Source organism: Heteronotia binoei, chromosome 7 (assembly GCF_032191835.1).
Source record: "Heteronotia binoei isolate CCM8104 ecotype False Entrance Well chromosome 7, APGP_CSIRO_Hbin_v1, whole genome shotgun sequence".
NCBI lineage: Eukaryota > Metazoa > Chordata > Lepidosauria > Squamata > Gekkonidae > Heteronotia > Heteronotia binoei.
In genome coordinates this window covers 27747833-27892011 of record NC_083229.1, presented here as the reverse complement: position 1 = coordinate 27892011, position 144179 = coordinate 27747833, and the positions used below count along the sequence as shown (strand labels likewise).

Here is a 144179-nt window from a genome sequence, read left to right as displayed (position 1 = left end):
CCTGCATAAAATCAATGTCTGTAAACTATTTATGCCTATGGAAATCAGGTGTTATAACAATGATTTGCACTATGAAAAGACTGAAACCATCATTAAGGAGCTGAAAGTAAGTCCTGGTCTCGTTTTTGGCTCTCGAGTTTGCATGGGGCAGGAAACAAGCAGGGAACACATAGCCCCTCTCCAGAGATGCCAATGCAGAGTCCAGGGGAAAAAGAGCCGCCTTGAGGAGCCCCTCACAGAAGGGAGGTAAGTGCGGAATTGGTTTATCTTGGAGACCCACGTACTTAAAAGGACTGCCTGGTATTGTATGAACTTCCTTGAGAACATCTACAGGGGCCATGTTGCATCTACCTTCACTGTGATTCTCCCCTGCCTCAAGTCTGTAGAGGTATGGCCTATTCTCCTCCTTCACAATTCCACCCCCTCATTCGGCTGCATGTCTAAACCAGGGCTGACTCTCAACATTTAGCCTGGATTTTTTTTAAGGGAAGGGAGATTATTGGGCTTCTTTTAGAAGATAAATTACAGTCATAATTATGTGGCAACTCCTACTGTGGCTATTGGTGGCCTGTTTAATTAGCATGGAGCCCAGCCACTTAGGTATAGCAAGGGTTTTACTAAATTATTCTTTTATGCTAGGGTTGCCAACCTCCAGGTGATATCTAGAGATCTCTTGGCATTATGACTGATCTTCCAACAGCAGAGATTCTCCTGGAGAAAATGGCTGCTCTGTAGATTGGACTTTGTGACATTATACTCAACTGAGGTCTCTACCCTGTCCAAACCTTGCCATCCCTGGGCTTCATGCTGGAATCTTCAGGAATTTCCCAACTCAGTCCTGGCACTCCCATTTTGTGTGTCTTATCTGGAAGCTGCTTCAGAAGCCCATGGCTAAGAATTACAGTATAAATCTTTTAAATAATTATTTTGCACCTCGAGTCCCCCCTTCACCAAGGACTTGATGTGAAAGAGCTCTTGGTGTGTACATTTTTTTTCCTTCCTTCCTTCCTTCCTTCCTTCCTTCCTTCCTTCCTTCCTTCCTTCCTTCCTTCCTTCCTTCCTTCCTTCCTTCCTTCCTTCCTTCCTTCCTTCCTTCCTTCCTTCCTTCCTTCCTTCCTTCCTTCCTTCCTCCCTTGTCCTCCTATCTCTGGTCAAAATCAGATGGCTGTTTTGTTTTTGACTTAGTTCAGGACAGATCTGTGTGAATGCAAGAGTTATTGAGCACCTTAACAGTTTTTCTCCTTTTTTCTGGAAAAAAAATGTTAATCCTGGCATTCTGGAAGAAGAGAACACACTTCAAGCAATTGTACCAAGTATGTGGGTAGAAAGACACTCTCTCTAATCTCCTCAGAGAAACAGAGCGGTAGAGATTTCCATTTAAAATGAATCCATTTTTATGAAATTTAAAAAGAATACATTTGAAGAAGCCATTCTACAATCCCGCACAGGCACCAAAGCACAAAGCACCGATCATGTTTTAGCAAAGTTTTGTGATTTTTTTTAATGTTAACTTGCACATGGTTCTTGCCTCTGAGGAAGGCCAGTCTACCAGACTAATATATCAAGGGGAGAGGAAAATGAAATGTGGGAATACATGCTTGGAGAAGACATTGGTGGGAAGCGTCATTTGCCGATGGGAAAGGAGCATTTTGAATTTAACTCCAGAGTTGACACTGAATTCTAGCTCTCCAAGGGTGTTTGCTCAGGATCATATAGCGCACATTAATTACAGCTTAGCACCATTTTGACCAGCACAAAACCACACTGGCTCCCCAGAGACACAGCCTTTCTAGACAGAAGTCTCTCCTCTAATATATAACTGGAAGAATGAGAGGTGGTGTCCGATTGTGAGCACAAATACCTTTTTGGTTCCAAAGGGAGGAAGCATTCAGAGTAAGTCCTTCTTTTGATTTATTTATATCTCTGTCTGTGATTATCCCACCCTTTCTCTAAGGAGCAGTTCTCCCTTCCTCATTTTATTATCACAATAGCCCTGTGTGGAAGGTTAGGCTGAGAAAGAAATTGGCCCAAGGAAAACCTTCAGAGCAGAATGGAGGTTTTGAACCCAAGTGTCCCAGATCCTGGTCCGATATCATAAACACTAGACCTGAAAAAAAAGGGCTGAACATCGTTCAGATATGCACATGTGAGACAGGTGGGGTTTGGGCACATGCATATATGGGGCACATTTGTTCATTTATGCACATATGCACACTGTCTGAGTGATGGGTTCCCTCTTCACAGCAGCCCTTGACATGCACAAGAATCTAGTCCGGGTTCAGAAGACTGGTTGAAGAAAATTTTGGATTTTGGCTCCCACCCTGGGGCTGTCATAGGGGGGCTGCTGTTGAACAGGAGCAAGCAGCCAGGCCTAGTTACTAATGCCAGTCAGCTGGCATCAAGTCACCCAGAGCAGTGGTAGACTGGGTCTAAAAATATTAGTTGCCAGGAGACAAAGGGGGCCCACCCACAACTATAAGGCTATCATTTAATTTTTAAAGAAATAAATAAAAATTTCAAAAAATACATTTTCCAAATTTACTTTTTCAAAATAAATGTGTGTGTGTGTGTATAGTAATTACAGTGTACGTATATTGCACATTTTACTGGCAGTATGCAGTAGATATTAAATGTAAATACAGATTGCATTTTCTCCAGAGGAGCTGATCTCTGCCAGCTGGAGATCAGTTGTAAAAGCAAGAGATCCCCCGGCCCCACCTGGAGGCTGGCGACCCTAAATACAATGTAAATTTTAGTTCATTACAATAATAATATTGGAACTTCTGTTATATTTTCAAGCTACTAAAAGGACATTAACATTTTTAACATAATGTCTAATGTTTATGGGGGGCCACTTCAGCAGGGCCCCCCTTGCCATCGGGCAAGCTGACACCCTGGCCAGTTCACCACTGACCCAGAGGGTGCTGTCAGGCCTAGGGTAGCCAACCTCCAGGTAAAGCCTGAGACATCTGAACTGCAGACAATAGATCTCTCTCCCCATCCTGGAGAAAATCACTGCTTTGGAGGGTGGACTGTATGCCATTCTATTCACCTGAGGCCTCTCCCTGTACTGGAAAAAAAACAGCCTTGGTTGCCTAGCAACAGCCTCTGACTCGGGGCAAGGCTGAGGGGAGGAGGGATGGAGAAAGTGACAAGAAATAAGCGGCCACCATGGCTTCTGAGGAAACATCCCAGCAGGGCCAGGTCTTGCCACCTAGCTGCATTGTGGTGGTGGTGGCAGCTTCCTGGCTATTTCACTGGTCTTCGGAGGCTGTGCATGCTGGGAGGCCATCTGTGTGGGTGGCAGAAATCTGTTGCCAGCAGCAGCTGTAATACCTTTCATGAGGCCACAGTAGAGCGGCAGCCCTTTCTGAGGCTGGTTGACAGAGGAGAACAGAGAAGCATCAGAGATGTGTCTGTCTCTGAGGTAAGACTGTTCTGGTGGCTAGTGCAGTAGGCAGGGGCAGGGGAGTCATCCAATAGGAGGCCAGAGATGCTGACTGAGCTGTGATGGGCTAGTAGTTTGTGGAGTACATGGAATGTACCCCTAAGCCAGTGAGAGAGTTCCATTTGGACACCACCATTAGTGAATTATGTATATAAGATTATGGCAGGAACTGCAATTCTCAGTTGTGTCAAAGCTTGTGTGAACAAATATAGGAAGTGGCTGTACTTGATTAGGATGGAAAGATCTTGGTTACAGTAAGAATGATAATCTAACACTCTTCTTTGAATACAACACTGAACCCTTGGCCTGAGCATTCTATATGTGATTTCAAATTTTAGTGATTTCAAACATTTAGTGGAATCCACACCATTGATTAAAGAACAGCAATTATAGCACTTTGCACTGATTGTGTAGAGAGACTTCATGTAATTGTGTGGGATATCGTAAGAACATAAGAGAAGCTATGCTGGATCAAGCCAACGGCCCATCCAGTCCAACACTCCGTGTCACACAGTTGCCAAAAAAACCAGGTGCCATTGTGTGTTATATTGATGGAATCTGGAGCTGTCATTTGGCCAAAGCAGTTTTCAGCAGTCTTTACATCTCAATATGGATACTTGTTTTCATCTTACTTTCTCATTAGGTCTTCCATCTCATTCTCACCTGGGATGTTGGAATTCCAGCCGGTTCTGCTCATCACATCCAAGCAGAGAGTCAGGTTTTTCATCAAATAGCTCTGCTGTCCATAAGGTTACTTTGTGCATATTCAAACAGCATAGCACCATACAATCTGCAGCATTTCACACATGCATGAAATCACACAACCTGAAGGGAGTCTTAGTTTCTACACACACACCACAACACAGACCTGGTGCTACTGTACATCGCTCAACAGCCAATTGTTTAAATAAAGAGTGAGCAAACCAGTCATTCATCTAATGGGAATAAGCAATATTTTTTTAAAAAAAAATCTTACCATCTGGTGTTCATCTGTGTTCATGTTATTGACATTATTTTGTGCATGAACATTTTACAAAATCCTTGTTAAAGATAATCTTCTCCCCTGTATTTTAATTAACTGGCTTGTTCTGGCCCTCCATGACCCTAAGAGAGAATCAGTTTCACCTATTTTGGCTCAATAGCAAACTGCATGTTTGCCTGCAGAAGGTCCCAGGTTCAATCCCTGGCATTGCCAGTTAAAGGATCTGGTAGTAGATGATGTGAAAGACCTACACTGGAGACCCTGGAGAGCAGCTGCCAGTCTGAGTAGACAATACTGACCTTGATGGACCAAAAGGTCTGATTAAGTATAAGGCAGATTTCTCTCTCTCTCTCTCTCTCTCTCTCACACACACACACACACACTCACTCACTCACTCTTTCTGCACTGAGCAGATTTAAAAGCAGCCACAAGGCAGAAGGAAATGAAATTTGACCATCATGGCTCCTGTGCAGCCACAAAACTGTTTAGCGACTGCTCAGTTCAGACATTGGCCAGCCAAGGAGATGTGAGGCTCAGCTCAGAAGTAATCACAGCTCTCGCAAATGGTCTGTTTACCTTCCAAACATGTTTGCTGTGAAACCTGTAGCACCTCTTAGGATCATAGACTTGTAGACTTAGAAGGGACCTCTAGGGTTATCTAGTCCAACCCACGTAAAATGCAGGAAATTCACTAATACAGAGAGAGAGAGAGAGAGAGAGAGAGAGAGAGAGACAATGACCCCTGATCCATGTCCAGAAGATGGCAAAAAGCCTCCAGGATCCTTGGCCAAACTGGCCTGGAGAATCTAAGACTGGGAATAGACGAGATGAGCTTGCAAATACCTGGAGGTGGATTGAAAGAGGGGATCGCTGGTCCATACACTCATCGCACACAGAAAAAGAAGACAGGGAGTAGTTCTGGCACTAGATCCCCTGATGACTGTTATTGTGATCTGCCAGCTGTCCCCACAATTGTTGACTAAACCAAGAGAGCCCAAGAGTCCTGTACTTGCCTAAAGTGTATGGTCTGATGTGCGACAGCCAGAACCAAACTACAAGATAAGATAAGAAGATGGAAATAGCCATAGATAATTGCCTTGCTCAGCAGAAGACTTAGCTGGCCCACCAAGGTCCAACCCATTGTCAATTGTATGCACATGTAAACAGTTTATAGCACATGCTGGGAAAGTGAAACTGAACTGCCAGGTAGATCATCTAAGTGACAGGGGGTGGCTGGTTGCCAAATTGCATCAGCCAGAGCAAAGTCAGCATGACTCAGCAGGGAGCTGATTGGTTACCTGGCTGGACCTGATGTATAAATGTACAAAGACACTTGGGGATATGTATGGTGGAGAGCAGCGGAGCACTTTGTCAGATTGGAGAGTGAAAGGTGTAAATAAATTGTATATAGTGGTTTTAACCACTACTGTGTGCAAGCCTTCATTCTTTGCATCACTAAAACCGCCCTCACTAAGCACAGGCGCATCAACACCCATTGGTTTTCCTGGTCTTGAGTTTGCAATAGAATTTCTGTGTCTTGCTGAATATAGCAGGGCAAAGTCCAATCCTAAAATGATAGCTATTTCTGGAAAACAAAGTTATGACAATTGCAATTGGATATTGTAGAGGGCCTTCAGGCAAATTACTCTACAAAGGAAGAGTCTTTGCTCATGAGCGGCCATCAGACGACTTCTTTGAGGCCATCCTAACTGGACTGGAACAGATGGAAATTATTGGCTTTTGTTAGCCTTTTTTCTCCTCCTTTCCCCTTCCCTCCCGCCCTGTGGCCTCTTCCTAAAAGAGAGTCGAAAAGTTACAAGCAGCAATTTTCCATCCCCCAGCTAACACATCTCTTTATGGCAAGAATGCTATGAATATCAAGCCTGATGTAGGCTTTGACGGATGGAAATAAAAGATCATTCTGTACAAGCTGCAGCTGAAACATTAGCTTCTGAGAGCAAAGGTTATTTTATCAGGAAATAAATCAGAGCTCTCTTTCATTGCTTCAGTTTCTTCTTTTTTTTCCAGCTCATCTCGGTGATGAGTAGGGTGTGTGTTTAAACCACAGGAATGTGAGAAACCACCACCCAACCTCTTCCCCATGCTTACTGGACTCAAGGACTCATGGTTGAAACAGTACCATTCTGAAAGGCCTTTCTTTATCCTTCCTTCTTATTTGGTCTCGTGGTGGTATGCTTGTTTAGATGTTCTCTCATTTTTATAACCTGGTGGTTACAGCTAATTTGGGAAGCTCGGCATCAAGATTTCCTTCCCAGCATGTGCTTTGTCGAGTGTTTTCTATCTATGCTATTGGGCCCAGTAGGACAAGGGAGACCCTGACCTGGATGACATTGGTTAGCCTGGTTTTATCAGATCTTGGCAGCTAAGCAGGGTTGGCTCTGGCTAGTACTTGGATGGGAGACCACCAAGGAAGTTCATGGTTGCTACACAGAGGCAGGCAATGGAGTAACCATAAGTCAGCTGTGATTTGACAGCACTTTCCACCACCATCATATTCCTTCGTAAAATACCTCAGTGTTAATCACACACACACAGAGAGAGATATATGACCTCAAGATTACTTTTTGCTTTGTTTTAACAGTCTAGAATATCAGGTTACAAATCACCATGTGAATCCTGGTACCAGTCTCCACACTACCTGGAGGAAATGGCAGCTTTAGACCGCATGGCATTACATCCTTGCTGAGCTCCCTTCCTGGTAAGGTTGCCAGGTCTTCCCTGGCAAGTGGGTTGGGTGGAAGAGACTTACTCTGTGGGGACCCTCACTGGTGACTTGCTGACTTCACCAGCAATACACTGACTTCACTTCCTGTGTAGTGCAGAGTTTTGCCCAAATGTCATAGTGTCCCTGGTGTCCACTAGTAATGCGCTGATGTCACTTCTGGGCACACAGGAAGTGATATCACTGTGTCAGCAGGATGCTGGCACACAGGAAATGATATCATTATGTCAGCAGGTTGTTGCTGATATTCTTCCCATTTTGCTACCATTGTCCCCCTGTCAGACAGCTGAGCAGAAGTGGAGAATGCCTTCTGGGAGCAGGGCAGCTGGCAACCATGTTTCCTGGAGATCAGATGTAATTCCAGGAGATCTCTAGGCTCCACCTGGATGTTGGCAACCCTACCCCAAAGAAAACCAACCCAGTTAAACATTAGTCCCTAAAACTTCTCACCGCTTGTAGAAATGGGGCATTTGTAACAATATTGTGTGTGTGTCAGAAAAATAAAGCCAAAACTGGAAAGTTGGAGAAATTTGCTCAGTCTGACTAGCATTATAAGGATCTACTGTGCCAAGTATGGATCAGCTGCTTAACTATGCATGTAAGTGTCAATCCTCACACAGCCCGGCTTGGGAGAGTTCCTAGCATAATCAGGCTCAACTGCACCCTGCTGAGCTTGATCCCTGCAGCCTGTTGAAAGTTCTATATAAGCAAGTAGGGAGAAACTGCAGGCAGGCTGGCTGACAGCTGCAGCTACTTGCCTTGGCTCAGTGGCCTTGTCTTAGGGTTGCCAATCCACAGATGGGGGCAGGAGATCCCACGGGTTTGGAGGCCCTCCCCCCCCCCCCACACTTCAGGGCCATCAGAAAGCGAGGGAAGGGGCAGAGGTAAATGTTTGCTGGCCACTCCCTATGGAGACTGATTCCCATAGGGTATAATGGAGAATTGATCCACTCTGGGGGGCTGTTTTTTGAGGTAGAGGTACCTACCTCAAAACATAGCATCTGGTGCCTCTCCTCAAAACACCCTCCAAGATTCAAAAAGATTGGACCAGGGGATCTAGTTCTAGGAGCCCCAAAAGAAGGTGCACCTATCCTTCATTATTTTCACTGGCTAGAAGGCATTTAAAAGGTGTGTGGTCCCTTAAATTTGATGGCCAAAACTCCCTTTGAAATTCAGTTATGCTTGTCACAGTCTTGCTTCCAGCTCCACTCCCAATGTTTCCTGACTCTACCCCCAAAGTCCCCAGATAGTTCTTGAATTGGACCTGGCAACCCTACCTCAGCTGGAGTTTGCAAAAGAGATGGTCTTCCTGATAAAAATGAACAGTTGGTACATATATATACCGTGGGGGGGGGGGGGTAGGGTTGTCAGGTCCGTTATGGCAACTGGCAGGGGATGGGGGGGCTTACCAGGAGAAAGAGAAAACACAGGCCATGTCATTAGGGTTGCCAAGTCCAATTTAAGAAATATCTGGGGACTTTGGGGGTGGAGCCAGGAGACATTGGGGCAGAGCCAAGAGCAAGGGTGTGACAAGCATAACTGAACTTCAAGGGAGTTCTGGCCATCACATTTAAAGGGACTGCACATCTTTTTAAATGCCTTCCTTCCATAGAAAATAATGAAGGATAGGGGCACCTTTTTGGGGGGCTCACAGAATTGGACCCCCTGGTCCAATCTTTTTTAAACTTGGAAGGTATTTTGGGGAGAGGCACTAGATGCTATACGGAAAATTTTGTGCCTTTATCTCAAAAAACAGCCCCCCCAGAGCCCCCGATACCCGTGGCTCAATTCCCCATTATTCCCTATGGGAATCATTCATGGAGGTGCATAATGGCTGTTGGGGTGGGGCTTCCCCTGCCGGCCAGCTGGCTGGGGGAGGGGGGAAGCCTGTAAAACCAGGGGACCCCCCCCCTGGGACCTGGGGATTGGGAAGCCTACATGTCATCAGTGTTGCACAGGAAGTGATGTCATCACACCAGCAACTTCTGGTTGATGCTCTGGTATTTGGGGGGAAAAGTCTATGGTAACGCTTTTGGCCAAATACTAGAGTCTTTGGCTAGGCTATTAGTCTTATCCAGAAGGGCTCTTCTTATTTTCTTAACTCAAAATCCTGGCAATCCTATATGTTCATGCAAGAATATGTGTGGGCAGGGGTGGAATTCTAGCAGGAGCTTCTTTGCATATTAGGCCACACACCCCTGATGTAGCCAATCCTCCAAGAGCTTACAGGGCTCTTAGTACTGTAAGCTCCAGGATGATTGGCTGCATCAGGGGTGTGTGGCTTAATATGCAAAGGAGCTCCTGCTAGAATTCCACCCTTGTGTGTGGGGATTCCCTTGCTGATGGACAAGTGAGGATCTGGCAATTCTAGGAGATTGTCACCAATCCTCCTTTCCTACGGCAGCATCTGATACCATTCCCAGGGTACCCTGGCCTTCAGAAGCAGTTTTTCATGATGGGCGCCAGGGTCTGCAGAAACAAAGAATATCCTTTTGGTTGACTCATAGTATTTTGTATCCAAACTCTGTATTTAACATTTTCCAATAGGAGACATCAAAATCAGGGGATGAGTTTGGGACTGCAAAAAAACTCAGCAAGATCATGAAACAACTTGGCCAGATCTTTGGAGCATCTTCAGCACTGTGGTTTGGAGCACCGTTCTACCTCAGAACCTGAAATAAACTCGGACACCACACCTTCAAGAAAAGATACAGTTATTTATGGACATTCCAGCATTCACTTTGATGCTATTTCAAATCCCTAAGATATAATTTAGATTTTTTAAAAAAAAATGAAACTGAATGAAAGAGAGAGGGAGAGATGAGAAAACATGAGTTTAAAAACATGACTGAAGTTGTATGATTAAATCTGGTAGCTGAATCAAAGTCCTACATGTCTTCCTCAGCTATTCTGAAAATAACTTTTCAAGAAGCTGTTTCTTATTTATGTATTTGAGAAATATTCATGGAAGAGATGGACCATAGCAGCAAAAAAACAACTTTAATATATCAAAAGAACAGCTTGTTCCACACATAACATGTCATTTTTCTTCTAGTATTACAATGTGGGCCTTCTTTTGCTGCTCTATGGGTAATAAGCCTAATCAGAGAACACACCAGAAGTTCCTGTAGAGTAGGAGTGGCTTGTCAGGCACAGTGAAGCTATGCTTGAAAAGGGATCCTCATCAGTGACGCCTGTCTGCTCATGTAGAGCTAGCTTCCAGGTGGTTTCTACAAGGGGACAGGCTTCCCCATTGCTGCTGCCTAGGGTTGCCAGGCCTTGTGGGATCTTTGGGGAGCAGGAACATGAGGATGCTAGTGTCACATGCACAGTCATATCACTTCTGTGGAAAATGAGAAGTGACATCTTGTTGCTCTGGGAATGGCTGGAGACTCTATGGTAAAACCATAGACTTTCCAGTGATTCCTAGAGCGACATGACATCACAACTGGATTTTCCCCTGAAACACCACATGCAGCTCTAGATTTTTTGAAGTATTTTCTTCCACTCAGAGAATCAGCAGGCAATGATAGTTGCTTGAAAGAGGTCTCATGTCACAGTGGGAGACTTGGCAACTCTGCGGCTGTTCATATAGCACAACAGCAATGGAGGTTCCACATGCCAGTTTTTCTGCTCCAGTCACCAGCAGCAATTATTCCTCCTCTCCCAGGCCGCTGAGATGTTTTTCAATTTTAGTTAAACAATCAGCAAGATAATATTGTAATATCAATATAAAATTATGTGTGTGTGTCAGGTTCTTTGAATTCCCAGCTTTCATTTAAAAAAAAATCCCAGCCCCTCTTGTTGAAGAGTTATGTCTTTCCCCTTATGTCTCCACAACAAAAGGGGCTAGAGTTTTTAAAATGAAAGCTGGGAATTCAAGGAACCTATTACATGTATTGTAATAATGTTGTATCACAATGATATTCTATTGGGAAGGGGAGGAAATGGCCACCATGAGAGACAAAGAAAGATGTCTGCCACGTGAGTGGGGAAATCCAAATATTCCCACTTACATTGCAGCCATCTAGATTGACTGTGATTTCCCACAAAAAATTCACAGTAAAGCAGTCTTGAGAAAGATCAGGAAAAAAGCTGGGGAAATCCCAGAAGGCAGAAGGGGGGCTTTTCAACAGCATTGAACCCAGGGCAAATAACCAGTGTGGAAATGGCCAATGAGTGGCTCTTTTGATCCTTCATCCAGGGTTGGAAAGATGTCTGCTTGATTCCCATTCAGACATGAAGCTCAATTGGATGTGCTTGGGCCAGCCACTCTTGCTGTCAGCCTAACCCACTTCAAATGTATCTTTGACAATCAAATGAAGGATAGAAGAATCATGTAGACAACTCTGATCTCCCTGGGGGTAGAAACGTTGTTCTGTTGCACAGTCAAGTTTGACTCTTTACGACTCCATGGACAAAGTCATACCAAGCCCTCCTGTCTTCTACCATCCTCCAAAGTCTGTTCAAATTTGTGTTAGATACATCAGTAACGCTGTCCAGCCATCTCATCTTTTGCTGTCCCCTTCTTCGTTTGCCTTCTGTCTTTCCCAGCATCAGGGTCTTCTCCAGCGAGTGCTCCCTTCTCATTTGGTGGCCAAAGTATCTGAGCTTCAGTTTCAGCACCTGACCTTCCAGGGAACAGTCAGGGTTCATTTCCCTTAGGACTGACTGATTGGATCTTCTTGCAGTTCAAGGGAACTCCAGCACCACATCTCAAAAGCATCTATTCTTTTGTGCTCGGCCTTCCTTATGGTCCAACTCTCGTAGCCATACATTACTACTGGGAATATCATCACTTTGACTATATGGACTTTTGTTGGCAGGGTGATGTCTCTACTTTTTATTATACTGCCCAGGTTCTGGAGGTAGAAACATGCTTGCAGCAAAGCAATAGATTACATGATCTGATAGCCTCCTTTGTTTAATCCTCATTCAGATGACAAATCTGTGCACATTAGGTTTGCCATCTCTGAGTTGGAAAATGCTGGAGATTTGGGGGTCAAGCCTGGGGAGCATAACATCTGAGGAGAGAAGGGAGCTCAACATGGCTGTGAAAAGCCAATCCACCAAAGCTGCCCTTTTCTTCAGGGGAACTGATCTCTGTAGTCTGGAGATCAGCCATAATTCTGGGAGAACTCCAGTCCCTGCTGCAGTGTATATTCAGGGACTGGTGCGGGAAGTGTGCGGTTGCGGCTGATGGAAAGGATGGAACAGCCACAGGTAAGTGAAATGCCATAGAAAGAAAGAAAGAAAGAAAGAAAGAAAGAAAGAAAGAAAGAAAGAAAGAAAGAAAGAAAGAAAGAAAGAAAGAAAGAAAGAAAGAAAGAAAGAAAGAAAGAAAGAAAGAAAGAAAGAAAGAAAGAAAGAAAGAAAGAAAGAAAGAAAGAAAGAAAGAAAGAAAGAAAGAAAGCTGAGACCCGAAAGGCTGTTATATTCTCCAGATAGTGTCATGTGGATAGCCATGTTGGTCTGCTATGGAATAGCAAGACTGAAGTCCAGTTAAAGACCAACAAGGTTTCCAGGGTATAAGAAGAAGAAGACTGCAGATATATACCCCACCCTTCTCTTCAAATCAGAGACTCAGAGCAGTTTACAATCTCCTGCATCCCCCCCGCACCACACACACAACAGACACCGGTGAGGTGGATGGGGCTGAGAGGGCGCTCACAGCAGTTGCCCTTTCAAGGACAACTCCTGCGATAGCTATGGCTGACCCAAGGTCGTTCCAGCAAGTGCATGTGGAGGAGTGGGGAATCAAACCCGGTTTTCCCAGATAAGAGTTCGCACAGTTAACCACTACACCAAAGTTCTCTTTATCACCTTGGAAATCTTGTGGGTTATTAAGGGGCTACTGGGCCTCCATGTTGATATTCTGCAGAATATCTGAGAGCCCCAAATGACCCTAAATATTGCATTTTACTCTGAGTGGAAAGAATGGGTGGACATGGACACGTCTCTTCTGAAGTCATTGATCTGTACACTAAATGATCTCTATTGCTTAGTAAGTATTGGCTGGTGAGCAGGAGGATTAAAACGCTGCACACTGGGAGGAATTAGGAAGTGCTAGTTTTCGTAACTCCTATAATTTGTAAAGACCGAAGGGGGGAAATCCTAGTGGAATTAATCTATTTCTTATGCTTATTCAAGCTGTGTTTAATTTACCCTTGGCTAATTCTCTTCTCTGATCAAGGAATGCTGTGTCTTACATTGATTCCCCCCCCCCTCCCCGCTCCTCTCAATTCCCATGTTGAGCGGAGCCTTTAATAATTGCTTTAATATGCTTTGTTCCAAAGCAAGAGTAACGGCTGTAGAGCAGCAGCAATTTTCTCTGTTGTGTCGATCCCAATGGTTAACAAACAAAAAAAAAAAACCACAACCATGCTATCCCGGTAAGTCACATAAAAAAAAGTCCCATCTTACTTTTACCTTGATTGCTTGCCAGTGAACAAAGATGGTATTATTATTATTATTATTATTCATGGGTGGAATTCTAGAAGGAGCTCCTTTGCATATTAGGCCACACACCCCTGATGTAGCCAATCCTCCAAGAGTTTACAAGGTTCTTTTTTGTAAGCTCTTGGAGGACTGGCTACATCAGGGGTGTGTGGCCTAATATGCAAAGGAATTCCTGCTAGAATTCCACCCGTCATCATTATCGGCTGTCCTTCCCTGAAGGGCTCAGGGCAGTGCACAATGGGTTGAAATAAACACAATAATTAATTTCAGTTTACAATAATAATATTTTTGACTGATACCTTTGACTTTTGGCTAAGACTTTGGAGGACTAGAAAATGTTCCTTCAATTAATATAGATAGGTGGGACAAACCTTCAGCACCTCCACCACACACACAAATAGGATCCAGGTATGACCTGAAGAAGCATTTAAAGCAGCTGCAGTGTAGCCTGAGGTAGAGATTTCTCTCATCTTTAGATAAATACAGGAAGCTATCTTAGACTGAGTCACATGATTGATCTGTCAAGGTCAGTATGGTCTCTTCTAACTGGTAGCAGCTCTCCAGGGTCTCAGGCAGAGAGATCTTTTACATTACCTGGTCTGCTGTGATTTCTATCCTAAGCTGGATGGCCCAAACTAGCCTGATCTCATTGGATCTCAGACACTAAGCAACGTTGACCCTAGCTAGTACTTGGATAGGAGACCTCCATCCAAGATCTGGGTTGCTACACAGAGGTAGGCAAAGGCAGGGCAACCCCCATCCCCGTTCATCTCTTTCCTTGCAATTCTATGAGGTCACCATCATTTATCTGTGACTTGATGGCATTTTCCATCACCACTGCCTGGTCCTTCTCACTAAAAATACCAGGGTCTGAACCTGAGACCTTCTGCATGCAAAGTAGATGCTTTATCAGTGAACCACAGCCCCTCCCCAATATTGCGAGTTTCCACCCCCCCCCCTTGCTGATTATAAGTTGTCCCTTTCACTTTGAAACAACAGACAAGGAGGAACTCTGCTTGTATAGGATGATTTTGCTCCCATGTGCCATCCACACCACTATGCCCACGGTAAGGCAAACACAGATTTCCCGTCTCCTTCAGCCGCAGGTATGCCTCACCACCGTCTGGCTGCTATTTATTCCGAGATGTTCTAAAAATTGTGCCTCCGAGCTTGGAAGCCAAAACCACTACCAGAGTCCTTTCTTTATTAAAGGTAACAACCCAATGGGACGGAGGTGTGGGGGGGAAATCACAAGCCTCTGGGAAGCACACTGCATCCTTTATGGCAGAGAAATAATCGAATCGACAAGCTGTTGTTAATTTAAAGCCTTAATTTTCAGACACACTTCTCCAGTCAAAAGTACTTCCTGCTCAAGAATTCCTGCTGGGACGCAGGTGGTCCCCCCTTTCGCCATCTCTGTCTACTGTACATTTAAAAAATGCATTGTTCCCTGTGCTTAAGCATTTCTGAAATCTCAAGTTTATGTCTAGACTATTTTAATCAGCTAAATGTCATAATAAGCCATATGCAGCTCTTGATGGTTTACATACACCCGCCCGGCTCGTAAAGCAGAAGAGGTGATTTCAAAAAGGAGCCTGGGTTTATTTCACCATGGAAAGAGAGCCTTTAGCCTTTCATATCAAGTAGGCTGACAAAAAAACAACAACCTTGGAAAAGGTCCTTAGGTGACTTCTGGATGACACACCAACATTCGGAAACCGAGGACAGAGTGAGTGTCCCCGTGTTTCGTTTCTGGGGCACAAGCCATGAAATGCAACTGGTGCATACCGACTCTTGGTTAGATGGTAGCTCGCTAGATTTTTTTCCCACCATCAAATCACAGCTGATTTATGGTGACCCCGTGTGGTTTTCAAGGCAAGAGACATTCAGAGGTGGTTTTCATTGTCTGCCTCTGCGTCATGAGTCTGGTGTTCCTTGCTCATCTCCCTTCCAAATACCAACTGGGGCTGACCCTGCTTAGCTTCTGAGATCTGATCAGATCGAAGTAGCCTAGGGTATCCAGGTCAGGACAGCTGCATCCATACCATTCAAGGAGAAGTATACCACTATTGTCTCAAGCCTCTCTTGTGTGGGCTGAAAGCAGATACATGCCTCATTTTGTTCATGAATGCCATTTTGACCAACATCCCATGCTCTGGCTTTTGCTACTCTTTAATAGCTACCATCCCAGCTGCTTTTGTCTCCTTTGAAGGGTCTGTTATCTCAGCTTTTCCTACGTATCATTTCTAATTTTTACTTTATCAATTTCCTTGTTCACTTCTTTCTTCTGTTGCCAGTCATATTATTTTTTAACTAAGGCTGCCAGCTCTGGCTTGGGAAATTTTTAGACATTTGGGAGCAGAGCCTGGGAAGGGCAAAGTTTGGAGAGGGAAGGGGAGAAACCTCTGTAGGGTATAATGCCATTGAAAGCTGCCATTTCTCATGGGGAATTGAATTTGGTAATCTAGAAAGCAGTTGTTATTCTGGGAGATCTGGAGGTTGGCAACCCTAGTTTGAACCCAACGCTTCTACATCAGTTTCCCACCTGTCGTCACTTTCCTTAGCTGTCCCTGAGCCTCAGAATGCCTTCCCAGTGGCCCCCACTTTATTCATTCGGCAACATTCTCAAGAATTAAAGGTCCTTCCTTTTTCCAAAGAATTTCCACGCACACATAAGGGAGGGGTTGTTTTGTGTCAATGCCCCCTTCCTATAGCATCCCTCCGACTCCACTTTTATACTTTTCTGGAGGTTCCCTACCCTGCAGGAACAACACTGGGAGGCGTGGGGGGGGGGTGCTGGAAGTTGTACTTTTCAGTCTACTAGTGGTGCAGTGGTTAGAGGTTTGAACTACAATCTGGGAAACCAAACCGTGGAAGCTTGCTGGGTGAACTTGGGACAGTCACGCACTCCCAGGATAAAATGCAGATGGAGAGAATGTTGAAAGGCACTTTGTGTGCCCGTTGGAAAGAAAAGTGGGGTACAAATGAAAAAAATATATTAAAATCTTAGGGTGCTTTCACACTCAGTCCACTTTCAATGCACTTTAGTAATCACTTGCAAGTGGATTTTGCCATTTCACACAGTTCTCCCAATAAGGTAAGTTGACCTTCCAGAAGGGGAGCCACGTAAACAACAGCATTTAAAGAGGACTGTATATTTAATATATATATCATGAAGGTAGAATGCCAGCAGGGGGGTGGGGGCTTTCCAGTGTTTTGCACTGAGTGTCACATGTATGACTATCTGCCCACAGGACAGAAGTCTTGGGTGTGTGCTCGATGCAAGGAGCTCCTGGTCCTCAGGGAACGAGTTCGTACCCTTGAGGCCGAGGTGACTGCCCTGGAGAAGCAGAGACGGTCAGTTAGGCAATTGGGGAAGACTCTTGGGGGCGTATTAGATGAGCCCCACTCTGAATGTGGCAGCCCCGTTGCTGCCAGAGAGCGTGAGGGTCTAGAGGGAACAGGGCACCTTGCTGAGGATAAGGGGAATGCGCCCTCAGAAGGGACCTCTTCTTCGGTTGGTGAGCGGGTATCCTTTCGCGCCAAGGAACCATCCCTGGGCAGGGGGAGAGGGGGGGGTCTTGGTAGTTGGTGATTCGATCCTTAGGCAAGTAGACAGCTGGGTGGCGAAACCGCGTATTGACCGTATGGTGACTTGCCTGCCTGGTGCGAAGGTAGCGGACATTACGCGTGTAGTAGATAGGCTGATAGACAGTGCTGGGGAGGAGCCTGTGGTCATGGTGCATGTTGGCACCAACGATGTGGGGAAATGTAGTCGTGAGGTCCTGGAGGAGAAATTTAGGCTGCTAGGTGGGAGACTTAAGGCCAGGACCTCCAAGGTGGCCTTCTCGGAAGTGCTACCTGTTCCACGTGCAGGGCAGGAGAGACAGGCGCAAATTAGAAGTCTCAATGTGTGGATGAGACGATGGTGTAAGGAGGAAGGGTTTAAGTTTGTTAGGCACTGGGATGCTTTCTGGAACAAGCCGGAGCTGTACAAAAGAGACGGTCTCCACTTGTCTCCGGATGGAACCAGGCTGCTGGCGCTTAAAATCAAAAAGGTGGCAGAGCAGTTTTTAAACTAAATCTTGGGGGAAAGCCGACAGGAGATGGAATGTCTCTGGTTCGGGAGGACTCGTCTCAAAGAGATGAAGGGTTGGCTTCTATTTTTCTACCGAGTAACGGATCAGAGTTGTCCACTGTGATGGTGACAAACAGTATGGACTGTCTGCTAGAGTCTCGAGGCGGCAGGAGAGAGGTGGCGGGCCTAGCTTGCTTGGGAAATTATAAATGTTTGTATGCAAATGCTAGAAGTGTCCGAAGTAAAATTGGTGAATTGGAATGTTTAGTGTTGGGAGAAAACATAGACATTGTGGGAATTTCAGAAACTTGGTGGAATGAGGAGAATCAGTGGGACACGGTGATTCCTGGATATAAGTTATATCGGAAGGATAGGGAGGGAAGGGTTGGAGGTGGGGTGGCTCTGTATGTCAGAGAGGATATACGGTCCAGTAAGACTGAGGTCAGAGAATTAGATTCCCTTTTAGAAATGCTTTGGGTTGAAATAGAGGGCCCAAAAGGAAATTTAACTATGGGAGTTTGTTATCGCCCACCAAATCAAAAGAGAGAGGACGATTATAATATGATGGAGGGATTAAAGATAGTGGCTAAACGTAAAAACTGTGTCGTAATAGGTGATTTTAACTACCCGCAGATTGATTGGGTCAATATGTGTTCTGGTCGAGAGAAAGAGATTGAGTTTCTTGATGCTCTCAATGACTGTGCTATGGAGCAGATGGTCTCAGAACCTACCAGGGGTGGGGCGATCCTGGATCTGGTCCTAAGTAATGCCCAAGACTTGGTGAGAGACGTAAAAGTGATTGCGCCGCTTGGGAACAGTGACCATAATGTTATTGATTTCACCATTTGTATAAATAGGGAGTTGCCCAAAAAGACCGCCACAACCACATTTAACTTTAAAAGGGGTAAATTCTCTGAGATGAGGAGGCATGTGAGGAGGAAACTGAAAGGAAAGGTAAATACGGTCAAAACCCTTGGGGAAGCTTGGAGACTATTTAAAACTATAATCCTAGAAGCTCAGATAAAATACATACCACAAGTTAGGAAAGGCACAAACAGGTATAAGAAGAGGCCAGCATGGTTAACAAACAAAGTAATGGAAGCTGTAAAAGGTAAGAAGGACTCCTTTAAGCGGTGGAAAACCAGTCCAAGTGAGATTAATAAAAGGGAACACAGGCAGTGGCAAATCAAATGCAAGACTGTGATCAGGCAGGCAAAAAGGGACTATGAGGAGCATATTGCAAAAAACATAAAGACCAACAATAAAAATTTCTTCAAATATATTAGAAGTAGGAAACCAGCCAGGGAAGCAGTGGGGCCCTTGGATGACCATGGGGTAAAAGGATTACTGAAGGAGGATGGGGAAATGGCTGAGAAGCTGAACGCATTTTTTGCCTCCGTCTTCACCGTGGAAGATGAGAAGTGTTTGCCCGCCCCAGAACCACTAATATTGGAAGGGGTGTTGAAAGACCTGAGTCAGATTGAGGTGACAAAAGAGGAGGTCCTACAACTGATAGACAAATTAAAAACTAATAAGTCACCGGGTCCGGATGGCATACATCCGAGAGTTCTGAAAGAACTCAAAGTTGAACTTGTGGATCTTCTAACAAAAATCTGTAATCTTTCATTGAAATCTGCCTCCGTTCCTGAGGACTGGAAGGTAGCAAATGTCACCCCCATCTTTAAAAAGGGTTCCAGAGGAGATCCGGGAAATTACAGGCCAGTCAGTCTGACTTCAATACCGGGAAAGTTGGTAGAAACCATTATCAAGGACAGAATGAGTAGGCACATTGATGAACACGGGTTATTGAGGAAGACTCAGCATGGGTTCTGCAAGGGAAGATCTTGCCTCACTAACCTGTTACATTTCTTTGAGGGGGTGAACAAACATGTGGACAAAGGAGACCCGATAGATGTTGTTTACCTTGACTTCCAGAAAGCTTTTGATAAAGTTCCTCATCAAAGGCTCCTTAGAAAGCTTGAGAGTCATGGAGTAAAAGGACAGGTCCTCTTGTGGATCAAAAACTGGCTGAGTAATAGGAAGCAGAGAGTGAGTATAAATGGGCAGTCTTCGCAGTGGAGGACGGTAAGCAGTGGGGTGCCGCAGGGCTCGGTACTGGGTCCCATCCTCTTTAACTTGTTCATAAATGATTTAGAGTTGGGAGTGAGCAGTGAAGTGGCCAAATTTGCGGATGACACTAAATTGTTCAGGGTGGTGAGAACCAGAGAGGATTGTGAGGAACTCCAAAGGGATCTGTTGAGGCTGGGTGAGTGGGCGTCAACGTGGCAGATGCGGTTCAATGTGGCCAAGTGCAAAGTAATGCACATTGGGGCCAAGAATCCCAGCTACAAATACAAGTTGATGGGGTGTGAACTGGCAGAGACAGACCAAGAGAGAGATCTTGGGGTCATGGTAGATAATTCACTGAAAATGTCAAGACAGTGTGCGTTTGCAATAAAAAAGGCCAACGCCATGCTGGGAATTATTAGGAAGGGAATTGAAAACAAATCAGCCAGTATCATAATGCCTCTGTATAAATCGATGGTGCGGTCTCATTTGGAGTACTGTGTGCAGTTCTGGTCGCCGCACCTCAAAAAGGATATTATAGCATTGGAGAAAGTTCAGAAAAGGGCAACTAAAATGATTAAAGGGCTGGAACACCTTCCCTATGAAGAAAGGTTGAAACGCTTAGGGCTCTTTAGCTTGGAGAAACGTCGACTGAGGGGTGACATGATAGAAGTTTACAAGATAATGCATGGGATGGAGAAAGTAGAGAAAGAAGTACTTTTCTCCCTTTCTCACAATACAAGAACTCGTGGGCATTCGATGAAATTGCTGAGCAGACAGGTTAAAACGGATAAAAGGAAGTACTTCTTCACCCAAAGGGTGATTAACATGTGGAATTCACTGCCACAGGAGGTGGTGGCGTCCACAAGCATAGCCACCTTCAAGAGGGGGTTAGATAAAAATATGGAGCAGAGGTCCATCAGTGGCTATTAGCCACAGTGTGTGTGTGTGTGTGTGTGTATATATATATATATATATATATATATATATATATATATATATATATATATATATATATATTGGCCGCTGTGTGACACAGAATGTTGGACTGGATGGGCCATTGGCCTGATCTAACATGGCTTCTCTTATGTTCTTATGTTCTTAGTGATGTCCAATTGCAATGTTCTTTGATAATGCATTGAAAGTGCATTATTTAGTGTGTGTACTTTCTGGTGGATCCAAGCCATGGCATGTCTTGTTATGACTGACAGGTATTTTTAATCCTTAAAGCTCACCCAGGGAATTTTTAGATACTTAATAAAAATAATTTCATATATTTTTATATACAGAATATATATATACACACACACACACACGTGTGTGTGTTCACTGTGTATTTACTTAGGTTTGAATCCTAAGATTTGCTTCTAGTTGCATCCTTCATCTTTTGTCTCAGGCACTCTTTTTTCCCAAATGAAGACCTAATACAACAATATCAGTTAAGTTTACTTAAAGGGCTGATCTGCAACATAACTGATTGAGACAGGCTAACATGTTGTAAGGGACAAGCTTTCTGTGGCTGCCATCATTTGAACAAATCCATCCTGCTCCAGCCTCGGTCCATAATTACATCCAGCCGTGTTGATCCTTGCCAGCCTTCAGAACCCTCCCCTGATGGATTGTGAGCCACGACCAGGTTTAAAACAATGGTGCTCCTTCCCAAATAATCCCACCACCCATCATGAGCAACCTGTCCCACTCTTCCCATTACCAGTCAGAGACCAGGCCTATTTACCGCAGGCAAAAAAGCAGGCAAAAAAAGCCCCCCCCCAACCCAATTAGGGAAACCCCCAAAATTCCTGCTTGGCTCAAAGTGACCAGTTAATCCCACAGTATCCCATGGGTAGGTATACAGTAGGGATGCCAAATCTGACTTGGCAGGGATGTGATTCCATAGTGCCCACCCTCCCAAGCTACCAATTATTTCTGTAAATAAGGCTGGCCACCCTACCCATGGGAAGGTGCAAAGGGCTAGCAGCACACAACAAATGTCTGTGTAGGGGTGGAGCTCTGCTACATAGCCCCCAACCAGAAGGAGAAGAGATGGTTTTTATAACCCACTTTTCTCTACCTGAAAGAGTCTCAAGGTGACTTATGTTTCCTTCCCTTCCTGTCCTCACAACAGGCACCTTGTGAGGTAGCTGGGGCGGAGAGAGTTATGAGAGAACTGTGACTGGTCCAAGGTCACCCAGCTGGTTTCATATGAAGGAGTGGGGAATCAGCCCCGATTCTCCAGATTGCAGTCCACTGCTCCTAACCAACTATACCACATTGTTTCTAAACCCTCCAAATTGGCTGGAACATCTTCAGTTCTGCCAAGCACATTAGGGGCTTTTTTTTTAGCAGGAGCGCATAGGAATGCAGTTCTGGCTGGTTTAGTGTGAGGGGGTGTGGCTTAATATGCAAATGAATTCCTGCTGGACTTTTTCTACAAAAAAACCCAGTGCAAAACAATGGTGATGTCAGTGGGTGTGGCCTAATATGCAAATGAGCACATCCCAAGCCTCAGTTTAATGCCTGATGGAGATGGGGCAGCAAGATCCATCGCCATTCTGCTGAAAATACGTTTGTGGAGGAAGTCTTCCACTATGCGGTGCTTTCCTGTAGCATTAGATTTTTTTTCTACTCAAAGAAAATGTCTCATCTTGCATAAATTAGGGCTCATATCACCAGAGGAACATTCCATGCAGTGGGAAACAACCACTGTAATGGAAGAAGGTGAGATGCAAGCAAAAGGAATCATTAGGATATAGGCAAATTATCTGACTTAAAATGATTTTCAGAGCTTCCACTCTGTTCCCCCCATTACCTGTTGACTCTTGCCAAGCTAAAAGTTGGCCTGCAGGTCCCTTGTTAGAGTTCATGCTCAAAAACATTATTAGGTTTGCCAATTTCAATCTGTGGGTATCTGGGGGCTCTGGGGGAGTTGTTTTATTTGAGGTAGAGGCCTCAAATTTTCACCATAGCATCTGGTGACTCTCCTCTAAACACCCCCAAATTTTCAAAAAGACTGGACCATGGGGTCCTATTCTATGAGCCCCAAAAGGAGGTGCCCTCATCCTTTATTATTTCTAATGGAGGGAAGGCATTTCAAAAGGTGTGTGGTCCCCTTAAATGTGATGGCCAGAACTCCCTTTGGAGTTCAACTGTGCTTGTCACAACCTTGCTTCTGGGTCCATCCCAATGTCTCCTGGCTCCACCCCCCAGAGTCCCCAGATATTTCTTGTATTGGACCTAGCAACCCTATCCTTTACAAACAACTGTAAAACCAAAGGTTGAAACGCCTAAAAGCTGGAATTCTCACTTTGACTTTGAAATTACAAGGGTCTGTTAATTTTGCTTTTTTTAAAAAAACACCCTTGATATAATATTTTTTTAAGTCATTAAATATATACTTAAGAATTTGTTGGTCCCTCTGGTTTCCCATTTCATAAGAATTACATTTCTAATATTGCTGACAGGAATAAATTTTGTACAGTGGAGACCTCGTCTTCTCCAGAATCATCCATATATTTGAAGAATTACTATTCTTCAGAGATTGCAATGCAATATCTAAAGTTACATTAACATTTAATGCATTATCATTGTATGTCCCCTTGCCGTTGCAACACCATCTTTTCTAGGAAAGCTGCTACGAGGGCAGGGTACTGATTACTGCTAAAAAATGGTAGAAAACTTTTACCCAGGAGTTAGTGAGCAAATGTGAACACATTATTTGAAGACTGCAAAATATCAGTATTCTAGCTCCAGTTATTCTCACAGCACATTTTGAGATGGATAATCATCGTTGGAGCTTGAAACAGACCAGCGGGGGGTTGACATCCTTTTCTTGCAGAAGACCTGTAACCCTAGCAGTGATGTATCAGGGAGAAAATATGTATGACTTTATGGGCACGTTGGGAATTTTAAACAAGGCATTAGGTTCCTCCACAAAATGGCTGCAAAGGGGCATGGGACCAATCACAAAATGGCTGCTGTAGGGGACACTTATAGAATGTCAGGAGGGTCTGAGCTAAGCATCCTCCTATGTTGGTGGCCACTATTTCCAAATCGGTGCTCCATGCAAAGGTGATGCATCCTGAGGTCTTCAGAAGCACCTCCTGTCCCAGTAGAAGATAACTAGGACCAACTTCTCACTAGGCTTGTTCTGGTCTCAGAGCCCTTTCCCCCCAGTGCTTTTGTCCGATTTCACACAAGCTGCCACGGGGCTGTGACCTGCCCTGCTTCTTTCCCGTGGCAAGCAAGATCCTCTGAAAACCAGTTTCTGCTTGCTGCAGGAAAGAGGAGGGGCAAGTTGCAGCCCCACGGCAGCTTGTGCAAACAGAAGCACCGGGGTGGGGGAGGGACTCCGAGACAGGAACAAGCCTAGTGAGAAATCGGTCTAGGATTGACTCTTTTGCTTTGAAGAGAAGGTGTTTGGGGTAAGAAACCATGGCCACTAGGATGTACAGGGGTAACACTAAGTCAAGGATCATTCTGTATCTAGAAAGGCCTTACCTACTGGACTTCTTCACACCTGTTAAAGGAAAAGCACAAGTGGCAACCTTAGGATAGGTGAAATATGTATTGCTGTGATATTGCAAGCATTATGAAACTGAGTGTAAATTATGCATCCTTCCTCCCCATCATTCTCCAAGTGTATGACTGTAGTCACACATCATATGATATTGCATTATTGATGCTCTATAATCATTTACCTCCTCACAGGAAAATCCAGTTGTGAATTATTGCTATAGCACAGTGATAGCGCAATCCATATTCAACAAAGTAAAGACGTAACCTGAAATGGGTCTCCCTAAAGGCAATGTAGTAAAAGCATGAGGGATGTAGAGAGGCCAACAAAATGCTCCCTGATTCTCTCTCCCCTGGAGACTCTCAACTGGATAAGATGGAAGCAGCTGGCTTGTTCCCTTATTAGGGTTGACCAGCAAAGTGGACATCGTTTGCTTTTTAGGAGCTGAAAGAGTGAAAACACTCATGGCCTTCAACCAATACAGTCCCAAGCGGAGTTGCACCATTCTAAGTCCAATTTTGTCTACACCATTCTAAGTCTAATTTTGAATGAGGATGTCACTGAAAATTGGTGGAAGTGTTTTGGACTTTTTTTTTTTTTGCTACCCCATTCCGAGGAGGGAGGAACTGTGGGTTCAAAACTCCTTCCCTTTCTACTCAGAATGCTGCATCTGCCTTTTACTTAGTTGAGTTGAAGGCAGCAAGAAAAGAGAAGAAGAAGACGACAACATTGGATTTATATTCTGCCCTCCACTCAGAGTGGCTCACAATCTTCTTTATCTCCCTCCCCCACACCAGACAACCTGTGAGGTGATTGGGGCTGAGAGGACTCTCACAGCAACTGCCCTTTCAAGGACAACCTCTGCCAGAGCTATGGCTGACCCAAGGCCATGCCAGCAGATGCAAGTGAAGGAGTGGGAAATCAAACTCGGTTCTCCCAGATAAGAGTCTGCACACTTAACCACTACACCAAACTGGCTACACCAAACCCACCATGAGACGGATTGAGCCAGTCAAGGAAGCCATGGCCCTCAGTTTGCTAGACCTGAGCAAGGCTGTTAATGATAGGATGTTTGGGAGGTTATTACGGTAATTCATAGGGTTGCCAAAGTAGGAAGCAACTTGACAGCATTTCACACACACACACACAAGTTGAATTACCATTTCCTTCCTTCCTTCCTTCCTTCCTTCCTTCCTTCCTTCCTTCCTTCCTTCCTTCCTTCCTTCCTTCCTTCCTCATCCAGCTCAGAGAAGCTGGAACAGTTTCAGATCCCCTGGAATTACAGCTCATCTCTAGACTACAGAGATTGGTTCCCCTGGAGAAAATGTCTGCTTTAGAGGGTGCTCTCTATGGCATTGTACCCCACTGAGGTCCTTCTGAGGCTCTATCCCCAAACCTCCAGACGTTTCCCAACCTGGATCTGGTGACCCTATCCCCCCATCCTCTGCTGGTAGCCAGGGTGGACCTGGCAACCCTATCTTGCAAGAATCCTGTGAGGTGCATTATGCTGAGAGAGAGTGATTTGCCTAAGGTCTTCTGATTTACCAAAACATCCTATCATTAACAGCCTTGCTCAGGTTGCCTACTCAGGCCTGCAAAGTTCCAGTTGATCTGGGGACAGTAACTGAGACTAGAGGGCAATTTGAGGAGGAAGAGCTCTGTCAGAGTATGATGATACAGAGTCTGCCCTCCAAAGCTGCCATTTGTTCCAGGGGAAGAGATCTTTGTAGTTTGGAGAACAGCTGTCACTCAGAGAAAACTCCAGGCCCCAGCTTGTGGCTGGTAACCTTACCTAGACAGCATTTCCAGAGTTGTACCCTTTTAAGCCCATGATCTGAATAGCCCAGGCTAGCCGTATCAGATCAGATCTCAGAAGCTAAACTGGGTCAGCCCAGATTATTATTTGGATGGGAGACCAACAAGAACGTCCGTGGTTGCTGCACAGAGGCAGATAGTGGGAAATCAACATTTCTTGCCTTGAAAACCATATGGAGTCACCGTAAGTAAGTCAGTTGTGATTGGAGTATATTTTCCACCCCCATCCCTTCTGAGACCATTGACTTAGGGACTTAGAAAGGTATAACTGTAAGGTATAATTATAAGGTACAACTACCAATAGGTGGAAAAAACAGATTTCCACAAAAAGAACATTTTAAAATCATGGTGCTAATACACACCAAAAAAAAAGTCCAATGACAAAAGGATACATAGAAAGATTCTTATACAGTATGTTGATCTGAGAGACTGGGAAATTACACATTACACCACTGTGGAATGTTCCTTTCTGTCATTCCAAAGTTACCTGTTCAGGCAACATGAGTGTGTTTAAAGTTGCCACAATTTGGGTGGTGATATTAAATGTTTTAAAGTAAATTGTTCTAGTCAGTTTACTAGAAGAGAAATGACTGTGGACTAAACAGCAGGACGATTAGATCTTTCAGTCGGAAGAAGCAGAGGAAAGGTGGAATCTTGTGCTGTGATCCACGTTGCGGTAACTCAACAACATCCCTGTTTTAATGCGCAAAAATGGCAGAGGGTAGGTATTCAAGGTAGGCATTCAAGGAAACTGGCATTGTGAGGAAAGGTATGTGGGGTGGGGAAGAGATCCCTACAAATTGATATTCCCCAGCTACTCTTCAGGGAGCTGTCCTGCCTTTTGAGGTTCAGCTCCCACCAGTCCTGAGGGATAAATTCTCATCTCTCTCCCTGCGTGTGGGGCTTTAATTGTGCACGTCCTATTAGTGCTAATGGGACTGGTGCACCTAAAAGTCCTCTGTGTGAAATGAGTCTAATAAATCCAGGGTTACAACCTCATTAAATACAGAGTTGCTTATTTCATGTGTAATGGGCCTTTAGCCTCCATGATCTGGTAATTCATGTCTTTATTTGTCCCTCTGAGAGGATTCATCAAGGTTCCTTTGCTAATAATTTTTTCTCCCTCACAATTCTCCCTAAGGTGACCGACCACTCATGACACACTCTCTTGGCTTCATAATGCTTGTGCCGGCTAAGGAAAATAGTTACTAGCAGGTCAGCAAGAAATTTTCAGGGGCATTCCTGAGGGATAGCAGAGCTTCACCAGCTTCTAATTTCCCATTTGAAATGGCTGGGCAAGTCTCCCCTTTCTGCGATTAGCTATCACTTTTGAAAATCCAGCTGTATTCAGCATTTTGCAGCTGATTACAAATGTCTTGAGGTAAAACTTTCTTTTCTGCACCCTGAGATCTACAGAGAGTGGATTAAATCAGGAAGGGAAGGTCTCTCTCTGTAGCCAGAGGAGCAGGAATAACCTAGACAACTAGCCAAAGAAGAGAGGAAAAGTGATATAAAGAGCTCCTTCTCATGCTAGCCTTGTAAAATGGGAGCTGTGGTGGTGCAATCTGTTTAACTGGGCCTCACTTGTACTATCAGAAGCTTCCATAGAGTACATTGGAGGGGTCCACACAACATTTCCCCTGCCACTGATTGGTGTGGGTCTCCTCTCCTACAGCCAGGAACATTTAATACTATCTTTGAATGATGGGAAAGAGCTATGTACCATCATCTTCCCCACAGGAAAGGTCACCTTAGAAAGGCTCATGGAAAGCCATTCTCAGACTGAGGTGATACAATTGTTGGCAGTGCCGCTTCAAGCTATGGGCAATGTTTAATATTTTCAAATACTAAATAACAACAACAACAACACTTCTCTTCCTGTAGTAGCCAGGCTCTTTGGGGAGAAATATTTATTGCAGGTTTTTCCATCATGACCTAGTTATATGCAGGGAACGATGGCACTCAATTAGGACCTCCTCCCTCGGCACATATATATGCACACACCCTAGCAGGCCAAAACTCAGGGCTTCTTTTTGTAGCAGGAACTCCTTTGCATATGAGGCCACACATCCCTGATGTAGCTGATCCTCCAAGAGCTTACAAGGCTCTTAGTGCAGCGCCTACTGTAAACTCCAGGAGGGTTGACTACATTAGGGGTGTGTGGCCTAATATACAAAGGAGTTCCTGCTACAAAAAAAGCCCTGCAAATTCTACCACCTCACTCGATCTAGCCCAGTAATGCATATGACAACTTGGCAAGATCTCCAAGGCAGAGGTCTTGGAGGGACAACTAGTTAATTCTTACTGCAGCTGTCAGGACTGGGATCTTCTGCATGTAAAAAGCATGCATGTTACTTCCAAATCATACAACCTTCTTCACCAGCTCATCAGTGGGGAAAGAAACCTAGACTAAGCTTTCCTGTCATCATTCCCTTTTCTGATTCTGCTGGAAATCCTGGGGTTCAGCAGAGGCAGTGCTGGAAATACCATAATCATCTACCATTATTATTATTCTAACCCACATTCTCACATAGCAATTACACTTCCCTGCATTTGCTGAAAGGAGAATAGTGAATGTCCAGAAAGCAGCCAGGTAAAATCACAGTTCAGAGCAAGATCCACCATTTAATTGTGTCCCAAACCAAGATTTTTTTCCACTTGGGAGTTTTTACTTTTAAGAAAAGGGTGGGATTTTTTTTTTTTACTGCCTGTCTGACTCCTCAAGGTACGGAAGAGCTTGCATTAACAGCTTTGGTATCGAATCCTGGGCGATAGAAGTGAATTCTTTGGTGTTAGCCAAAGCAATTACAGGAGGGATTTAAATGTGGAAAAAATGATCAAATTGCTTCTTTACGACAGTATTAAAGATACATCAGTGTGTCAAGTAAAACAAACAAGGGATTCGAAATGCACTCATCTATTCAAAACAAAGTGAAAGGCCCATTGCTTGCAATTCACTGCCTAAAAGCAAATGCCTGCAATTAGATTTTATGCGTTGATTTGTTTTCTTTTCACAGGCTCCTTCCCCAAAGTTAGCCCTTAGTTTACTAATCCATCCAAGACTTCGCATGATACATTAGGCCTTCAAATGAATGTTTCCCACCATTCATATAAGCAATATTCTCTGGATGTTATTCCAGAGCACCCAATATTTCCTGCAGTCAAAGGGTGGGATTTCATCTGCAGCACATCAATAAAACTGACAAGAATGAATTCCAGCTTCCTGCAAGTCGCAAAAGTGAGCTGGAGCTTTGGAGGAGCCTCTGGAAGACATTTGGTTAGCAGGCTTACAGTACAGTTCTTAAGGCCAGTCTAACCCTGTTCACAAATTACAGGGAAGGCACACACCAAACCATGTACAGTAGACCAAGGGTGTCTAACATGCAACCCAGGGGCCGAATCAGGCCCCCGGAGGGCTCCTATCAGACCCCCAAGTGACTGGCTGTCATCTGCTTCCTTCTCCCTATCTCTTGCTTCCTTCTGTCAGGCTCTGTTCATTTACAATATTGATAAAAGCTGTTACTAACCATATTGATCAATGTCTAGAAACGCTCACTAACCTAGAGGCTGGGGTAGCAAGGAGGGAGGGGGGAAACGTAGAGAGTAGCTTCCCAGGAACATCAAAGGTTGCCAAGGTCTCTTTGAAGTAGACAGTATGTGCCAGATTCTCACCTCCTCTCCAGAGGCACCAAGGACATTGCCTCCGGGAAATGTAACCACCAACTGAAGAGATAAGGGGTGGGGGGAGCGTTGGGAAAAATCTCACATGCAAAAGCAACCTTTTGTTTTGGGAAATTAGGGGTAGAAAAGATTGCTTTGATGTAGAAGGTTAAATGCCAATGATTCGAACTGATCTCCATCAGTTCCAATGCCTGCCATGCTGGAGTAACTCTGAAGTATCCAATAAATGCAACTTGGTTTCAAAATACCAAGTCTGCTTACTTGTGAGCTTCAATGAACCCACGCCTGACACCTTCTGCATTACAAAAGCTCAAACCTACTAAAAGGAAGCTGTGTACAGAACAGAAGGAACACTGAAACACAACACAGCTGTATTACTGGCAAATAAATATCAATAAAGGTGAATTTTATATATAATAGATTGACATCTCTAAAGACAAACATTTAATATAATTAAATAGTGCGAAATGCTATTCACATGAAAATACTAGACCCGTCAAAAAAGCGGCTACAAGCGGAAGATGTAGTCCATTTCAGAAATTCAAAGATCCATTGTGTTCTTGAGGGTTTCCAGTGGGAATGAATCCCTTCTTCTTACATCAGTGAAGCACAGATAAAGAACCCTGTTAATAAAACTCCAGTGACGGAGCCGCAGGCTGGAACTGGACATTTCACTGTTGAGCTTCGTTGGACATATAAGTCGGAGTGACACTCGGTGCTTGTGCATTTTACAAAACGTTTTCTAAACCTGGCTCCTCCTAGGATGTCAGCATGGGATGTCAATCGCACAGGAGCTACAGAGCAAAACCTCTATTTTCTCCATTGGCTGAGGCTCCTCCCTTGGGGAGGAAGGGGGGGACGGCAGAGCTTGTTTTTCCAGTCTCTCTCAATAGCACAACAGAGCTACTGAGCCAAGCCTATCTTCCTTCCCCCTCCTGGTCCCCGGGGAAGGAAGGAAGGAAGGTAAGAGCCAGAGCTTCCTTTACCCAGCTCCCTAAATCCCATGGGAGAGATACAAAGAAAGCACCTTTAAGACCAACGAGTGCTACCATTTTAAGCATGTTTTAAGGGTTTTGGGTTTTTTTTAAAATTATGTTTGTCTGTGTCCTTTATAAAGTTTCTATCACTGCTACCTAATCTGAAATAGGTATATACCTGACTTTGTCCAATATGGCCTGGCCCAACAAGGTCTCATTCACTGTATATCAGATCCGGTCCTCATAACAAATGAGTTCAGCACTCCTGTAGTAGACAATTTTTCTTGCTGCATGCGTTTAGTAATTCTCAAGTTAATGTTCCTCACATGTACAGCTGAATGTGTGGCTGAAACGGCACATTTATTCAGTTAGTGACTCCCAATTTCATTTGTAAAAAAACCCAAACCCCATGCTGGAGTCCAGTACAGTAGAAAAGAGCAAGAGTCCAGTATCACTAAAGACTGACAAAATTTGTGGCAGGGTCTGAGTTTTCACTAGCCACTGCTCACTTCTTCAAATACAGCTAGAATGTGAGTCCATCTGTCCCTATAACTGGAGAATGGAGTTAGTTGAAATCAAGTTAGTTCAGCCAGCTGTGTATCAACCAAGAACACAGTCACAAACAGCGCAGGTACTTCACTCATTATAGACACTCTGGCCAGGGTTAACCACCCCCGCCCCAGCAGGCAACAGTTACTATTGGCTCATTCCAGAATCCTTCATTTGCATCTCTTTGTTACAAGTTGTCACATGTCTAGCATCCTGATTGGCCAGTTCTTCCAGGCTTCAGGATCCTGGTTTGCAAGGAGTGCCTGTCTCAAGCTCAGGCAACAACAACCCAGTGAGATGCAATACATAACAGGAGTGATTTCAGATGGGATGCTGTAGCTGCGTCTGCTCCAACCCTCAGACAGAGATACTCACTTGAATAAAACGTTGTTGGTCTTAAAGGTGCCACTGGGTTTAAAACTGTGTTCTAAAGGTAGATAGTGAATGACCCAAAACATTTTAAAGAAAATCTTGAGACATGCTGTTGTAGCATCCTGTGCCAGTATAGGACTCAAAAACTGGTGTCACTGAGGAAGAGTGGGTCTTAGTATCTTAAGGCCTCTCAGACCATGTTCTGTCCTGGTAGTGGTATAACATATTGGCAAAAATGCTGCCATTAAACTAACACTTTACATCTAATTCAGTATGAGGACAAGAAAACATCTCATCAGGCTCCAGCCATACCAGCTTATCCACAACAGAAGTTTTCAGCCAAAGTTCTTTTCAGCACTACAGAGAGCAGCCAGAACACTCCATATCTAGGGTTGGCAGGCTGACCTTGGCAACCAATGGGAAGGTTGGAGAGCAAGAAGGGTGGGAGTAGGTGACATTGGCAACATAGCCTATGTCATTTCCAGGTACAACCAAAGCATTTCTGGCAATTTCTAGAGCTACCAGTCATCACCTCTGGGTTGCACCCAGCAGTGACACACTAGTGCAGAACAAGTGGCATTAAAAAAAAATTATCTAAAGCCTTTCCAAATAGTTCGGACAAGTGTTGGAAGTGCACAAAAGGAAAGGGTTCATTATATCACTTGTGGTGGAAATGTGACTTTGTGAAAAAATATTGGGTACAAATATCCCTCTGGTGCCAAAAGATGTTAAAAACGAGAATTCCTCATGTACCAGAACTATACTTATTAAATATTTGTCAAATCACATTACCAAAAAAAATGAAAAGGCTGTTACTGCATATTATTACTATAGCAAGGATATTGTATGCTAAATATTGGAAAAAGCCGCAAACGCCAAACAAAAATGAATTTTTGTCTAAATTAATGGAAGCAGCTGAAATGGATATGTTAACGTGTAGATTGAAAGGAGGAAATGTGGAAGAATGTAAAGAGACCTGGAGCCCGATGTATTTGTGGGCTAAACAATTAGGGTTTGAAACGATATGAAAATATTGTTATGGTTTTTTCTTAGCTCAGTCGCTCCATTAGATGTTTTATGTTAGTTGGTTGATGTTGATATGTAATGTGTGTATATTTTAGTGTGTAAGTTGTACTATTATGTAAATTGTTTGATAATAAAGGAAAACTTTTTGTTGGAAAAAAAAATTATCCTGCTGCCATAGACTCCTATCTTCCAAAGCAGCTATTTTCTCCAGGGGAACTGCTCTTGGTCATCTGGAGATTAACTATGATAGCAGATCTCCAGGCACCATCTGGAGGATGGCAACCCTGAATGGCAGTGATCAGTGGCAGGCTTCTCACCATAGCAGGAGGCTTGGCAGCCTTGCCCATATCTCAGATGACAGGGCATATAGGCTACACAAGGCCTCTTATACACAAGGCCCTGGGACTACATCAGTATGATGTCACACCAGTGTAACCCCACATGCTAGCGGGAGAATTTGGAGCAAAGCTTCCGGGTGCAGGGTGACTGCCAGCTATAGGGGAGAGGACAGTCCTGACTTCTGTGGATATTCTGTTGTGTGTTCTTTTGTTGCTCTCCTAAAGGTCGGAGCCAGGCAGATTTCCCCTTAAACTTCACCTAATTCCCCTCCTTAAAACAGTCCTCCTCCCACGTGTTCTGTCTATGCAAGTCCTATGATTCCCAGTATAGCCTTTAGGGGGACTCTTCCTTTCTTTGCATCAATGGAAAAGCTTGTTGGATAACCTGTAGGGTCTTTGTCCCATGGATTTTTGAAAAACCCTGTTTTTGGGTCATTCTTTTCTCACAGAGATTCTGGCTGCCAGAGACTTTGCATGGCTGTGAAGGGAACTGTTGAGTGAAGGAAGCCATTGCAAGTCCGGAGTGATCTGGCTGATCTAGTTGTGTGATCTGGTTGGAACGGCCCTTCCTTCCTTCCCGAGTCTTTCGACCTGCTGAAGGGACAAGCATTTGCAGAAGGGAATTAGAACCCACCGCTTGTAGTTTCCAGGAGTGTGGTAGCTACAACACTCCATAAGCAACAGTGGGTACTGTGTTGCCTTTGTCCCTCTCCTTGTTGCAGTCTGCAGCTAAATAAGGACAGGGCAATATCAAGAGTTGCATTAGCATCACCCTGCATTGATTGGCTACTACCATATATCGCTGGCATGGGGGGGGGGGAGTGCCAGTATGCCTCTCTGTGATTGGTGGCGATAGACAAGTGTTGCTATGAACACCAGTGTTAATTGCTATTCTGTCAGCTCCTTAGTGCTGTACATTTTCTGGCATCTTCTTCGCTAAGCAGAGGACGCTGTGTTGGTGCCATGACAGTAAAGGAAGTGTTTTGACATCCAGGGACTAAAGTTGAGCTGTTAGTCTATGAGTCTGCAGCCACATTGCCACAACTACAATTGTCTCTCCCCCTCTCGCATTTGAGATCTGCAGTTTCCTGACATGGGCTGTCATCTGCTAGGAACAAAGCTTTCTGGGCAGGGGCTCTTTCAGAAACAAATTGCTTGTACCTTCCTTTTATGCTCCCCCCCTCCCCCGGTTTTATTTGACCAAGATTTGGTAGAGTTAAGTATCTTGTGACCACAGCTAGGGTCAGTTTTCCTGATTTAAACTTTCTTTACACGCACAGTGCTGCTTTGTTTTAGGGTAGGAAATGTATTGTTGATAGAGGTTTTAAAACATTCCTTTGGAAACTCTTAGTGCTAAAAAGGTAGCATATAAATCTGGCCAATACAATTAAAAAGCCATTGAAACAGTTGTGGCTATCATGTGTGTCCCATTTTCTTTGTTTCCATGCTGCCTAAAGCTGTAACGTTGCAATGAAAGAAATCTAAAGGATTTTAAATGATTGTAATTAAGGGCCCACAGGCAAGATGATTTTGAAATAAATACGCTCACCCTGTCTCTCAAGCTCTTTCACCTTTTCTAAACATTACTGCAGCAGATGGACCATTACTGTACAAAGCAACCCCCTGCCCGCAGTTGAGCGGCTTAAGGAAAAAGCGTTCCCCAGTTCTGTTCCTGGAGATCTTTCACGTGCAGAGAGTAGGAAATGAACCCACAATATTAGGTTACTCCATTTCATTTTCTAAGTATTGCACTCCTTCTGTTCCCAAATTCCACTGAGAGATTTTCCCTTTTTTACTACTGGATTCTTTGGTTCTTGGTGTTCTATATCCATGAAAACATATTAAAGAGTTCTCCAACATGGTGCCTGCTGACATCTTTTCTGGTGCCCACCAAGTGTTTTTAGAAAGTGGGAAGAGTCAGGTGGATTATTTGCCCAGCAAGGTTTCCAATTGGCTGCTCTGGTTTTGTTTTTTTTAATGTTGATTTGGCAGTAGCCACCACCACAGCACAAGACACAGCAGCCATTTTGTGGCTAGCCAGTTCTCCTGTGGCAGCCATTTTGTGGCTGCCCTCACCACACAGTGTCAGAATTCCAAAGGGATCAATGAGTTCAAAAAGGTTGGGGTCCTTGACATAGTAAATATTCAGTTTGTTAAATAGGTTGACTTGGATCCCATGAGCAAGTTGTGTGTGTGTGTGCCACAGCAGAGCACACATCCTCTTCTGTCAAACTGCTGCTCTCACGAGATTAATAGTTTTCAGTGGAGTCTTACAAATGGAAGTTTTGGCAGCAGGGGAAGCACACCCTGCAGCAGAGACTACCTAGTGTGCAAGAAAGTCACTCATAGGACCCAAGCATATCTACGGGACCGCCTTTCCCCGCATATCCCCCAGAGAGCACTGCGTTCAGGGGCAAAAAACCTACTCTTGGCCCCCGGACCAAAAGAAGCCAGGCTATGCATGACAAGATCTAGGGCTTTTTCGGTGGCACCAGAGCTTTGGAATGCTCTTCCAGAAGCCATACGGGCCCTGCGGGATCTGTCTGCGTTCCGCAGGGCCTGTAAGACTGAGTTGTTCAAGCAGGCCTTTGATGCTTGATGAAAAGATGGCTGCCACCGGACATCACACAGAAAGCCGGTGATCACTGCTTGGAATTTAACGCCGCTTATAATATATGGATTCAGCACTATATAATGGTTTTAAAAATTTGTAATTGTAATATGCTTTTAAACTGGAAAATGTAAATTATGGTTTTATATATTTTATTGGTTTAATTGTGTAGATGATACTGTGAGCCGCCCTGAGTCCGCTTGCGGAGAGGGCGGGGTATAAGTCAAATGTAATAAATAAATAAAATAAATAAAAAGCCTGTCTCAGCTCCAGGATCTGTGTTGCTGAATAATTCTTCCTCTCTTAAGATTTAAGTCAGAGATTTCCGGCCACACTCTTGAATGAACCTGCTCCATAGTTGAACAGCAGCTTAAGAGTTTCACATCTAGAAGTAGACTGAAATTTATGGTGGTGGAAAGTACTGTCAAGTTGCAGCCAACACATGTTGACCCCCAAGGATTTTCAAGGCAAAAGAGGTTCAAGAGTTGGTTTGCCATTGCCTGCCTCTGAGTAGACTTCAGTCTTACTGTGGCTGACCCCTGATTTATATCCTGCCCTTTTCTCTGAATCAGAGTCTCAGAGCAGCTTACAATCTCCTTCCCCTACAACAGGGAGGGTGGAGCTGAGAGGGCTCTCCCAGAAGTTGCCCTTTCAAGGACAACTCCTTTGAGAGCTATGGCTAACCCAAGGCTATTCCAGCAGCTGGAAGTGAAGGAGTGCAGAATCAAACCGTTCTCCCAGGTAAGAGTCCACGCACTTAACCACTACACCAAACTGGCTCTCTACTTAGTTTCCAAGATCTAATGAGACCATGCTAACCTCAGCCACCCAGGTCACGGCAGTTCAAAATTCATGCAGTCATCCAAAACGGGATTCCAACTCATGCCATCAGACTGAGGAATCAATAGAGCTGAATTAGTCTCATCATGATATCGAAGGAACAGCACTGCATTGGATTAGTTTCTTCAAAGTGGCTGGTTTTAAACCAGCTAATATTGGCTTGTATGGGTGCTATTGTGAAGGAGAGCACTTTTAGGTAGTAGACATACTATGAAGTTACCAGTAACATTAGAAGATTCATGATCTTGAAAGTCTTCCCATTTCTTCTGAAGAACATTCATAGGCATAGTTTTTATTCCATTATTGCTACATAACCTGTGCACCAGCCTTGAATCAATTTGTTTGCCGGTGAATTAGATCTGCTTGTTTACCCCTCTGTCCCTTATGACTTCCCACTGCTTCAGATGTTACTTTGCACCGAGATGGATTGCAAGGTCAAGCTATCAAGCATCTAACCATTCACAATTTCACATTGATTTCCCAAGGCACGCCACATGCTGGATGCAGGTTTTGTGAAGGAGTGCCCTGGGAGTGAAATCGATACACAGTTCAACCACGAAACAGCTCTGATGTAGACGTTAAGACACAAATCTTTACAGTAGGGTTGATTTTAAGAAGTGACCTAAGAGCAAATCTCAGGCTCTATAGTACAGTGGCCCCCTATGATGCTTTAAGCACCCCCAAAGACCATTTTTTTGACATTCTGCCTTAGTAAGGTTTTGGGTTTTTAAAAAGCTTTTTACACCTCTTGTCTGTGCTTTTGGTTTTCTACCATAAAAGCTTTAATTCTTTGCCAAATACATAATAACTGAGCTCAAGGTTTCTGGACGCAATTCCTGCAGATCGTGGCAAGCTCAGAATACTGGTAAATTGTGTCGTGTAACAGGATATTTCGGCAGATTCGAGACTTCAGATAAGCATACCATAGAAACAATTCATGCACGAGTACTCTGGCCTTGCAAATTCCAAGGCCCGTTCAGACACTTTGCCAAGTGCCTGAGGTTTGCAAACAATCTGCATACATATTTACATAATGTGAACACTCTCTAAAGGTTTCGCTGTGTGTGGGGGGGGGGGCGGTGAGGTTACTCCAGCAAGTTTTCATTCTAATGGATTTTACTCTTGTAACTCTTCTATGTCTCAAACCCTCTTCCACCCCCCAACCTATACAACTGTTCTACTCAGGAATATTTTAAACAAATCCCCTTCAACCTTTGAGGCTGAGAGGAAAGGCCTTAATAGCTCCCTGATGTAAAAATGCATGTATCCTCCCACAAAACAACCTGAAATAAATCAACATCGAAGCGCCCTCAATAATTCCCACCTCCTGTTTTCCCCCAGAGGGGAGCTCCCTTTGGGGATTATTCTCTTTAAACATAGGAAGGCTCTTCACCTCTTCTAGCCGTTTCCTTAACAAGTAACAAAGGGTAATAATAATTAAGTGCTGTCAAGTCACAACTGTCCTAGGTGACCCCTCAAGGGGTTTTCAAGGCATGGGATGAGAAGTGGTTTTGTGATTGCTTTCCTCCACACACCAGCCCTGCTTCCTTGGTGGCCGACCCTCTGAGTACTAACCAGGACCAACCCTGCTCAGCTTCTGAGCTCTGGCAAGCTCAATCTACTCTGGACATCTGAGGCTGTTGTACAAAGAATGGCGTCTGCTTAAGTGCTCTGTCATTATTAGCCTATTGATGTTTCAAATCCGTGTGTGAACAGCTGGCAAGTGGCCAAAGGTGTCAGCCTCTGTACCACCAGGCGGATCTGGTGCTAGATGGAATCCAACAGACCTGCACTTGCTTGGGACAAAGAGTACCTGCTTGTTCATCATTCTAAGAGGTGGCCTGCAGGGCTTTCTTTTAATGTGAGGAGGGGAATTAACGCTGGAAGCAACCTCAGTTGGGTAATTCTCCCCCAAAATGCTATTTCTCTGCATGCAGGAAGCTTTTCTTTCTTTCCTTTTTAAAAATTGATAGAGCCAATTCTTCAAACAATCTTCAGACAGAGTGAGCTGTAAGATCAAGCAGAGTGTGGCATGAGTTAAAGTCCGTGGCACATAACACGCCCCCCCCCCCAACCGAAGATAGAAGTCCAATAAAAGCACATGCTAAAAAGTTTAAAATTGGCCTTTTATTTTTATCTTTTTTTCCCTTTAGAATTCTCCTCAGACACCTGAGAGTCTAGTTCATGGTTCATTTTGCAACCATCAATGGAAAAACCTCTTAAGCCCAAACGAGCTGAGATCCTGAGCCCCTCCGTCTCGGGCAGGAGACTGCGAGCGCTTCATTTTCCATCTCTAGTTATTGTGCTCCTGAAGCGCCTGAGCCATGAAGAGCTTGCCCAGGTTCTGGGCAGTGAATTCCTTGATGTTCTGGGCGTAAGTATTAATTTGACCTGCAGTGGAAAGGGGGGGGGGGAGAAGAATATGGAAACAAATGCTCTGAATTATTTGCTCCACAAAACACAGCAACTCCTTCTGCACAAAACCTATCATTCAGAGATGCATAAGCCAGTTTCTAAAGCTGAAACGTTACAGCGGAGGGTGACCAAGGACTCAAGGTAGAGTTATGTAGGATAGTGGGCGTGTCCCAATCAATGTTCCCTTTAAGCTGAGCTAGTGTGAGCTAGCTCACAGTTTTTTAGCCTGTGGCGTAGCTCATGAAAGACGGCCCCAGAGCAAACTAATTTAATGCAGTATCTCACAACTTTAATGCCAACAGCTCATGAAGTAGAATTTTTGCTCTCAATTTATTTTTATTTATTTAATTTATATCCCGTCCTCCCCGTCAAAGGAAGGCTCAGGGCGGCTCACGGATTAAGGGCCACGCAATCAGATTAGCCCGACCAAACGATAAAACAGCAGCGGAAAGGGAGAGGAAAAGGAAGCATTCCTTGGAGCCAAGGCTATGTTTGGTGATGGAGGGGAGACAGGGACAGGACCACGTTCTGAAAGGCAGGCCACTCCCTTTGCTTCAGTCTGCTAGAGCCAATACTTTCCGTGGGGAAGTAGAAGAAACCAGGGACTAGCGCTGGAGAAAGGGCAGGGACTTTTCAGCCTTTTACGGATTAAGGCTACTATGTTAAAAAATCCCAGATGAGTTTTTGTTGCATTTCTCTTTCTTCCCCTTGCTTGAAATGGGGAGGTGTGGGGAAAAGAGCATTTGGACTGGTGGAAGGCGTGTGATCTTTCCGTTGATGCTCCAGCCAATCCAGCATCTTGTCTTACACAGTGGCTACTGTTCTGCCAACTATTCCATGCCATCTAGGAATTTTGCAGGGTGAACCATCCTACAAAGGCCTACTGGGTGGTAAACCCCACTGAATTTTGTAGGATTTGCTTCCTGATATACGTACGCATATGACTGAAGCTGTAATGAGATGTCCACTGTAGTCCTGTTGAATGCCGGTGGCAGGAAAAAAAAGAAACAGAGCCACCCTGCTGGATTAGACCAGTAGCCCACTTATCTTAGCACCCTATTTCACCACAGTGGCCAACCTGTTGCCCCAAAAGGGTCACTAAACAGGCAAAAAGGACAACCCTGATGCTACCTTCTAACACTGGCATTCAAAGAAGAAGAGAGGGTTTTTATACCCTGCTTTTATCTACCCTAAGGAGTCTCAAAGTGGCTTACAATCTCCTTCTCCCTGCAACAGGCACCTTGTGAGGCAAGTGGGGCTGAGGGAGTTCTGAGAGAGAGAGAAAGTCACTCAGCAGGTTTCATGTGGAGGAGTGGGGAATCGAACCCCATTTTCCAGATTAGAGCCCACCTCTGAACATGAAGGTTCCCTTTAGTCACTGTGGTTAGTAGCTACTTATGGGTCTGTCCTCCATGAATTTGTCCAATCCCTTTTAAATTCCATTTGGTAGATTTGGTCTGTTTGGTGGATACTGGTGTTGCGAGCAAAGCTATGCCAGATAAAACCCAGAGGAGGAAAAACTGACAGACACACTAAGGACTGTCTGGGACACCAAATGATATCATATGTGACAGGAATATCTGGCAAACTATGAGAGAAACCTTTATGCTGCATCTCTTCCCCTTTGGGCCTAGAAGCTTCATGAAGCCTCACGCTGCTGACATTTTGTGGACCATGTTTTCTTTTGCTACTTCAATGTTATTACTGATTTCTCAAATCAGCAGGCTGGGAAAAGCCTTTTCCTGATCCAATAAAGTGTCTCAGTCATCCCAGTTCTGCATACATTCTGCTGCTACTGATTTATTTCATTTGCTAGCCAGGAAGAGTAAAGGAAGACAAAGCCAGATTATCAGAATTAAAACTGCTTAGCAGACCAGTACACTTTCAATTTAATGCTCTATTTAGGGGAAAAAAAATAATGTCTCAGAGACAAAACCAGCCAAGTTTCAGCTTTGACCGCCAACTCAATTCTGCATGAATTAAAACCCTGAAAGCTTTTCAGTTCTTTTCCCTGACTCTGTTAAAAAGGGGGGAAACCCCATTCTGGCTGAAGGCTGCTGGAGTGTAATCTGTTCGTGCTTTGCCTAACTCTAGAAGATGGCTGAACTATAATGACCAGTCGAACACATCAAAGTGTGTCACCAAGGTGTGTCCCCCACCACCACGTTTAACAAGTGTCACACTGCTGTGAGAAAATCCATGCCCAGAATTCAGACCATACCTGTTCAGTAATCCCAAAAAAATAACTATACCAAGGATGGCCAAGCTGTTGCTTGGGAGCCACATGTGGCTCTTTCACACATTTTGTTGGCCGGCCTGGAGAAGGCATTTCTGTCTTTAAATCACTTCTGAAAGTCAAGCCATCCAGTGACTTGGAGAATGCAGTTAAAGTTGCTTTCTTTCCACCTCTCTCCCATTTGCCTTTCTTTCCTTTATACAACCTCTCCTCTCCTCTCATCTATTTGCCTGCTTGAATGCTTTCCTTCCTTCCTCCCTCCTATGTCTTGTGGCTGTCAAACATCTGATGTTTATTCTGTGTGGCTCCTAAATTATGTACGTTTGGCCACCCCTGAACTGTTCAATGGGTCAAATCCCACTTGATAGTTCTGCTAGCTGAGATCTTCTGCTACCAGAATGAATTTGTGGAATTATTTTATTTATTTATTTATTTATTACTTTACATTTATATCCCGCCCTCTCCGCAAGCGGACTCAGGGCGGCTTACAGTATCATAAAAACAATCAATTCCATAAAACATATAAAACCATAAAACATTTATCAAGTTAAAAACTAGTACGCTATCTCAATCTAGTCTGGCGGTATTGGGTTCTGACTATGACCGCCAGCTTCTGTAGGATGTCCGGTGAATTAGTTATGGTGCATCATGTCAGTGCAGAAACAGCAATGTTTTCTATGCAAGTTACATTTCATTTTAAAGGAATTTTTCTAAAAAAAAAGTTCACTTCAGTCTCTGCTCTTGCACAAAGCCACAGAAGGCATCCTGGCGATATCTTTTTAGCAACCAACACTGTTACTTGTGACAGATCATTTCTAAAGCAAGGAATGGTAAACCAGTCTTATGGGCAGCTCGCTACCCTTGCCTGTACATCCTCTTACATTCTGTAGCACATCTACCATTTTGCCTTCTCTTGATTTTTTGGTGTGTGTGTTTCTTCTGAGGACAAAATATCAAGAAAATACTCCCAATGCTCCCTCTAAGCTGTGGAGTCTTGTGAGCAAAAATTCTACTTCGTAAGCTACTGGCATTAAAGTTGTGAGCTCGCACTTTGGCGATTGCAACCATTAGTTTGTTCTGCAGCCATTTTTCCTGAGCGAAGACAAAAATGTGCGAGCCGGAGGCTAACTGTGAGCTAGCTCACGCTAACTTAGCCTAGAGGGAACACTCCAGGGCACTAAATCTGCCTCCCCAGATCACGGGCTGGGGAAGCAGAGGGTAGCTCAAAGTACATAAATGCATTGGGACTGTATCGAACTGAAAAGCAGCTTCTATGAGAAGAGCCGGGTTTGAAAAGGATTCATGAGACCAGTGGTTTGCAATTAGCCTGCAACTGCATATTCTGTTGGGGTCTTCTGTGGACCTATCTGAACAAAAGCGAGAACATTTCCTTGTGTTTCATCAATGGGGAAATCTTTCCTTGAAGTTCACGAAAGGGAAAAAAAAAAACCTCGCAGGCCCTGGAGTAGCACACAAAGATTCTGATGACAAAACCAGAGCAGTTATATAAAGGCACCGCCCAGGACTGTCTCACTTCCAAAATCACATGCAAACTAAAGAGGCTCAAAAACAGGGAAGGCTTTTCTGAAAGATTACCTGCAATCAGCAGCGATTCCATCCTGGGAGGAGGCTGTGGTGGTTTGAACAATTTATTCAAGTCCTCTTCAGGGAGAGGGGCCTCTCCTCTGCTTTGGCGCTGCAAGTTCTCTTGCTGACGCCTCTGCTGATACTAGAAAGAAGAGAAACAAACACCCCATCAGAGGCTGATCCCAGGGGACTCATTTGAAATAATTTAAAGCAATTTAAAAAAAAAATCAAGTGTTTATGTAACTTAGATTATATCATGACATTCACGCAGTCTTCAAAGCCAACTTGTTCATCAAACTGTATGTATAAAATTATTGTATGGCTTCCGCCTGGGACTTTTATTTTTTCCTGATTTTTTTTTTAACAATCCTCCCCCCCTTTTGCCCCATCAAATGATCACTCCAGGCCACTGCAATTAACAAAGCAATCCCTGCATCTTCAGTTGTCTAAAGAACAACAAACGGCTTACGGTCTAAAAACAACCAGCCCCCAAGATTTACACACAATTTAAAAGTTAGATATGTTGCTGGACTTGGAATTTGCAACATTTTGTCTCCAGAAACCTTTGCCGTTAAGAGACTCTGGATGGTTCAGAATACATTCGGAATTAAAAAACAATTTCTCTGGGACAGAACTAAGTACTCCAAGGTCCTCCGGTGTTTTTTAAAGCGCTTAAATCAGTGCTGCTGACTGGGTGGAATGTATAAGGGGACCAAGTTCCAGAGCTTCTGGCCACGGGGGGTGGGGGGGTGGGCAGACAGTCCTTCAAGGGTGTAGGGAGCGGCAAGCCACCCCTCAGGAGCCTGGAAAGCTGGATCAAGAGGCTGAAATGAAGATTGGTATTAGGACTGACAGAGAGAAATGCCAGGCAAAAGCAGTCACTAGCCCTGTCCACAAGTTACAATGGATGCCACGTACAGTGTTCCCTCTAAGCTGAGTTAGCTCACAGATTTTTAGCCTGTGGTTCACACATTTTTGTCTTAGCTCAGGAAAAATGGCCCCAGAGCACACTAATTCATGCAATAGCTCACAACTTTAATGCCAGGAGCTCACAAAGTAGAATTTTTGCTCACCAAGACTGCAGCTTAGAGGAAACACTGGCCACGTACAACCCTCTTGTATGTTTTTTTAATGTGCATTGAATAATTCTTATGTTATGTTCAACACATTAACAGCTAAACAAGTGATACAAAACCCATGTTTATCTAAGTGTGGATCCCTGGTTTTAACTGCAAAGTGAACACATGTTGGCTTGTTTCTTACAGGATGTCCTTGCATCCACTGTAACATACAAACAGGGCTAGTGACCCATATGGGAAGAGAAGAATATATTGGGGAGCAGGAGAACGAAAACCAGCAGCAGGCTCTCCTATCAGTCTGGAACAGACTGAACTATTGTGCTACTGATTTTCAAAGCAAGGATCCAGCAGTCCCTTTCTAAATTAATTTTCCATCCACTTCATGTAGCTTACAACCTACTTGTTTGAATGTAGACACAGAAACACCAGATGTAGCATTTAGCAAAGGCACTTAGCAATGTGTGTGTTCTCCCAATTGTCCCAGTTTTATAGGAATAGCAAACACCTATCACAGGATATGTTAAAATTCTCTCACGGTTGAGGGAAACAAACAAACAGAAACATAATGCATCCAGATTTAGCAAGCATTAGTGGGCTGGATTAGTGGAGACCACTGCTGCCAATTGAAGGAGTCATGCACTGATGTAAGACAATTTTCTGAGTGGCTCATGTCAGGGAAAGAGTCCTCCTACTGGAGGTAACACAAGTCCAGGGGATCCAAACCTGGTGAGTAAGAGGCTGAATCTCCACATCACAGTTTGTTGGGTTCAATTGCAGGGGTCCAAATAAGCAAACTAAGTTCAGTAGAAAAAGATGATGATATTGGATTTATATCCCGCCCTATACCCATCATCATTTTATTGGCATACTCAGGCATAACATGAAAATGACAGACAAGATATACTGTCTAAGATTAAGAACAATAAGCTAATAAAATTTATAGTGAAATATGCCCTGCATAGATTGTAATGAACTTCTCCAGAAATTTACCAACAGCCCTTGTGATTTCTATTTCATCATCTTTCAGTAAGCAGCAGTAATCAATCCCATTCACTAAAATCTCAGAGTTTCAGCAGTCATAATCTCCTTTACCTCCCCGCCCCCCCAAACAGACACCCTGTGAAGTAGGTGGGGCTGAGAGAACTCTTACAGCAGCTGCCCTTTCAAGGACAACTCCTAAGAGAGCTATGGCTGACCCAAGGCCGTTCCAGCAGGTACAAGTGGAGGAGTGGGGAATCAAACCCAGTTCTTCCAGATAAGAGTCCGCACACTTAAACACTACACCAAACTGGCTCTCAGAAGCGAAGTCTTTATTTAGTTGACCATGGTCAATAAATGTATCTATCCCTATCAACGTTTAAGACACTGACCTTTTTCTCCTTTGTCCAGGCTGAACACCTATTTATGTATTGGGTTTATATTCCGCCCTCCCCACAAGTGGGCTCAGGGTGGATCAGACATTAGGCCATCCGGCGGACATAAACAATTTGCAAATAATTGAAACACATTTCACAATTAAAAACAGTTGCACAATTTGTTGTGGATGCAAGCTCAGATACTGGCACTGCTGGACTCTGATGTTCATTTATTCCGGGCCACGTAGAAGTGGTGTCTTCAGCAGGTTTTACATCATCTGACTACGTTAACATACATAATAGCATCAGGTCAACACAGATCTTGCAGAGGCAATCACCCAGAGTCAGTGTCTTGAACTTTAGTAGGGACAGGTGGTCAACTGAATAAAGACTTTGCTTCTACAGATGTTAGTTTGCTTATCTGGACCCTTTCGACTGAACCCTACAAAATAATAACTTTCCCGTCACAGACAATGTGAAAGTAAACAGAGGTTTTCTTTTTGTGTACGTGGTGGTGGCGTGGGAGGCAGGGGATCAGGTTGTTGCACTGCGTTTGTGGTCCTGAGTACCCAGAGTGAACTGTGCTTTAATATTTCAGATTGGCTTGCTCTAGCACACAACTGTTTGATATCTAAGAAGATGATATTGGAGTTATATCCTGCCCTTCACTCTGAATCTCAGAACAGCTCACAATCTCCTTTATCTTCCTCCCCCACAATAAACACTCTGTGAGGTAGGTGGGGCTGAGAGAACTCTCACAGAGGCTGCCCTTTTTAAGGGCAGCTCTGCAAAGGGCTATGGCTGACCCAAGGCCATTCCAGCAGCTGCAAGTGGAGGGAGCAGGGAATCAAACCCAGTTCTCCCAGGTAAGAGTCCACGTACTTAACCACTACATCAGACTGGCTCTCTAAATAGTGAACATGCTCTAACTCTGGTGCATCGACAGCAAGTATAAGATGAGCAAGAAGAAACAAAGGCAAAGAGTCCCTTGGATTTCCCTTCAAATCAGTTTTTCCATCTCTGCAGTTTGGTGTAGTAGTTAAGTGTGCAGACTATTATTTGGGAGAACCAGGTTTGATTCCCCACTCCTCCACTTGCAGCTGCTGGAATGGCCTTGGGTTAGCCATAGCTCTGGCAGAGCTTGTCCTTGAAAGGGCAGCTGCTGTGAGAGCCCTCTTAGCCCCACTCACCTCACAGGGTGTCAGTTGTGGGGGGAGAAGATATAGGAGATTGTAAGCTGCTCTGAGACTCTGATTCAGAGAGACGGGTGGGGTATAAATCTGCAATTCTTCTTCATCATCAAAGCTGCCCCTGCAGATTCATTCTGGCATGTGACGTGGATATTGTTCAAGAACGAAGCCTGAGCTTGGCACATTACAAGTGTCTCGGATGTAGGTATTTACTTTCTGAGAAGGCTTTTATTTTGAGCAGATGCAATATAAAGGACCCTGCGATTTGCATCCCATTACGAAAGCTGTGTAGTGAGATGCTTTTATCTCCCCACCCCCCTCCAGCTGATGCTACCTGCCCCGCCTTTCCACCAACCTGATGTTTCTGCTGCTGCTGTTTGCTGGTGTTCCGCAGGTAGGTGTTGTATTTGACAATATCCTGGCTCATCTCATCCACTCGGTCCATTAACAGCTGCAGGCTTTTCCCAAGGTGATTACTGAAAAGCACAAAAGTGGTGGTAGGTTGGGAGATTTGCCACAGTGATGGCTAGGCATTTTTACTGCATGATAAGTTTGCTTCTAGCAGTCTTATTTAATCGCTTCCTGTGAGCGTGCACCAAGTTTAAATGGACTTAAGCAAAATTCAAGAGCGTCTTTCTCTAAATGGGAAAGGGTTCTGTACAGATCCTACAGATTGTTCTGAATCTACAGCCCTGGATGCCACCCAGTTCTCATATTATGGGATAAGGCAAAAAGTTCTCTATATCTGTTTTCTCTGTCTCAAACGTTAATTTTATAGCGCTCCCTAAGGTCTCTTTAAAAAATGCTCCAACCCCCTGATCATCTTAGTTGCCCCCCTTCTGCACTTTTTCCAGCTCTGTAATATCTTTTGGGAGATATGATGATCAGTGCTCTTCGCAGGTTTCTAAAGGCGGCTTCAACATAAATCTTTATCTTGTTGTATTATATTTTTCTTCCTTTCAAGCGAACACTGTACATCAGTGGCCCCCAGCCTTTTTGGCACCAGGGACCGGTTTTGTGGAAGACAATTTTTCTGCGGACCGATGGTGGTGGGGGCGGCACTGGAGGTTTTGCCAACCCAGGCTCCCCCGCATGGGGGTCTTTAAATGGGGGGGAGACTGGGGCTGTTTCTGCCTCCCCCTCCCATTTAAAGTCTATAAATGAGGGGTAGGCTAAGGTCACAGCGGCGCTGCCCCTTCTACTGATCCAGGAGCCTGCAAGGGGAGGCAGCCTTGGAATGAGGCCATGCTGCCTCTCTAGTCCGGGGCTGCTCTGCCTAACTCTGTGGCCTGGTTGCTAGCAGGCCACGGATTGGTACTGGTCCACGGTCCGGTGGTTGGGGACCCCTGCTGTACATCATACCCCAGGATCAGGCAGAGGCCACCAGAAATGCGAACAGTGTCCTTCTCAGCAGCGTTATACCCTTCTAAGCCTACTGGCTTCAAAGGATATACTTCTGTTTAGGATGGCCCTGGAAATCACATCCCTTAATTATGGATATCACCAATGTTACAAATTCAGATACCTTCTGGGTCAGCGATCAAAGGAGCACCACTCTGCATATGGTGGTGGAAAGTGCCATCGAATCACAGCTCACTTACGGAGACACCCCCCCGCCCCCGCATAGGGTTTTCAAGGCAAGGGATGTTCAGAGGTGGTTTGCCATTGCCTTCCTCTGCATAGTGACCCTGAACTTCCTTGGTGGACTTCCATCCAAGTCCTAAACAGGGCCAACCCTGCTTAGCTTCTGAAATCTGACAAGATCGGGCTAACCTGGACTATCCAGCTCAGGGCGCTCTGCATATACTCTGTTGTATATTCCAAGGTAGCACCAGGGAATAGTTTGGGTCCTGGAGAGACTAGTGCAATTTAAGTCCAGGAACAGACTTTTTCAAAACTGTGCTTGCTCGGTATTAATTCTTGCACTTTCAACCATAACTGATTACGAGCACACACCCCCCCCCCCCCGACACACACCCAACCTAACACCAAGAAGGCAATCCTGCTAAATCTAAAAAAGAGACCATATAGACCACCATCCTGTTTCCCACAGTGATCAGCCAGGTGCTTCTGGAAGGAAGAAGTGCAAAGCTCAAAGGGAATATCCCGTCCCCATTCTTTGGGTTGACTCCAACCAGGTTTTTTTTCCTGCTGGTGAACAAGGTGGATTGTGCCCCTTTTGCACGTAGCACTGAGTGGAAAGCTGTGCCATTCTGAAACACAGCCAGGTATACATGGAAAAAGCAGTCAAGAGTGTCCGTCACTGTCTCTTACTGCTGGATATTTCCATTTAAAAACAATTTCCTGTTCAATCCTCCTGGGAACTGTGACATTACTTAAGTCGACGATGCAATTTCTAGCAAGAGTTCCACTCCCTTGGAGAAAGTCTCTAACAAACAGCAAAGCCCTGAAAAATAAGATTCCCAGGACATGGAGCTTGCAGCTCTATTAGAAATTTAGCATCCTGTTCCTTCCTCTTCTCTAATTGACTTTTTAAAAATGTAATCCTTAAAAAAAAAAAATTTATTAAGAAAAGTGAGATTTATTTTTTTAAAAAATCTTTTAAAAATGTAATCCTATGGGTAATGTCTGCTTTTTGTGATCTAAATCACTCCACAGCCCCTTGTACCGAAGCATTTTATTTATAACTATCGGGGCTTTTTTTTTAGCACAGGAACGTAGTTCCGGCTGACTGGGCATCAAAGGGTGTGGCCTAATATGCAAATGAGTTCCTGCTCGGCTTTTTCAACAAAAAAAGCCCTGATTATTATTATTGACTTGGATGGCCCAAACTTGTCAGGTCTCAGAAGTTAAGTAAATTAGGCCCTGATAAGTAACTAGATGGGAGACAACTAAGAAAATCTAGGGTTGCTACGTAGAGGTGGGCAATGGCAAACTAACTCTGAACTTTTCTTGCCTTGGAAACCCTATGGGGTCACTGTAAGTCAGCAGTGACTTCATGGCTAGTAGTAGTAATAGTAATAGTAGCAGCAGCAAATAATAATAATAATAACAACAACAACAACACATTTTCTCATGTCACAGGTGCACCTAAGAATTTATATCACACTGCCAGCCTCATACGTCAATGCAATGCAAGGGTGCTGTTAATGTCCTGTTAATGGCATCCTTTATTTTTGCACACAGTGTTGATGGAAGAGAGGTTTGGTTGGGGAACATTGTTTTATACACGTGTTTCTTGGGGCACTCTGCTGGAATGGGATCTTTGTTTATCAGGATGCTATTGTTAGAAGCTGCAGTGCTCCAATGTCGCCTTGGCAAAGAGAGCTCATAATGAATGTGAGAGGGCAGCCTCAACAGATGTCAACACTGACAGCAAGAAACACATGCTAACGACGGGAGCTGTTTTTCAGCAGTTCTCGGTCCATTGTTCAGACTTGCCCCATCGTGCTAACAGTAACAGTTTGACAAGAACTGAACTCAGTGTGTGTGTGTGTGTGTTTCTATGTGTACCTCTGCCTCTTTCTAGTCCAAGATTTTGCATGCTATTGAGTTTTTAGTGTAAAACATTACTTAATCCCAATTCTAATAAAAATGCTGTTTAAAAAAACCCTGAACCATCCCAGAAATTTATATGGGGACAACCTACGATCTAGCAGACCAGTTCTCCTGGACTGAAAGCTGTGAGCAGGAAAGAAGACTACACAAGATTTCCCCCCCTCTTTTTTTTTTTACAGCAAAAAAAGATGGTAGGCACCACCTCAAAAGGTAAGTGTGTGTTTGTCACACGCATGTTGCTAACTTAATTAGCCAGGTTTAGAAAACCTCGAAACAAAAGGCACCAAAACTCTTATTTTTAGCATCCTTGAGATGTGTACAGTAGTAGGAAGGCATGCAAATATAAAGCATTAATGGCAGTCCAAAGGGAGCAAAATATAGCGAGGATGACAAAAATACATCAGCACAAACTTTGAGAAACACAGCTGTGGCACAGAGGGAAGGTGATTTCTCTTCAAAGCCTCTGCCACAACATCTACACCGGGGCTGTTACCACTCGCTGCCAAGGAAATCCTACATTTGACATTTTATATTTATTTATTTACTAGAAGGGTGCCTGCTCATGATACCTGATGGTGGGAGTACCGAGGGTGTCTAGGGCTGCCCGCCTCCCCGCCAGCCTCCTAGGCAAAGAGCAGAGAGGAGGAAAGGGTTCACAGAACTGGCTGGGCCAGAATGTGCCTTTCATATCTGGCATTGCAATCCCTACAATCATCCTGAAGCCAATGGCCAGTTCTGAGGCTCTCAGTTTTGTTTGTGCAACTGTGATGCCTGCCATAGTCAACCATAACTTCTTGTGCAAAGGGAGCAGGGGGGTTATTCTGGAAACAACCAGAGCCAAAATGGCCCAATTCCTTTCATTTTTGACACAGGAACTCCTGTCACCACAGGAGGTGGTGGCGGCTACAAGCATAGCAAGCTTCGAGCACAGCAAGCTTCAAGAGGGGATTGGATAAACATATGGAGCAGAGGTCCATCAGTAGCTATTAGCCACAGTGTACTGTTAGAACTCTCTGTCTGGGGCAAGTGATGCTCTGTATTCTTGGTGCTTGGGAGGGGCAACAGTGTGAAGGCTTCTAGTACGCTTGAGAGGGGCAACAGTGTGAGGGCTTCCAGTGTTCTGGCCCCACTGATGGACCTCCTGATGGCACCTTGTGTTTTTGTTTTGGCCACTGTGTGACACAGAGTGTTGGACTGGATGGGCCATTGGCCTAATTCAACATGGCTTCTCTTATGTCACCATCCTGAAGCTAGAAGCCTATTTTGAGGCTCACAGCTTTGGTATTGGAGGAGTTATGCTTGCCGCAGACAATCACAGCTGCCCATGCAAAAAAGTGGAGGGGTGAGGGTTCTGGCACGATGTGAACCAAGATGTTCCAGTTCCTTTCATATTTGACACTGCAATACTCATTATCATCTTGAAGCCAGTGGCCAGTTTTGAATCAACTAGCTTTATTTTCTGAGGACATTATACGTGCCAAGGATGGATGGATAGATGGATCCTCTTATAATTATATATTTACACACACACACACCCTTTCTCCAAAGGGGACAAAAAGCAGCTTGCAATATCATTCTCCTCTCCTCCGTTTTATCCTCACAACAATCACAGAAACAGGTAGGATTGAAACTGAGAGAATGTGACCGGCCCAAGGTCACCCAGCAAACTTCTATGGCAAAAGTATGGACTTGAGACTGAGTCTCCCAGATCCTACCTAATCCAACACCGTAAGCACTGTCCCATGCTGGTTCTCCAAGATGAAAAATGCAAATACAAGTTGCAAAATGTTACTTATTAGCATTCTTTGTGCTTTTTCCCACTTTGTGGCCTTTCCCACTTTGCCTCCTCCCACTCCCTTCCCACCTGCTGGTCTCCCAGACCAACCAAATAGGTGCAGCTCTCTTCAACACTTACAGATATCACATCAAATCCCACCACAAGGAGCTGGAAGGGATGGAAGCGGACTGCCGCATTTTCACTTACTTGCTTGCGAGGCTGAGCAGCTCATGCCTGTCTGCCACTGCTGACTTCTTCTCGAGCTCCCAAAGTAGAACGTTGATCAGGTAGGAATTCTTGATGATGATCGGGACTTCCTCAAACATGCTTTCAAAGGCAATGGTCGCCTTTTTTAACCTAGCAAAGAGAGGCCCATTAAACCAACCAGCACACTGAGTTTGTTCATCTCCTGCAGACTTCAACTGATTCTAATAAAATAACTCAGTGAGTGATTCTGGAAAGTATATGCTGAGGTACTCTTATGTTCCATATAACCTACATCCCATAACACTGTTGCCTCCTTCCCAGCTTAGGAACTGAGAGACAAAACCATACTAAGGCAGAAAGGGAGGGAGATGATAGACAGATGATAGATGATAGGTAGGTAAGTAGATAGATAGATATACATGGATGGATGGACGACAGACAGACAGGATATATATTAATATACTGCGGTGGCCACTCGAGTGACACTCACTCCTGACTTGAGACATGGCATGCTTGGCAAGAAGGCTGGCCACTGCTGGTCAATGAATAAGCACAAAGGACTCAAGATACATACCCTCAAGGAGAAACACCAAGTTCTAGGTCAATGATCCCCAACATGGTACCCATGGGCACCACGGTATCCACCAGTACATTTCCTGGCATCCATTTCCTTCTGCCCCAAAATATCTTTTCCCCAAAGTATAGAGACAATCCTGATTTTCCTCTGCCTCACTGGAGGCGAAGGTGCTTCAGAAGACTCCAGAAAGCATCACCTCTGGGTATGCAATTAGGGACCATTTGGAAACATATCCCCCCATTATAGGAGAATAATTGGCTTGAGACCTCCCGCCATTTTGTAACTGCCCTCCATGGCAGCTATTTTGTGATTCGTTTGTGCTTCCCATGGCAGCCATCTTGTAGCAGCACTTACTACTTTTTCCCAAAATTCCAAAAGTGCTTGCAGGCCCAACAAGACTGGGGGCTCCTATTTCAGAGTCACCAAACCAGCTGGCTGGGAGCAGAAACCCTACTGAGACCACAATACACGGCGCTGTGCAGTAGACAACTGAGAATGCTGGAATCCCTTTAAATTCTATGCGCTTTTAAGCATCACCGTTTAGACACAGGATGGCAACCAGCTAAAATGAGCAAACCAACACAGATCTTTTACCCCATCTTTTCCTCAACAAAATTCCATCTGAAGATATGGCTCAGACTTGATTTAAAATGTGACAGTGGCAAGAGAAAAAGCAGTTCCCTGCAGGACTTTTCACTCACACAGTGTCTCGCTTAAACCAGACTGCTACCTGTCCAAAGCAGCTACTGTTTTAAGACAGATGTCGTGTGAGTGAAAAGTCTCATGGAGGAAGCGTCCTGTCACCAGTCAACATTGTTTTTAAAATCAGGCTTAATATCTAGCCTTAAGAGAGAAGACAAAGGTTTGGGGCGGGGAAGATCTTAAAGGAAACAGTCTCCTCCAACTGAAGTGATCAGTTTTTGCTTACGCTATTTTTTTTTCTTTAAAAAAAAAAGAGAGAAAGAAAAATCCTAGCGAACCCTCAGACTAAGAAAGGAACAGTGAGTCTGCTGGGTTTGGAGGTGGGCAGGGTGTTGTGTAAATATTTGTTTCACAGACTGGAGAACAAAGTGCCGGTTCCATCTTCAAGGCTGTAAGAAGCGCCACTTTGTATTTGAACGTGGGAAAAGACTGTATTTAGATGTTGAGCAGCAAAGCAGTAATTTGGTTTCCTTAAAAATTCTTTCAAATGTTGGAACACAAGTTGGCACGCTGTGTGTGTGTGCGTGTGTGTGCGCATGTGTGCGTGTGCATGCACAAATGGGAGGAGATGTCTCTAAAAGTAAAATAGCTCTTCTTTAGTTTATCCTCTCTCTCTTTATATAAGCTGAACAGCTACTATGTTTAGCACAATCCAGAGAATCCTTATAAACACACCCAGGATCTCTTGTGCCCCCAGCTGGCACCGATCAGTATACTTCCATGTATTTCGTGTTTCAAAAAGGTTTACCCTTCACATGGGGGACAGGGTGCTGGGATGGGAAGACAATCTAAAGAAAATTGGGTTGGATCCAGTCAGCTGTTTGACTTGATCTCACCTAATCCTCACTACAGTCGCCAAATGCCACATACACTTGCCTTACGCCTGGAGCGACAGAGTCCACAGCATTCTTCAGATCAAAAGGAAATGGAACTCCCTGAGCCCATCACCTGTGGAGGAATCTAATATCTGCAGCTGGAGGGGAGGGAGCCATACATAACAGTAACCCTAAGTCAGGCTTAGGCACAGCCTCATAACAAAAAAAAACAACAACTCTGGTTTCCTCTTACTGCCACCCAAATTCCCAAATGTCTCCTCCCACTTACGCTTCCGGGGAGAAGTCTTTCTCTTTGCAAACATCCATCAGTTTAGGTGTCAGTCTGTATGCTTTTAGCGAAAGGTATCCTTGGGCAGTTTTTATAGGATCTGAGAAAGTACAGGAAGAAAGTACACACAAAAAATATTGCTTATAAACATTTACCCATGCACTTCAGACTGAGCATTTTTCAACTTTTGTAAAAGGTTGTCATTTAATATAACAAAACAGAAGTCCAGTGGCACCTTAAAGACTAACGACATTTATTCCAGCATGAGCTCAAGCCAGAATAATGGAATAAGTGTTTGCTGCGGGACCGGTGTTTCATTTTTGCTACAGCAGACTGACACGGCTGCCCCTTTGCAATCATCATTTAACGCAAAAGCGACTCAGACAAATAGCTGCACACAAATGTATTCCTTTAAAATGCATAACCTGCTTTTCCGAGGCTCAAAGCCGCACAACATCCATTAAAGATAAATGCCCAAACAACAGAAAGTCACAAAAACAGACACACAAAGCCTGTCTGCCCAAATATCAAGAGGTTTAAAAAAAACAACAACTCAGCAACAACTTGTTGGCCATTATAAGAAACAGGGTGCTGGACTAGGTGGACCACTGGTTTGATCCAGCAGGGCTTTTCTTATGACCTTGCAGCTGAAGATTCTGGCAAAAAAAAAAAGTGACTTGGCATCTGAAAAATCAACAAGGATATTGATATGGTGACTTGCCTGAGACAGAACCGCACAGGAATGGGTCTAACACCCTCTCCCCTGGTGGTAGGACCTGGATCAAGGCTTTGATGGAAGGCACTGGGAAAACTGTATAGAAGGGATGGATCTCATATGCTGAAGCAAGGCTGTACAAGGTTTTAAAAGCATCCTGAAACAGGTCTAGAAGCAAACTAGAATTCGATGGAAGCTAGCAGATTTGGTATAATACGATATTCATGCCAAGCGCCGTCAGCAGGAGGGCTGCTGAATACCTTATTATAAGAACATTAATAAAAGAGCCCTGCTGGATCAGACCAGTGGTCCGTCTAGTCCAGCATTCTGTCTCACACAGTGGCCAGTCAGTTCCTCTGGAGGGCTAACAGCAAGGCATAGAGGCAAAGGTCTTCCCTTGATGTTGCCTCCTGGCTTAGTTCCTCTGAATGGGGAGGTTCCCCTCAGTCACCACCATGGCTAGTAGACACTGATAGGCTTTGAGAGAATCCCCTTTTAAAGCTGTTTATTCCTGTGGCCGTCACTACATGCTCTGGCAGTGAATTCCACATTTTAGTCACTCTCTGTGTAAAGTAGCATTTCCATTTTGCATGTCCAGAGCCTACTGTCCATCTGCTTCACTGGATGCCCTCAAGTTCTAATATTTCAGAAGCGGGACAAAAATTATGTAAAGTCAGGGCTGGAATTGGGGGGAGGGGGGGCAGAAGCAATGTTCCCTCTAAGCTGAGTTAGTGTGAGCTAGCTCACAGTTTTTTATCCTTCAGCTCACATGTTTGTCTTAGTTCAGGAAAAATGGCCCCAGAGCAAGCTAATTTATGCAGTAGCTCACAATGTTAACGCCAGTCACTCACAAAGTTGAATTTTTGCTTACAAGACTCCATGGCTTAGAGCAGGTGTCAAACATGCAGCCCAAGGGCCAAATCAGGCCCTCAGAGATCTCCTATCAGGCCCCCAATCAACTGGCTGTCATCTGCTTCCTTTTCCCGCTCTCTTGCTTCCTTCTGCATAACAGCATGCTTTGCCAGTCTTGCTCAACTGCACAGGAGCTACAGAGCAAAGTATCTATTTTCTCCATTGGCTGAGGCTGCTCTCCTGGGGAGGAAGGGGGGGGGGAGAGAGCTTGCTTTTGCCAGGCTCTCTCAATTGTACAGCAGAGCTACTGAACCAAGCGTCTCTTCCTTCTACTGGCTGAGGCTCCTCCCCCTCCTGGTCCCCTGGGGAAGGAAGGAAAGAGCCAGAGCCTCCTTTGCCCAGTTCCCTGGATCCCATGGGAGAGATACAAAGAAAGCACCTTTAAGACCAATGAATGCTAATGTTTTAAGGATTTTTTTAAAAAAAAAATCTTTGTGTTTGTCTGTGTCCTTTATAAAGTTTATATTTCTGCTACCTAATCTTAAATAGGTATGCACAAGGCCCAGCTTGACATGGCTTGGCCCAACAAGGTCTCATTTATGTCAGATCCGTCCCTCATAACAAATGAGTTTGGCACCCGATGGCTTAGAGTGAGTATTGAACAGAAGATTTTTATTTTCTAGCCAAAGTTTTATTTTCTAACGAAGACAGGCCAACAATAATGTGTAGCTTTATGCAGTTTGCATATATCAGCTTCTGTATATATTAGCATATACGAACTTCCACTTCTCCACATGACCAGAAGCGAAAATTCAAGGCTGTAACAGGATCCCTTGCTGTTGTTTAACACTACAAGCACCATCTCAACCTAGCTTCACAGTTTTTATTGTGATCTGTGTGGTGTTCCTCCACACGCAGCCCCAAATGAGGCACGGCCCACAGGCGCAGGCTTTTCTCTTTAATGAGAACTAAAGCCTTCTTCGAAACAGCATCACAAACAGACCTCTTCTGGGTGCTGCTCTCTGACTTCCCAAGCTTCTGGTATTCTATCAGAACGATGTTAATATAAATGGTTCCAGTTGCGTTATTATCATCACCGTCACGAGGGGGGGGGGGGGGAACCATGTTTCAAACTGTCGTGCTACTCTTAGAACAGAAAATTTTCCGAACAGAAAAAAACAACTACCTAATCTCAAAGACAAGGAAATTTAACATTTGTAGCAAAGATAACTGTTGAATTAAGCTCGCCAACAGCAACGCGCGCTCTCTCTCTCTCTCTCTTTTTTAACATTACCGTTTGTCCTGTCTAAAACTCAACACAGTAAAACCTTTAGCAATCAGTGATAAAATGAAAACCAAAATAGACCCGAAACAAGTGGAAAATTCATCAGGATCAGATGATGCAATGTTTCCAGCCAGTATAAGTATACTTTAACAACTTGTTCTTTACTGTAATCCAATTGTTAACATACTGAAACAATTTTGGGGCAGCTCATAAGATTGATCGTATTCATTAGTATTTTTTCTGACAGATACTCAGGACGTTACATTTACTTCTCAGCTGGAAACTATACGCGAGCCTGCCAGATATGGCTAAACTGTGAGTGTTCATTGGGGGGGCGGGGAGGCTATAAAGCTGTTAAATTGCCTACGGTTCTGATACAGCGCAGAACATCTGGTCTGGAGAGCTTGAGGAAACGCCATTAAAATATATATATCGGCAGAAAAGAAAAAAATCTTTGTGCTACGAAACAGGCCAGGTTTTGTACGCTTCTGTCAGATGCATAAAAAAGGGAGGGGGGGGGAGACTTGGCAAGCTGCGTGATGATTGGTCAGTCACGTACCGAGCCAGACGCTCTAGCAAGCAGGGTTTGTTAAGACATCTGGTCGAGTTCCACCAGCCCCTTTCCACGAGGGAGGGGAAGCCGGAGGAATAAAAATGAAGCAGCTACTCTGGCATTCCAAAACGTACACATCAGGGCTCTGATAGCAAGAAAAATAAACAGAGAGAAGGAAACCCTGTCTAGACTTCACTGCTGCTGAGGCTGCTTGCAGACACAGGGATTGGTATTTACTTGGAGAAGGCCTGCCAGGCTTGCTCTTGCAGGCGAGCGAGATGGAAGACAAAAATAGCCGTAATAATATTGGGGTGGGAGAGGGAGGGAGGGAGGGAGGAATACAGGAAGCAGTGTACTGACCGTAAATGAGAACGACAGACTCCTCAATGGCATGTTGGTAGCTGAACTGGGAGTCCAGGAGGGCACGGGTGACAAAAGAGCCATAATAGGTGGACTGGTACCAGCCGACGTGAAGATGGTCGATGTTGACATGGCGGAGGCTCCGCATCATCTCCATCTGATATTGGACTGGGAAGGGGAAAGAAGGGAAAATGTACTTTAAGAGAAGCTTCCGGAATAGTCCCGCTGCTTCTGAACAGTGGCCCTGATTAACCACGGGCTGGATCCTGCAGATCTGGCTCCTCTAATGGTGACCGTTCCCTCTGGATCAAGGGAACTTCCGTAGAGACGCCTGCTGTGGTGATGTTGCAGGGAATCACTGCTGTTAGCAGAAGAGATACGTGTGGATCCAGCAACCTTATGCTGTACCTGCTGGGTTCCGCAGGGACCTCTCAGATTGGGAACCCAGAAGGTCACGCCTGAGGCTGCACTATTACACACAAGCAGGACACAGTAAAGAGCTGCACGGCTTATTGAGAAGGAACATTTTATTCCAGACGCATTTTGGTTTGTCGTTATTCTTTTAACTTCTTTTTGGCCTTCTGTATCGAAAGAGGGTGAGCAAATCCAACAGGCCTTACACGATTCTAAAAGGCAGCTTCCTTTGAGAAAGAGTCTTGCTCTAAGTGAATAAAGGACAAATGCTTTTTCCTAGACAGCTGCTGGGTTTCCCCCCCACCACCCATTTGCTGCTGCAGCTATTGATCCCTCTTGTTGTTGTGCAGCAGTGTACTCTTAGGCCCCAGTGTGGCTCTATCCAGAATCCCACCTCTTTGCCTGTCCCCCTCCCACCCCCACTCCGGCAGTCTGTTATTTCTCCAGATCTGGCCTAACAATGTGCGTTCCCAGGTTGACTGTTGTCTTTGCCTGGGCAACGAACAAGACTGGCTAGCAGGGGATCCTTACGTTATTACACACTGTGCTCAGCATTACACACACGACAACTGCTGATGTTCTCCCGTAACTACAGAACAGCCCACATTGTGCAAAAGCAGGTTGCGTTTATGAAGCATTTTTCTGACCACTCTTCATATGCTCTGCAGCATTCAGTGGGTCAATATTATCCTCATGTTACAGAACGGTTTTGAGGATGAGAGAGAGAACGGCCTGCACTTTAGGTTGTCTCAATTAGAACAGAGGAGAGATATGGACCCAGAGACATCCATCTTCACAGCTCAAAAGCTAAGCTACTAATGCATCTTTGAGTTCTCAGAATTGGCTAGAGTCCTACCCATGTTGCTAAGCTTTTGTTCTGAGCAACATAGCACTTGTCTTAGAACCCACCAAACTTTGATACAGGCCTTCCTTTAAGATAATTCTTCCCAATGCTCATCTACCAAATGCCACAATTTTCAAGAACCTAGAAAGGTTCTCTTCTCAGCAACCACCTTCTGCCAAGTATAAGAACATAAGAGAAGCCATGTTGGATCAGGCCAACGGCCCATCAAGTCCAACACTCTGTGTCACACAGTGGCAAAAAAAGTTTATATACACACATACGCTGTGGCTAATAGCCACTGATGGACCTGTGCTCCATATTTTTATCTAAACCCCTCTTGAAGGTGGCTATACTTATGGCCGCCACCACCTCTTGTGGCAGTGAATTCCACATTTTAATCACCCTTTGGGTGAAGAAGTACTTCCTTTTATCATGTATGCAACATCTCCTCTAGCAAGGACTATTTAGGGGTGGGGGGGAGGACTCTTAATGAGGTACAAGTGATTAAGAACATAAGGAGAGCCTTGCTGGATCAGACCAACAGTCCATCTAGTCCAGCATCCTGTCTCACACAGTGGCCAACCAGTTCCTCTGGATGGCCAACAACAGCGCAGAGAGGCCGAGACCTTCCCCTGATGTTGCCTTCTGGCTCTGGGATTCAGAGGATTAGTGCCCCTGAATGTGGAGGTTCCCCTCAGTCACTATGGGTAGTAGCCACTGATAGGCTTATCCTCCATGAATCTATCTAATCCCCTTTTAAAGCTGTTTATTCCCGTGACCATCACTACATCCCCTGGCTACAAATTCCACATTACAATCACTCCCTGTGCAAAGAAACACAAAATGGTGGCAGCAGCAAACAGAACCACCAGTCCAACTTTAGACCAGTGTTCTTTAATAACCTCTCTGAAATATGGCAGCTAGAGGGGAGGCAACATGGAGTAGGCTTCCAGACTTGCTACTTACCAAGTGTTTGGGGGAGAGGGGGTAGGCAGCCTTTTTGGCCCAAGTCCCCCCCCCCCAAAAGCAACATCTACCTGTTGATGTAGCAGAGCTAAGGAAGTAAGAACAGATGATGTGATGTGGCAGCAAACAAAAAAAATGGAGAGGGTGGAGAACAGGCAGCTGAGAGGTGATATGATCACCATCTTCAAGTACTTGAAGGGCTGTCATATAGAGGACGATGAAGAATTGTTTTTTTGTGGCCCCAGAAAATTGGATCAGAACCAATGGGTTGAAATTAAATCAAAAGAGTTTCCGGCTCAACATTAGGAAGAACTTCCTGACAGTGAGAGCGGTTCCTCAGTGGAACAGGCTTCCTCGGGAGGTGGTGGGCTCTCCTTCCTTGGAGGTTTTTAAACAGAGGCTAGATGGCTATTCGACAGCAATGCAGATCCTGTAAATGTAAGGGGAGGCTTTTGTGAATTTCCTGCATTGTGCAGGGGGTTTGACTAGATGGCCCTGGGGGTCCCTTCCAACTCTATGATTCTAAGACTGTACTTCGCCAGGCACACTTGGAGCAAAGCTATAAGGAGGGCTGCCACCACCTCAGAGATTTGTTTTGGACTTAACTGATGGTAGTGAAGATTTGAGAGACATTGATGCATAAGAGCCATGTCTGGTGCCTTCTCCCACACCCAGCGTGGTCATGCTCCATTTGCATGGGTGGAGATCTGGCCCTGGGGGCCAAGCAAAATGGTCTGGTGTGCTGGTGTCCAGTTTAAGAGTTAATGCAGGACACCTCTAATGATGCTGAGGAATTGTGATTAATTTGGGAGATATTTAGCTGCCACAAGACAGGGTTATAAGCTAATTTTCATAGACGGCACCAATGTTATCAACTGAACATCAGACAAGCACAAAGAGCAAGATTGTTCAAACCAGTAAGTCACACCAGTAATGGGCTGCTCGCCGGTAGAGCGCGAAAATTCTCTCCAGGCAATCAGGAATGGAAGCTCGATACAAAATTTTTAAGTCATGAAACAACAGAGAGGCTAATGGTATTCGTGCATTCACCTATCGGTATTAAGCACTTTCCTAATTCAGTCAGTCAGTCAGTCAGTTTATTGCGGCTCTAGGCCAATCAACAATTCTACAAAACTTCTAGGTTGTAATGTTTTACAGCTCTTTCCTCATTTATTTGTCCTTATGAGCCTGAGACGAACTGAGCTGGACAGCAGTGAATTGCCACAGGCTACCATGGGTATGCTGAGATAGAATCCCTTCTCGGGTCCAGCCACTCAGTAGCATTTTTTTGGGAAAACAGACCAGAGGTCAAGGTTGTCCGCCTTTCTTCAGCAAGCATGTTTATTAGTATCATTGCTGCTTTGACACGTTACAATGTGCATGTAAATAAAAGGTGCTAATTTGATTGTCTTAGAACCTGACAATACCAGACTCTTTTCTCCAATGGCTGAATCTCTCCTCTAACTGGAATGCATTATTTGCCTTAAACAATGATGTTTACAAAAGAAACGACAATGTGTGGTAAAGCCTTTTTTGCCCACATAAACGGCATCCAGACAAAGAATAGGGATAATTAATACAGTCTACTATAATCTTTGCGCACAAATTTCCAAAACGGCTAATTAAATTATTGTTAACTATTTCCAGAGGACAAATGAAGGCAGCGCTTGTGTGCTAAGTGTGATCCTTCCCATTGTTAAATAAGTAAAAAACTGAGTCATGTTAAATATAGATCTATAATTAAGAAAATGTTATAAGGAGTGAAACAGTCTGCAGCGTTCAGAACGGAGAGCTCATCCAACTTTAATTTTGCTTTCATTAAAATTTACATTTTAAATACAGCTCTCAAAAAAGAATGTTGGGGGTTTTAATTTTTGTTGTTATTGCTGTTATTGGGCCTTTGATTAATTTTGAAACAGGCCCATCAAGACAAGCATGCGAGGACCACCCTGGATGAAAAAAAACCCCATCCCTTTGATTTTCACAGTTTAGACATCTGACAAGCACGCAGCAGCAGCACCCAATGTGTATATAACAAGAGAGCCAGAACCATCATCTAGTTCTAGGATGAGAACCCCTTTTTACCTCCTGTGTGTGGATTCTCTCCTGTCCACCACACACATCTGATGTTTCAGGTTTGAGATCAGAACCTATTCAGCGAAATGATTTGCTGAGGAACTAGAGGAAATGAAACAACAGGAATCACAGTGCAAGACTGAGGCAGTATCAAAATAACTAAGAGCAAAGGACATTTTAGGACTTCCTCCTCCTCTGTGAGGAGAGAGCAAGAGAAGTTCTCCACTACCATTGGAGCTACTCCTTGCTGTCCAGCGGAGTTCTTCTGAGTAGCTGCTTTTGCCATGTGTTGCGAAGATTCCACTTAATGCTGTGCAAGTTGCTTTTACTGAAGCCTACTGACTGTGGCAAGATTTCTTTTTAAATTAAAAGGCAGGGCTTTTTTTTTTTGCAGGAACTCCTTTGCATATTAAGCCACACACCCCTGATGTAGCAAATCCACCAAGAGCTTGCAGGGCTCTTAGTACAGGGCCTACTGTAAGCTCCTGGAGGATTGGCTACATCAGGGGTGTGTAGCTTAATATGCAAAGGAGTTCCTGCTACAAAAAAAGCCCTGTTAAAAGATATCTTTAAAAAGGCAAAATAGGTAAAGGTAGTCAGTCCCCTGTGCAAGCACCAGTCGTTTTCGACTCTGGGGTGATGTTGCTTTCACGTTTTCACAGCAGACTTTTTACGGAGTGGTTTGCCATTGCCTTCCCCAGTCATCTACACTTTCCCCCCAGCAAGCTGGGTACTCATTTTACCGACCTCGGAAGGATGGGAGGCTGAGTCAACCTGCAGCCAGCTACCTGAACCAGCTTCCGCTGGGATCAAACCCAAGTAGTGAGCAGAGGGCTCCGACTGCAGTACTGCAGCTTTACCACTCTGTGTCACAGGGCTCTAAAAGGTATCTTTATATACAGTGAAATGACCGAATAGGTAAAAACAGATTGACGGCTGGATGATACCATAGTTAAAACACAGGAAACCATCTACAATGCCCTTTTACTCCCTGCTCAAACATTTAGAGCAAAACAACAACAACAAAAAGATAACTGTAGAGGGGGTTTTTTATGTCCAAGCTTTGTTGCCAGGACACAGGATGGATCCAAGAACAAACTTTCCCAAATCACTCCAACCCCAAGCTATACCTGAGCACTGAGTGACAGTGGCAGGTACTGAATGGGAGGCTGTAACTGAAAAGTGAAATTCATAGCAAACACACACATTTTGTGTTAGCAGAAGGGCCTATTGCTCATGCATGGGCTTCTTTGGATACAATCCAAAGGGAACAAAGGATATGCCAAGCCAGATATAATGCAGACAGGTACAGGTAGGCCAGAATTTTGTACCAGTCTACGTGTTGGAGTAAGCAGCCAACAGTTCTGAAAATCTGGCCACCGCTATGTATTGTCCCACATTACTACATAACTCTTCCCCATCCACACAGCCAATGGAACACAATAAACAGAGTTGCAATGGAGCTTTTGAGATCTAGGCTGGAAACCTAGCTAATCCATGGAGACATAAAACCTAGCCAAATTAGAGGGGTTATTGTGATACTAGAACATAATGACCCAGTACAGGCCAACCTAACCTTGGAGGAAGGACGGGACACAAATGTGATAAAAATAAGTACAATTCATCATATTCAATAGAGATGGGATTGTCATGGATCATTAGTGGACAGGTCAATACTACCCCCCCCATGTCTTCTTTGTCTTATGCATCTCAATCAAGATGTGTTAGCCTGACTTGATATTTTGGAGAAGTTGCATCTGTGTGTGGAGATAGTATACTCTGAATCTCAGTCTCAGAGCTGTCACAGTCTCCTTTACCTTCCCGCATCCCCCACAACAGACACCCTGTGAGGTGGGTGGGGCTGAGAGAGCTCTTACAGCAGCTGCCCTTTCAAGGACAACTCCTACAAAAGCTATGACTGACCCAAGGCCATTCCAGCAGGTGCAAGTGGAGGAGTGGGGAATCAAACCCGGTTCTTCCAGATACAAGCCCACGTGCTTAACCACTACACCAAACTGGCTCTGAAGTGCCAACAGGACAGAGAGAAATGCAGACATTTTAAAATGCTGCGCAAGTAATGGCTGTTTACAAAGTTAATTGGTGGTGGAAAGTACCATCAAGTCGTTGACTTATGGCCACCCTATAGGGTTTTCAAGACAAGAGATGTTCAGAGGTGGTTTGCCATTGCCTGTTTCCCATGTTACAACCCTGGTATTCCCTGGAGGTCTCCCATCCAAATACCAGCCAAGGTCAACCCTACTTAGCTTCTGAGATCTGATGAGATCAGGCTAGCCTACAAAGTTGATTAGGGAGGGGAATAAAACAACACCCTCAAACTGCACTAAGTGTACCACAAATAGCTTTTGTTCAAATAGTATTTTGTGCAACAGAAGACAAAGCATAACAAGAAGGAAACTCATTTATGTTTAAGAGACAGCTCTCCACCAGAATGGCAAAAATCCATTATGCTGACTGGTGCAGGAATTATGAAGGACAGGAGCAAAGCGTCAAATGCCATTAATAAATAGTAAAGCAGCCAACAAGTACTAGCACAATGGCAAGAGAGTTGCAGATTTTAAAGAAAAAATCAGCAGGAGGAGGAGGAATTTATACCCCACACTTCACTTAGAGTCACTTATAATCTCCTTCCCTTCTTCTCCCCACAACAGATGCCCTGTGAGGTAGGTGGGGCTGAGAGAGCTCTGAGAGAACTGTGACTGACCCAAGGTCACCCAACGGCTGCATGTGAAAAAGTGGAGAATCAAACCCAGTTCTCCAGATTAGAATTCACTGCTCTTAATGGCTACACCAAGACTACAGCATCGCTTTGATAACTGTCAACAGGTCACTATGAATCTACCACTACAGGCAGACTTTTGTAACAACTCAAAAACATTTTCAGTGGCCTCTGATCAGTCAGTAATAATGCACCGGGGTCGCAGGGGGGGATCAAATGACTCCTTGAAGGTACAAACAACCCCACCAATATAGCTTATTTGGTATTTTTAGGAGGTTCGTCCCCATGCATTTCCATGCAATTCCGTAACTCTCCATCTGTCATTTAGCCTCAAAGACCCGATTTAAGAAATAAAAGTACAACCATTTCAAGGCAGTCATGCAGATGAGTTAAGTGAGACTTGAATATGTCTCCGTACTTCTAAAACCACCTCCTGGTCCTTACAACTGTTATCAATGTCTGTGCAGTATGGCCTCAAACCAGACAGTTCTTCCAGCAGTACATGAACAAGACCACAGACATCTTCTAAGCAGACTTCAAAATTGTATTCGATGCTTGTAATATTATCGCTGCATATACTGAAGAGGAAACCCTTTCAAAGTAAAATTGTGGATTAAATTTTCAGTGTACTTTATGAGTAGCTAACTTTAGCACAATATTCTTTTTAGCTAACTAAATTTCCTTGAATTACCATGTCTCTGAACAGAATTTGTCATGGATTTGAGAAACACCAACAGTTTGATTTAATTAAAACATTATAAGCATAGCAAATCTTCAAGATAGCCGTTGATACTACAAAAGATACTTGTGTTCTTTTATTTATATGTAAACATTTAAATCTAGTATATGTTGAATTCTGATTTCCTCCACCCTCACTGCACTTTATATGAGAACCAAAACAAGATGCTACCTATATAAAATGACTGGTGAAAGATGGGTTTACAGCTGCTACTCAATTTAATTTTTCTGGACTACAGCTGTAAGATTTGTGCAGAAACACAAAAAAATAAGGAAAAAAACCCACCAACACCTCCTTTAAGGTTCCTCCCATCAAATCGGGCAAAAATAAATTCACATATGGAATATAATTTTAAAAACTCTTCATTTTATGTTTGTTTCTTTTATGTTTAGACATTTTAACTTAAAAAGTAAGGTATCATGTACAATACTGCATGTTCTACTCAAATCTATTAGAGACGAGCTTTAAATTTAGCATATTGAGTCCCACACACAAAATTTCAGAAAGTGGATAAGGAAACAAAACACTTTCCCCATCATCATTGTAAGTAATTTGCACATTTGAAATAATCTTGTAAACCAAACAGTGTTGCCAAGTTAATACAAACCAATCCAAGTTATTTCTTAAGGAAGTGTTATGTGCTCTTTTGAGAGAACAGTTTAGAGTTTAACAACTCACTGCTGCGTTTTTAATTTTCACTATAAGGCTATAACAAGGCGTGTAACTCAAAAGTTAGCAGTGACAGACCAGTGGGAATTTTGCAACATTAAAAAGACCCTGTAGTGCTATAAGAAGAAGCTTAAAAAATACACAAGGAAGGAAATAAACTTGCATTTTCAAACTCTTGCAAAAGATTGCTCCTCTGATGAAACAAAAACATATAATTAAAACACACAGGAAATACAAAATATTCCATCTTCTCCCATTTTCAAGCACTTAAGACAGAAATGATGATAGAAGGATCCCTTTTTTACAAAGTCTTTTTAATTATTATTATTAGTCGAAAGTCAGCAAGTTTGATTGACCAGCTTACAAAAATAGGGGGTGAGGTTCAAGGAATAAACTTTAGTAGCAATGCAATAGGTATAAGATTAAAATGTGCACTTTCATACAGTCGCCTTTTGAAATTACTAATTCTATGGCAAGTTACCCAACATTGTCGGTGTTCGTTTAAGAGCTCAGACCATGTTATAGCTTTGCAACTGTCTATCTCTTGGGAGTACCAGAGATACCAGTGACTGAATGCGGTGTTGTCAGGCACACGCTGTAACACGTCAACGAAAGTCCAGTGGCACCTTGAAGCTAGCATCATTTATTTCAATATGAGCTTCAGAGAGTCACAGCTCACTTCCTCAGATGATCGACCGATGAATATGTACACGCTTATACGAAGGAAGAAAATCCTACACGTGCAGGCAAAACTTGCAAGGGGAAATACAAAGCGCCTTAAAAACGTACATGTCCCACTAACATTTAGCATTGAAGCATGGGACGATGGGTGCACAAACAGACATGCTGTGCATATCACATCTTCTGGGTTTTTAGACTGGACAGTGGTCTGCGGCAGGAGTCTAATCTCTGGTTTATTGGAATGTGATGTAGTTATGCAGGCAATAAAAACAACAATTAGTTGATAGTTGCCCTCCAGAACAAGTCTTTTTTTTCTTAGTTAAAAAAAATGAAGTCTTGAGAAAAGTTTATAGTCATTACAACAGTGTTCCCATAAAAATAATGAGGCATTATATTTGTGCATTGCCTTCCTAAACACACACACAGAGAATAAGGAACCCTCGCCATGGGTGTGTACAGTCATATGTCTGACTCCCACAACACTCACCTCTTTGAGAGCCAGTCTGGTGTAGCAGTTAAGTGCACAGACTCTATCTGGGAGAACTGGGTTTGATTCCTCACTCCTCCACTTGCAGCTGCTGGAATGGCCTTCGGTCAGGCATAGCTCTCACAGAGCTGTCCTTGAAAGGGCAGCTGCTGTGAGAGCTCTCTCAGCCTCACCTACCTCACAGGGTGTCTGTCGTGGGGGAGGAAGATAAAGAAGATTGTAAACTGCTCTGAGATTCAGAGTAAAGGGCGGGGTATAAATCCAGTATCTTCTTCTTTAAAAGTGTGTGTGTGTGTGTGTGTGTGTGTGTGGCTTGAATATATATGTATGAAACTCTATTACATAGACCACTGGTCTGTTGAGAACAGTATTGTCTATTCTGACTGGCAGGAGCTCTCCAGGGTTCCAAGGCAGAGGTTTTTCACAACAAAACAGGTCTTCAGGAGAGCATTCTTATAAAGACTGTACCACAATGGAACAGCTCAAGAAGTTGCTTTATAAGAGAATAGGACTGTAGTCTTATTGCACATATCACCTTACTTTTACAGTGTTGTCTTCTACCACTGTAACCCACCATCTCCATTACGGCATGCCGTGCCTTCGGCTGGTTTGCTTGTTCACAGTCTTTTCCAGCTCTGCAGTCCTTGTCTGACTGCATTGTTTATTGCAGTGGTCCCCAACCTTTTTGGCACCAGGGACTGGTTTTGTGGAAGACAATTTTTCCATGGACCAGGTGGAGGGGCATGGTTTCAGGATGATACAATTGTGCACTGTATTTTGGTGTGGTGGTTAAGTGTGTAGACTCTTATCTGGGAGAACTGGGTTTGATTTCTCACTCCTCCACTTGCAGCTGCTGGGTCAGCCACAGCTCTTGCAGAATTGTCCTTGAAAGAGCAACTTCTGGGGAGAGCTCTCTCAGCCCCACCCTCCTCACAGGGTGTCTGTTGTGGGGGAGCCACTCTAAGATTCAGAGTGGAGGGCAGGATATAAATCCAATGTCGTTGTCTTATTATTATTATTACATTGTAATATATAATGAACCAATTATACAACTCACAGTCCCGTTGCTAAAAGGCCACGGACCGGTACTGATCCACGGCCCGGGGGCTGGGGACCCCTCATTTATTGGATGTCTTATGCTACTGGACTGAATTGTTTTTTTATATTTCAGAATCCACCTTGAGTCTCAGTGAGACAGGCACATTATCAATGAAATAAATAAATCACCTGACTATTTTTTTTAAGTGACATGCCAGGGATTGAACCAGGTACTTACTACATGCAAAGCAGACACTCTGAGAGCCAGTCTGGTGTAGTGGTTAAGGGTGCAGACTTCTAATCTGGGAGAGCTGGGTTTGATTCCCCACTCCTCCACCAGCAGCCAGCTGGGTAACCTCGGGTGAGTCACAGTTCTCTCAGAGCTACTTTCTCAAGAGCAGTTCTCAAAAGAGCTCTTCTCAGCCCCATCTACCTCACAAGGTGTCAGTTATGGGGAGGAGAAGGGAAAGGAAATTGTAAGCCACTAAGACTGAGTGAAGGGCAGGGTATAAGTCCAATTTCTTCTACTACTACTGACCTACACCCTCTCATCTATTGCTGGATTGAGGCTCCGGGGGGAAATGGCTGAGCTCTCGCACAACTATGCATGCATACATCAGGAAACATGATCTCACTGAGCTGCTGCAAACAGAGGATTGTTGGGTTTGGAAAGCATACGAGCCATCCTCCAGTGTCCTTCAACCCATTCACTGCTACAGGATTAATGCACATTCTATGGACCCAACACCCCTAATCAGAGATTACAAGCTAAACTGCTTTGGACCATTTAAAGAGCAATGGCTTTTCTCCCAAAGAATCTTGGGGCATTATAAGGTGTTTGGCAAGGTGCTTGGACTTCTCCGTTAGAGATCATTAGCCCCTCACAAAAGGCTACAGTTCCTGGGGAAAGAGACTGACTATTAAACAGGATTGACTGTACCGTAGACATGCCCTGGGAAACAGAACAAAAATAAGTATTACACGGGACGTCTAACAAGCAGTGGAAGCTGAATTCCTCGGAGCTGGAGAGTCGGGCTATTGTGGGGGGGTTTTTTGATACTGGGACAATGTGCAAATAGGCTGTACAAGACAGCCAATTAGAAACAACAGCGCATAATGTCATTTCCCCCTCTTGCTTTGTTTTTAAGCGTTTTGCCAAGAGGGAACACACGTTCTTCATGCCTGATGGGAAGCAGAACCTCACAGGCTCCCCAATTAATTTGCTAAGTAGTGTGGCCAAACTGAGAACTGGAAACCTGTCTCTCTCCCCCCCAACCCTTTTTAATCCCAACTTATTTTGGAATGCCCTCTCGTTTCCAAATCTCTTTAAAAACCTCTAACAGGATCTGCAAAAACTGTTTCACCGGTTTGCTCTGGTATGCTTTTTTTACATTAGACTTTAACATATTTTGGTTTTGTAAAATTATCTGTGTTTTCCCTCAAGTCAAATTAAGGGTTACCCGGTCTATTTTTCTTAGCACATTTCTTCTCGGGAGATTACAATACAAGCTACCATTTTTCAGGGTTCTGGCACAGTGGCTCACGCAGTAATAAATTACACATTGTTTGCAATTCAGCTACTTTTACTTCTTTTGTTCCTTATTAGCTTGGATCAATGCCACCTGGTCTCACTGATTTATTGCAAGTTACCTTCGTTTCCACCTGTACGCCTCCTATATCAACCGATCTGGCAGCTGGCTTCTGCTTACATTCCTACAAAAACACACACACTAACCACCCAATGTGGGGCCTATTACCTCAAATCATTACTTTTAAAGATTTTGGGGTTATCCAGCTGGAAACGGTGCACCAGGATCACCACAGACCTTCGAACAATAGAGTCCAGGATCTCTTCCTCAATGATGCAAACACTGACAAGCGTTCCTAGAAGGAACTGTCTTGCAGTACTTAAAGTTTAGAATGATTCGCTCCCCATCCAGAAATGTAAGCTCACAATCTGCCTTACAGTATTTAAAACTTCAGAATGAATCACTCCCCATCCAGAAAAAGAAGATCTCAGTGCACAGGAACAGAAGCACCAGGATTTAGAAACAGTGAGTTCTGAATGCAAACCAGGACTTCGCTCTAGAAACGACTTTTAGTCGAGGCCGCCAAAAACCAGACACAAAGATGTCTCCCAGACCAGAATAATCCAATCTGCAAAGTTCATTTCCTGCGAAGTGCAAACACTCAGGCGTACACACAATCCTTTGCTGTTCCTCCACCTGCATGTTAAAGCCTTCCAAGAGAACAGAAGAACTCTGTTTCAAGCTTCCTTCTAGGCTCGTCCACCTTCTCAAAATAGGTGCCGGGTAAATAACTCTGACCTTCAAAACCAGTTTTCTAAGCCTATTCGCTGATCTATCGTGAGAGCAACAAAGGCTTTGACTGTCATGCATCAGTTTTCTAAAGAGCACAAAAGTACATTAGCAGCTACCGCAAGGTAGACATCAATCTGCAAAACAAGACTGTAAACACATTGCACTCAAAAGCAAAAACATGGTTATCTGGCACAAATGTTTTAACTTGAGAATCTTTCCGTTTTTAAACCTCACAACGGCTAGGGATACTGTGGGCAATATCTGGTTAAGGCTTCAGAAGAGGATCAATGGAAGAGCTTCAGGTCTCTTGGTTAGCAACGTATGCACTTTCTAGGGCAGGGGTGTCAAACATGTGGCCTGGGGGCCGAATCAGGCCCCTGGAGGGCTCCTATCAGGTCCCCAAGCAACTGCTTGCTGTCTGCTTCCTTCTTCCTCTCTCTTGCTTCCTGGTGCATCGCAGCTTGCTTTGCCAGGCTTGCTCAACTGCACAGGAGCTACAGAGCACAGCCTCTATTTTCTCCATTGGTTGAAGCTCCTCCCTTGGGGAGGGAGGGATAGCTTGTTTTGCCAGACTCTCTCAATTGCACTGCTGAACTACTGAGCCAAGCCTCTCTTCCTTCTATTGGCTGAAGCTCTTCTCCCCCCCCCCGGTCCCCTGGGGAAGGAAGGAAAGAGCCTTTGCCCAGTTTCCTGCATTGCATGGGAGAGATACAAAGAAAGCACCTTTAAGACCGAGTGATACTGTTATAAGCATGCTTTACGTTTTTAAAATATATATATATTTAATTGTGTTTGTCTGTGTCCTTTATAAAGTTTATATCTCTGCTACCTGGCATTACATTCCATGATGCACATGGCCCAGCCCAACGAAGTCTCATTTATGTCAGATCTGGCTCTCATAACAAATGACTTCAACACCCCTTTCCTAAGGCAACTATGATATGACTTCTTTACAGCCTATCACTTATCTCGATCACACTCCCTTTGATTCTAGTTCAAAAAGTGTTGAGCTATTTTAAAAACTTTACTATTAGAGGCATGATAGGTTACAGGTAAATATGAGTATATTTAATTTACTTAGAATAGGCAGTCAGGGCAATGAAGAAAGCTAACAGGAAGAAACCGGATTAATTTGAGATGTGGTGCTGGAGGAGAGTTGTACAGATACTACAAGACCGTCAAAAAGACAAATAAGTGGGATCTGGATCAAATAAAGCTCGACCTCTCCCTAGAAGCTAAAATGACTAAACTGAGGCTATCATATTTTGGTCACAATATGAGAAGACAAGAGACACTGGGAAATAATGCAGGAATAGTTGAAGGCAGCAGGAAAAGAATAAGACTCCACACAAGATGGATGGACTCAATCAAGGCTGCCACGGCCTTCAGCTTGCAAGACCTGAGCGAGGCTGTTAAGGATAGGACATTTGGGAGGCCATTCATTCACAGGGTTGCCGAAGCGACTTGACAGCACTTATCAGGCACAGAACAGGTTCCCGGAATCTAGAGAATTTACAGCACTGACCAATCTTCCCTTCTAGACATAATGCCATGTGCCCTGCTGGTCCACTAAGTGAAGACCGATGCTTTTCTCAACCCGTAAGGCAGGACGGTATCTCACGACGACAGTCAGATTCTGCTCTGGAGGGTCTCTCAGTCTTTACCAGCGGCTTTTGGGGTGAGTGGAAATCCATCAAAAGTCTTCGCTTGTGACTGTCAGTCATTTCACGTAGCATGCCTCATGTCTGGTCCCTAGTGTGGCCGCTCACAAGGAAAAGAACTTACCAGACTTAACTTCACTGGAGTACACAATCAATAATCGTGTTAACATCCTTCCAGCTTCAAGAAGACTCATGGGAAACAATTACTGAGTTTTATCTCTCAAAGTTAAATGCTCCTTTTGCTTAAAGGCTGTCTCACCTATCAGCTCAGCGATTCTTGGGATGGAGCTCAAAACAAAATTCACAGCGATCTCAAAACCCCACCTCCAAGTAGGTAGCACAAATGATCTTAAAGCAGCACTTTAAAAAGGCAAGCTAAAACAAATGAAACCAAAATTAACACAAACTTGTCAAGATGATTATGATGATATTGAATTTATATCCCACCCTATACTCTGAATCTCAGAGTGGTCACAATCTCCTTTACCTTCTCTCCCCCCACACACAACAAATACCCTGTGAGGTGGGTGGGGCTGAGAGAGCTTTTTACAGCAGATGCCCTTTCAAGCTATGGCTGACCCAAGGCCATTCCAGCAGGTGCAACTGGAAGAGTGAGGAATCAAACCCGGTTCTCCCAGATAAGAGTCCGCACGCTTAACCACTACACCAACCCATATAACATAGGAAAGGAAAGGTCCCCTGTGCAAGCACCAGTCGTTTCCGACTCTGGGGTGACGTTGCTTTCACAACGTTTTCATGGCAGACTTTTTACGGGGAGGTTTACCATTGCCTTCCCCAGTCATCTACATTTTCACCCCAGCAAACTGGGTACTCATTTTACCGACCTCGGAAGGATGGAAGGCTGAGTCAACCTTGAACTGGCTACCTGAAAACCCAGCTTCCGCTGGGGATCGAACTCAGGTCGTGAGCAGACCTTAGGACTGCAGTACTGCAGCTTTAACACTCTACGCCATGGGACATATAACATAACTAAACAACAAAAAATAAAACAGGCCCAGCAGCAGAAAAAGAACAGCTAAAATATAACTGAAGTAACTAATTGATAAAATTATGAAAATAGCAACTAACAAAAAGCCCAGCAGGAAGTCATTTGCATATTAGGCCACACCCCCTGGTGTCACCGTTGTTTCACACAAGGCTTTTTATAGAAAAAGCCCAGCAAGAACTCATTTGCATATTAGGCCACACCTCTGGTGCCAAGCCAGCCCAAACTGCGTTCCTGCTCAAAAAAAGCTCTTGTGACTAACAATAAAAAACAAATCAATTGCTTAGCAAAAACTTCTGGCAAACAAACGTTTTTTCACCTGCCACTGGAAGCTCCTCAGATGCAGCCCCAGATGGTCACCTAAGAGGAAGGGCAGTCCACAACTGAGATGCCACAGCAAAAGCCTCTGGTCCTTATCTCAACCTGGCTCAAGCACTACGGGGTGGCAGCACCTTTGGCGAAGACATTAGCTGATCAGTGAGGACGCAAGGAAGCGGGCAGTCCTGGTCCCAGGTCATTCAGGGCTTTAAAGAGCAAACTCAGCACCTTGAGTGAGGCCCAAAAACACACTGGTGGCCAGCACAATGTCTTCGGACATGCGTCTGCAATGCGGCTTCTGCATTCCACACCAACTGCATTTTTTCAAAAAGCAGCCCCTCTGTTGTCTGTGCAACGCACATGCACATCCTAACACTGGTGGCAATTTATGGTACTATCTTTTCTCATTTCTATAAATGTTACATGTGTTTCCCACCACACGCCTGCAAAAAGCCCAGCGCCCGAGTTTATCTTCAGCAGAGCAGTTAATAGTAACCTTGCATGGATACTAACCTTCCTTGTATATATATCCATTTAATTATCCAAACACACATTGTGACTGAGAAATGCCTTTTTATATCTATACTCTCGCCTTCAACCCCACTTTGGGTCTACAGGTATAAGGAATTGTAAGAGCTGCCTTCCCAGATAAGCGTTTTAATACGCCCATGGAAATCAGAAGCAGCCCACCTTTCCTCAGCACAGCATTTGCAGGCATGAAATTCAATAAAATGACCTCCATAAAAGTTAATCAGAAGTCTTTAAATGTATTGGCAATAAAGAAAATTTTATGGCCAGCAGAGTCGGTTATCTTCTGTGACAAATTAACCGAGCACTCAAAATAAGAGGCATCAATACTATTTTAATCATGAAAAATGAATGCAAGTCAAAACCGACGGCAAAAGACCCAAGTGCCGCTTCCCAAATGGAAAACACCGCATGGAAAGGAGTTTTCTGATCGCAATAAATGAAGATTTCAGGGAAACCAGTTCTCTTTGCATTTGGTTCAGGCAGTGTCATTCTCTGAATCTCAACTGAAAACTCTGCAGTGCTTAGAGGGTGCTGCCACATATCTGACCTAGACAACACGCACTGTGAAACTGGAGACATGGCTTTTACATCTGGAAGGGGGCGAGAGATTGCGTTTGAACACATGAAGCTGCCTTAAACTGAACTGAACCATTGATTTGTCAAGAGTACTGTCTACTCAGACTGGCATGGGCTCTCCAGTGTCTCTCACATACTTACCACCTCATCCTTTTCGCTCCGGACACAGGGGACTGGATTCGGGGCCTTCTGCATGCCAAGCAGATGCTCTACCACTGAGCCACAGGCCCTCCCCCTAGTTTGTAAGAACTATTATCCTCAGAGAAGCCTATCTCAGAAAGGATGCGTCTCCCCAACTGGAATCTGTGGCAAGCTTAGAGTAGTGTTTCATGCAAAGGTGAAAACAGGCAACCTCCGCAGTTCTGCTACCTTCCCATACTGGAAATGAGTGAATGATCCAATCACAGCTGATGCAGAGATATTATATTCCTTGATGTACACTGCAACTGCGGATCACAGCACTAGGCCCCAAAAGTAATTGAATACTTGGAGACATGCTATCGGCCACCTAAGTCAAAATGCTCAGAGTGATCTTGACATGAAAAATGAAAGCAGGAATGGCATCCAAAGGAAAGGGTGTGTAATAATGGGAGATTTTAACAACCCTCATATTGACTGGACAAATGCATGTTCCAGTCACACCAAAGAGGAAAAATTTCTGGATACTCTAAATGACTATTCCCTGGGACAGTTGGTCATGGGACCAATCAAAGAGGAAGCAACCCCTTATTCCTCAGTGGTGCTGCCCAGGGCCTAGTGTGAAATGTGGAGGTGGTTGAACAGTGATCACAATGGCATGAAATTTAATTTACATGTATGTGGGAAAGTGCCAGAGAACTCCAACTAGGTATATTTGACTTCAAAAGAGGAAACTTCTCTAAAATGAGGAGCCTGGTAAAATCTTAAAAAACGCTTGGGAGTTCCTCAGAACCTCAATTCTAGAGGCTCAGTTAGAACGTATACCACAGGTCAGGACAGGTAATACAAAGTGTAAGATGTTGCCAGCATAGCTAATAAGCAGCGTGAAGGAAACTGTTAGAATGAAAAAGGCTTCTTTCAGAACTGGAAGGCTTACTCAAAGAAGGCAAACAAAAAACAACAACACAAACTCACACAACGGAAATGCAAGCAGGCAATTAGGGATGCAAAAAAGGATTTTGAGGAACATATGGCTAAAAGCATACAGACCAACAATAATAAATTCTTTAAATACATTAGGAGCAGGAAATTGGCTCCGGAAACAGTTGGACCATTGGAGGACAATGGAATTAAAGGAGTACGAAAGAAAGATATAGCAATTGCAGAGAAGCTAAATGAATTCTTCTCATCTGTCTTCAATGCTGAAGATATTCATCCTGAACGGATGTTTTCAGGAAAGGAGGATGCGGAGCTTAAGCAAATAGTGGTGACAAGGGAGGAAGCTCTAGAACTTATAGACAAATTGCAAACCAGCAAAGCATCAGGACCTTGTGGTATCCATCCTAGAGTTCTTAAAGAACTCGAACGTTAAACTGCTGAACTTCTAAGTAAGATATGCAACATGTTTCTAAGATCAGCCTCTGTACTAGAGAACTAGTGAGTGGCCAATGTAACTCCTGTTTTTAAAAAGGATCCAGGGGGATCCAGGAAATTACAAATCAGTTAGCTTAATGTCTGTTCCAGGTAAATCGATGGAAAGCATTGTTAAAGATAAAACTGTCAAGCATATAGAAAGACAAGCCCTGCTGAATTTATAAAAAATGGTTTCTGCAAAAGCAAGTTCTGTCTCGCTAACTTTTTAGAGTTCCTTGTAAGTGGACAGGAATGAGCCAAAAGACATTGTTTACTTAGACTTCCAGAAGGGTTCTGATAAAGTCCCTCACCAAAGACTCCAAAGCAAACTTCAGAGGCATGCGATAGAATGGAGGCCAAGTCCTCTTATGGATTGCAAATGGCTAAAAAACAGGAAACAGAGAACTGGAATAAATAGTTCCTGCAATAGAGGGGTGTTTTAATAACTGGTTGCGAATGCATTTTTTCTGTCATTTCAGACAGACCTGTTTTAGTAACTGGCTGCTAGCGGAATTTATTTACCCAAACCCACTTACATTGGGTTAGCGAAGTGTGATTGAGCCGCTTTGAGGGAAACTTCCCCCCCCCCAATTTTCAACTTCTTTGTTGTGCTTCTGAATTGCTTTTATGCACTGTTTAAAAGATCCACAGCACTTCCTGCAATGCCACTTTCTGCCATGCAATCTTCTTTTTTTTTCTTTTTTTAATGTACTAACATGAGTGCTATAGCATTAAAGTCACTATGGTACTTCAGCCCTATAGCAGCATCACTGCAATGTACTGAGTCAATGCATCTTGGAGGGGCCACTATAACACTGAAATGCTATACCAGTATTGTGTGGTAGTGCTCGTATTAGAACATTAAAAAAAAAACGACGACAAAGAAAGATCGCATAGCAAAATGGGCAGGGGGAAAATGGCACTGTTTGAAATGGTCATAGCGCTTCAAAGACAGCTCACTAATAGAAGGAAATTTGCTGTATGAAACCCTCATCCCTATATCACTTTACTTGAAATTGGGCCAACAATGAATAACATCTGGTTTAGAACTGTAATGTGAAAAGGGCCACAGTGAAAGAGTTTCTTTTATTTAAAAAGAGGAAGAGCGGAATCACACAAGAACCACAAGGAAACAGTACGTTCCATATAAAAAAGTGTGCAACATTACAACTATTCAGGTATTCAGTTTGACAGACATACTTAGCAGCCTGAACGGCAGCATTACCTGCTATGAAATAGGGGGAGTGGGGAATGCCTCTGTCCAAAAGACTCAACTAGCAGTCTAGTTAAGTCAGGAGGAACTGAAGGGGAAGTTCCATCCATTCACCCTGTTTTTTTCAATTCATCAAAACTAAAGTTCAAAAACAGGGCTATTTTGCATACAGTAAACATCATACATCAATATAAAATCAGAATTTTAAAATCCCCAATGGTAACAAGAATGAACATAAAGCAAGGCCTTGATGGCAAAGCTGCAATAGACCAATTTGGAGTGGTGCTGATGGCAGTTGGCCCCTGACCAGGGCTACCAGTAAGGGACACCAAAAGTTGGAAGAATCTGGATGCAAAGGTGCTGTATTTCTGTTCTCACCAAGTCCTCCTCTACAAATTAATGGGCATGAAAGCTACGTAATCAAGGACAGAATGAGTAGGCACATTGATGAACACGGGTTACTGAGGAAGACTCAGCATGGGTTCTGTAAGGGAAGATCTTGCCTCACTAACCTGTTACAGTTCTTTGAAGGGGTGAATAAACACGTGGACAAAGGAGACCCGATAGATGTTGTTTACCTTGACTTCCAGAAAGCTTTTGATAAAGTTCCTCATCAAAGGCTCCTTAGAACACTCGAGAGTCATGGAGTAAAAGGACAGGTCCTCTTGTGGATCAAAAACTGGCTGATTAATAGGAAGTAAAGAGTGAGTATAAATGGGCAGTCTTCGCAGTGGAGGACAGTGAGCAGTGGGGTGCCGCAGGGCTCAGTACTGGGTCCCATGCTCTTTAACTTGTTCATGAATGATTTGGAGTTGGGAGTGAGCAGTGAAGTGGCCAAGTTTGCAGATGACACTAAATTGTTCAGGGTGGTGAGAACCAGAGAGGATTGTGAGGCACTCCAAAGGGATCTGTTGAGGCTGGGTGAGTGGGCGTCAATGTGGCAGATGAGGTTCAATGTGGCCAAGTGCAAAGTAATGCACATTGGGGCCAAGAATCTCAGCTACAAATACAAGCTGATGGGGTGTGAACTGGCAGAGACTGACCAAGAGAGAGATCTTGGGGTCGTGATAGATAACTCACTGAAAACGTCAAGATAGTGTGCGACTGCAATAAAAAAGGCCAACGCCATGCTGGGAATTATCAGGAAGGGAATTGATAACAAATCAGCCAGTATCATAATGCCCCTGTATAAATAGATGGTACGGTCTCATTTGGAGTACTGTGTGCAGTTCTGGTCGCCGCACATCAAAAAGGATATTATAGCATTGGAGAAAGTCCAGAAAAGGACAACTAGAATGATTAAAGGGTTGGAACACTTTCCCTATGAAGAAAGTTTGAAACGCTCGGGGCTCTTTAGCTTGAAGAAACGTCGCCTGCGGGGTGACATGATAGAGGTCTACAAGATAATGGATGGGATGGAGAAAGTAGAGAAATAAGTCCTTTTCTCCCTTTCTCACAATACAAGAACTCGTGGGCATTCGATGAAATTGCTGAGCAGTCAGGTTAAAACGGATAAAAGAAAGTACTTCTTCACCCAAAGGGTGATTAACATGTGGAATTCACTGCCATAGGAGGAGGTGGCAGCTACAAGCGTAGCCAGCTTCAAGAGGGGATTGGATAAAAATATGGAGCAGAAGTCCATCAGTGGCTATTAGCCACAGTGTGTGTGTGTGTGTGTGTGCGCGCGCACACACACACACACACACACACACACACACACACACACACACACACATATATATATATATATATATATATATATATATATATATATAAATTTTTATATATAACCAGGGGTCCAGCTTATTAGGCAGACATTACTTGAGATCTCCAGTAACCCTCACCTCACCGAGTGCTGTGACCATCCCAGAGAGCTACAGGGGGAGAGGGTGGGGAAATGGAGAAAGAAAAGAGCTGGCTCTTGTTTAAGAGTTTTGCAGATGATATGCAAATCTGTTAAGCAGAGATGAGGTCTCATTTAATCCCCTCCAGGCTTCAAGGAAGGCAAGACGGGGAACATATCACGTCAGCCCTACCTGATGCTTGGGGAGATCTCTGGCTGCAGGTGTTAAGGAAGACATCTCTTTGTCCAAGACCCTAGAGAGCTGCAAGCACCCAGCACTGACAGTGCTGAACTAGACTGTCCAATGGTACAAGATAGCTTCCTGTATATCATCATGTCACATTCCTATGACAGAGCAAGGACTCTTAGCCACAGTAAAAAGGAGAATGAGTATTCTCAGCAGGGAGATGGTCCTTAGTCCTGAACCAATGATGGCTCTAAAAGATGGCTCCAAAGCTTTCAGCAGGGTCTGAAAACAAATTTCAAAGGCACTTGAGAGGGTACAGAATGCACAGCAGGTCCCTGTTAGGTCTCTTACCACCACATTCTACTCATTTATTGTTAACCGCTACCCACATGTAGGCTTGTGGCTTGATATAGATCCTATCCACGATGGCAAAGAATAAAAGCCTAAAGTATAAATGTGTTCTTGGATATGCAGGTCCACTGCAGTTATGAACCACCCAAACAAGGTAATGGCAATTGGCATTTCTTAAAAGAAAGAAATTGGTTGTTTGCATCAAAACTATTAATGGAAGTGTTCACTCAGTAAGTCTTCAATTATAGAACAAATTTAAGTGACCCGTGTGTCAGAGAAAGGCAGGAGTTCCAAAAATACAGGTGGAGAATTCAGAGAATATTATGGATCATGCTGTAAAAACAAATATTCAGCTCACAGTTCAAAAAGACAAAAGGCAGGATCCTGAATCACAGTTCCACACTATCCATCCCGATACACTGCAGAAACTCATGGTGAGAGCATCATAACCTGAACATATGAACATATGAAGCTGCCTTATACTGAATCAGACCTTTGGTCCATCAAAGTCAGTATTGTCTTCTCAGACTGGCAGTGGTTCTCCAGGGTCTTCCTTCCTTCCTTCCTTCCCCTAATGATCATGACTTGTGGCTCTCAAACATCTGATGTTTATTCTATGTGGCTCTTAGGTTAAGCAAGTTTGACCGCCCTTGGTACAGAATATATACATTCCTAGTTAAAAGTAATAGCATATCAAGACTAGAACATGAGAGAAGGATTAGAGTATCCACGCCCAGAGAATTGTGTGTACACCATAGTCTTAAAAATAAGAGCAGGGTTCTACCAAGAGAAATCACATTCTGAAACCCAGAGTAGTAATTTAAAGTTAAAGTTTGTGCATACACTTCATCCATTCACATCGTTTCTTCTTCTGTTTATCATAACTCCTTGCTATTTCATTTGACTGATTCCAAGGCTCTGTCTCTCAAAAAATCCTACTTGACAATACTTGCGCATACACCACACTCACACCACCTCCATCTGGGGCTATTAGAATTTTACAATTCCCAACTTGATGGATACAGGATAACTGAGAGAGTTGGCTGTCCCATCTCTCAACAGTGACTGAAGTGGTGCCTTTGAGAAATCCCACAAACAGGGAAAGAAGAAAATAGCCTTGACTGCCAGAGTCAAGGAAAATGGATCAGAGTCCCAGGAAAACTGAACTTTGCAGACCAAGGAGTGGATTCGATCTACAGCAGGTTCGTATGACCTCAACTCTGAGTGTAACAAGAAACGGGGGGGGGGAGGGGGGGGAGACTTGTCTAATTCATCCATTCCAAGCATAATTTTTAAACCTCTATCATGTCCCCTTAATCTATTTATCTTCCTAACTGAAAAGCCTTGGGGGTGAGGGCTCTAATACCTTGATCATATGGGTAGCCTTTTTTTCTTTTTTGAATTTTTACAAGAATGTTGGTATTTGGCGATAGAACTTCGTTGGTCTTAAAGGTGCCACTGGACTGGACTCTAACGGTATTTAATTATTACTCCCTTCTTGAAGGAGCATAAGCCACACACACAGAGGCAAGCAACAGCAACAATCAGAAACAAATGCACAACTTTGCCAGCAACTCTGACACCACCAATAGAAAGGGGATGTGATGTTTTCCCATGCAAGTAAGTCTCTTTGTCCTCTGGTTAGGCCTGCTGTTGAATCTACACGGGCTTTTTTTGAGCAGGAACGCAGTTCTGGCTGGCTTGGTGTCAGGGGTGTGGTCTAATATGCTAATGATTCTTGCTGGGCTTTTTCTACAAAAAAGCCCTGTATGAAACAATGGTGATGTCAGGAGGTGAGGCTTAAAATGCAAATGAGTTCCTGCTGGGCTTTTTCTACAAAAAATGCCCTGAATCTACACCGCTTCAGAAGACCTCTGCAATATTTCTTTTCTTTTCTTTTTTTTAAATCTATCTTTCCTTTTCACAAGCCTCTGTTGCATTATATCAAACCAAGGTCTAAATCACAAAAATGACAAGGAATCGTAGAGGTTTAATGCAGACAAGTCTTGAAATAATATTGTGATCAAAGTAGAAGGCAGTCTAATAAAACCCAGGTGGCTCTAGCTTATCATACATGGTACTCATTACTTCAATTGCTCTGTTTAATAGATTGCCTGGTGTCAGCAGAAGGAGATTTCTGCTATTAATTCCTCTAGTTATAACCCTACATGTGTTTTCTGAGGCACTCTGATAAATCAGCTTTGTCCAGGAAAAATTAAGGGGGAGAAAAATCTATTTTAGACGTTAGACCTTTTGCCACTGCTGGCAAAACCACAGAAACCACTCTGAATTTGCTTTTATTCACTATTAACAAACAGCTAAAACTAGTTTCTTGGGAGGATCCAGATGATTCAAGCTTGCCAAGAATTTTGCATTGGGTGACGTGTTTCTCCGCCCCCTCTTCCGAAGCCACACAAAAAATGCTAACTTTGTTGCAAGACCTGGTCTATAAATTCCAAAGAAAGGTGGTCTGTTATTTTCCCTTTTCCCCCTGCCTTTCATTGGGCTAGCAGTTTTAGATAGCCACTGGAGGACTTTGCAGCTAAAAAAGAAAAATACAGGATAAGAGTCTTGACTTCAGTATTCAGCTGCATTCTGAATAAGCTCATTTGCGTTTTGCCCTTTAGCAAAAAAAAGAAAGAAAATGAAAAAAATCACTTGGAAAATTAAATTAGCAAATAAACTGTTTACAGATACACCAATCACAACTTTGGAGTAAAACACAAAGACTTCTGTGCAGGGCTTTTTTTGTAGCAGAAACTCCTTTGCATATTAGGCTACACCCCCCTGATGTAAGCCAATCCTCCAAGAGCTTACAGTAGGCCCTATACTAAGAGCCCTGTAAATTCTTGGAGGATTGGCTACATCAGGGGGGGTGTAGCCTAATATGCAAAGGAGTTCCTGCTACAAAAAAAGCCCTGCGTTCTCTGCAAAATATGACCACCACAAATTATTCGGTATTAGAGGATGTCCAGATAGGAGCATGCCATGTTGCCAGTTTTTAACTATACTTCAATGCTGTGTGTGTGCCATCAAATCACAGCTGACTTATGCTGACCCCACAGAATTTTCAAGGCAAGAGACTTCAGAGACGGTTTGCCACCGCCTACCTATGTGTCATGACCCTCCTCCTTGCAGGTCTCCCATCCAAATACTAGCTAGGGTTGACCCCGCCTAGCTTCTGAGATCAGGCTAGCTTGAGCTATCCAGGTCAAGGCTAGTTCAACACTAGGAGATACAAAATGGTCCAGGGATTTTTGAAAAACGCTTTTCTGTCTCCACTCTAGGATGCAGCATCACTGTCAGACGATGCAGTGATGGCCACAGGCATAGACAGCTTTAAAAGGGGATTTGATAGATTCATGTTGGATAGATCTATCAGTGGCTACTAGCCATGGTGACTGAAGGGAACCTCCATGATCAGAGGCACTAAGCCTCTTAATCTGGAGCCAGGAGGCAACATCAGGGGAAGGCCTCTGGTCTCTATGCCCTGTTTAGCCCTCTAGAGCAGGGGTCTCCAACTACTGGGCCGTGGACCAGTACCGGTCCATGGCCTGCTAGCAACCGGACCGCGGAGCGAGGCAGAGGTGCTATGCTGCCCCCACCCACCCGGCATCCGGGCAGCCGAAAGAGGCAGTGTGGCTTCACTCTTTCATTTGTCCACCGGAGTCCCGTGCCAGCGGAAGGGGTAGGAATGCTGCAACCCTAGCCTATCCCTCATTTATAGACCCCCACACCGCTCTGTGGAAAAATGGTCTTCCAAGAAACTGGTTCCTGGTGCCAAAAAGGTTGGGAGCCACTGCTCTAGAGGAAGTAGTTGGACACAATGAGACAGGATGCTGAACTAGATGAACCATAGGAGAGATCTTCTTGACAGTCTTATGCGGAAAATCTTATGCTGAGAGCACACAGAATTGTGACATAATAGCTATGCAGACGAGCAAGAGAACAGTGTGACTACAGGCAAACCAAAAAGTCCAATGACACGCAAATGCCCTGGCCAGCACACTGCAACACAAGAAATGAGGGTCTGTGGAAGAAATGAGGGTCCAGCATCATGACAACATCCCTACACAAAGCTCCTTACAACCAAGGCAGATGACACTTTCATCAGCCCAAAGCTGCGTCTGATAAGGAAAACTTCACAGGAAGAGGTAACACTCAGGTTTTCTTAAAATTTACTTGGTCCTACCAATATATGCTTTTTGAGATATCAAATCTGAAAGGATGGGTGAAGGAGTGTTCTAGTTTCACTTTGGGCTGGGACGGCTTTGTCAACAACTTTGGTTAGCCAACATCCTTAATTGTATCCTCCTTCTAGCACAGGAGTCTGCGACCCGCAGCTTTCAAATGCCTCAGTACTTAATCAGATTTGTTCCCTTAAGAAACAAAAGGAATCTTTCAGTTGAGGTACACTGGAGGGTTAGGTGGAGTACCAGAATAGCCGATATGTGAAGGGAATGAAAGATTAAAAAAAGAATTATGGAACTAAAGGGACTTCTTAGAAATGCTTAACTAAAAAGGGAAATAAAACAGTTGCGAGTAAACCAAGTGCAAACCATGCTCAGATTTATGTCAATACACTAACACAATCAGGCAGGGTGCCCCTTTGCATATTTATTATTTATTGTGAGACCACACAGAAGCCACTTCCTAACACAGGTCTCACAACAGCCAGCATTTCAGGGAAACTTTGTGTATCATTACTCAGCATGTCAATCATTAGTAGCGTTATGTTGCATAGTTTCAGTTATGCAAATAGACTCTTATACCTGCTGCTTCTTGATGTCTCTTTCTCTGAATGTGGATATGCTGTGGCTCTTTAATTATAAAGTGTTGCAGACCCCTGTTCTAACTATTGGACATAACTTTCTCAATCATCTCTATCATCGTTTCCTTCACAGAGCCTCCTAAATAATGTGGCATTTCAAAAATTCTCTCAATTGTCTGAACAGCTCTGCATACACTGCTGGTAAAATATAAGTAATCAGCAACAAGGGTTTTTTAAAGTGTGGAGAATAAGGCAAAAACTAGAAACGGGGTGGCGGGGGGGGGGGGAGAGAAGACAGAGAAGCGCCAAGAAATGCCAGGTTTACTGATTCAGCTTCTCCCTTCTGAGATTTCTGTGGTTTATATGTATTTTTTTCCTTCAACCAAGCATGGCACTACACCCAAGGATGAACCATCTTCAAAGCTCTACAAATAACAAGGCCTCCATTTTCAAGACTGTTTCTTGTTATAGGGTTTTTTTACGAGGGGAGGGGGGAGAGAGAAATATTCTTGGGGTGGTTCAGAGTGTTTCAGGAGTGGCACCCAGTGTCCAAATGAAATGCTTACAAGTGATTTAGTTGACTCCCAAACAAATGCTTCATTCAAGTTCTAGTGCCCCTCACAAACAGCTCGCACCAGAAAAGATTACATAGCAACTTTGTGCACTGAGGGGAAGAAAAAAAACCCTGTTGGTTTACATTCACGATACTCAAGCATATTTGTAGGGGTTATCTTTCAGGTTGTTTTAGAATAATCCAGGCTATTTCTTTTTTTAAAAAAAATATACAAAATGTAAACCAGCAAATTCTGAGCAAACCCGCCCCCTCCCCCCCCCCAAAAAAAAATGTAACAGGCCATATTCTGAGCTGGGTGATGCTGACAACTTAAGCTGCACATGCTCATGTTCTATACAGTATCCTGGTACTTTTAAACATGGCTTTGGTGGCTGTAACTCTGCATAGGATTCTTCTGCTAAACACTTGCCTTGGGCAACAAAGTTCCTTCTGGGAATACAGCTTGCCAGATTGACCAGTGTGAGACACCCCAAACATACAGTTTGAGGATTCCCACCCCCCCTTATGTAGGCAACTAAAAATATATTCACCTGAAAAACTGTTTTATGAGCCAACAAGTCTCCCCCCCCAACCCCCCCCCCCTCTTTCCAAAGCTAGAAACACTCAGGGATTCAGTTAAGGGAAGATACATCTATGAGAGTTAAACTCTCTCTCCCATTTTTTTTAAACTGTACTTCATATTGCAGTTTTACAAATTATCCAAATTGGGAAGCTGGTATAGCTTAAGACAGGTGAAGATTTGAGGCTGAATAACTCATGCAGCACTGAAGGGGTTTTTTTCCAGAAATCACCACTACAAAATTTACACTTCTTCCACCAATTTTCTTCCAGTGGTCCCTTCCAACAGGGAGGTGAATACACCAATGACTTCATTTCAAAGCATTTTATGTAACCACTCACATACCTTGGAACAAGCGCCAATGGCAAGCGTGGATTGTCGTTTCAGTGGGATAGATCCTACCCCTTATCCTAACCACTCCACTGAGCAAAGTTTGAAGACCTCCTCCAATTTCTGTGGCTCCAACAGAAGAGTCACTTAAATTGGAGGAAGCCTCTTCTAGCTTGAGAAAGGCTGGATCGATTGAGGGTCTGAGAAAAAATATTTAGCAAATTTACATGCTGCTTCTCCAAAGTTCTGTTTCAGAAACCTTTGTGGGAGTCCTCACCATTTAGGTATTGGGCAGGCTTGTTTGAGATTCTTGAGAATCTCAAGATTCTGCTTGAGATTGTTTTTATGCCTTCAGCCCCCTTGGGGAATGTGAAAGGAGAACTCATCATAATTAATAAATGAAAAAATATTGTTTGAGACAAATTACGATTTGTACACCACTTAGTCTCTTCTGAGATAACAGAGTTTACAACTATCTTAAACACCAAACTGACCAAGATCAACCCAAGTTTCCATGGTTCAATTCCCTTGAAAGCCACACACATCAAGGAGGCCACAGATAAGCATCTCAGAGCTGACACACTTGTCCTCTTCCGCATCAATGTAATTTACTCCACAATCCAGCTTATATGCAGACGTCTACCAAACAGGGACAACTATCCTGAGAATGTTAAAGCATTAATAATTCTCCCAAAGTGCTTCAAGGTTGGATATCTCAGACTCGTTTACACAACTGTGTTCCATACTTTAACACCTTCTGCTAAAAAATTGCTGTCTTGGTAACAGCTGGCACCCGAGTTGAGAGACCGAAATCTTGTGCAGTGAGCTTGGGTCCTATAACGTAATATTCGCAGCTTGAACCGCCATAAACACTAATAAATATTAAAGCCCCAAATAAATCTGACCTGCAAGCAAGCCTCTTGAGTACTTCAAATGAAAGTCACAAGCCTGATGCTGTGCTGAACCCCGCCCCTTAAACCTGGTAGAGACACAAGTGTCAAACATGGTGGCCTTTACAATAGCATATATTTTAACATTCACCTTCCTAAAAATCTTTAACTTCTACCACATCTCTGGACTCTAAAGGTTTACTAGCAAATCCTAAAAGGGGAGGGAGGGAGATTGAAAATAGCAGCTACAAAGTGCAGGCTCCCAATAAAATAGGCGACTGCTGTCAAAACACTATTTTCAAACTGTACAAAATGGACTGGTTTATGCTCCGTACACTATACGTACTGCAATTTAAGAAATTACACATTTTTTTAAAAAAAAAGGAAGAAAGCATCTTGGTAAATTCTGGGATAGATTTCCCACCCCCCTCTTTTTAACATGAGCCAGGTGCTCCTTTTACAATACCACAACCTCTCACTGCTAGGTATGGTAATAACACCTTGAAATAGCAGCCCCTCGCACAACAATAAAATGCTGCAGGCTAAAAGGAGTCTCACAGCCTGCAAAGCATTTTAAGTTTCTCTTGAAAATAACACCTTCGGAATTTCATTCCTGTAGCTTCTCAAGATGAAGTCTGTATTTTCAGGTCATGCCAAAATTTAAGTCCATCCATTCTTCCTTTCTTTTGATATAGCTAGTGGACAGGATCCAAAGGTTTTCCCATGTAGACCCCAAGAGCTTCCACTCCCAATTTTTAAGTCCTCAAAGTGTACCAGTTTATGACATACACACACACACACACACCGATTTTCCAAGAAGGTTTTCTGCTGGTACATGAAGACAGAAGATATCAACAGAAGTTCTAGCGCATGTATAAGAAAGACGTAGGGAGCTGTGAATACCTTTAAATATATTAAAGCTTCAAACACTGTCCCCTGTCATAAATGTACCTACCACTCAAATTTAATTCCTATACCTAGCACTTGAACCAAAGTAATTTCATAGAGCCCTTAATGGGGTCTTCTCTGAAGTAACCAATGGTCCACAGTACTGACTTGCAAATGAATGAGTGTTTTAATCAATGTTAAAGTAACAGAATTCAAGCCTGAACTTTCCCCAGAAGCTAAAATGACTATACTGAGTCACACTATGAGAATGCTTGGGTCACATTATGAGAAGGCAAAAGTCACTGGGAAAAACAATAATACAAGGAAAAGCTGAAGGCAGCAGGATAAGAGGGAAACCCAACAGGAGATAGACTCACTTTATAAAGGAAGCCACAGCCCTCAGTTTGCAAGACCTGAGCAAGGCTGTTAATGAGAGGACGTTTCTGGAGGACATTCATTCATAGGGTCACCATAAATCGGAAGTGACTTGACAGCACTTGTCACACACATAAAGCAACAGAACAAAATTTTGAGTCCAGTGGCACCTTTAAGACCAACAAAAGCTTATTCAAGGTATGAACTTTCAAGTCCAGGCACAGTTCATCTGATTTGTTCTACTATTTCAGACCAACATGGCTGTCCACCTGAATCTATACACAAAAAACAGAATAAGTTTCCACAGTTTCCCCTCTGTTTAAACCAACATGCATCTCTCTCCTTTCCTTCATTAATATGTTCCTTTAACCAAAGGTCTTGAGCAAAATCAATAAACCAACATATACCTGACTACACATAGGCAACTAGGAATGATCAAGAATTAAAAGATTTTTTTTAAAGCCCCGGTTCAAAGGACAGTTTAATATCAATGTTATGGCATATAATTATAACATGTATCATTGTACAGTGTTAGGTCAAGAAGAAAAGAAATCACTATCTAATATAAACATGGCAACATGAAAAATGATGCAATGGAAGCCATTAGTAGACATAAGAGATTCAAGGCCAACCTATTAGACTAACCATTTTGCACAATCAAGTCAGACCACATTAGTTGATGTCTGATTTACCTCTGACACACGGTTAACTATATTAAATGCTGGCATTTACCTCTCTCCATAATCTGATTGTGTGAACTATCCGAACATATTCCATTACAATTTAATTCATTCAAAGGCAACAATTTGTTGGTCTTACTTTAGTCGCATTTATTGACTGTGATCTTGGTGGGAAGACCCAACAAGACAAAATTCTCCCTTCTATGCAATTGTTAAAAGCAGAGGAAGTCTGCACCTATTGAATTAAGCAATCTTAGGCAGGAGATCACAAATTCCCAATCACAATTTGTTGCATGGAACTGCTTTGCTGATTTATGGCCACCATCAGGAACATTAAAATGAAGACAACTTGGCAGACAAGGCAGAAAAACACTACTGGATAATTCCATTTCCAAGAGAGGAAACTACAGAGTTAAAGGATTCCTCCCTCACTGTTCCCACAAAATGTGTTCCAAAAAGCTAAAACCCTAGCCTTAATAACATTGGAAGTTCTTTTCCCTAATATGTTCTTTGTTCATTAACTTCTTCTCCCAATGCAACTGGAATTTCCCCCCTTCTTAGCAACAACCGAAAATGTCTAGCCCTTTACTGAGTTTTATAACCCTCATTTCCTTCCACCTATACCTCGTTAGCTATGCTATAACTATTTACCTCTTATATTTCCTTAAATTACTCTTGCTGGGACCAAGTCAGCTCTGTTCCCCTCAGCCCTCAAATCCATTTGCTGCCATTGTTTAAATTCTTAACCTGATCTTCGTTCCTCATAAACAAAGATCTCATCTTTACACAAAAGTCTACGACCCTGGCGCCTTCAGAAGAAACAATGAGGAATTATCTTTAATACAGTGAATTTCAAAATAAATTTTATAAAAGCAAAATATCCCCCCCCCCTTTTTTAATTTAACTTGTGAGTTTCTGCTGAGTGTAAGACAGGTGGTATTGTGTTCAAACTGAATAAGCCAAACAAAAGTAAATGGACAGCAAATTTGGCAATCAAGTATGTGAAGAATGATTAGCACAATATGGAAGCTGCTCTCCTCCCTGCCCTAACTCAGCTACCCTCCACCCAGCAAACCACCATCCCTAGTAGATTGTGGATTTACTTCATTCAAGTAACTAAATCTTGAATCGAATTCAACAGGTGTCAAAAATGCACATAGGGGGGTGTGAAACAAAAACAGGAAGGCAAACAACCTTTATAAGCCAGCAGAAGAGATTATGGTATGAAAGAAATAAGGAAAACTCCCCCTCCCCCGCATTATGCCTAAGAAAACTCCCAGTCTTCCCAAGTAAATAAAAATCAAGATATATAAACTGGCAGATATAAATGGATGCAACATTTTCAAAAGGAAAAAACCTTACTTTCTGACCCTAAAAAAATTTATCGTTCCACCTCAGTTCATATTAAACCTAGTATTTAGTAGACAATTTTTAAAAAGGAAATTTGATCTATATCCTAGGAATTCCACTCTGAAATTCAATGAAACACGCATAGGATCTTTGATGTTTTTGAATCATTCTAGAAAAGTATTTCTAGATAATTTAAGTTTTTTATATTTCCGCAAGCTTTTGGGGAGTGGGGTGGGGATACTGATGAGACCAAGTAGTGGTACTGGATCCATACCATCTATGAGGGAGAAAAGTAGCATTTCAGAATTTCATCTTTGGCACTTGAAATTTCAAACCGTGCATTAAGTGACGTCAAATCTGAAAATATTTTTGATCAGTATATTAGCCGAACACTTCATAAATTGCAGCCCCCATAAAACCAGTTTAGGTCTGAAAAATCAAATGCTTTTTAGAATTCCCCTCATGTGGCGATGTATAATGTATCAGAGTACACTTCCACTCTGTTTTACTATGAAAGTGATATTTTAATATTCCTAACTTTTAAATAAATACTGCCATATAAAACGTGCAGTTCTTTCCTTTTAACATTTCAATAGTTTAAGTATAAAGGGATGTAAGAGTAAAGTTATTAATATTAGTCTCATACATCGTTTTTTTAATTTTAACCCTCATATTTCAATTTATAAGTTATCTCAGCTGCCCCGAACTAAAGGAGCTCTGCTGAAAAAGACCATATATTTTAAATTTTCGGTTAACCAGAGCCAAGGTCTTTTCCACAACTTATCAGAATAACTTATGAATGGAACATTCATGGCATTTGTTCCCGTAAATGCTCATTAAATCAATATGCCATAATACGTTAACATTTTCAAAACGCTGATACGCACAGGCAATTCCCACACAAGGCCTAAAATGTTAAAATAAATAATTTCACATATAGATTATCTCTAGTTACAGGTTGATATAACTTTCCTAAAAGGTGCTAAATTTCCTCTATGGCTGTTGTTTTTCTCTCCCCAGAGCATCATTCTATCAATTCAGGAAAGACTTTTTAAAAACACGTTCAGAAGATTAATAGCACATTATTTTTTACCCTATACCCACAGCTATCAAAAGGTGTTGATGTTGTGCGTTAATATTTTAGGCCACAGGAAATAAAAAGAGAATCTCAAACAGCTGTTTGTCTTGTAAGCTATAAAGTGGGGGAGAAAAATTCAAGGAATACAACAGCAGGCTCGTATATCATATAATTATGTCTAATGGGTAGGAATTTAACTTAGTTGGGGCAAGCATGCTACTAAAGAAGGCTGTTATTAAATGAAAACGTGCCTACGTTGTGATAGAGTCCAACCACAGATGCAAAAGCTCTAGTAGGTCAGGAACAAACGGGTGACTTCTTCAGGTGTGTTACAACTTACAGCGCTTGTCAAACAGGAAGGAAAGAAGCATTCCCAATTTTGCCTAAAAAGATGGCAGAACATCACATGGGGGGAAGGGGCTACTTGTCAAAGGAGGGATAAACTTCCTTTGGGCAAGTGGTGTTGCGGAACATACTTAAGAGAAGCTGCTTCAGATAACATTCAATGGCTTAAAGGTAAAGGTGGTCCCCTGTGCAAGCACCAGTCGTTTCCGACTCTGGGGTGACATCGCATTATGACGTTTTCACGGCAGACTTTTTACAGGGTGGTGTGCCATTGCCTTCCCCAGTCATCTACACTTTCCCCCCAGCAAGCTGGGTACTCATTTTACTGACCTCGGAAGGATGGAAGGCTGAGTCAACCTTGAACCGGCTACCTGAAGCCAGCTTCCTCTGGGATCGAAATCAGGTCGTGAACAGAGAGCTCGGACTGCAGTACTGCAGCTTTACCACTCTGTGCCATGGGGCACCGTGGAATTTCAAACAATGGCTTAGACATCTCCAAATGTTCAATAGTGTAATTCCCAACAGAGTGACATCACTCTATTGTTTACTAACTTCAATGGACTTACACGGATGCTATCTGTTTAGGATTGCACATCATCTCACAACGGCTTTTGCAATTTTCAGCTTCCCCAAGAAAATCAAGTGCAAAGCTCCACTGGACATGTGGAGCTAGGTCACAGTGCATTCTGGATTATGGTCCATATTGTAGTCTTCTAAACTGTGAAATTTCCGTGGCCAATTGTAAGTCAGCATTGGTGTGTCTCGCCAACATGAAATTCACATAAGAATGGCTCCATACTATCTGTCTTTCAATCCCTAATATCTAATATCTCTACTAGGACAGTTATTCACCCCCTTCAATCTCTGCCATATATACCCACTTCATAAAACTTGCAGGCAAAAGTAAACTGATACGATCAGGCAGGTTTCCCCACTTAGTTTAAAAATAAGAATTAGGTAGTGCGTTGCACTATATCTAAATGAGAATGATTGGAAAGAAGTATTAACAGATCACTTTAAAGGTATTTCAGAGATAACTTTTGCCGCAAAAATCTTAATGCATCTCTGATAGAGCCACCTGGCAATCTGTGCAAGGCAAATGTCTCCATTTGTGTATAATTTAAGTTCTTGAGATAAAGATCTGTCCACTTTTAAATGCTATTTGGCCAACTATATTTGAAATAGAAACACCGGGGGTAAGGGGAAGAGCTAAAGTCCTATGGAACAAGGGGAAAATATAGGTACAATTTTTAAGCTGGGTGCTTAACATTACACAAAACACATGACTCTTCCTAGTAAAAGGGTAACTTTTGCTAGTGGTAGAGCCAGGGGTGGAATTCCAGCAGGAGCTCCTTTGCATATTAGGCCACACACCCCGATGTAGCCAATCCTCCAAGAGCTTACGAGGCTCTTTTTTGTAAGCTCTAAGAGGACTGGCTACATCAGGGATGTGTGGTCTAATATGCAAAGGAGCTTCTGCTAGAATTCCACCCCTGGGTAGAGCACTACATTTTAATATACTGTGCACCAAACTAATCTATGCTAGTTCTAATTCTGCTCAGAGCAGTCACCCCTGCAAGTGGCAGTCGGTGAAGCGGAACAGAGGCGGAGAAAACTCCAAAGGAGTTGACACCGTACATATTTTGAGAAGATGTCACCGAACTGCTGCATGGCTCGCCATGACAGCCAGACAACCCTTGCAAGATCTAGTCCCCCCCCCAAAAAAAAAAAATCTACATGCAGCTCATCAGAGACAACCCATGCTACAAGTTACAGTCCTCTCCCCAGCCGTGAAAAACATTAGCTGCAAAAGGTGTCGAGCACAGCAGAGTGGCGGAAATTGTTCCCTAGGCCCTATACAGAAGATCCTGGAGAGTACAAGCACAAAGGGCCTGTAGAGGATTCTTCGGCAGCGGCAGCTTTAAAACCAATAAAGAATGTGCTGGAAAAGGGAGGCAGAGACTGCACGTTATTTAATCAATGAACTTTATTATATTTACAGAATCTGTTTGTATAAAACAGTATTTGAACCTTTGCTGATGAAAATATGATTCCGACCCCCCCCCAGCCCACCAAACCTGGCTACATAGCCAAAAAGAAAAGTGGTGTTTTTAAGCTGGGTAACAGTGCCCCCTAATGGGGATTTTAATAAGCAGCCCATCTTTCAAAAAAAAAAGTCTTAAGTTTTATTATGCTTTCCTAACAGCTTTGCTTAATTGCCCGAAATAGATTTGTTTTGTGGCTACAGATATGTAGCAGATGATCTCTATGAGGGATGAAGGGGGTGGGGGTGGGATGCACTAATGGGAGCATCTGAGACAATCACTTAAAATATATGTTTGGAACCAGTGTTTTGTTGATACCCCATAGAAAATTCTTCCAGCCAGTTAAGAACACAAAATTAAGATTAAACGAAGTATGTTGTTTAAGGCTTTGCAGCAAATTCTGTTCGAAGAAACTGATCAGAAGTTTTTGGTTTTGTTTTAATAAATGCCATGAAAAAGAGGAATGATTCCTTGCCCATAAGGGGATCAGTCTTATTTTGTATTGGGGAATCAGTCTTCTACTACCCATTTCTGTGTTTTTCAGTTCTGCACCCCCACTTTGGCTGATGGCCTTTCTCTCATTAGTTGGCCATCAACAACTGCCCTTCTCTCTACCTCAACTGAATACAGGAAATCAATTGACAATTTCTGAGATTCCCTCTTCCCCAAAATTTTGTATGACAAGATATTGAGAGCATGTCCTCCCAACGGCTGCCAAGACAGCAATACCCTGGTGCTTGCTTGCTTGCTTGGTGACAGAACTTTTATTGAAGAATGTGTTAGCTATGTATGCCAAGGAAATAAAGGATCAGAAAAATCACTTCTGTGTAGCACACGTGACACAAAAAAAGGCCTTTCAGCAGAACTGAATCGAGGCACAGCACTGCTTTCCTTTGATAAATACAGGCTTCTTCATGAGCAGCCGGAAGTGGCGTGTGATACTGAATGGCTTGCATTCCCTCGCCACAGAAAAGCACAAAGAAAAAATGGAAGGAGACCGAACAGACATCACACTATCATAAATATGACCAGTGCTGTTTCCAAAAGTGGCCAGCCCAGAAGCCTCCAGAAGTTCACAGGCAGACACTGAGCGTTGTCTCCTGTTATTTCCAGCCATTTGATTTAAAGAGGTATGAGAAGCATGTAATGTAATGTAATGTAATGTAAAATTTTATTTATATCCCGCCCTCCCCCGCCAGAGCAGGCTCAGGGCGGCTTACAACATTTAAAATGAACAATACAATAATAAAACATTAAGAACACATTAAAACCAATCAGTGATTAAAACATTCCTAGACTAACAGTGGCGGTAAGCATTATTAATTTAGCAGTAAACATTGGTACCATCATTAGTGAACGCCTGTTTGAAGAGGGTGGTCTTGCAGGCCCTGCGGAACTGATCTAAGTTCCGCAGGGCCCGCACCTCCTCTGGGAGCTGGTTCCAGAGTTGTGGGGCTGCGGCGGAAAAGGCCCGAGTGCGGGTGCTTTGCAGTTTTACTTCTTTTGGCCCAGGGATATTCAGTTTATTTTTGCCTACTGACCTCAGTGCTCTCTGGGGCTCATATGGGGAGAGACGGTCCCTCAGGTAGGTCGGTCCTTGGCCATATAGGGCTTTAAAGGTTATGACCAGCACTTTGTACCGGATCCGGTATACAATCGGCAGCCAGTGCAGTCCGCGCAGCCCAGGCCGTATATGCCTCCATCTTGGAAGACCAAGTAGTAGCCTGGCTGCTGCATTCTGCACTAGCTGCAGTTCCCGGGTCCGGTATAGAGGCAGCCCCATGTAGAGAACGTTACAGTAGTCCAGTCTTGAGGTGACCGTCGCATGGATCACCATCGCTAGGTCCTGCCGCTCTAGGAAAGGGGCCAACTGCTTCGCCCGCCTCAGCATGAAAGACTCGATCTCACAAACCCAGTATGATAGCGCTGGTTCTTCCCTCTGGCTCAAGAATACCACCACAGTACAAGAGGCTCATCCACCAGCACAAGAGCCCCGTGCATCAGCGTAGGCGCCAATAACTGGAGACAACTCTCATTACTTGCAGAAGAGATTCATGGGATCCATACTGAGGGATACATTTAGCTATTGAGAAGCCTGCCTCCACTAATATAAAGCTAAAGGTAAAGGTAGTCCCCTGAATAAGCACCAAGCCTTAATTGACCCATGGGGTGACATCACATCACAATGTTTTCTTGGCAGACACTGTTATGGGGTGGTTTGCCACTGCTTTCCCCAGTCATCTGCACTTTACCTCCAAGCAAGCTGGGCGCTCAAGAGCCCCGTGGCGCAGAGTGGTAAAGCTGCAGTACTGCAGTCGGAGCCTTTTCCTCACAACCTGAGTTCAATCCCAGCGGAAGATGGTTCAGGTAGCCAGCTCCAAGTTGACTCAGCCTTCCATCCTTCCAAGGTCGGTAGAAGGAGTGCCCAGCTTGCTGGGGGGGGGGGGAAGTGTAGATGACTGGGGAAGGCAATGGCAAACCACCCGTAAAAAGTCTGCCGTGAAAATGTTGTGAACGCAACGTCACCCCAGAGTCGAAAACGACTGGTGCTTGCACAGGGGACTACCTTTACCTTTACAAGCTGGGTGCTCATTTTACCAACCTCGGAAGGATGGAAGGCTGAGTCAACCTTGAGCTGGCTACCTGAACCAGCTTCCACTGGGATCGAACTCGGGTTGTGAGCAGAGCTTGGACTGCAGTACTGCAGCTTACCACTCTGTGCCACAGGGCAGCCACTAATATAGTATGCTGTAAGTTCCATGGAATATAGTTAACTTGTAGAAGCCGGTAAGCAAGCCCTCCGAAGAAGATAGGGTACAGAAAAGTGGTGTATAAAAACCTTAAGGAGTCTCAAAGCATCTTACAATTGCCTTCGCTTCCTCTGCCCCCAACAGCCACCTTGTGAAGCAGGCGTGGCAGAGAAAATTCTGATGAAACACCCGTTCCCTTTGTTGCCTGAATTTCATGTTAGAGGGGGAAAAGAAATATAAATTGGCCACCAAAAATTACTGGGGGGGAAGCCTTCATGTCCTACAAGATCGAGATACTTGGACCACAACATTAGGAGGACTCTCTCATTCCGTCTTGAAAGTCCAACAACTTCTCTAGGCTAGATGCCACAGCACGTTCCACGCAGAAATGCTTCAAGGCTGGAATAACATGATCTGACAGAGAAAGAACTGCATTCTATTCCAAGCCAGTGATGAACTTATTCAGAAAAGCAGACGTTGCGCTCTGTTATTAATGGGCTGTTCAGAAACGGGGGCCTCTTTATGACAGCGTAACAGAAAGACTGGCAGAACTTGCTAACGGCTTGAACGAAAAGAGTACACTTAACTTTTCCATCAGAAAAAAAAGTCATTTACGGGATGACAGCCCACTGACCAGTCGACAGCAGCACATCTTATGTAGGACTTGGAGAAGAGCAACGATTTTCTCTTTTGAGTTGTGGCTTCTCATAAGGGAGGAGGAAAGGGAAGGGGGTGTTTCCGGGCCAACAGAAGCTTTAATTCTTGTTTCTACCAGCAATTTTCTAAAGCTTTCAAACCATTAAATATTCCCTTAATAACCAAAGATTGGCTTGGAGACTTGGAATGCATTGCCCATGTTCCAATTAACCAGGAACCAGTAGCCGATTCATTTCTCACAGATATTAGTTATGACAGTACAGTTCCTCAAAAAATATTATCAAATTGAACAGAAGGATTTTGTTCTCGTGAACATTAATCTCAATTTATGCCCAAAACCTCATTGCTTGGTCTTGCAGAAGGGCAGTTTGAGATACACGCATGCAGAATTTCATCCTAAAAATTGGCTTCTGCTTTGCAGTCTGCATTCCTGAGAATTCCAGCCTACGTCCCCACCTCTCGCCCCCCCCAACCTCTACAACTGGCAAGTACTGCAAAAATCTGAGCAAAATTTCATAGAATCACAGAGTTGGAAGGGACCTCCAGGGTCATCTAGTCCAACCCCCTGCACAATGCAGGAAACTCACAAACACCTCCGCCTAAATTCACAGGATCTGCATTGCTGTCAGATGGCCACCTAGCCTCTGCTTAAAAACTTCCAAGGAAGGAGAGCCCACCACCTCCCGAGGAAGCCTGTTCCACTGAGGAACCGCTCTAACGGTCAGGAAAGTTCTTCCTAATGTTGAGCCGAAAACTCTTTATTTAATTTCAACCCATTGGTTCTGGTCCTACCTTCTGGGGCCACAGAAAACAATTCCACACCATCCTTTATATCAGGGGTGGCCAACGGCAGCTCTCCAGATGTTTTTGCCTACATCTCCCATCAGCCCCAGTCATCAGCCATGCTGGCTGGGGCTGATGGGAGTTGTAGGCAAAAAATCTGGAGAGCTGCCTAGGCAAAAACACCTGGAGAGCTGCCGTTGGCCACCCTTGCTCTATATGACAGCCCTTCAAGTACTTGAAGATGGTGATCACATCACCTCTCAGCCGCCTCCTCTCCAGGCTAAACATGCCCAGCTCCCTCAACCTTTCCTCATAGGACTTGGTCTCCAGACCCCTCACCATCTTTGGCACCCTCCTCTGGACCCGTTCCAGCTTGTCTATATTCTTCTTAAAATGTGGTGCCCAAAACTGAACGCAATACTCCAAGTGACGTCTATGGAATTTTTAATTTGTCTATGAAAAACTTCTGATTCAGAAAGCAGAGCAGTTGCATTCTGCGGGAAGGTCCAGCTGGACCCCTCATTGTAACTCTAACTCATGCTCACTGTCACTCAAGACGTTCAGAGGTTGTTTGCCACTGCCTGCCTCTGCGTCACAACCCTAGTATTCCTTGGAGATCTCCCATCCAAAAACTAGCCAGGGCTGATCCTGCTTAGCTACCAACACCTGGCTAGCCTGGGCTATCCAGGTCAGGGCCTCATCAGCTTAATAAAGGTAAAGGTAGTCCCTTGTGCAAGCACTGAGTCGTTACTGACCCATGGGATGATGCCATATTACCTTCTCTTGGCAGACTTTTGATGGGGTGGTTTGCCATTGCCTTCCCCAGTCATCTACACTTTCCCCCCAGCAAACTGGGTACTCATTTTACCAACCTTGGAAGAATGAAAGGCTGAGTCAACCTTGAGCCGGCTACCTGAACCCAGCTTCCGCCAGGATCAAACTCAGGTCGTGAGCAGGGATTAGACTGCAATACTGCAGTTTACCACTCTGTGCCACGGGGCTCTCCATCTGCTTAATATGGCATAGTAAATAACTAAACAAAGAAGAAGCCAAGATCAAGACCCATGATGCTTGAAGTGTTTGCTGCGTAAACAGAAATTCTGCTGTAATGATGCAAAGACCACTCTGACAAACTTACAATTTAAGTTTGAACATTGCCCACTTGGAGAAAGGCCAGGATCCAAAACAAGGATGTGAATGTATCAGAGACAGAGCCCTATATACACCCAGAATGTTGCTAGTTGACTCCTCTCACAGAGGTTCCATCTTGTCACTTATTTCTTTCATCCCTTTTCAAGCAGTCTAGTCTTTTTGGAGCGTAAGGGAGCACACAAAGGAAACTCCCAAATGCTAGATTTTCATGCTTTGTCACTTACACATGGGAAGAAAACCCCAAAATGCCTTGACTGGGAGACAGAAAAATGTGAATTTCACCTAAATAAGAGTTTGGAAGGCCTGAAGCTAAAACCATTGCTTTCACGCATACTAACTTGCCACTTTGAATGGGGGCAGCAATGTTTGGGCCCTCCCACTCTCTCATTAGCCTTGCAGAACCAATTTAGAACCTTAAAGAATGCACACTTCATTTTGAAGCAGTTGAAAACCCTTCTGATTGCAGTGGTATTTTTAAACACGCAATGACCATCATGCTATGTTTGTCTCAATGTTGCATGCTCTCGATGGTTTACAATATTAACCTAACTAGTTTTCTAAGTTTATGCTAGAAGGCAATAGTAGTTGAAATATTTAAGTATATTCTCTGTCTGGTAACAATTAAAGCAGAACTAGACCAATTGATGCTCTGTATTCTTGGTGATGGCACCTGGGTTTTGGCCACTGTGTGACACAGAGTGTTAGACAGGATGGGCCACTGGCCTGATCTAACATGCCTTCTCTTATGTTAGACCTCAGTTCCCAAGTATGCATACAATATCAGATGGGTAGCTGTGCTGGTCTTTAGAAGAAGAACAAGATTCGAGTCCAGTAGCACCCTCGAAATCAACATGACTTTTTGACAAAGAGAGCTTTGACTCTCAAAAACTTCAATCCTGGAGATCTTGCTGGTTTTTAAGGTTTGACTGGACTTGAATGAAGAATGCATAAGAAGATTTATGAGATCAGAACAAAGGACCACCTTATCCAGCATCCTTTGTCAGAATTCCTGCAACCACTAAAAGAGGCCCACCAGAAAGAGGTCAGTAGCACACAGTGTTCCAGTTTTTAGGTCAACCCCAACATCGCACTATCCCAGCTCTCAACAATAAGCTTTAGATAACATAAGGGAGACTCCTCCCAAAGAGAATCCAACTTCCTATGGTCCCTTTTCCACACAGACTTTACTTTATGATAGCTTAAGAACATAAGAAGAGCCCCGCTGGATCAGACCAGTGCTCCATCTAGTCCAGCATCCTGTCTCACACAGTGGTCAACCAGTTCCTCTGGACAGCCAACAACAGGACATAGATGCCAAGCCCTTCACTTGAGGTTTCTGGGATTCAGAGGATTAGTGCCTCTGAATGTGGAGGTTCCCACTCAGACACCATGTCTAGTGGCCGTTGATACTTATCATCCATGAATTTTATCCAATCCCCCTTTAAAGCTGCTTATCCCTATGGCCATCACTACATCCTCTGGCAGCGAATTCCACATTTGAGTCACTCTCCATGTAAAGTATTTCCTTTTGCCCGTCCTGAACCTACTGCCCAGCAAGCTTCATTGGGCGCCCTCGAATTTCTGCAGGTGTGACCATTTGAGAGGCAAAAGAGGCTTTATGGAGCTACTGTAAACCAATTACCTTCATCGAAGTCGGCGTCATCCTCCGTATGCTGAGGGAATGGGAAGCAGTTGGTGATTTCGAGCCTGTCATCCACCACTAAGCCCAGCAGCACACCCTGCACCACTTCATTCCCTTGGCCTTCTTCTTGATAATGCTTGATGATCTTCAGCACCACCTTAAAAAAAAAAGATCAGCTTTCGATTAGGACAGCCTCAGTGGGAATTTAATACCCATTCCAACCGCAAGCATTTCCCCCCAAGAGTAACACTGAAAATCTGGGCAAATATAATCAACTGAAAGAAAGATGATGAATAATAGGGAGGAGCCACGGCTCAGTAGGACAGCATCTTTTTTGAATGTAGAAGGTCCCTGTCATAACACCATCGGGTAGGAGACTCAAGACCTTAGACCAGAGGTGTCAAGCATGTGGCCCAGTAGCCGAATCAGGCCCTCGGAGGGCTCCTATCAAGCCCCCGAGCAACTGGCTGTCATCTGCTTCCTTCTCCCTGTCTCTTGATTCCTTCTGCATAATAAATTCAACACCCCTAACCTAGACCCCCTAGACCCAAGTCCCTAGAAAATTGCTGCCATTCTGTGTAGGCAATGCTGCCCTTAATGGACCAAGGGTCTGATTCAACGGAAAGCAGCTTCACATGTTCAGTCACCATCACTAACAGTATTTATACAGTGCTTTTAATGTTCAAAGCATTTCACATACAGTATAGCGATCAGAGGAGTGTAAGTAAGTAAGTAAGTAAAATTTTATTTGTATCCCGCCCTCCCCCGCCGAAGCAGGCTCAGGGCGGCTAACAACACAATGACCAATGGTACATTAATAAATAGAGTGGTCCACCTATAAAATCTATAACCACACAATGACAAAAACTGGTGCCTTTTTTAACTTTTCCCATCCTTCAACAAAACTGTGAATTCCACATGGCTATGAAATGGTGCTACCATTTATGACTGCGCACAAGATGTAGCATGTGATACAGACCAAAGGAGATGCTGAAGGGAAAAAATATACAGGCATAGGACAGACAAAACAAGCTACAGTTGGGGTTCTTATGCACACAAACTGCACTGACCTCAGGGCAACCTGATTCCAAGTTAACATGTACCAAAAAAGAAACACCTTGATGATTGCTACTAACAAGCTATTTACCAGTTCTGCTGCCTGTAGGGTTAAGCAATGAACAGACTTTGGTTCAGCCATCAGGAACAGATGCCACTTAATGAGTATATTTAAACTCAGCAAGCGTAGGCTTAATAGTATTCCCAATGGCAGAATATGAACAACTTATCAGTACACCCTCTCCCAATCCAACTAACGATCACCAATCCCAATTACAGGGCGACTGTGACAATTCTGAGAGTTCCATACAAAAACTCATTCCCCACCCCAGTCTCCAGTTCAGCAATACCATGACACTGTGGTACCTAAAACATAGCATAATGGTTCATAAAGATGTTCTGGTAAAGGGACAGGGAAAATAGGCTATACCGCAGTGCACCATCTGTTGCTGTAAGTATGCTCCTACTAGATCAGGCATGTCAAACTCATTTGTTAGGAGGGCTGGATCTGACATAAATGAGATCTTCTTGGGCTGGACCATGTGTGTCATAAAATGTAATGCCAGTTAGCAGAGATACAAACTTTAGAGAGCCAATTTGGTGTAGTGGTTAAGTGCGCGGACTCTTATCTGGGAGAATCGAGTTTGATTCCCCACTCCTCCACTTGCAGCTGCTGGAATGGCCTTGGGTCAGCCATAGCTCTTGTAGGAGTTGTCCTTGAAAGGGCAGCTGCTGTAAGAGCTCTCTCAGCCCTACCTACCTCACAGGGTGTCTGTTGTGGGGGGGGGGGAGAAGGTAAAGGAGATTGTGACTGCTCTCAGATTCAGAGCATAGGGTGGGATATAAATCCAATATCATCATCTTCTTTATAAAGGACACTTACAATTTTTAAAAAACTTAAACTAAAACATGCTAAAAAGATTAGCACTCTTGCAATATTTTGTTTATTAAACAGTTTCTGGTAACTGACACCTCTTGCTCTGAATTATTGCATCAAAATCTGGAGACAATTTCTGTGTTGCAGCAATCCTGAGTATTTGTATTCTGTTCAGGTCAGTTGCAAACCTACTTTTTGATTTATTTATTTATTTATATTTCGATTTATATCCCGCCCTTTCCACCGAGGTGGCTCAGGGCGGCTTACAACATATAAAACTTACATAGGTTTGGCTTAAAACAGTTAAATAACAACAGTTAAAACAATAATTTAGTAAAACGTAAAACATAAAAAGCAGCGGTCTATCAAAATACATTCTAGCTCCATCCAAAAATTCTCAGTGTCAGTTAGTTGTTGTAGGCCAGCCGGAAGAGGACTGTCTTGCAGGCCCTGCGGAACTGCCCTAGGTCCCGCAGGGCCCTTACCTCTTCCGGCAGCTTGTTCCACCAGTAAGGCGCCGTTACCGAGAAGGCCCGATCCCTGGTGGATTTCAGACGGGCCTCCTTTGGCCCGGGGATTACTAGCAGATTTTGCGAGCCCAATCTTAGTACTCTCTGGGGAACATGTGGGGAGAGACGGTCCCTAAGGTAGGCAGGTCCTAGGCCATATAGGGCTTTAAAGGTAATGACCAGCACCTTGTACCGGACTCGGAATATTATTGGCAGCCAGTGCAGATCCCGAAGCCCTGGCCGAACGTGCTCACATCTAGGGAGCCCTAGTAGCAGCCGGGCGGCGGCATTCTGCACTAACTGCAATTTCCGAGTTCGGCACAAGGACAGTCCCATGTAGAGGGCATTACAGTAGTCCAACCTCGAGGTGACCGTAGCATGAATCACCGTTGCTAGGTCGTCGTGCTCCAGGAAAGGAGCCAGCTGCCTTGCCCGCCTAAGATGAAAAAATGCAGATTTGGCAGTGGCTGCTATCTGAGCCTCCATTGTTAATGAAGGCTCCAATAGTACCCCCAGACTTTTGACCCTGTGCGCCGCTGTCAACGGCGCCCCGTCAAAGACTGGTAGGGGGATTTCCCTTCCCGGGCCACAACGACCCAAGCAAAGGACCTCTGTCTTCGTCGGATTCAGCTTCAGCCCACTCATCCTAAGCCACCCAGCCACCGCCTGTAGCACCTGGTCCAAATTTTCTGGGGCGCAGGCAGGCCGTCCGTCCATAAGTAGATAGAGCTGGGTGTCATCAGCATACTGATGACAACCCAACCCATACCTTTGGGCAATCTGGGCAAGGGGGCGCATATAGATGTTAAACAACATCGGGGAAAGTACCGCCCCTTGAGGCACTCCGCAGTCAAGCGTGTGTCTCCGGGACAGTTCGTCCCCAATCACCACCCTTTGTCCCCAACCATCAAGGAAGGAGGAAAGCCATTGTAAGGCCAGCCCCTGAATCCCCGCATCGGCAAGGCGGCAAGCCAGCAACCGATGGTCGACCGTATCGAACGCTGCCGACAGGTCTAACAACATCAGCACCGCCGAGCCGCCTTGATCCAGATGCCGTTGAAGGTCATCCACCAGGGCGACCAGCACTGTCTCCGTCCCATGGCCCGGGCGAAAACCCAGACTGGCAGGAGTCAAGGACAGAAGCGTCCTCCAGGAAACTTATTGACATTCACTACAGAAATCTCATGGCCAATGCTGCTTTGAGCCTACAACCCAGAGGAAACAGCTGGGCATTGTGAACTTTGGTACATAAGTTGCTTCATACAGAATCACAGAATTGGAAGGGACCTCCAGGGTCATCTAGTCCAACCCCCTGCACAATGCAGGATATGCTGATCCAGAAAATGTGAAGGCACCATGACAAAGACTGACAGCTGTGTGTTTGTTTGCAAAACCATAGTCTTCCCCAGAGAAATAACTACAACTCCTATGAGGCAGTGCAAGAATACAGAGACAGTAATATACAGTGGCCAGTATCAGCCTACTTATATGGGAAGCCTACTTATATAGGTTAAAATCCCCAATCTATAAAGAAATGTGCTGGGTGAACTTGATCTGGAGTCTGGACACACACTCTCAGTATGATCCACCTCACTGGCTTGTTGTTACTCATCTAACAGTTTACACTGCTTTCCTACTGAGAAACTGGAAATGAGCAAAAAGCTATGCACGGAAGCAGAGAGAAGGGTGCTCCAAAGAGTGACGAGAAGAGCACAAAAGATTTGTGGATGTTCTCTCCCCTCATTGGTGGATCTGTATAATATGGCATGTAAAAGGAAGATACAAATGATCCTAAGGGACCATACACATCTGGGCCATTTGCTTTTTGAGATCTTACCATCAGGTAGACGATATAGAGTGTTGAAGGCTAGGACAAACAGATTTAAGGACAGTTTCTATCCAAGTGCTGTGGTTAGGTTAAATGCAGGGTTATGAAGGATTATCTGTTTTAGATGTATTTAATGGTTTAAATGGTTTTAATGGTTTTATGAATGTTTAATGGTTTTATGAATGTTTATTTAATGGTTTAAATGGTTTTAATGGTTTTATGAATGTTTATCCGTTTTAGATGTATTTAAATGGTTTTAATGGTTTAAATGGTTTAATGGTTTCAGATGTATTTAAATGGTTTATGAATATGTGTGTTTGATGTGTTGGTATGTTTGTGGAAGAGCACCTCATTTCGTTGCTCTCTTTTTGTTGAGAACAATGACAATAAATTCATCTATCTATCAAAATTACTCAGAATAAATGTTTATTAAGAACTGAAAAATGAAGTGATAATGTATAAAAAAAATCTATGTAGCATTAAGAGTTCACTGAAGAGTATAGCTACAAATGTGGTATCTAAGATTCTCGCTAAATAAGTACCAGCGGTCATCACTGGATCAAGATCATCAATTTTGCTGAATGAATTAAATCAAAAAGTTTTAATTGGATTTTGAATAAATGTGCAATTGTTATTACTCTGAATTTTATTATTATTTTCATCAATGGGTCATGCAAACCGCTATTATGAATCATGCTTTTTACTGGGTAGGGGGACAGTGGGGATGACTTTATGGAGCTGAGGGGGAGGTTCCAAAAAAGTTTGGGAACCAATGATGTAACTGAATAATCCTCCCACAGAAAGAAAACGTAGATGCCAGGTCAAAGGTTCACAGTCTGTCATCTGCACAATTTTGACATGTAATTTTTTTCCCTTTTCAAACAAGGGAATATTAAATCATGCAACTCACATTACCACCACATACACACTGAAATGGCACAGCTCCAGAACAATCTTATCAGTTTATCTTCTGTTTCAATAGTCTAAGTCAGTGTTGATACAAATAACTAGGAATTTGTTTTCCCTCAATCCCAATACTACTACTGCAATTTGTGTTTTACAATTACCATAGCAGTAAAATCTATACGCAACTGCATTATTAAAATTTTCAACAACTTATAGAAATTATTCTCGATTGTTTCCATTTTAAAGCCATTGCAATCAAATTTACTCCCAACAATCTACTGCAATGTTTATGTCTTTAAAACCTACCACAAATGATACATATAAAATGCCTGTATACATAGAAATATTCTCCTTGGAAAGAAATGGGCCTTTTGTTCCTGTCGTAGCAGGACACAGGTATTTTAACAGAATGACTGGTGGTCCATAAGACATGAAAGGTTGAGAGACGCTGGTCTAGATCTCTGAATTAGCGGGGGGGGGGGGAATGTCCCTTATATGATGTCTTCAAGCAGAGTTACAAAGTCCTATGCTGAGGATGCTCTAGCTTTGGATTTCCTACACTAAGGTGGAAGGAGGCCGACTTGATGGTCTACCAGGCCCCTTCCAACTCTAGGACTTCAAATGAAGGGATTAACTAGCGAGTTCTGCTGCTGGAAAAACCATCTTCTCCCATGACCAGGCTGTCCCAAAGCTCAGAAGAATTTCACAAAGAGCCTCCAATGCAGCTAGAGGGACTTCTGCAAAAGCAAATCATCCTACATACCTACGGGGCTTCTTTGGATCATTGCCCAAGCCTGAAAAGAAATGCGACATGTCAAGCAGACAGGCGATCAGTCCCAGCCAGGGTTAAGAAATCTAGCAAAGGTAATCACAGGCAGAGCTCCCAAAATAATCAAGAGAGCTCAGAGTCAAATTTTCTGCTCAGGCTGAACTAATTGCCAAATGGAAGAGAAGGTTTCATTAAGGAAACTTTATGAAGATTAACCTCCTGCTCGAATACCATGGTATCCCCTCTGTTAATTTGGATATGCAATTGATATGTAACCCTATTATTGGATGCACCCATGCGTTCCTGGGGAAGCAAGGCAGCGATTCCAAGCCCTGGCACTGAGCACTCTAGAGCTCTAGGAGCTAGTTTGTCATAGTCCAGCTAACTGAACTGGTAAACAGAAAAAAAAAAACAGTTTTTAAATCTATATGAAAAAACCCTACCTTCAAGATGCAGCCCCAATTCCTAAAGAGAGAAAAGTTAACTATTTCTCTGCATGTGAGTGTGTGTGAGTGTGTGAGAGAGCGAATGAATAAGAGAATGAATGAGACAAAGAGAGAAAGAATGAGAGAGAGAATGAGAGAATTTTTATTGTTTAAGCCCACGGGTCAGATGTGGCCCGCAAGCAAATTCCTTTCTCTGTTTCCTTTCCAAAGACTGCAGCCTGCTCTTTTGCTTTCTTGCTTTCCCCCCCAGCTCCTTCAGTGGTTCTTCCCTTCCTGCCCCCCTGCCCCTTCCCTTGCTCTCTCTCACACACACACTGAGACATACAGAGAGTTCCATGGCTGCTTCCTGGGGGAGAGATATAAAGACAAGCGCCTCTATCTTGCACACAGAGGGAGCTTCTGCTTCCTTCTCTGTGGCTATTCCTCCTCCTTGGGGGAGGAAGGGGGTGGGAGGAAAGAGTTCCAGGGTAGCTTCAAGACCAACAATGTTTTATTCCAGGTATGTTTGTGTGCAAGCACACTTCTTCTCTGGAGGGAGGGTAGGTGGGGTGGCTAGCAGGATTCTTCTGACAAGCACAATGTAAACGGAGGAAATTATTTTGGTTTATTCTGAAAAGTTTTTTTTTTTTTAAATATATAGATTTCTCTGATCCTATCTGGATTTATTTTCTTTCACAAACACCCTGGTTAGGAATTAGAATACTTGGATTGGTCCCTGTATCTTGGAGAATGGAGTGATTTCAGAAGCCAAATTATAATAGCACACATTGGTAATGAGACAGGAAAACTAACTTTCAGTTAAGTCCAAGAGGATGATGCATTGTCTTGAGCTTCATTATCAACTGCAATTCAGCAGTCTCCTTTGCAAGAGCCCTGCTACTTTTAGGTCAGCAACTGAACGCTGGGGTTTCCAATGTCAGACTTGTGTCCATTTATTTCTTTGCATCCTCCTGGACTGATTCCTCCTGGATGGAATTGAGACCTAGGTTTCCTGTCTCATTACCAGTGCTGATATCTCCACGTCTACTCCTCCTCTGCATATCACACCTAACCCAATCAAGCCTGCTACTGCCATTCACCTGCTATTGCAATTTGACATCTGAAATCACTTTTATAAGGTTTATATCTCCAGTACCTCATGTTACATTTTATGGCACTCATGGCCCAGCCCAACAAAGCCACATTTACCTCAGATCTGGTCCTCATAACAAATGGGTTCAACATCTCTGTTTTATAGGATTGCAATCTGGATAGCCAAAGCTAATCAGATCTCCTTGGATCTTGGAAGTTAAGTGGGGTCACTCCTAGGGTTGCCGGGTCTTTCCTGGTCATCATTGAAAGGTGGATATTAGAACTGCCAGATCCAGGTTGGGAAACATCTAGAGATTGGGGCATAGTGCCTGGAGAGGACAGGCATCTCAGTGGGGTACAATGCCATCAAGCCCACACTCCAAAGAAGCCATTGTCAGGCGATGGAGACTCAAGGCTGTATTCATTTGAGACAATGTAATACTTTATTGGAAACTCATAGCTTGAAACAGAAGTTGAGACTAATAGCTTGGCAGGGGTGTTTCTGGGTCTTATGGAATCTATATCAAAGCAATATCTAAACAAAGAAATTATTCTCAAAACAACAGGGAGTGAAGGTGCAAACTTTCACACGAGAGCTTCTGCTTATCTCCCAGCCTCTGGGAAGATGCTGGCCAGCGGAGGTATCTATTAACGGTCACATTCCTTTGCTCCCTTTACAACCTAAACAAAGTTAACACTTCAAACGTCCCCTTTGATATGCATGGTGACTACAATATTACAAAGGCTAGGGGTTAGTACAGAAAAGTCCATTTGGTTAGTATTTTATAATTTCAGTATGATAGAGTTACAGAGCCTGACAGCCATTTTCTTCAAGGGAACTGATCTCTGTAGTCTGGAGATGAGCTGTAATTCTAGGGGGATCCCCAGGTCCCACCTGGAGGCTGGTATCCTTGGCATTCCTGGTTAGTACTGGGATGGGAGACTGTGAGGGACAGTAGGCTGTCCTGCTCCTGAAGGGAAAAGCAGCCACCCACTTGAGCCTATGGGAGCGCTGCTCCAGCATCCAGTCACTTTTCAAGAGGGAGATGGAATGCCTGGGACCTGATGTATCTAGCTCCACCGAGTTCTCCAATTCCACCAAGGGCAGTGGAGACAAGGTGGCTTCTGCCTTCAAAGCAGATCCCCCTCGACTTAGTTTCTCTTTTTTCTTCTCTTACCAATCCGTTAAAAAATGCATTTATAGCTCTTTTTAAACATTTTACTGGACCACAGCTCTTAACACAGGAGACAAGCAGATTGCCAGCAGCGCCTGATTGCAGCGGTACGAAGAGACATCTTGAACGTTTATGACATTTGGCCCTAACACATCAGGGAAGGGGAGAATTAGTTTCTCCATTTATGGCTTTTAAATTATAGTTATTTAACAAAAGGGTTATTTGAACTGGGTAAAGGCGAATGGTTGAACTGCCTTTGTGAAGCAGAGTGGAAATATTAATTTAACCAGATCAGGAATACCTACCTCCCTACACGGACTGCTAGATACCGGGCCTACAGCTACAGCATCCATGACACCTTGGATATCTGTACTGTAACCTATAATACGTGCTGTACCATTCATGTTGTATCATCTGATTGTTCATTAATTGTGTTATGGTTTAATGATTTTACTGTTGGATTTCACTGTTTTATTGTGCTTGTGATCCACCCTTAGCCCATTATGGGGAAGGGCGGACTATAAATTGACTAAATAAATAAATGTAAATAAAATACCAAGTATATCTAGCTTTCTTTCTTTTCCACTTTCTTTCTTGTTTGAACACGAAAGCTGAGGGGAGGGGGACAGGGGGCTTACCACAGCTTCTCTCAAGCCAGGCATTTGCCAGTCTCTGCCTCGAACTGGCTGCTAGCTCTGCAAAGCGGAGCCAGGGAAGACCAGCTACAACCCCTCTGCTTGAGTTGGGCGCTTCCCAGCTCTGCCCATCCATCTCACGAATGGGCTCTGCAGAACCAAGACAAAGGGGTGCAGAGAAGGGAGAAGCACAGCCAGGGGAAACAATCACCTGCTTTGCCCTGTTCCTCTTCTCCTTCCTCCACTGAAGTTTTTATCAGGCCTCCGCTTCTCAGAGAGTGACATGACAGCCCCAAGACATTTCTACATTTTCCAAGCCGCATGGCCATCAATCACTTTTACACCTCCTTTTTGTAAAGTGACTAAGTCTGCAGGAAATAAAGCCATGCCTCTTGTACCTTTCCGACACACGCTATTAATCGTGCGTAAGCAGCGGTGAGGTCTTATTGATCTGTCAAAGAAACCAGGAACTCAGGCAGAAGGCCCAGAAGGGGTTACTTCAAAAAAATAAATAAAATAAAAGGGAACGTGGACCCATGCTGTCATACACTCTGGCCCATTAGATCACACTCTGACACACCTCAGATCTTTACAAACTGAAGGATGGTTAGGCTGAAAGATTTAGATAAACACGGAAAAGTAAATTAAATAGGAGAAAAACTAGACGTGTCATAGCACTCACTCCACAAGTCAAGTTTTATCTCCATGGAAACTGTGGAATGGCTCTTTCACAGAAGCAGGGGTTTTCAGAACAGAGACCTGGGACTCCAACTGTTTGATCCAAAGAGAAGGTGGGCACTCATTATCATCATGATGTTGCTTTTTTTTGGCAATAATCAAGAAGATCATAAGGAAGAGCTTCCTAATTGATTTAGGAACACACACACTTCTGATTGACCTGCCCACCCTGCTCCAACAAGGAGAAACTGTTTTGCAGTACAATCTTATGAGAATTACTCCAATCTAAACCAAATGAAATCATCTTGCTCAGGCTGGAATAACTCTGTCGAGGATTGCATTGTTAAAGTCCCTAGGTTAAGTGGGGACATAGCAAAGACAGGTTATCATGGTAAAGCCGGTTTCTAGCCCATGGCTGAGCAAGGGAGAAGCCAGAAGGAAAAAGGAATAAAACCTACACGTTGTTTTCATGAGAATGGAGGTTTGTTGTCTTTACTCAGCCTTGGATGGGATCTCTCAATCTGGAAGGCTGGTCCTTCCAGAACAATGAACCTTTGTGTAGTTCCTCATACTGGGCAATCAGATGCATGTGTCAGGCCTCAGGACACATCTGGAAACTGGCTGGGGGAAAGATATGAAAGGCTGGGAAGAGTAGGAGTAGACTCAGATCAAGTGATTGACAGCAACACCATTCTGTCATGGAACTTAATGTAAATAACACATGGTATCTCGGCTGTGTATTCACGTAAGCATTGCTTTATTTGTTAGCACAGCCTAAATTAGTAATGGCTTGTTGAATTTACTGAATGACTCCAAACAGACTTTTTGTATTTTAAATTCCCGTTGTTCCAGTGCGCCGTTAGAATCTTCGGCCAAGCATGAACTGGCTCTGATCACTTCTTATGAAGAGCCGCTGGTCTGCCGGCACAAATGCCATGGGGCAGAATTCTGAAACTGCAAGTAGCAACCAGTATTTAGACTTAACAGTTTCACTCAGATGTTTCACTTGCATACTCAAAGGAACACCAGACAGTACAGCTTGAAGCATAGTTTTTCACACATGCTCCTTAAGAGTGCAGCGCCTTATTCTGTATTAATTTCTCTGGATTCAATGAGGATACCATTTCTGCACAAATTTTTGGTAAAAAGTCTCTGCAGAGAGTGCATGTGTTCATTTATTACGCTACCCAATTTTGCCACAATTTACAACAGAGAGATAGATCCTTCTGCCAAGAATCTCAGAGCACATGTGATCCTTCTATTGCTATCATAATAACCCAACATGGCAGGTTTGGCTATGAGAGAATAGCTTGTACACGACCAAAGATATCCAGTGATAGAAGGATTCCTGTAAGTGCGGAACACCTTTCTTGCCTCCGCCCTTCCGTTGCAGCCCCAATGTGCCCTGAACAACATGAAAGGGGGATCAGAGATCTGTTACAAGTGAGGAGAAATCTGAAAACTACTCCCCCTTTTGTCCATGGAAATCCTCTGCCAAATCTAGCTCAATGATCTGGCCAAGTTTATCCACCAGTGAATATCCAGATCCAAGCATCTACAGTTTTAGCCCATCTTCTCCCATGCCTGGGAATGACGATCATAGGAAGAGTCCCCCTGACTGTCCCATCAGTCTGAGCCACTTGTGGGAAGGGCGGGATACAAATCTTAAATAAATAAATAAATAAATAAATCAGCCAAAGAACCTCATATGGTGGGTACATGAGAAAAGGCCTTTTCAGTGGTAGCCCCATGATTATAGAATACCTTCCCCAGAGACGCACACCTAACCCCCTCGCTCTTGATCTTTAGGAGGCAGCTAATGGCAGTTCAGGACAACACTTGATTAGTTCTAGTTTTGCCTACTAGCAGTTTAAGATTTTGACCTTAATTTGTGGTTTTTATGTATCACACACAAAGCTCCATTATACCGACCATTCAAAGGCGGCATTGTCTACTGGCAGTTTCTCCCCTGGATCTACCTGATACTTTTAGTGGGTGCTTTACAACTGAACCATTTTGTGCATTTTATTGTGTTTGCATTGTAAGCCACCTTGAGTTCCTTTAAAGTAGAGTCAGTCAGTCATTTATTAATGCTTGAAAAGCAACAAGTTGTAACTTGTAAGCATCCAAAAAGATTATATTATTATGCAGATAACATACAGAACATAAATAGGCAAAATGGAAAACACAGATATAAAATTTTGCATTAGGAAATGATACCATTAAGTGCCATAGACAAAAAATTTGCAATTGCCAGAGTCACACCTAGATCAATATCTGCTAATAATCTTGCTACATCTCTTGTTTTGTGACATAACTCCATTTCTGGATACAGATTGTAATCCATTTATTGTGAGCCAAATTATACTTATTACAATCTATAAAGAAGTGCCAAAGAGTGTCCAAGTCATCAGATTTACAGTCCTTAAGGTAGAAAGGAGAGCCAGTTTGGTGTAGTGGTTAAGTATGCGGACTCTTATCCGGGAGAACCGGGTTTGATTCCCCACTCCTCCACTTGCACCTGCTAGAATGGCCTTGGGTCAGCCATAGCTCTGGCAGAAGTTGTCCTTGAAAGGGCAGCTGCTGTGAGAGCCCTCTCCAGCCGCACCCACCTCACAGGGTGTCTGTTGTGGGGGAGGAAGGTAAAGGAGATTGTGAGCCGCTCTGAGACTCTTCGGAGTGGAGGGCGGGATATAAATGCAATATCATCATCAAAGGGGGCTAATCAGTGTTTAAAATAAATAAATGCTCTAACAGCAATACCACTCCAAAATAGGCAAGACACTCATAAAAGGAAGGGGAGGCTGGCTAGCCTGGGAAGGTTTCCAGGCAGGACATGCTGTCAAGATGACATGGCCTCGCATGCCCACTCATCTCATCAAAATGCCCACAGGAAGAAGATGAGGTCCCTCTCTAAACTGCACTGTGCTACAAAATGCTGCATAGATAGAAAACGCGAGGGTAGACCATCAAAAAATTCTCAAAAGTTCACAAGTTATCAGTAGACATCAATCTGTTGAAACATAACCATAGTAGATACAGATAATGAAACAGAATTGGTGGTCACAGTCAATACTCCCTCTAAGCTGTGGAGTCTTATGAGCAAAAATTCAACCTTGTGAGCTACTGGCATTAAAGTTGTGAGCTATTGCATAAATTAGTTTGCTCTGGGACCATTTTTCCTGAGCTACAACAAAAATGGGTGAGCTGGAGGCTAAAAAACTGTGAGCTAGCTCACACTAATTCAGTTTAGAGGGAACACTGGTCACAACTCAGATACAAGTAATAAGAAATAAGTATCGCAATTCAGGACACATTCTTCAATAATAAACATGAATCCAACAAGAGACTCCTCTGTGCTCCTTCATATAATAGTGTCCAAAAGACTCCAAAAGTCCAAAAAGAAGGCAGAGAGATTTCTACAGCCAATATGTCCTTCCCAGGTATATAAGATATTTCAATGCTGCGAAACAACTGTGGAACTTTACACCCGCCATGTCATTGGGAATTCAGAGAACTGAGCTGCCATTTCACGTTAATGTTCTTCTGTTTAGGAAACAGGAATCAAGATGTTTATTTGTCAGCGGTTCTGCTGTGTTATTTAGAATGTCAGCTCAAGTATCTGCAGGGCTCGTGAGCTTCCTCCTGCTGCCATCTGCCCATCAAAGGAGGACTCTTCTGAGTTTGGCTCCCAGAGGCTGCGTGCATGAATATTCCAAGACGGTAGCCAAGAGAGCCGCAACAGCTAGCCACTTCATCCTTCAACCCGCCACACTCCCCACATAAGTTTGACCAGAATTGTTATTCTGAATTCAGAAGGGAGAAAGCCATGAAACAGCTTACTACGTCTATTTGGCTTTCAGAAGCAAGCCAACAGAGAAGATTTTTGCGGAACTACTCTGCTGCTCTGAATTTCAGCTACACTTTATCCTGATGTCTGGGTCCTATCCCTCAAGGGGTTATGTTGGAAATCGCAGACGGCAGACATGTTGAAATCATCAACCTTGGGAGTCCTCACTTATGCAACTGGAAGTTTTTCAAAATCCAGACAGGAAGCAGATGATGCTGGGATGGAATGCCTCGTCCCTTTTGGTTTTCTCCCATTCGGGCTAACAACCCGGCTTGCCCTTAAGAGTGCCGAAAAGGTTTTGCTGCCAGAATACAACACAAACATGCAACTGGTCAGCGATTCAGAGAGCAGCATTCTTTGCCCAGCGGTGTTCAAATAACAGCAGAGGGTCCAACATTAATTTCACAGACCTTCCGCACCTCCCTATACAAATATCAAACACAACGCACAACCAAAAAGGTCACACTGAAACCAAAACCTAAACAAGGTGGCCGGCAAACCTAAATGTCAAACCTAAATGTCGGGTCATTTGTGAAAGAGGGAAGTCTTACAGAAGGCAGAAGAAGAAGAAAAACAAGAAGAGGAAAGCAGCTGTAGACCACTCTGTCCTCCATAAAAAGCCCAGCTGTTTTTAACTCCTCAACTGCTGCCCAAGAATCACAGAGTTCTGGTTTTATTTTATGAGCTTCACTCAAACAAAATTTTCCCAAGATGCTGCACATAAAAGGCACATTCCCAAAAGACACTGAGATGCATTCCATTTCTCCGTCTGCTGTTTCTGATGACAGAGAATCTTTAAAAAAAAAAAAAAAAAATTCAAATTGACTTGAAAAGCCACCAGAACAAAATGTACATTTGATTTTTTTTTAAAAGGATCCATGCTGTTATTATCATCGACAGCAGATTCAAGATGGAAGCATGTTGTCTGTGCCTCTTAGAAACGTGCCTTTTATACACAGCGCACTGCAAACATGGAATGCTGAGATGTGGTTTTCAATATTGTTTCAGAAAAATGCTCAAGACAAAAGCATATTTCAGAGAGCTTGTTTGTGCACGAACAACCTTGCGGAGGGGTGCCTATAGGCTGGTGCACTCCCTCTCCTTTTACACATATAATTAAAGCCTTTCTGAAGTATAGGTTACAATTTGCTGTTTTCCTAAAAAGCAAGGCTTTCAAACTTCAGTTTAAGCAAACCATATAGACCTTCAGTTTATGTGTTTCACTCCCCCCCCCACACACATACTCTTATTCAAGACTTGAGAGCCAGTTTGGTGTAGTGGTCAAGTGTGCAGACTCTTATCTGGGAGAATTGGGTTTGATTCTCCACTCCTCCACTTGCAGTTGCTGGAATGGCCTTGGGTCAGTCATAGCTCACAGAGCTGTCCTTGAAAGGGCAGCTTCTGAAAGAGCTCTCTCAGAGCCCTGCCTACTTCACAGGGTGTCTGTTGTGGGGGAGGAAGGTAGAGAAGATTGTAGGCCACTCTGTGATTAAGAGCAAAGGGTGGGATATAAATCCAATATCATCTTATTCTGCGGTTGCTGTTTTCTTGGCAAACCATATTAGATTCCACTTGTGTTTGGGGGTGGGGTGGGGTGGGAATGACAACATGAACCTCAGAAATCCCCCAGACTCTTTCACATAATGAAGAATCAGTTTGTCATTAGGAGCCTCGGAGATGCTTGATCTAGTCTTCTCCTTCTATGGTTTCTCATTGCATCAGAACTGATCCACCGTCTTCTTGGCTGGTCCGTCAACTTTTTTGCCAGCAGCATGAGCCTCCCTAGTACGATGACCTACCAGTTCTTTTACACACCACGAGAGTCCACAACACATCATTCTGCATGGCAGTGCCACAGAGAGGATGACAATGAAGAAGATGATGATATTGAATTTATATCCTGCCCTTCACTCTGAATCTCAGAGTGGCTCACCATCTCCTTTACCTTCCTCCCCCACAACAAACACCCTGTGAGAAAGGCGGGGCTGAGAGAGCTCTCCCAGAAGCTGCCCTTTCAAGGACAGCTCTGTGAGAGCTATGGCTGGCTCAAGGCCATTCCAGCAGCTGCAAGTGGAGGAGTGGGGCATCAAACCCGTTTCTCCCAGATAAGAGTCTGCACACTTAACCACTACACCAAACTTAGGCATAACTCAAGGAGGGGGTAAGCAATGAACAGTCAACACAGATCTTTCACATTGCTTTGCAAATACACGACTGCAACATCTATCTGAGCTCCGCTATTTGATGGCACAGAACAGCATAGAACTTGGAAACAAGAAGCAAGTGAGCAGAGTAGTCAGAACGCAACACTAAGAACTGGGAAATCCAGGTCTGAATCCCTACTCAGCAATGGAAGGTTGCAGGTGACCTCAGGCTACTCATTCTGGTTCTGCCTAATCTACCTCAAGGGATAAAATGGAGGGGGAGAACAATGTTGTAAGGTGCTCTGGGTCTCCACAGAGGAAGAGGGGAAAAGATTTCAGAGTACAGTTGCTGCTAAGGTACTCCTGCAAGCAGTGCATTTGGCAAAACAGTATTGCAGTTTTCTTTTTCCATAGCTGCTCCAAGGGCCGACGGGATCAGATACCAGTCAAGTTGACTACCACTATATCTGCTGTTGGGAGGAACTTCTGGCAGGAACAAAAGCCCTTCCTCCTCAGCCCTGCAGGAGCCAAGGGCCCCTTTAGAAGCAGGCAGCTTGTGCCTTTCAGTTGTCTCCAGGGAGTGTCTGTTCTTTCACCTCAGGGATCCTTTTTAAGCTAAATGACTGTGAGCTAGCTCACAGATTTTTAGCCTCCAGCTCACACATTTTTTGCCTTAGCTCAGAAAAAATGGCCCCAGAGCAAACTAGTTTATGCAGTCGCTCACAACTTTAATGGCAGTAACTCAAGAAGTAGAATTTTTGCTCACAAGTTTCCACAGCTTAGAGGGAATATTGGTCAGGACTATGACTGGGGCTGCTCTGCTTGCAGGGTAGAAGAGAGACCATCATGTGATCTTGCATCATGCCCAACGGCAGATCACAGCCCATTCCTGACCAAGCTTCTCAGGGTATGGAACTCTGAAACCTTTGAGAAAGATGGAAGCTTTTGCAATTAGCATAAACCTTGACTTTCAACATTCAGAAGCAGGAAACCTCTGAATACTAACTGCAGGAGGCAATGTCAGGGAAAGGCTCAGCCTCTAAGTCCTGTTGATGGACTTGTAGAAAAGCAGTGGGCTGGGTCAAATGGGTCTGATCCGGCAGGGCTCTTCTTAACCTTAAGGTTAACTCACCAAGACATTTGGACCAACAAAAACCCTAGCAGATTTAATTTAGGCACCCAGGCTGCAAGCATCACCTTCCAGGATCTGTACTGGGGCTGTAGATGCACAGTTGAAGATATTGTGGCAAAATTCATGCAACCAATAAAATAACAATACTTGTTATAGAAACTACCCCAGCTACAAAACAGTCAGGCTGCTTTTACAGCGAGAAGTTTCTGCCCTCTTGTCATGCTCCCCCTTCTAGACATCTACAGTTACTCAGAGATCTGCCTCCCACCTCCATGCCACCAAATTTGGTTCTCCCTCCCTCTCCCAGCTGGGATGAAAGAAGCCCAAGAGAGCTTCTGAACACTTAAATCCCTTCCTTATCTTCAGAAGCTCACAAGCTCCTTTTTCAGTCCTGGAAAACGCTGTCTAACCATCTCATGCCGCTTCACTGCAGTGACAAGATTAAGATGTCACTATACCACTGTGCGAGTATCAGAAGACCGGAGCATCGAGGTGCCTCTAGCTTCAGATTTAATTGCCATCAGCTTCCAAGTGAGCATTACGGCAGCCACTTGTGCCCCAGAATGCCTCTTCCCCTCCTACAAAAAGCAGAACGTATCTGTTGGTGGCAATGAGAAGATTAGCTACCCCCAAAGAGCCCCTTTCGCCTCTTCCAAGAAACTACATCACTACCAAACACCACTGTGCTTTGCGAACCTAAGTGGAAACACACATTGTTCATTATGCTAGTAAGTAACAGTCGACAAACTGGCACCAAGAGACCGTAATCCATCAGCTTCCTCGGCTGTGCATACATAATCACATCGCGCGAGTCCCCACTGATGAAAAAAGTAATGAGAAGTCCAACCGTTAAACCACAGCGGCATCCAGGAGAGGAGAATTGCCAACTCGCTCTCCAAACAGGAAGAATGATTGTCAAGCGGAATTTCGTCAACGAGTCTTGAAGTACAGCACAGGAGGCCACATGCTAACTGTTCAACAGGGTGCGAGTTTAAAGGACACCAAATGGTACCAGATGTTTCTCTTTTAAGCCTCCTTGCAGCTGCGTGTTTACCAGCGCCGTAACTTTTGAGGGGATGCAGCGGCTTTGTTGACGTTCGGCTCTGCTGCGCCCACATGGAAGTGGCAATTGGTGACGCAAAAGCTTCCCCCTGTAGATTAAAGTGGACAAGCCCAGGACAGTGGGACAGATTTCTTAGTGGTACGCTGCTTTTTCTCACACATGGCGAGATTCCCTCTATATGTTACGAGAGCATGAAAATATTCTTTGACGTACAACTTATTGTGGCCCTATGACGACCCCTTCAGAGTAGCTCAGAGAAGGAACCAACGCAGGCTGTGTGTGGAAAGTCCCATCAAGTCACACCCAATTTATGGCATAGGGTTTTCAAGGTGAGAGATTAACAGAGGTGGTTTGCCATTGCCTTCCTCTGCATAGCAGCCCTGGAATTCCTTGGCGGTCTCCCAACCCAGTACTAACCACGGCCAACCCTGCTTAGCTTCCAAGATCAGGCTAACCGGGGCTATCCGGGTTAGGGATACTCAGAACCAAGTCCCAACTTATTCAGTGACGCCCACGCAAAAGAAAGCATTCCTAGGATTGCAGCCTTAAACCCTCATTTCCAGTCCTAATTATAAAACACCTCTCTGATTCGATCTCACAGTGGATGGGAAGAGTTTTAGTGGATTTTTATTTGATTTTTTTTTGTTAAGTTATCAGGTTGTTCATTTGCTCCACTGCGATTCAGTCCCCCTTTTGTAGTTACTTTTCACATTTTACGACACAGCTGCAAAGCTCTGCTGTTTTGTTTTATCATTCTTACTTGAACAATTCAAAAAAGGCTGTCGGGGTGCGGCGGGGGGGGGGGAGAGACAAGGCAACAACAGTCGAGAGTCTCATTTCATTTTTTTTTTATTCGATTTATATCCCGCCCACCCCATCGTGGTGGGCTCAGGGCGACTGAGTTCAGATGAAGCTCTTATTCACGTCGGACGAAGCATTCTGAAAGGCAAAAACTTACACTGCTTTCTTTTAACCCCTTTCTGGGTAGAACACAAAAAACTGAGTGAGTTTTGAAACATTTGCAACAATCCTTCAAGCAAAAGCAATCAGAGCAAATGGTGTGTGCTTGAGGAAACAATGGGCATCAGTGTGAAGAGCTAATTAACACACCAGGCTGAAAATCAAAGGAAATCCCTCAATGCCACCACCCCTAAGGTCTTCTGAAAAATAAGTTGAGAGTAAGAGCTGAGGAAGGAAGTGGCAAACCACCCTGTAACCTCATCTCATGGGTCGGTAATGACTCGGTGCTTGCACAGGGGGACTACCTTTACCTTTAAGAGCTCTAAAATGGAGAATGAACTTCTGTAACTCCCTGGTGTGGAGTACTGGGTTGGATCCAGTGCAGTATTTCGGTTGACAGAAGGACTTCAAATCATGGAGCATGGCTTCCACGGACCCTCCCAGCCCACAGCCTCTCAAAAGGCCCCCTGAAATCCTATTCCTGGGGGTTTCCTCCAAGAGCAGGACTCTGGTGGACATCATGGGCTGCCATGGCCGTTCCACAAGCGGAAGCCCTCATGGTGCTATTTGGAACTCTCTATTGCCTACACAAACAGTATGAACGGTGGTACTCTCCCTTATTTTAGTCTCAGAAAGAGGAAAATTAATACCAGCAGGGCTTTTTTTTTAGCAGGAATGCACAGGAACACAGTTTTAGCTAGCTTTGTGTTAGGGGGTGTGGCCTAATATGTAAATAAGTTCCTGCTGGGCTTTTCAACAGAAAAAGCCCTGTGTAAAACAATGGTGACATCAGGAGGTGCGGTCTAATATCCAAATGAGTTCCTGCTGGGCATTTTCTACACAAAAAGCCCTGAATACCAGTATTTTAGGATGTGCACATGGAATACAGTATGTAAATAATAAATATTTGTTCCTATTAAGTTTATTTAAATGGCGTTAAACCCCGCATTCCCTGCGGGCTGCTTATCCGCAGCAGCATCACTCAAACTTGAATCTACCATACAGAACGTAGGGCATGCATAGGATACGCAACCCGCAAGACTGCTCATGCTGCTATGACTGACAAGAAGTGGTCAACAATAATTAGAGGCAATAACCCATGTGTGTCTGTTGAAGGAGGAGTTATGGCACTCCTAGAAAAGAAACAGGAGAAACAAGGAGACCAGCATCTGCACAGGTACTGTAAAGCACATCAACACGACACTACTCTAGCCTGTGTACAAAATGGCACACAGAAAAGAAATGCTTGCCCTTGTATAGCAGCTTCTAAGCAACTGGCCATTCTCCCCTGCTCAAGAGAAACCCTGGCTAACACTCTTTGACTTCATCGACTTCTGAAGCTTGGGAAAGCAATGTCCACATACCTGCCTATCTTCATTCTTATAGGTCAAAACTATGTTTCTTTTAAAAACACATCTAAGGTTCTTAAGATGTTGTTTTCTTCACTCGCACAAAGCTAGTGGAGAGGTGTTAAGTACAAGACTTTCATAGAAGCAGCAAGTACTCATCACCTCTGAATGTTTTTAAGATCTTCCATACTATATTAATAAAATTTAGGCTGCAGTTCCCAAATAATAGGACTAGTAACAAAACAAATCTATGAAACCACCATGAAGTCAGACCATTGGTCCATCAACTTCAGCAGCAATTATACAGACTGACCGGAGCTCTCCAAGACTTCTGCAGACCATTGGTCCATCAACTTCAGCAGCAATTATACAGACTGACCAGAGCTCTCCAAGACTTCTGCAGGCCAAGATTTTTTCCCCTGGAAACTATGTTCTGTAATGGAAAATCCCAGCAAGTAAACCTGGATCTATTTGCACACAGTGAATATATTCTATCACTGAGCCATGGTTCTTCCTCAAAATTCAGGGTCTTATGAAGAGCTTCAAGACATATCAGCTATCCATGTATAAAGCTTTGAATTGTACTTTCACCCAATAGAGTGAAATACACTTCATGAGACATACACCATGTGATTATTCACCTACACAATCACCTTACTCTTCTCCTGTACCTGCAATTCATAGTGCTTAATACAATGCATCAGACAACCCAGCAGCTGGGTCCACACAGCACTCAAGCACTCACAAGCATGGCTAAAAATGTGCTATTCAAAATAATAATGAGATTAAGAGAAACTGCAAAGAAATTAGGCTAGGATTAAAGGTTTTTTTTTCCTTTGGTGATGACAACTAGTGTTATGCCATACTTACATACTGTCAAGACTTTTATGAGAAACTGCGAAGTGTTTACAGATTAATGCTTTGTGGTAGTAAGACAAAGAATTCAGGAGCTGGTTCCTAAAGCCAAAGAAACGTTGTCAAGCCCTGCTTTAGGATCTCTCTTGGATCTTTAGGATCTTTTAGGATCTTTAGGATCTCTCTTCTATACTATACTTGGAACCCAGTTTCACTTATCAAAGTATTAGTATTAGTAAAGTATAAGAAAAGTCTCTGCCGCCTAATTGCTTAAGTCATGTTAATTAGATTTCCATTTTCCACCCCAAGCCTTTTTAGACAATTGGATCAAACACCACTGAAATATTACCCACAGTTGCTTCTAGTGAGTTCCTGATACCAGATAATAAACATCAGCTTTCTTTGCCATAATTATTGGCCTTCCTTCAGAAGGAGATGCCTTGCTTCAGTTTAAAGGCAACTAAATGATGTTCCTATATGGGCCTAACTTCTGCACTTAAGAATCCAGTTCTCTTTCAATTCCATCATTATTGTTTCTACATACAACACAGGGCTGCAATATGGCAGTGAGAACAAAGCTATGCCTGAATTAAACTCCAACAACATGTTGTAATACAGTTACAAGTGCCAAGTGTGGGGTAATATAGATAGTGTGCCCGTTTGACCATGGAGATGCAGGCCCAAATTCTTCGCTGTGCCATGAAGCCCCCTGGGAAACCATGGGCCAGTCACTTTCTTCCAGCCTAATCTACATTGAAGGGCTAATTGAGATGACCATGTGTACTGCTTCCAGAAGGAGGAAGTGTATGTAACAAATCAGTAGAAGACACAGAAATCAAAAAGAACCCTTGCCATTAAACCATACATACAAAGCAGTGCCCCGTGGTGCAGAGTGATAAAGCTGCAGTACTGCAGTCAGAGCCCTCTGCTCACGACCTGAATTCGATCCCAGAGGAAATTGGTTCAGGTAGCCGGCTTGAGGTTGACTTAGCCTTCCATCCTTCCGAGGTCAGTAAAATGAGTACCCAGCTTGCTGGGGGGAAAGTGTAGACGACTGAGGAAGGCAATGACAAACCACCCCGTAAAAAGTCTGCTGTGAAAACGTTGTGAAAGCAACGTCACCCCAGAGTCAGAAACGACTGGTGCTTGCACAGGGGACTACCTTTACCTTTTACAAAGCAGTGACAACCTTTTCTTTCCCAAACACCTGAATAGGGATTGTCCCCAGCATTTAACTTTAGTTGAGGTGCAACAGGATGCAGTCATCTCAGGGCCAATTCTAAGCCCAGAAACAAGCAAAATTATAAACCAAGACTATTCTGAGTGAAGTTTCAGCCAACCCACTCAATCATTTTGCCTCAAGAGCACAATCTTCCTGGTCAAGAAGACATACTTTAATGCATAGTTGAAAGTTATTTTTAAGATTAGCTTCACTTCCACCTACCCACTTCAACTTCTAGAAGCACTCTCCATGACTAAAAGACATCAAATCCTCTTTTGAAATGCAGTCTCCAAGAGAAGACCAGACTGGTCCTGACCATCAGCCTGAGAAGAAGCAGGTGCAAAAGCAGAACTTTGCAGAATCGCCAGTTACCCTGAGACTCCAAACATGAGGCGACAGCTCCATGAGCCTCTACCACCAGCCAAAGGTCCAAGGCCCACAGAGAAGAGCTTTCAAAAACCAGTTTATAACCTACTATTTATCAGCAATTGCAAGCGCCATTTGATTGAATGGAAAAGCACAAATCTTGAAACTGTATTTATTTCATCTAAATTTCACCTCTCTTTCTTCACAACAGCTCCCTGGAAGCAACGCATTTACCTGTCCCATTTCTACCTCACCTCCCTCCCCTTGGAGAACTCAAAGTGGCATGTGCCGTCAGTGGGGTCTAGTAGTCAGAATGTAACTTTAGAGCAGGGGTGTCAAACATGCGGTCCAGGGGCTGAATCAGGCCGCCGGAGGGCTCCTATCAGGCCCCCGAGCAACTGGCTGTCATATGCTTCCCTATATCTTGCTTCCTTCCGCATAACAGTTTGCTTTGCAAGGCTTGTTCAATTGCACAGAAGCTGCAGAGCAAAACCTCTGTTTTCTCCATTGGCTGAGGCTCCTCCCTTGGGGAGGCCGAAGGGGAGAGGCAGAGCTTGTTTTCCCAGACTCTCTCGGTCACAGACCAGAGCTACTGAGCCAAACCTCTCTTCCTTCTATTGATTGAGGCTACCCTCCCCCCACCCCGGTCACCCAGGGAAAGAAGGAAAGACTCACAGCTTCCTTTGCCCGGTTTCCTGGATCCTATGGGAGAAATAGAAAGAAAGCACCAACAAGCACTAACATTTTAGGCATGTTTTAATTGTGTTCGTCTATGTCCTTTATGAAGTTTATATCTCTGCTACCTAATCTTACATAGGTGCACACGTGGCCTGGCTTGACATGAGCTGGTCCAACCTGACATGGCCTGGCCCAACAAGGTCTCATTTATGTCCGATCCAGCCCTCATGAGTTCGACACCCCTGCTTTAGAGCGTGAGAAGCTTGAGTTCAAATCCTCACTCAATCACAGAAGCTCCGCGACCAATCTTGATGTAGTCACTGCCTTTCATCCAAGCCTGCCTCAAAACAGGATCATCATGGGGACACAGAATAGGGAAAAGATGCCAGCGGAAGGGCTGGGCTGGATGACTAGTGTAGGCAGGGAGGTCTCCAATACAGCCAAACCAGAGACAGACGCGCATAGTTACATGTCACATCAAGTTCCTTCCAGCCATTCCCTGTACCAGAGAGGATACAATACGCCAGGGGTGGCCAAACTTGCTTAATGTAAGAATAACTGTGAGATATTCGAGAGCTGCAAGACATGAATGTCGTATGTTCGAGAGCCAGAAGATAGATGGATAGATGAATGGGTGGGTGGATGGAAGGAAGGAATAATGATGGGAAGAGGGAGGGAGAGCTGGAAAGAAAGCAACTTAACTTTAAATGCATTCTCTGGCTGACTTGGCTTGGAAAAGTTATTTAAAGAAGCAAGCCAGCCAATGGGGTGGTAGGGACTTCAAGAGCCACAGTTTAGCCACCCTTGCAATATGCTAAGCGAGCCTCATTCCTCCCCACAGGCACATGGGAACCAGCCTCTGTCCCTCCTGTCTTTCCTAACCATCCCTCCCTCCGCCGATGGAGCTCAAGCTAGCCCAGCTCCCCTCTCCCGCTGGCCCCTGCAGCCCCCTTCCCCAGCCCCCAAGCTCACCAGCCCGTCGATCTGCACTTGCTTCACGGCGGAATCGCCTGGGGCTGCTTTGCCTTTCGCTTTACTGCCGCCGACAGAAGAGGAGCCGGCGCCGGCTGCTTCTTTGCGAGACGCCATAGCGCAGAGAAAGAGCACACCGCCCGGAAAGGAAAGAGAAAGCCTCCGGGAAAGTGCTCTACTGCTTCTACTTCCGGGCGGAAACGCAATCCTCGCGCGGAGGTTCCGCAAAGCAAAAAAAAAAAAAAACACCGACGCTGCTTCTTGCGCAAGCGCAAAAGGACGGGAAGCGTCTAAACTGCCGAACTTGGGTTTTAAAGCGCGTGCGCGATCGTGTTTAAGACACCTTCCTAGCCACCCTCAGCCCCTTCGATTAGGAACGGATGGATATCTATTGTAGCAATTTACTTCGAAGTAAGCCAACTTTCCAGTCGGAGCCAGCTGCACAGAGTAATTGCCGAGATATAAAGTATGGAAATGTTTGTAATTGTAACTTTGGGTCCCTCCCCCCTTCTCTATTTTTGTTGTAGAGCACAGCTTGAGTCCAGTGCCACCTTTAACACCAACAAAGTTTAATTCGGAGCATAAGCTTTCTAGCTGATGGAGTAATCGGAGTAGCAAAAAGGAATCCTTAAGAGTTAAAGTGGAGTAACCTTTCGTGTTTATCTGCCCTTACTAGGAGACAGGACACGCGTGCGCAGAAGTTTATGCTTTTATTAAATGTGTTAGTTCCTAAGTCCGGAAAAGTCGTTGTGGTGGTAAAAATCAGCAGTCTTGTAAGATCTGGAAAATTCACATTTTTTAAAATTCTGGCAGAAGGTGAACTTGAATAAAAACGTGAACGAAAATATAAAGATACGTCCTTTAAGATACTTCCAGACTTTGTCGCCTATGCACATAACTTTGCTGAAATAAATTTTGGCTTATCTTGAAGATACCGCAAGACTCCAGTTTATTGATGCCACTCCTTCAGTATCACAGGGCTTCTTTTGCATTTATTTGCTGCAACAAGACTAGCGATGCTATCATAGACGGGGGGGGGGGGGGTGCCGTCATTCTGTTTAGGATTTGACTGTAGTACAGCTACCGTTCACAGTTTTAGGCTGCAATCCTAAAAAAACATTTTCCCGGGATCATGTCCTATTGACTAAAACGGGACTTCCTTCCGAGTAGACCGATTTAGGGTTGCCCTCTTAACTATTTCATCTGAAAAGGTGGCTCAGGTCCTGCTAATTAAGTCTGTAACTAAACTTCTGGTTACTACTATTTTAATACACCTCCGGACAATACCGCACGACGGTGACATCAGCTGCAGTAATCTGCCTTTAAAATACTACTAATTATGTAGAGGTGGGGGAAATAATCTGCTTGGCCGAAGATGACAATGGGAAATCAAACTTGAGTCCAGTGGCACCTTTAAAGCAGCAAAATTGTATTCGAGGTATAAGCTTTCGTGTGCATGCATCTGTATACGCATTCCGCTATTCAAAGCTCACACCTTGAATAAAACAAAGCAAAAGTCAAGTGGACCTTTAAGACCAAGTTTTATTCAGAATATAAGCTTTCGTGTGCTAGAAGCACACTTCCTCGGACAATAAGATAGAATGGCAAGCAGTCCTAAATATAAAGTGGGCGGTGAAACAGTATGTAAAATCATGGAAATGTTTCGATATTGCCACCTGGATCTACCGTGAATAAAACTTGGCTGGTCTTAAAGGTGCCACTGGACTCTAACTTTGCTCTGCTGCTTCAGACCAACGCAGCTACCCACCTGAACCTATCAACAGCACCTCTTAGACCAGGGGTGGCCAAACTGGCTCGGGAGCCACATGTGGCTCTTTCACACATACTGTGTGGTTCTTGAAGCCCCCACCCACAATGCTGACCAGCTTGGAGAAGGCATTTGTTTCTTTAAATCACTTCTCCAAGCCAAGCCAGCTGGTAGCTTGGAGAATGTATTTAAAGTTAAAGTTGCTTTCTTTCCACCTCCCCCATCTATTTGCCTTCCTTCCTTCCTTGCTGATCTCAAACATATGATGTTTATTCAATATGTCTTAAACATTCCCTTCATCGCTCTACCAACGGTCTCAAAAACGGTGTGTGTGTGGGGGGGTGTTTTAGGCACGTTTACCGCGCGTGCGTGAAATGCTAATTCTTCCGGCGCAGCGGTTGCACTTCCGGGTGAATGGAGGGGCACTGAAAAGCTGCCCCGTGTGCGCTCCTGGCTGCGTTGGTGCTGCGATGAAGATCACGCGGCAGAAGCACGCCAAGAAGCACATGGGCTTCTACAAATACAGTTTTGGCTTCCGGGAGCCTTTCCAAGTGCTGCTGGATGGGACCTTCTGCCAAGCGGCGCTGCGCAACAAGATCCAGATCCGGGAGCAACTGCCCGGTTACTTGGGTGGCGCCACCCAGCTCTGCACGACCCGGTAAGCAGGGGGCAGAAAATGGGTCTGAGAACTCAGCGGAACTAGAGAAGAGGGGTAGGGCTGCCAGATCTGTGTTAGAAAATACCTGGAGACTTTGGGGATGGATCCGGGAGACGGCAGGGCTTGAGGAGGGGTGGGGTCTCGGCATAGTACAGTGATAGAGTCTACCCTTCAAAGCAGTCATCTCTCCAGGGGAGCTGATCTCTGCCAGCCGGAGATCAGTTGTAAAAGCGGGAGATTTCCAGGCCCTACCTGCAAGCTGGCAACCCCAAAGTGGGGACTTGGAATGGGGTGGGGGTGCCTTGCCATGGCGTATGCGCCTGCCTCGTTAACAATTCTGAGGAGCTTCTGTTTAAGAGGGGGATGTGAGTTCTGTGAGGTCAGGGTTTCTGATGCTTTCTTTCCACCTCCCCCATCTATTTGCCTTCCTTCCTTCCTTGCGGATCTCAAACATCTGTTGTTTATATCTTGCGGTTCTCAAACAAAAGATGTTTATTCAATGTGTCTTAGACATTCCCTACAGCGCTCTACCAACGGTTGATGGGTTGGAAGGAGTGTGGTGTTAAGAGTATCAGGCTAGGATCTGGACGGCCTGGGTTTAAATCACCAGTTCCTCTTGAAGTTCACTGTGTTACCTTTAGCCAGTGTCCCTATACTACCCATAGGGTTCTGGTGGTGGTGAGAATAAAATGGAAGAATTTGGTGTGGTTGTCAAACCTGGGAAACCTAGATTTGAATGCTCACTCTGTCAATGAAGCTTGCTGGATGACTCTGGGCCAGTCACACGCTCTCAGTCTAACCTACCTCACAGGGTTGTTATGAGGATGAAACAGAGGAGAGGAGAGCGATATGAGCTGCTTTGGGTCTCCATTGGGGAGAAAGGTGGAGTATAAATTAAGCAAAAAAAAATTCCAAATCCAAAAACCTTCATTGGTATAACCATAAATTAAGCAAATGAGGAGAGAAACACAAATGTCAACTTGAGGAGTTTTAAGTAACAGGGTCGATGCCTGCAAATCTCTTCCACTAAGAAAGGTGACTTTCACTGATGCATGATGGACTTCCACCAGCTGAAAACTTCAGCAGAAGTTTTTCTGCTCCCCTGAGGAAAGTGCCACCGATAGTAGAATGTCTCTGTGACATCTCTGTCTCTCTAACAGAATAATTGAGGATTAGGAGACAGATGCTACCAAACTCTTGATTTAATGGGAAGAAAACAGACGTAGGTGTAAATAGCACTGTGTGTTGAATGTCAGTAGGTTACCAGAGAAAATGATTTTTTAGGATGAATTCCATGGCTACGAAGCCAGTAGGTTTGAGAAATTATTTGTTTAATAGATAGATGTTTTTTAGTTGCTTCTCACCCACAGGAATCCAATGGTGGCTTAGTTAAAACAATGTCATAATAAATTAAGAACCAGCAAAATCAAATAATACAAATAAAATGCATGCACCTTATTACTATCAAACCAGTAGTGGAGAATCAGTATCTTAAGCCTGGCATGATGTCAAGACCCAGGTGGTGCTTCCTCTCATAACTGACAAGAGTGGCCACCGGCAAGAGTGATCTAACCCTCCTACTGGTGATACTGTTAACAATCTATGTTATAAATCACCATAAATAAATAAATATATGCATTATTTATCACATGTTTTGGGTGACTTGATTGGGCCCTGACTGTCGGGAGAAAGGTGGTATGTGTAAGTACTGTGACTAAAATTGAAGGCAAAAAGGTGGCAAATACAGAGTTTAATTCAGACATAGTCAAGGCTGTTTCTTTAGCCCTGGATGGCCCAGGCTAGCCCAATCTCATCAGATCTCAGAAACTAAGCTGAGTTGGCCCTGGTTAGTATTCGGATGGGAGACCATCAAGAAAGTCCAGGGTTGCTATGCAGAGGCAGGCAAGTGCAAACCACCTCCGCTCATCTCTTGCCTTGAAAAGTTGGTTGCACTTAGCACTTTTCTCTGCTATTACTTTAGAATGAAAGATCTCTGACTATGTACGCTGATCACTTTTAATCCCATTTTTACTCTAGATGTGTTCTAAAAGAATTGGAGTCCTTGGGAAAGGAATTGTACGGAGCCAAGCTAATTGCCCAGAGATGTCAAGTGCGCCACTGCTCTCACTTCAAAGAGCCCGTGAGTGGTTCGGCCTGCCTGTTGTCCATGGTGGACGGAGGCAATCCACACCATTACTTCATTGCTACCCAAGTAAGATCCTTTCCTTTAAGCATCTATAAACATAGTTGCTAACATTCTGCTTTGGAACTTAGAATAGGACCAGTTGCTAATGGCATCAGCATAGGTGGCATTGGCTTTTCCTGCAACAGAATAAACGGAATATTGTCCATCAGTATGTAATAATAGCCTGACTCAAAAATATTTGTGCTTTTCAGCCTTGCTGAGTAAAGTGGGACTTGGGTATGCTTCTGTTAAAAGCAGGTGGTCTTGGGACTGCAGCCTTTGTTTATTTTTATCCCACCCTTTCTCCATGAAGCAGAAATTATTATTTCATCATCATAGACCTTTATTGGCGTTATTATTTGTATAGCTTGTTTATTTGTAGGATGGGAATCCCACATCACTTTATCTCCACAACTTTGTGAGATAGGGGGAGGGAGTGTGTGTGTGTCTGTGGTCCATTCTATAAACTTCATGACTGAGGGTTTGACTTTGGGACTCACCAGTCCTTGTCCAGTACTCTAACCCTGCCTCAAGCATGCTGTCTTTGGGAACTGTGGTACCTCCCAGTGTGTTCCTGGTACTTATTTTTTTTCTCCCCAAATTAGTGTCTAAATAAAGCTTTATATTTACTATTTGTCTCTTGCTCTATGGCAGCTGTTAATTTATTTTAGGATATTAAAAACTGGTGTACTGCTGTGAATGTGTAAAGTGTTGTCAACTTCCGAGATCCAATGAGAGCAGGCTAGCCTGGGCTATTCAGGTCGGAGTTTGCTGCCATAACTTTAAGAAATGTAGTAGCATGAGCAAGGGAAGAAAATTAGCCTTTTCTGCCTCTTAATAGTATTTTTTTAAATAGCTGATCAACCCTGGTTTGTCATCTAATTGTATAACGTGTACCAAACCTGGACAGTTTTTTGGTATGTGTTTGTTTGCTTGCCCTTGATAGGACCAGGTTTTAGGAACCAAGGTGAAGAAAAGGGCCGGCATTCCTCTTCTCTTCATCATCCAGAACACCATGGTGTTGGACAAGCCTTCTGCCAAATCTCTGGCCACAGCACAAGCGATGCAGACCAATCAGCTGATCCCAGAGCATCAGAAACTGAGCATTGTGCAACTCAAAGAACAGCAGGGCCTGGGGAAGACCTCAGAGTCCCGCAAGAGGAAGCTGAAAAGAGCCAGTGGTCCTAATCCACTAAGTTGCTTGAAGAAAAAGAAGAAAACACAAGAGACCCCACAGCCTTCAGCAGCCAAGAAAAGAAACCGGAAACGCAGCAAAAGGAAATTGGGAGTTTCATCTGATGCTGTGCAGTCGTGATAAAGATTTCCTCCAAGGCAACTGTGCTGGGCTCATAATTTTGCCAACCTGGTGTAAAGGATAACTTTACGGCCTCCCTGCCGCACTGCACCCCACCCCTGGATGTGATCTGAGGGGTTTGTAGGTGGGAGGGGAGATGGAGCAAAATAAATCTTGCACATTGGTGAAAAATTATTGTATCCAGTTCATTTTCTTCTGCTCAACTGATATGAAAATAAATTTATAGATTTCCTTTTTTTAAAAAAAAATCTGGTTTTATAGTGTTTGTTACATTTGTAGATAAAAGTTGGAGCTCTCTTTGCCTCCATATTTTAGCGATAATGTTAAATTGAGCCATGAACCGCAAAATCAGGCAGACCTTTTATATAAACCGGCCTTTGGTGTTCTCAGAACCATTGTCAGAACTAATGGGGACACAAAAATGGGTAACTGTTTTAAGGCACTGCTCAGGAGGGCATGTCTTACTAAAAAGTACTTCAAAGCAGGTATGCTGTTTGTCTAGAGACACACTCTCTTGCTGGAGTATGCTGGGAGTTTAAAAAAAAAAGTCATCTTTTAAATGGAGAAGGGCCACAGCAGTTGCTGTCACTTATTCAATGTAGAGACATTGTTTGTTAATTAAAATACATATGTTCCACCTTTTCTTGTAGTTCAAGGCAGTTTACAATAACAAGTAAGCCATTTTGAGTTAAAAATCAAACAAGACCTAAATAATCCTAAAGCCCTAAACAGTCTGGAAGCCTCCTACCTTCAGGATCACCTCTCCTGATATGATCCACAAATAGCGTATTTGTTGTCCACTAAGGCAAGGGCCTTCTTGGTGACTGCCTCTATCTGAAACCAGCTCCCCAAGGAGGTTCATGCCTTGTGGGATGTATTAGGGTTCAATAGGGCATTCAAGGCTGCTTTGTTTTGTGCAGCATTTAATTTACCAAGAGAATGGGTGAGCTGGCTTCCTGCCCAAAATTTGTTTCAGAGTTGATGGTCAGCCATCTGTTTTTATTGAATTTATAGGTTTTGTTGTTTCAGCTTTAGTGCTGCGTTGTATATGCTGTGACCTGCTCAAGTCCTCTGTTGAGAGGGTGCAGAGTATAAATCCAGTCTTTTCTTGCCTCGCATCCCCCGAAAGATGTCTTACCATTCAGAACCCCTCAAAAGCCCTGGCAGACCAGCAGATCTTGCAGCACCTCTTGAAGATCTCAAAGGAAGGGGATGTTGCCCTCACTTTTTCAGGGAGCCCATTCTACAGAGCTGGAGCCATGGTGAAAGAGGCCCAATGTCAAGGGGTCCAAAGCTGAACCCCGTGGGTCCTCAGGGTTGTGCACACGAGTCACCAAACCTTTATTTTATTAAAATGTTATGAAGTTTCATTTAATTTCTGTCAAATATTTATTGCATTGGCAATACAGTGCTCTAAAATCATCCACTAGAAAAATAAGAAAACTAGCTTAACTATGTAAAACATTTCAGGAGTTTGCATCAATGGAACAAACCTTAAGTCCAAGAGTCAAAGGCTATAGCTTAAGCATTCTCTATGTGGCTGTCTATTGCAATAGAAGCATCTCATAGTCCAGTCCATCAGAATCCAACCTAGCCTTCTTTTCTAGGTCTTTAGCTCAAGTATAGTTTTGTTTGTTTGTTTGGCCAAGCAGCATCAGATGATAACAGCCAATCAGCACACATGCATCTTGCTGAAACCCTTCAGAAAATTATGTCATCGCTCCAGACCTCCTCCCTCCCACCTGTGGAGTGCAGGGTCTCATGAGAAGCTAATTACTACTTGAGAGCCAGTCTAGCGTAGTGGTTAAGTGTGTTGATTCTTATCTGGAAGAACCAGGTTTGATTCCCTACTCCTCCACTTGCAGCTGCTGGAATGGCCTTGGGTCAGCCATAGCTCTTAAGAGGGCAGCTTCTGTGAGAGCCCTCTGAGCCCCACCCACCTCACAGGGTGTTTGTTGTGGGGAAGGAGGGTAAAGGAGATGGTGAGCCACTCTGAGATTCAGTGAAGGGCAGGATACAAATCCAATATCTTCTACTACTACTTTTCACCTCTGGCCTTGAAGATGATAAGGGCTATTTAGGCAGAGACCTCCATTAGTAACACCTGCAGGAACAAGCCTATCACATTAACCTTTGGGGGGGGGGGGAGTTGGATGCTTTGCCTCAAACCTGGGCTCTGGTCAGACAGGCCCCCCCTAAGTGGTGGGACAGCCAACAACTGCCTGACAACTGTAAGCACACAGGGACATATGGAAGGATATATTTATCCCCTATTTCTCTCTCCAGTGGGGACCCAAAACTGCTTAGACTGTCTTTCTGTCCTCTTTTGTTTTATCCCGTCAGCAACAAATTGTGAGGTAGGGTTAGGCTGATGGAGAAAAAGGGACTGGCGCAAGGTCACCCAGCAAGTGGCACAGTGAAGATTTGAACCTGGGTCGTCTAGATCCTATTTTGACACTCTTAATTACTATACCATGCTGGCTTTGAGTTCACTCTGTTGTATTATGGACATGGTCCAGTCCAGTATGAATCCATAATCCAGCCATGCCATGTGTTTTTAGTTCTCTCCCCCTTTAAATCCATATTTAAATTTGAACACAAGAAGTTGCCTTATGTTGAATCAGGGTATAGGTCCATCAATGTAGGTACTCTCTACAGACTGACAGCAGGTCTCCATGATGCCAGGTAGATGTCTTTCATCTCACCTACTGCCTGATGGTTTTAGATGGGGATTGAATTTCAGCCCTCCCGCGTGGCAAGCAGATGCTCTGCCATTGTGCCACAACCCCCTTCTCCCAAATGATTGGCTAATGCCCTGTCTGTTTGGGCTTTTAAGCCCTTTCCAGTAGGTCTTTGCTCAAAGCAGCATTGCTCAAACATTGAGTTATTTCTGCCACTTAAGATTAATTTCTAACGGATTATCAAGTATGACCTCCAAGGAACGAACCCTGTTTGTGCTCCACATCCAATTTATTTAATTATAGGCTCTGAAATGGACAAATCCTTTCAGCAGGAAGCTTCTATCTCTCACCCAGTTATCTGATTCCAATTCTGTCAGGTCCCTGGCTGCTGGGACTTGAAAAGTCCCTGGAAGGCCATTTGTAATGCAGAAATGACAAAGCGGGGAGCTAGAGTGATAATCTTGGGGAAATTCTATACATATAATTTGGTGGCTCAGCAGAAAAATAACGTGATTAATGAGTTCTGAATGCTTAGCGCATGATGCATAGTATTAATTACCGTAGAAGGTTGAACAAGACAAACACCGAAATGATAGCCAAGATAGGCTAAATGCAGAGAGAGGAGACCTGTGCAGATGGGCAAAATATGTTGAGAACCTGATATTTGAGCTACAGTCACTTTCAAAAATAGCCTGCCTTTGAGTCAAGTTGTATCAGGCATACACAAAGGCCGCTAAAAGACAACCGACTTATGGGAAAGGGTGGAATACAAATCCACATAAATAAATAAATAAAAGGATGTAACTCAGTATTTAAAATGGCCCCCGATGCAGTGTCTGTTTTCATTTTTGCACCATTGCATAAAGAAAACATTTGCTCTTTTCTCCTCATGTCTTGTCTTTGCTGAGCTGTTCTGTTTAGTGATATAGACCACACTAGGAGGCAAGAAACAGCCCTGTGGTGCAGAGTGGTAAAGCTGCAGTACTGCAGTCAGAGCCCTCTGTTCACGACCTGAGTTCAATCCCAGCAGAAGCTGGTTCAGGTAGCTGGCTCAGGTTGACTCAGCCTTCCATTCTTCTGAGGTTGGTAAAATGACCCAGCTTGCTGGGGGGAAAGTGTAGATGACTGGGGAAGGCAATAGCAAACCACCCCGTAAAAAGTCTGCCGTGAAAACATTGTGAAAGCAACGTCACCCCAGAGTCCAAAACAACTGGTGCTTGCACAGGGGACTACCTTTACCTTCTAGGAGGCAAGAGGTCAGAAAAGCAGGATAGAACTCAACTAGACCAAGAGATCTTGGACTGGATCCTATCCGCATTTCACTGAGCATGGCTGCTCATGGAATGCAGTTGGACAACTGGAAAGCCTATGGCAGAGAATGCCTCACCGGCTCTGTCCTTATGCCCCCATGCCATGTATGGTTGTCTGTTGGCTATCCCACCACTTAAGAGTGCCTGTCTGGCATCAACCAGGACTTTTCTGTCAGGTCTGTGGCTTTGGAACGGTCTCTGTGAAGAGATGAAGGAGATCTTCAAGAGGTGCTACAAGGCCTGCTTTTTTGAGGGGGGTTTGAATTGGCAGGCATTTTTTAAGAAAGGGAAGAGGGACAGAGATTTGGGGGTTATTTTGGCTTTAATTGGAAATGTTTTAATGACTATTGTAAGCTGCCTTGATCCATGAGGAAAGGTGGGGTAAAAATGTTTTAATAAAATGAATACAGTCAAATGTGCAGGGTTGTTTTTATAATGCCCACACAAAATACATATGATGGATGCCTACGGTTGTTTCCCCCGAGATTCTCCATCTCCTAAACCCAACAGGAACATTAAATCCTCAGAAGATTTCACTTGCCCCCTTAGATCAATGCTTAAAATTGTGGCTGCAGCTGCTCCATATATTTTTAAACCCAAAGGCCAGATCATTTTGCCATTCCTGTAGCCTGAATGGTTTATAAATATGAGAACAATATTTGAGTCCAGTAGCACCTCTAACACCAAGAAAGTTTTATTTAAGGTATTTTGTGTGCATATATTACTTCTTCAGATGCATTGAAATGGAAGTTACCAACCCATACAAATAGGTAGAGGGTGAGCAGCCATTAGCATACAACATATTGATGTTTAACAGATGTTCCCTTATGAGTTTCTGTTAATGTGTCCAGTGGCAGCTCATACATCTTCACAAGCACTAACTGGGGAACAATCAACTCTGTGGCAGCCAAATCAACTGGTTGCTGCCAAGAGTTATTTGACTGAGGGACAACAGACTACCAAAACTGAAGAAGACTGGGACCAGCTTACTGGCTGGAGTTTGTCATTGCAACCCTGAACGGAGTTGCACTCTTTTAAGACAATTGTCTTCACCTGACCTAGTATTAACTGTTTAGGATTGTGCTGCAAATCAACCAAAGCTTAGGTTTCTATAATTAACAGCCTTCCCATCATTTATAATGAGACACTCAGTTTTGTAGGCTCCTCCCCACCCCAACATCCATGGTGTGCCTTTAGATCTCAGGCAGGGTTAGAAGCTTGCAAAGTGTGTCTGTTTTGGAAGGGGTGTGTGTGCCTTTAAATCTCAGACTGAAGCTGCAAGGGGTGGGGTGAGGAGGCAGAGCCACATGTGTGAGAGAGGAAGCCAGAGAGCCCAGTCCCTCTGATCATTTTGCATTCCTTTCAGAAGCTGTTTGGGATAGTAAAGAGTTAACTAAAACCTGAGTATGGGATACAGGAATGAGTATGGGATACTCCATGCCCTAGACCTCTCTCAAGGTGGTTGAAATATAGCAGATTGTTACATTTAGCAACTCTGGTGAGTAAAGTTATTTTTACCATTGCCCTGGGGAGATCACAAAAATGTGGGCATGCAAACTGTTTATTCTGGCTGCTCTGTGTGTGTGTTTTCATTTAGGAGTTGCTGGGGAACAAAAGAGGAGGAGGAAATGAAGATTGTATTCAGGGAAAGTGCACTGCTGCACTCTTATTTGTTTAGTTTTAGGGAATGGGAAGATCTCCCGACTCCACCCCTAAAGTCCCCAGATATTCCTTGAGTTGGACCTGGCAACCCTAGGTGGGAAGGGACTTCCTTCTCCCTACCATGAAATAAGTTATTTTCTCTGAAGATTCCAATCCACCTACCACTGTTTGTTTTCACTGTATATTATAAAGATCTTTAATGTGGTACTGATGGGTGCCATGGTGTTTGCCAATGAATACCCTGGTGCTCAAGGGCTGCTTCAATAAAGCCTCTCTTTCCCCAGAGCTTTTTGCTGGCTCATTGGAGTAGGAATGGTTCAGAAGAATGCATATCACAGTTGTGTCGCAGGGAGAATCACAGAGATCACAGTTGTGTCACAGGGAGAATCCATTCAATAACAACTGCCTCCATCAAGGGAGGATGCTTGGCTTAGAACTTCCCAACATTCTGCGACTGGCCTCAGCACCCCCATAGCGCCCATTTTGTGGCAGCACCTACTCCCCGTCCTCAGACTTCCAGAAGCACTCACAAGTTCAACAAATATGAGGCCTCTGTTTTAATGCATTAGTTGATTATATTTATCTCCTGTTTGGCATATAATTATCACCCCTAGCTGGCTTATATCAGTGCTGAGACAAAGGCCCTTGCCATCAGGCTTACAGACTTAAAAATACATGACACACAAGGGAAACCGAGAAAAGTAGAGGAGGGAATTTGGTCTGACTACATCAGCATTTATTTCTAGATATTTATACCGTTTTTCTGCCCAGTGCGGAAACCAAAATGGCTTGCAACATTATTTCCCCCTCTTTTATTTTTCCTCACAACCACAACTGTGTGAGGTAGTTTAGACTTAGAGTACATAACTGGCCCAAGTTACCCAAGGAACGTCTATGCCAGAATAGGGATTCAGACCGGAAACTCCCAAATCTTAGCCAGACGCTTTTTCTATTACACCACAAATCTAGTTGGAGACAAAGTGACAAATGAGACAAAAGGAATACAGCTTCCCTATGGTTCTTAAATCTGTTCCCTTGGATTTTTCTTTCATATGTGTAGATTAATATAAACAGAGCTTCTGTGTGAAATGCTACCAGAGTTATACACAATCACACTTAGGGCTGCCCCCCGCTTCAGGACATCAGAAAGTGTGGGAGGGGGAGAAATATCTACTGGGCACTCCATTATTCCCTATGGAGACTGATTCCCATAGGGTATAATGAAAAATTGATCCATAGGTATCTGGGGATCTAGGGGAGCTGCTTTTTTAGATAAATGTACCCAATTTTCAGCAAGGCATGTGCTGACTCTCTTCAAAATACCACCCAAGTTTCAAAAAGATTGGACAGGGGGATCCAATTCTATGAGCCCCGAAAGAAGGCGCCCCAATCTTTCATTATTCCAAATGGAGGGAAGGCATTTAAAAGGAGCACAGTCCCTTTAAATGTGATGGCCAGAACTCCCTTCAGAGTTTAATTGTGCTTATCACACCCTTGCTCCTGGCTTCACCCCCAACGTCTCCTGGCTCCACCTCCAAAGTCTCCAGATATTTCTTGTCAGACTTGGCAACCCTAATCATACTCCAGGACTGGTATCAGCACCCCCCTGAGGTGGGACAGCTGTTTAGGCCCATGGCTTCTGGCAGGGCCACTGCCACCCCCCTGCGCACAGCCTTCCCATGCTTGCTTGTGAGTGCTCAAGCTCCCATGCTGGCTGCACACAATGCCCGGCCAGGGCTTTTTTAATAGAAAAAGCCCAGCAGGGACTCATTTGCATATTAAGCCACACCCCTGATGCCAAACCAGCCAGAACTGCATTCTTGTGCATTCCTGCTCAAAAAAAGCCCTGTGCCCGGCACTGCTAGAGAAAGGCATGCAGGCAGTCATAGCAGCTGCACTTCTGGCATCCATGGAGGCTAGCATTCCAAGATGCATATGCTGCCTCACACCACTGGGGCAAAGCATGTGTGTGGTTTTGAGCACAGTCGGAGGAAGAATTTTCAAGCAGGTAAGGGGAGGCAGATGGGGAGGCTTGCAGATGGGCCAGCAGGAAGAGTGGCCTGCCCAGGGGGGGGGGGGGTGGGCTTTGGCACTTTTTGCCCAGGGCCCTCCAAAACCTGAAACTTGCCCTGCTTTACTCCCAGACAGACATGTTGTGTTTGGCTCCGCCTCCCACAGCTGTCATTTTGTGACTGGCTCCACCCCCTTTCAGCAGCCATTTTGTTGCACCCATCACCCTATGTCAGAATTCCAAAGGTGCCTGCAGGCTTAGAAAGGTTGGAGACTTTCAATTTAATGAATTCTACCTCTTCACTAAGACAGCCATATTCACAAAATACAGAACTGCATATGTTTGTTGTGCAGAGCAAGAAATCATCTACAACGCAAAGGGGCTTTTATTGATAAGTGTAGAGTCAACAACAATTACTCAGAACAGGCTGCTGTTTGCTGATGTGGGAAAGCCATCTGCACCAAGCTTTAAAATTACTTCATTTATCAGAAGGCTGAGGGCAAGTACTTAAAAGATATCTTGGGTCCAAGCCCCTTGCCACAAATTAAATCTTGGTGAATTAGAGCATCAGCTCAGAAGCATCAGAAAGATGGCACAGGGTTTTTGCTGCTTCGCATTCAAAGGAAATCATGATGGCAGATAGCTAAATAAGGCCTTCAGCCAATGGGAAATTACACTCCTTTAAATCTTGGCTCTCTGGCATTTTGCCCTTCATAGCACAGTCTACAGCAGGGATTCATATCTGTCAGGCTTACTGTGGGCCCAAAAGCTAGGCATGGACGGGGGATAAGCGGAAAATTATATACCAGTTGCATCTGCATTCATGTAAATTGAGGCCTGCTGATCTGCACAAAGTGTTCCTCAATAGCCAAAGAACAGCATGCACGGACTGTCTAATGAGCACTGTGTCCTGTGTTTGATCAGGCTTTTAGGAAGGGGGAAAAAATGGAATTGTACAGCTTTAGCATCCTTGCTGATTAGGCTTGATCCTTTTAAAATCCGCAGATACTGCATGCGTGTTTCTGGCATTTCTGCATTAAGTGTATCTGTCAAGCTATCCAGCCACCTCAAGTAATTACAGATATCGGTGGCCCCAGCCTGAAAGCAGCCTCTCTTCCCTTCTCTCATGCTCGGTTTCACCCTGGAGAGAGCAGGCAGTCTTTACAAGCCAGGATTGCTCCTGACAGATGCTGTAATTTAGGACTCAGAGGTCCCAAGATTTCCAAACCCATTTCAAGCTCAGTAAGCCATTGAGACAACATAATCTGCCTTCTTAAACAGCTTTTACTGCAACATTAAGACTTTGGGGTATTGCGCCTGCTTCTGTTCTCTCCCCTGCATCAGCTCAGCAGCCAACGTTTGACAAGAAATTGGAGGTGAGATTTCGAAGTCTGGCCGCTATTTAATTCATTATGGTAATTTGAGCTGATGCTTCAGTTCTTTTTAACCTCAACAAGAGGTGTTTTGTATCCAAGGTTTGCTTGGGTAAGGAGTCCAGAAATTGGACAATTGGATGCAATAAACTGACAGGCAACTGAGAAATTTTTAAAAGGTCTGTACAAGGCCCAGACCTACATGACATTTTCAGACTCATCTGTGGGTCTGGCTCCCTTTCATGAACTAAGGATCAGGGCTTTTTTTGCAATATGAACTACTTTGCATATTAGGCGAAACCCCCTGATGTAGCCAATCCTCCAAGAGCTTACAGTAGACCCTGTAAAAAGAGCCCTATAAGTTCTTGGAGAATTGGCTACATCAGCGGGGCGTGGCCTAATATGCAAAGGAGTTCCTGCTACAAAAAAACCCTGGTAAGATTGTTAATGGAAATACTTTGTCTTGTATGATTTATTAAATGGGTTAAGTAGCTATGCTTCTCTGTTTCTCCTTTAGGGTCCTCTCTGGAGGTAATGTACCTCACGCTGTTGAGAAGAAAGCTTCCCTCCATTCCCTGGCTTGAGAAGATACAGATCTTAAACTGGAAAGGGCAAAAAAAGAGTGTGCAAATCCAGGGGAGGTTTTAAACATCAGAGAGCCACTGAAAGAGAAAGCAAGAACAAACTATGAAATGACAAGAGGCAGTAAGAGAAAAATGTACCCTACAAGGAAGGAGGGCAAGCAAAATGAAATGTGTATATACTTCTTAAAATCTGATATTGTGTGTGTGTGCCTACAGTTCAGCTCATCAGATTGTTTTTTACAGTTTTGCCAGATTATCTCAGTCCCATGGCATTCATCATACCATGATGAGGGGTCTGGAGACCAAGTCCTATGAAGAAAGGTTGAAGGAGCTGGGCATGTTTAACCTGGAGGAGGCAGCCGAGAGGTGATATGATCACCATTTTCAAGTGCTTGAAGGGCTGTCATATAGAGGAGGGTGTGGAGTTATTTTCTGTGGCCCCAGAAGGTAGGACCTGAACCAACAGGTTGAAATTAAATCAAAAGAGTTTCCAGCTCAACATTAGGAAGAACTTCCTGACCGTTAGAGCGGTTCCTCAGTGGAACAGGCTTCCTCGGGAGGTGGTGGGCTCTCCTTCCTTGGAGTTTTTAAACAGGCTAGATGGCCATCTGACAGCAATGAAGATCCTGTGAATTTAGGGGGAGGTGTTTGTGAGTTTCCTGCATTGTGCAGGGGGTTGGACTAGATGACCCTGGAGGTCCCTTCCAACTCTATGTTTCTATGATATCACATTTCTGTCTTGCTGGGCCAAATTTTATGCTGAACAAAATTTGGAAGAACACTGGTACCCACCACAGCATCTTCACTGTGCTTGTTTGATCTTCCCACTTCAGGTTTATATCTAGGGATGGGCACAAACCAACTGATAAACTAAAGTTTGTCACAGATTTATCCAGTTTATAAAGTAGTGTTCACGAACTGAAGAACTGCCACGAACTTTCAAGAATTTTTGATGGTTTGTGACTGTACTGCCCTTCATGAAAAACAGCTTGAGTGAAGGAATCATCAGTCGACACACGTAGGTTCAGGAAGAAGAGAGGTCTGACTTCCTCAGCCAACCCTTACTTTATTTATACATTCTGTCTTGAAGCTACATATTTGCTTAGTACAGTGTTTAAACAAACAACAAGGGGACAGACCATTGTTTACAGTAATCAATTTGTCAATACTGCAAGGGTCAGCATAAAGAGTGAGGATGTGAATGAACAGGATGTGAGATGCCTGTGCCCTTTTGACTCTTCAGACACAATGGGAAATATGGGAGCTTCTAGGCTGGTATGCCAGACACATGGTATCACCCACGTTCCTGTTTGTGGTCTTTGTGAGACCCGAGAACCGAGCAGCTTCTCAGGCCATGACCCCTACACTTGAGTGGTGGGGAGCTCCCTGCCATCAGCTGTTTGATTTAAATGGGTGCTTCTCACAAAAAGCCACAAGGAGCAGAGTGCAGCACCCAAATTACGGGATGGCTCCAAGCCATTTCACTCCCTACCAATACTCCCTTCTTAGATGTGGAGTCCTGTAAGCAAAATGTTGTGAGCTACTGCATAAATTAGTTTGCTCTGGGGCCATTTTTCCTGAACTAAAATGTGTGAACTGGAGGCTAAAAAACTGAGCTAGCTCACATTTACTCAGCTTAGAGGGAACACTGCTCCCTGCTATGATAGAACATCTGCTTTGCATGCCATAAGTTCCAGGTTCAGTCCCCAGCATCTCGTTAAACAAGGAACAGGCAGCAGGTGATGAAAGACCTCTGCTTGAGACACTGGAGAGCTGCTGCAAGTCTGGGCAGAAAATAGTAACTTGATGGACCAAGGATCTGATTCAGTATAAGGCAGTTTTAGAGTTCATGTACTCCCTGTGGCTTTTGGCAGGGAGCAGAAAGTAAGGGTTTAATTTTAAATGGCTCACAAACCTAATCGGTTCAAAAACCAACCTCCCCATTTGTATGGGTTCGTGGTTCAGCTATGAACCACAAACCAAGCAGCAGAAATGCAGTTTGTGTTCTTTCCTATTTATATCTTGGGTGCAGACAGCAGGCATGAGCCTGTAGGCATGAACCAAAGGGTCACACTGTCCTTGGCCTGTGATTTGTACCCTGAACAATTGACCTATTATGTTCCAGACCAAAGTGGCCCTATGATGCTGTCTTACGTATACACTATTGTGGCAGGGAACGAGTTTTCATGAGTCATTGCTCACTTCTTACCTTGCCACAAATTTTGTCTTTAAGGTGCTCTTGGACTCTTACTCTTGTGTTGTGTTCAATTTTGGGCACTACAACTTAAGGATATAGACAAGAGGAGGGTCTGAAGACCAAGTCCTATGAGGGAAGATCGAAGGAGCTCAATGTGTTTAGTCTGAAGAGGAAACAACTGAGAGGTGATACAACCATCTTCAAGTACTTGATGGGCTGTCCCATAAAAGATAATGCAGTTTTATGCTGCCCCAGGTTAAACCAGAACCAATGGGTTGAAAATTAAATCAAGTGTTTTCGGCTAAACGTTAGGAAGAACTTCCTGACAGAGTGGTTCCTCAGTGGAACAGGCTTCCTCAGGTCGTGGGCTCTCCCTTGGGGATTTTTAAACAGAAGCTAGATGGCCTTCTGACAGCAATGCTGATTGTGAACTTAAGCAAATCATGAGGAGGGCAGGAAGGGTTGGATAAGTGCTTAGTTCTCGTGACCCTTTCTTACATGCCCAGGGAAATACTGATGGCCTCTTTGGGGTCAGGCAGCAATTTATCTCCAGGCGAGGGATTCTGGAGGTCTATTTCCAACTTCTGGGCCTAAAACCATGGTCATGGTGTATGTGTATGTGGGGGAGAGGGGAATTTGTGAATTTCCTGCATTGTGAAAGGGGGTGGGACTAGATGACCCTGGAGGTTCCTTCCAACTCTAGTGAAACTCTGGTGTGGTATGTACCCAGTTTAGTCAACAGGCTACCAAGATATAATTTGGTCCAACAAACTAATTAGAAGTGTTGTCTTCTGATCCTTCTAC

At 44.0% G+C, this 144179-nt stretch overlaps 2 protein-coding genes across 2 annotated transcripts; one reads left to right on the top strand and one right to left on the bottom strand.

Moving 5' to 3' along the window:
* Positions 1–38606: 38606 nt before the first annotated feature.
* EIF3H (eukaryotic translation initiation factor 3 subunit H) lies at positions 38607–126091 on the bottom strand. The gene is made up of 8 exons (XM_060243291.1): positions 125632–126091; positions 101091–101247; positions 58013–58180; positions 54248–54347; positions 51865–52014; positions 46717–46837; positions 42747–42879; positions 38607–38890 (listed from the first exon to the last, which is right to left on the bottom strand). Exons 1-8 carry the CDS (start codon positions 125746–125748, stop codon positions 38793–38795), a joined length of 1044 nt encoding a protein of 347 aa, XP_060099274.1. The 5' UTR covers positions 125749–126091; the 3' UTR covers positions 38607–38792.
* A 1523-nt stretch (positions 126092–127614) lies between these two features.
* On the top strand, positions 127615–131805 carry UTP23 (UTP23 small subunit processome component). Its single transcript, XM_060243292.1, has 3 exons — positions 127615–128057; positions 130095–130269; positions 131189–131805. Exons 1-3 carry the CDS (start codon positions 127774–127776, stop codon positions 131555–131557), a joined length of 828 nt encoding a protein of 275 aa, XP_060099275.1. The 5' UTR covers positions 127615–127773; the 3' UTR covers positions 131558–131805.
* Positions 131806–144179: the final 12374 nt, after the last annotated feature.

Bases quoted from the DNA above. Each gene is read 5' to 3' on its own strand.
- EIF3H (XM_060243291.1), bottom strand. From the start codon at position 125,748: ATGGCGTCTCGCAAAGAAGCAGCCGGCGCCGGCTCCTCTTCTGTCGGC. The intron at 101,248-125,631 runs GTGAGCTTGGGG...TTTTTTTTTAAG, and splicing joins AAGTGCAGATCGACGGGCTG to GTGGTGCTGAAGATCATCAA. The intron at 54,348-58,012 runs GTCAGTACACTG...GTACTTTCTCAG, and splicing joins GTCTGTCGTTCTCATTTACG to ATCCTATAAAAACTGCCCAA.
- UTP23 (XM_060243292.1), top strand. From the start codon at position 127,774: ATGCTAATTCTTCCGGCGCAGCGGTTGCACTTCCGGGTGAATGGAGGG. The intron at 128,058-130,094 runs GTAAGCAGGGGG...TTTTTACTCTAG, and splicing joins ACCCAGCTCTGCACGACCCG to ATGTGTTCTAAAAGAATTGG. The intron at 130,270-131,188 runs GTAAGATCCTTT...TGCCCTTGATAG, and splicing joins ATTACTTCATTGCTACCCAA to GACCAGGTTTTAGGAACCAA.